At 36.9% G+C, this 121896-nt stretch overlaps 20 protein-coding genes, 3 long non-coding RNA genes and 2 other non-coding genes across 46 annotated transcripts in view; 11 read left to right on the plus strand and 14 right to left on the minus strand.

The window, feature by feature from the left end:
* LOC111781432 (transcription factor bHLH112) overlaps positions 1-1902 on the plus strand; it is a 2112-nt gene extending 210 nt beyond the window's left edge. Inside the window, exons 1-6 of one of the 2 annotated variants that reach the window (XM_023662014.2) lie at positions 1-196; positions 297-732; positions 810-938; positions 1098-1163; positions 1250-1309; positions 1410-1902. The exon at positions 1-196 is cut by the window's left edge and continues 210 nt beyond it. In XM_023662014.2, coding sequence (XP_023517782.2) covers positions 1-196; positions 297-732; positions 810-938; positions 1098-1163; positions 1250-1309; positions 1410-1619 — 1097 coding nt within the window. In that variant the 3' untranslated portion in view covers positions 1620-1902. Of the gene's footprint in view, positions 197-296; positions 733-809; positions 939-1097; positions 1164-1249; positions 1316-1409 lie in introns of both variants that reach the window. The other variant, XM_023662012.2, reaches the window with a different exon arrangement.
* A 2209-nt stretch (positions 1903-4111) lies between these two features.
* On the minus strand, positions 4112-6968 carry LOC111781435 (NAD(P)H dehydrogenase (quinone) FQR1-like). Its single transcript, XM_023662016.2, has 4 exons — positions 6826-6968; positions 5128-5221; positions 4667-4929; positions 4112-4541 (listed from the first exon to the last, which is right to left on the minus strand). Exons 1-4 carry the CDS (start codon positions 6846-6848, stop codon positions 4313-4315), a joined length of 609 nt encoding a protein of 202 aa, XP_023517784.1. The 5' UTR covers positions 6849-6968; the 3' UTR covers positions 4112-4312.
* Positions 6843-10431, minus strand: LOC111781434 (U-box domain-containing protein 8-like). Its single transcript, XM_023662015.2, has 2 exons — positions 8966-10431; positions 6843-6982 (listed from the first exon to the last, which is right to left on the minus strand). The coding sequence occupies exon 1, from the start codon at positions 10208-10210 to the stop codon at positions 9113-9115; it is 1098 nt and encodes a 365-aa protein (XP_023517783.1). The 5' UTR covers positions 10211-10431; the 3' UTR covers positions 6843-6982; positions 8966-9112.
* Positions 10432-11544: 1113 nt separating this feature from the next.
* Positions 11545-15220, minus strand: LOC111781477 (G-type lectin S-receptor-like serine/threonine-protein kinase B120). 2 transcript variants are annotated; one of them, XM_023662090.2, is made up of 7 exons: positions 13445-15220; positions 13249-13368; positions 12924-13156; positions 12627-12837; positions 12301-12541; positions 12069-12216; positions 11545-11986 (listed from the first exon to the last, which is right to left on the minus strand). In XM_023662090.2, the coding sequence occupies exons 1-7, from the start codon at positions 14754-14756 to the stop codon at positions 11678-11680; spliced, it is 2574 nt and encodes an 857-aa protein (XP_023517858.1). In that variant the 5' UTR covers positions 14757-15220; the 3' UTR covers positions 11545-11677. The 2 variants fall into 2 exon arrangements, with proteins under 2 accessions (XP_023517858.1, XP_023517859.1); XM_023662091.2 differs by having other exon boundaries at positions 13249-13359; positions 13445-15218.
* A 1388-nt stretch (positions 15221-16608) lies between these two features.
* On the plus strand, positions 16609-19452 carry LOC111781437 (cell number regulator 5). Its single transcript, XM_023662019.2, has 5 exons — positions 16609-17080; positions 17304-17367; positions 17503-17667; positions 18670-18735; positions 18864-19452. Exons 1-5 carry the CDS (start codon positions 16833-16835, stop codon positions 19050-19052), a joined length of 732 nt encoding a protein of 243 aa, XP_023517787.1. The 5' UTR covers positions 16609-16832; the 3' UTR covers positions 19053-19452.
* A 107-nt stretch (positions 19453-19559) lies between these two features.
* LOC111781436 (uncharacterized) lies at positions 19560-21825 on the minus strand. 3 transcript variants are annotated; one of them, XM_087120294.1, is made up of 4 exons: positions 21641-21825; positions 21479-21517; positions 20875-21161; positions 19560-20780 (listed from the first exon to the last, which is right to left on the minus strand). In XM_087120294.1, exons 3-4 carry the CDS (start codon positions 21128-21130, stop codon positions 19747-19749), a joined length of 1290 nt encoding a protein of 429 aa, XP_086976420.1. In that variant the 5' UTR covers positions 21131-21161; positions 21479-21517; positions 21641-21825; the 3' UTR covers positions 19560-19746. The 3 variants fall into 3 exon arrangements, with proteins under 3 accessions (XP_086976420.1, XP_023517785.2, XP_023517786.2); XM_023662017.2 differs by lacking the exon at positions 21479-21517 and having other exon boundaries at positions 20875-21164; positions 21641-21824; XM_023662018.2 differs by lacking the exon at positions 21479-21517 and having other exon boundaries at positions 21641-21823.
* Positions 21826-22588: 763 nt separating this feature from the next.
* On the plus strand, positions 22589-25942 carry LOC111782217 (equilibrative nucleotide transporter 3). The gene is made up of 10 exons (XM_023663043.2): positions 22589-22878; positions 23340-23393; positions 23463-23567; positions 23689-23844; positions 23962-24105; positions 24543-24648; positions 24743-24918; positions 24998-25146; positions 25217-25475; positions 25577-25942. Exons 2-10 carry the CDS (start codon positions 23349-23351, stop codon positions 25685-25687), a joined length of 1251 nt encoding a protein of 416 aa, XP_023518811.2. The 5' UTR covers positions 22589-22878; positions 23340-23348; the 3' UTR covers positions 25688-25942.
* A 1216-nt stretch (positions 25943-27158) lies between these two features.
* Positions 27159-32169, plus strand: LOC111781587 (lysine-specific demethylase JMJ28-like). Of its 2 annotated transcripts, none has more exons than XM_023662270.2 (12): positions 27159-27940; positions 28043-28188; positions 28687-28792; positions 28877-29003; positions 29110-29170; positions 29299-30031; positions 30165-30494; positions 30582-31073; positions 31146-31218; positions 31307-31392; positions 31734-31853; positions 31939-32169. In XM_023662270.2, the coding sequence occupies exons 1-12, from the start codon at positions 27290-27292 to the stop codon at positions 32023-32025; spliced, it is 3012 nt and encodes a 1003-aa protein (XP_023518038.2). In that variant the 5' UTR covers positions 27159-27289; the 3' UTR covers positions 32026-32169. The 2 variants fall into 2 exon arrangements, with proteins under 2 accessions (XP_023518038.2, XP_086976418.1); XM_087120292.1 differs by having other exon boundaries at positions 29302-30031.
* A 775-nt stretch (positions 32170-32944) lies between these two features.
* On the minus strand, positions 32945-36075 carry LOC111782203 (uncharacterized). Of its 2 annotated transcripts, none has more exons than XM_023663025.2 (5): positions 35906-36075; positions 34230-35553; positions 33829-34101; positions 33461-33616; positions 32945-33157 (listed from the first exon to the last, which is right to left on the minus strand). In XM_023663025.2, exons 1-5 carry the CDS (start codon positions 35911-35913, stop codon positions 33038-33040), a joined length of 1881 nt encoding a protein of 626 aa, XP_023518793.2. In that variant the 5' UTR covers positions 35914-36075; the 3' UTR covers positions 32945-33037. The 2 variants fall into 2 exon arrangements, with proteins under 2 accessions (XP_023518793.2, XP_086976419.1); XM_087120293.1 differs by having other exon boundaries at positions 33112-33248.
* Positions 36076-37849: 1774 nt separating this feature from the next.
* LOC111781177 (transcription factor MYB102) lies at positions 37850-44926 on the minus strand. Of its 6 annotated transcripts, none has more exons than XM_087120298.1 (11): positions 44807-44925; positions 44573-44675; positions 43833-43892; positions 43441-43626; positions 43062-43203; positions 42771-42873; positions 39939-40070; positions 39520-39663; positions 39053-39228; positions 38853-38982; positions 37850-38763 (listed from the first exon to the last, which is right to left on the minus strand). In XM_087120298.1, exons 9-11 carry the CDS (start codon positions 39183-39185, stop codon positions 37908-37910), a joined length of 1119 nt encoding a protein of 372 aa, XP_086976424.1. In that variant the 5' UTR covers positions 39186-39228; positions 39520-39663; positions 39939-40070; positions 42771-42873; positions 43062-43203; positions 43441-43626; positions 43833-43892; positions 44573-44675; positions 44807-44925; the 3' UTR covers positions 37850-37907. The 6 variants fall into 6 exon arrangements, with proteins under 6 accessions (XP_086976424.1, XP_023517402.2, XP_086976425.1 ...); XM_023661634.2 differs by having other exon boundaries at positions 39520-39678; XM_087120299.1 differs by having other exon boundaries at positions 39053-39211; positions 39520-40070; positions 44807-44926.
* A 1250-nt stretch (positions 44927-46176) lies between these two features.
* On the plus strand, positions 46177-49200 carry LOC111782324 (vesicle-associated protein 4-2). The gene is made up of 7 exons (XM_023663185.2): positions 46177-46617; positions 46813-46883; positions 47110-47191; positions 47371-47492; positions 48368-48445; positions 48724-48843; positions 48948-49200. The coding sequence occupies exons 1-7, from the start codon at positions 46380-46382 to the stop codon at positions 49005-49007; spliced, it is 771 nt and encodes a 256-aa protein (XP_023518953.2). The 5' UTR covers positions 46177-46379; the 3' UTR covers positions 49008-49200.
* A 2758-nt stretch (positions 49201-51958) lies between these two features.
* Positions 51959-54214, minus strand: LOC111782173 (sugar carrier protein C). The gene is made up of 4 exons (XM_023662989.2): positions 53972-54214; positions 53576-53898; positions 52659-53288; positions 51959-52571 (listed from the first exon to the last, which is right to left on the minus strand). The coding sequence occupies exons 1-4, from the start codon at positions 54105-54107 to the stop codon at positions 52095-52097; spliced, it is 1566 nt and encodes a 521-aa protein (XP_023518757.2). The 5' UTR covers positions 54108-54214; the 3' UTR covers positions 51959-52094.
* Positions 54215-56490: 2276 nt separating this feature from the next.
* On the minus strand, positions 56491-60107 carry LOC111781579 (protein AUXIN SIGNALING F-BOX 2). The gene is made up of 4 exons (XM_023662249.2): positions 59309-60107; positions 57795-58287; positions 56897-57657; positions 56491-56796 (listed from the first exon to the last, which is right to left on the minus strand). Exons 1-3 carry the CDS (start codon positions 59812-59814, stop codon positions 56902-56904), a joined length of 1755 nt encoding a protein of 584 aa, XP_023518017.2. The 5' UTR covers positions 59815-60107; the 3' UTR covers positions 56491-56796; positions 56897-56901.
* A 1692-nt stretch (positions 60108-61799) lies between these two features.
* LOC111781826 (uncharacterized) lies at positions 61800-63539 on the minus strand. The gene is made up of 2 exons (XM_023662538.2): positions 62608-63539; positions 61800-62035 (listed from the first exon to the last, which is right to left on the minus strand). The coding sequence occupies exon 1, from the start codon at positions 63428-63430 to the stop codon at positions 62621-62623; it is 810 nt and encodes a 269-aa protein (XP_023518306.2). The 5' UTR covers positions 63431-63539; the 3' UTR covers positions 61800-62035; positions 62608-62620.
* A 2209-nt stretch (positions 63540-65748) lies between these two features.
* On the minus strand, positions 65749-67350 carry LOC111781888 (F-box protein At1g61340). The gene is made up of 4 exons (XM_023662617.2): positions 67190-67350; positions 66673-66967; positions 66482-66556; positions 65749-66394 (listed from the first exon to the last, which is right to left on the minus strand). Exons 2-4 carry the CDS (start codon positions 66922-66924, stop codon positions 66203-66205), a joined length of 519 nt encoding a protein of 172 aa, XP_023518385.1. The 5' UTR covers positions 66925-66967; positions 67190-67350; the 3' UTR covers positions 65749-66202.
* A 1268-nt stretch (positions 67351-68618) lies between these two features.
* LOC111781944 (uncharacterized) lies at positions 68619-71501 on the plus strand. Of its 3 annotated transcripts, none has more exons than XR_015414317.1 (4): positions 68619-69035; positions 69559-69634; positions 69728-70022; positions 70110-71501. It is a non-coding gene; the product is annotated as an uncharacterized LOC111781944 (transcript). The 3 variants fall into 3 exon arrangements; XR_015414315.1 differs by having other exon boundaries at positions 69936-70022; positions 70110-71497; XR_015414316.1 differs by having other exon boundaries at positions 69562-69634; positions 69936-70022; positions 70110-71497.
* A 3207-nt stretch (positions 71502-74708) lies between these two features.
* Positions 74709-84379, plus strand: LOC111781267 (B3 domain-containing protein Os07g0563300). Of its 3 annotated transcripts, none has more exons than XM_023661765.2 (14): positions 74709-75093; positions 76037-76118; positions 76245-76343; positions 76942-77278; positions 77430-77775; positions 77996-78092; positions 78283-78457; positions 79194-79267; positions 80417-80485; positions 80563-80826; positions 82104-82153; positions 82629-82742; positions 82947-83017; positions 83184-84379. In XM_023661765.2, the coding sequence occupies exons 1-14, from the start codon at positions 74939-74941 to the stop codon at positions 83966-83968; spliced, it is 2718 nt and encodes a 905-aa protein (XP_023517533.2). In that variant the 5' UTR covers positions 74709-74938; the 3' UTR covers positions 83969-84379. The 3 variants fall into 3 exon arrangements, with proteins under 3 accessions (XP_023517533.2, XP_023517534.2, XP_023517535.2); XM_023661766.2 differs by having other exon boundaries at positions 74710-75093; positions 80417-80464; XM_023661767.2 differs by having other exon boundaries at positions 74710-75093; positions 76942-77071.
* A 545-nt stretch (positions 84380-84924) lies between these two features.
* Positions 84925-87817, plus strand: LOC111781503 (ribosomal RNA-processing protein). The gene is made up of 4 exons (XM_023662145.2): positions 84925-85112; positions 85251-85356; positions 86860-86989; positions 87370-87817. The coding sequence occupies exons 1-4, from the start codon at positions 84994-84996 to the stop codon at positions 87609-87611; spliced, it is 597 nt and encodes a 198-aa protein (XP_023517913.1). The 5' UTR covers positions 84925-84993; the 3' UTR covers positions 87612-87817.
* On the minus strand, positions 87144-97991 carry LOC111781506 (uncharacterized). 7 transcript variants are annotated; one of them, XR_015414378.1, is made up of 7 exons: positions 97731-97991; positions 97448-97551; positions 92681-92802; positions 89260-89323; positions 88570-88711; positions 87918-88324; positions 87144-87506 (listed from the first exon to the last, which is right to left on the minus strand). It is a non-coding gene; the product is annotated as an uncharacterized LOC111781506 (long non-coding RNA). The 7 variants fall into 7 exon arrangements; XR_015414377.1 differs by having other exon boundaries at positions 92677-92802; positions 97731-97990; XR_015414379.1 differs by lacking the exon at positions 92681-92802 and having other exon boundaries at positions 87918-88019; positions 88180-88324; positions 97731-97980.
* An 18-nt stretch (positions 97992-98009) lies between these two features.
* Positions 98010-98081, minus strand: TRNAD-GUC (transfer RNA aspartic acid (anticodon GUC)). Its single transcript has one exon. It is a non-coding gene; the product is annotated as a tRNA-Asp (tRNA).
* A 5548-nt stretch (positions 98082-103629) lies between these two features.
* Positions 103630-104293, plus strand: LOC111781463 (uncharacterized). Its single transcript, XM_023662060.2, has one exon. The coding sequence runs from the start codon at positions 103717-103719 to the stop codon at positions 104122-104124; it is 408 nt and encodes a 135-aa protein (XP_023517828.2). The 5' UTR covers positions 103630-103716; the 3' UTR covers positions 104125-104293.
* Positions 104294-104637: 344 nt separating this feature from the next.
* Positions 104638-109937, minus strand: LOC111781462 (secretory carrier-associated membrane protein 3). Its single transcript, XM_023662059.2, has 12 exons — positions 109668-109937; positions 108510-108644; positions 108354-108416; positions 107918-107951; positions 107176-107298; positions 106762-106824; positions 106579-106672; positions 106147-106192; positions 105964-106031; positions 105568-105616; positions 105111-105176; positions 104638-105004 (listed from the first exon to the last, which is right to left on the minus strand). The coding sequence occupies exons 1-12, from the start codon at positions 109725-109727 to the stop codon at positions 104918-104920; spliced, it is 888 nt and encodes a 295-aa protein (XP_023517827.1). The 5' UTR covers positions 109728-109937; the 3' UTR covers positions 104638-104917.
* A 2147-nt stretch (positions 109938-112084) lies between these two features.
* LOC111781703 (uncharacterized) lies at positions 112085-113176 on the plus strand. The gene has a single exon (XM_087120136.1). The coding sequence runs from the start codon at positions 112102-112104 to the stop codon at positions 112978-112980; it is 879 nt and encodes a 292-aa protein (XP_086976262.1). The 5' UTR covers positions 112085-112101; the 3' UTR covers positions 112981-113176.
* Positions 113177-116380: 3204 nt separating this feature from the next.
* LOC111781853 (uncharacterized) lies at positions 116381-117260 on the plus strand. The gene is made up of 2 exons (XR_002813018.2): positions 116381-116765; positions 116878-117260. It is a non-coding gene; the product is annotated as an uncharacterized LOC111781853 (long non-coding RNA).
* On the minus strand, positions 117112-121467 carry LOC111781854 (uncharacterized). Its single transcript, XR_015414457.1, has 5 exons — positions 121149-121467; positions 120605-120722; positions 120364-120510; positions 119332-119479; positions 117112-117573 (listed from the first exon to the last, which is right to left on the minus strand). It is a non-coding gene; the product is annotated as an uncharacterized LOC111781854 (long non-coding RNA).
* Positions 121468-121896: the final 429 nt, after the last annotated feature.

Here is a 121896-nt window from a genome sequence, read left to right on the forward strand (position 1 = left end):
GGATCGGCGACCTAGGTTGGCCGCCGGCTGATGATTTCCTCGACATCAAGCCCAAGTCCGCAACTGATTCCGACCACAACAACAGCAACAACAATAACTCCATGCTTTTTCAAGACTATTCCACCTTCCAAATGATGGGTTTTGCTCTCTCTTCTTCCACCACCTCCGATCATTGGAACCAACCTGATGGTTTACTGTGAGTTCTTGGCAAAAAAAAAAAAAAAAAAAAATTGTTGTGATAAAAAAATTATTTTTTTATTTTTATTTTTTTTTTTAATTTCGTTTTGTTTGGATAGTTGCGGCGATGGGCGAGGTGAGAGCAACTTCAATTCGAATGGAATTGAGAGGTACAAAGATGAGGAAATTAAAACGAGTTTCTCGTCTGATTCGAGCTTCATAAACGGATTGAAGCAAGGAGATGATGAAGATTACAACATGTTGGAGCAAAATGGTTTGATGTCTATTAACTGTTCATCCACAACTAACACACCCACTTGCCAGGGTTTGTTTCCTCTTGACTCAACTTTATATGGATACCCTCATCAACAACAACAACAACAACAACCACCACATGCCCATTCCCTTTTCAACGCAACCCACCCTCACCCTCAGCCTGTTTCTGCCGCCTTGCACTTCGCCAATAACACTCCCTTTTGGAACGCCCCATCCGCAGCTACTTCAACTCACATTCCACAGGGCATTGCTTCCTTACTTGAACAAAAGAGCGCCAAGGTAAATTCTTTGTTGCTAATAATTAACCATCCTTACGTTGTGTAGCTTGTTTTAATTATATGTTTCTTTTTCTTCAGCCTATCAATAATGGTAATTGTGAAAATGGTCAAGAACCCAAGAAATGTGACAAAAACAGCGCAAATGAATCAGTACCAGTGTTCAAAAGGCCTCGAATTGAAACTCCATCACCATTGCCGACATTTAAGGTGAGATTTTATGAGTAATTAAAATCCAATTTACATTAATTGTAGAATAGCTAGGCTAGGGTGTGTGTGTTTTTTAATTAAAAAAAAAAAAAAAAAAAAAAAAAAAAAAAAGAATCTTGATTTATAAAAAAGGACAAAAACTAACGGTGTGGCAATTAGGTGCGGAAAGAGAAGCTAGGGGACCGTGTGACTGCGCTTCAACAACTGGTTTCACCGTTTGGAAAGGTGAATTTTTGGATTTCCATGTTTCATCCTTTTTGGAAAAGAAAACATTTCATTAAATCTCCAAATATATTCTTCTGTCTTCCCAGACCGATACTGCCTCAGTTCTTCACGAAGCCATTGAGTACATCAAGTTCCTCCACGATCAAGTCAGTGTATGTTCCACTTATGTGTATCAACTTTAATTTCCTCCCAAAATTCAAATCATCAACACTTTATTTACAGCCTAATTTGGTTTGTAATTTTCAGGTCTTAAGCACTCCATATATGAAGAGCAACAATGGAATAACACCCACCCAACAACACCAACAGGTATGTGAAAAGGAAGACCCAGATTGCCCAAAACAAGATCTGAGAAGCCGAGGGCTTTGCTTGGTGCCGGTCTCAAGCACATTTCCAGTGTCCAATGTAGGCACGGCGGACTTCTGGACTCCGACGTTCGGCGGAACATTCCGGTGAAGAGATTAAAAGAATGCATGCAGTAGGGAGTTTTATAGAGAAAAAAGAAGATATCATATTGTAATATTTGATGTTAAAAATAGAGTAGTGGTAGAGTATTGGGAAGAACAGGAACAAGTGCTAAATTCAGGTAAAGTACTCAACGACACAGACAGGGCAGCGTAAGTGGGTAGTTGATGATAGCTGGATTTAGCAGATGGGGTGGAATTAGTATATAAATTTCACCCTTTTGTTCCTGTTCCTTTTTTAATTTGTAATGAATGACAATTAAAATGTTTTGCAATTTTGGGTTTTGAATCATGCTCTGATGTACCACGTTCGTTGGGGAGTTTCAAATCACCATTTATAAGGGTGTGGAAACTTCACCTACCAGACACGCTTTAAAGCCTTGAGGGAAAACTCAGAAGGGAAAGCTAAAGAGGACAATATCGGTTAGCGGTGGATCTGGGCCGTTACAAATGGTATCAGAGCCAGGTACCGGATGATGTGCCAGCTTTCTCGTTGTTCCCCAAATGAGTAGACACGAGGCGGTGTGCCAGTAAGGACGCTGGCCCCAAAAAGGGTGGATTTGGGGGTGGTCCCACATCGATTGGAGGAAGAAAAGAGTGTCAGCAAGGACGCTGGCCCCGAAAGGGGGTGGATTGTGATGTCCCACATTGGTTGGGGAGGAGAACAAATCACCATTTGTAAGGGTGTGGAAACGTTATCCCAGCAGACAGACGCAATTTAAAGCCTTGAGGGGAAGCCCAAAGAGGACAATATCTGCTAGCGGTGGATCTACGCGTTTTAAAGCCTTGAGGGAAAACCTGAAGAAAAAACGTAAAGAGGATAATATCTGCTAGCGGTGAATCGGACAATATCTACTAGTGGTGAATCGGGTTCGTTACACATGATTTGCAAAAAGAAAATAAGTGATAGTATCTAGGGAAGCGAGACGCGTAAGTAGAGGAGGTTGTGTTTTTTTGTGTTGGATGGAATAAAAGAAGTAAATAATATAGGGATTGGTAGTGGAAGTGGAAGCTCAGAGGCACTTTGTGTGTGCGCTTTTCATTTAGGGTTCCTGAAGGGCATGCGCGCGTGCCTATGAGGGGCCGTACTAACACACGACCATCCCTTATTAATGCATTGTTTTATACACAATTATTAATGCATTTAACATATTATCTCTTACAAAACGTAAAGAACACAAGGAAGAGATTATCCAATAAAAAACATACGCAAAAAAGGTGGCTTTTTTTTTTTAAGGCATTTTTGTGAAATGCAAAGCAAAATTTAAGAGGCTTAACGTGGAAGAACCATTTTGAGAAGTGACCGATCATGTGGGAAAGTGCTTTTGTGGTTAAATTATATGATGGGTTGATGGGTATTAAGAGAATCCGGATCAGTACTTTGCTTTACTTTGTGACTAATGGAAATGAATAATTTCCATTCTCTTTTCTTTGTGGGTTATGATTGTATATATGGTTTATGAAGAAAAAGAATCAACAAAAAGGAATACTCAAAAATCTCTTGTTTTCTTGCTTGTTTTGGTGTTAAAATAAGAGAAACGAAGTTGATCATGTTGTTGAATTCCTTGAACTTGTGTTTGAAGATTTAGAAATGATGTGATTTGAAAAAGTGTAATTTCTTTTCGTAACTTTGAATCCGATCTTGTATGCCATTCAGGAATCAAAAAAACTCACACTTGGCTCAAATTCCCCCGTTCACAAAGCTTGATGTAGCTGCTCTTTTATGGCCTCATCCTCTTTCTTTATATATTTTATTCCCTCCTAATATCTTTTCCTTTTCTTTTGAGTACTACGACAGTACCCTCAAATTTCAACATTTCTCTTTGCTGTCCTGGTTTATGATGATCAGATCATAAGATCTTACTCGCTGTTCTTCATTCAACACCAATTTGGGTTTTTGATGATATATAGACAGAGACATTCATTCCATAGGGAACAACAGCTTCACGTTGGATAAACTTGTATGGTAGCTGTTGGCCCATTTGTTATCACACCACTCATGATCCTTTGTAATCATGCAACTCTTGGCCCAACTTTCTTGTCCTAATTAGTTCTCTATATTCCATTGATATTGGTTTTCTTTTTGTTTCTTTTTACTTCCAAGTTTGGAACATATTTGTTTTTCTTGCCCTTGCCGTGAAAATTTCCGATCTCACATCAAATTTTCCGATCTCACATCATTTGAAAAGGAAAAGGAAGCATTATTTATAAGTCTGGAAATTTCTCACTACTAAACGCGTTTTAAGACTTAAAGTCAAGTTATAAAGGAAAGCTCAATAAGGATAATATCGGCAAGCGCTGGGCCCTCAAGGGAATGGACTATGAGATCCCACATCGGTTGGAGAGAGGAATGAAACATTGTGTGAAAATCTCTCCCTATGCTTTAAAACCTCGAGGGAAAGTTTGGAATGGAAAACCAAAATAGGACAATATCCATTAGTAGTGAACTTGATCTATTAAGAATAATGGGTTTAACAGTTTACATTAAAATACACAACAGACAACTTTGATAGATAATAGTGTTTGGTAGCTGTGTAAGCTTCAATAGATACACAAGTAAAAGGCAACACAAAGATATTCAACAGGACATAGCAAATTCTTCAACAGAGAATAGAGAATAGCTATACATATAATGGCAGGGAGAACAAATAATAAGCATAGTATGACCAATATTATAGGAAACAATCAGTTTCCCTTGAGCTTCTTTGCAATGCCAGCAAAGTGCTTTCCCTGGTGGAAAGCTTGCTGAAGTTCAAGTTCAGAGGGCTGTCTCGAGCCATCGCCAGCTAAAGTTCCAGCACCGTAGGGACTTCCGCCCTTGATGTTCTCCATCTCGAACATTCCAGCTCCGAACGAATATCCAATCGGAACAAATAGCATTCCATGATGAACCAACTGAGTAATGGCTGTTAAGCTGCAACACAAAAATTTAAGACATTTTTTTAGTACTTGAACTTTTAGCTCTAAAATGTTTGGTTGACGAAGGAAATGTGAAGGTGTAGTTTAAAAAGGTGAGGAGGTTGTAGAAAAGAGGCTCACGGAGTAGTCTCCTGTCCACCTCCTTGAGAAGCAGTGCTATAGAAAATGCCTGCAGGCTTGCCTGAAAGTGATTGAGTTCTCCATAAACCCCCAGTTGCATCCAGGAATGCTTTGAATTGAGCACACATCATTCCGAATCTTGTAGGGAATCCAAAGAGTAAGCCATCAGCTTCAGCAAGTTCGTTTGGTGAAATGATGGGTGCTTCACCCTTTGACGGTGCTTGCATCTTCTCAAGAACCTCTAGTGGCAATGTTTCTGGCACCTGTTTGAATACATTATTCACTCATTCACATAACTCAGCATCAAAACCAGTTCCCAAAATGTATCTTCTAACAGGACCAAAAAAATGAGTGATAAATGCAGAAGTGTGCAAAAGGTTAATTAGTTGTGAATAAAATTAGGAATATCTTAATCCAGCGCCTAAAGAAATGAACGGTTACAGCGTTAATAAGACGCGCACCTGCCATAATTTGACTTCCACTCCCTCTACAGAAGCAGCTCCTTTCTGAATTTCCTCTGCCAGCTTCAAGACATGTCCATACATGGAATAGTAACTGCACAACATAGTCATCTAAGTTTAAAACAACTCTTTACAGACCATGAACAACAGTGTGAGATCCTATATCAGTTGGGGAGGAGTACGAAGCATTTTTTATAACGGTGTGAAAATTTCTCCCTAGCAAGACATGTTTTAAAAAACCTTGAGGGGAAGTCTGAAAGGGAAAACCCAAAGAGAACTGTTTGCTAGCGGTGGGCTTGGGCCGTTACAAATGGTATCAGAGTCAGACACCGGGCGATGTGCCAGTGAGGAGGCTGAGCCACGAAGGGGAGTGGACATGAGGTGGTGTGCCAGCAAGGACGTTGCGCCCCGAAGGGGGGTGGATTGTCAGATTACACATTGGTTGGGGGAGGAGAATGAAGCATTTTTTATAAGGGTGTGGAAACCTCTCCCTAATAGAAGCACTTTCAAAACCTTGAGGGAAGGTCGAAAGGGAAAGCTCAAATAGGATAATATCTGCTAGCGGTGGGCTTTGACCGTTACAAACAGTCTTTTAACGTTTTCTCATATAAATGACACAACAACCAACCATATCACAAGACGGTCATAGTTTCTTGTAGATGTTGTGTTTTGGACATGTAGTGTGAAAAGAAGCTAAACTTTCAAAACAAAATCAAACTCTCGACGACTTGGTTAGAAGACAAGACAATTTACCTGATCATTGAGTGAAAAACAACAGTGAATACATTGACATCACACAGCTAAGCAGTAGAACTTAGAGGAAGTTCCAATAGTTATGGATGACAAAATAAGCAGTAGGAATAAGAAGTAAAAGTCCTAAAGCTGGGTCCACAAAATTAGCCAAAAGCTTTTACATGATTTCAACAGGTTAGGTTGGGTTGCTTAATCACTTCAGCTTTCTTTTCATGGTAGTCTAGTTCACATATCACACCTAAATTTCCACATCATTTTGTCTAATAAAGATCCCACTTCCATAGGTAACCTAAGAATGCACAAACAAAACATGAAACTTGCACACATGGTAATTAAAAATCACTTTGACTGTGAGCTAGTGGGACAAGATTTTGAGAGTGACATTAAAAAATCACTGACATGTTTGGTGGAACAAACATTGAAAAAGATATCAATTTAATCTGTCTCTGGAAATATTCATCTCACTGTTCATGCAGATGTTTAAGAAATACAATCAAATACACCAAGGTAACAATGAGACAGACAGATAAGGGAAAGAGAACTTCCCCTATAAAACAAGTCCATTACATCCAAAAAAAGAACAAAGGAAACGAAGCTAGTAAGTTTAGACAAGTTAAAAGTTCATCATCTTTTACACTGTTCTAAAAGAAATTGATCGACTTTTAGTCAGAAAAACCAACCAAATAAAAGAACATAATAAAGCAAAGTCTACAAGTTCAAGTTTCCAGGATGTCTTTTTTTATCATTAAAAACAGAGCCTTTAACGTTTCGATTTCGAAGAGAGAACTTCAAAGTTGCAGAAAAGTGACTGAAAAAAAAAATCTGGGTTCACAGTTCAGTACCAAAAAGAGGATTATAATCAAAGGAAAAAATGGTTTTGTTGTGTATAAACTGCAATTGAATGTATCAAAAGAAAGATAAAGGAAGGGATTGAGAGAGGCTTACACAATGTAAACTTTGGTGGCCATTATTGATGGATTCTCCGCGTCTGTCTTCTTATTTTCTCTTCAATTTTGCTTCGGAAAGGAAAATCTTAAGTGGGTGAGCGAAATGTTTGACGGTAGAGACGTGGAGGGGACCCCAATTTATAGTGCTCTACAAGCTGTGTTCTACAATATTTAGTTATATATATATATATATATATATATACATATAGCGTAATTCATGGGATCTAACCCCAATTTTGGTGGGGTTTTGTTAATAATCATGTTGAATTATGGGATGGTTGATGTCCACTCCTCCCACCATCATTGTTTCGGTTGATTAAACTTCAGTCTTCCTATATTGGAAGCTCAGGATCAGGTGAAATATTCAACCTGAATCACTGTTGAGTAAGAAAACTCATCAATTTCTGAAGAGTGAAAAAATAACCATCTTTGATCATATTCTTTTCACACAGTCTTACCCATAATAGATTTCTATATGACTAGAGTACTTGGCTTGAAATTCAAGGCAGGGGAAAAGGAAAGAATGAGTAAATTAAGAATGGGATTTGGGTTTGGTTAAGTTGATAAGCTTTTTTAATAAAGGTTTAGGTGAGTGATTAAAGAATAAAGGGGGTCCCATGACATCAATTATTTGATGAAATGGGTTTGGAAGGAATAGGGTTTGTCTTGAAGCGTGTGTGTGATGTTAATCCACACCCTTCATTTTCATCCCATTTACGCTTTGATAATAACATCATTACCAAGTACCAGTTGCCTCCTCTAACATCACACCCTTCATTTTCATCCCATTTACGCTTTGATAATAACATCATTACCAAGTACCAGTTGCCTCCTCTTTTCTTTCTTTTATGCATAACAAAGGGGGAAACTTGGAAAGAATGGGGCATTGAGTGGTGGTGGTTGTTGGGGTTTGGAAGGATAGCACTATGATGAGCAGCATCCATATTTTTGGTGTCCATTCAATGCCTCTTACTGCTATGCTCAATCAACCATTCAGTCAAATGCAACCATTGAGAACAAGGACCAAGTCCATCTCTAAAATAAATACTCAAATCTAAGTCCAGGATTCACTATGTTGACCATATAATTTAAGTCTTCATAATCATTTATTTTAATCTAATCTTTTGGCTATAGTTTATGGGTATGTTAAAAAACAACAAAATAATGGTTCTTAAATGTTAGCTTGGTCCAACAAGTGGGCCATGTTGGGCCTATTATGATCAATGCCCAATTCTCTTCGAAAGCCCAAATAGAAAAGAACAGGAAGCATTCTTTACTATGTTATTATTATTTATTTATTTTGACGGTAGGTATATATCTCCATAAATATTTCTGCACATTAAAGTTGTGAAAGGGAGAACTTCTAAACCTGTTATCAAACTAAACAACTTAAAAGATAACGTAACAGTATCAACTTGAATGTAGTTCAACACCTTAGAACATAAAGAATCGAGGAATCTTCTATAAAAGGCCAAAAGTTGAAACCTCGACACGACGACAAGGCTCCCCTTTTACAACAACCAGAGGAGGAGATTGGATAACTAATGAAGAAAGAAAGAGAAGAACAAACGAGGAGGGCTCCATTGTCCTTGGAGCCTATGTGTGTGGCGTATGAAAATGACCAACAACAACAAATGTTCCTCCTCAGTCCATCCCCTTTGCCACGCCAATCAACTTCTAACCACAAACCTTCCTCTTACAACCCCTAAACCACACATTTACTCTCTTATTCAAACACAACTTTTGTTTATCTTCAGAATCCGAATCCCATTAGAATTTCCTCTCCAGCAGAAGAAACAAGTGATATGGGGTGTTTTCATACAAGTTTATAACTACCTAAACCAATATTTAAAGCACCATTTCATTACATTTAACACCCACACATGACAACGCCGCTAGCTTGTTGACTCAAAAGGGAAACTTTCATAAAGAAAACAATCTAAATTTATGAAAAACCTGCACTACTTGATTCATTCTATTGTTCTTTATTTCAATTTACATTATATATATATATATAAAGAACCATAATCTTACCAGATTCTGTTTTTGTTTTTGTTTTGTACAGAAACTATCCAACCAAAAAGAAAGAAAAGAAAAAAAAAAGTACAAACCCATAATCGAGAAGAAATTGGACTCACCTCGGTAAAGAGAATGAGGGATCGACATTACGCCACAACAAAATCCCTTCGTTTACACTCCACATGAATCATAGACTCATAAGAAATAAACCAGACCAACCCACCAATTGTTGACCGCAGGCGAAGATCCGATTTGATTCCTTCTTCTCATGCGTTGTTTCCTCGAAGTATATGAATCAATTTTGCAGCATTTGCTCTGATCTTTTCGTTATCGTCATCAATCAATGTCATACAGATTCCCAAAACGCCTTCTCTTCTGGCTTCCACGCACGCTCGCTCGCTATGGCAGCAGAGCGAACTCAGCGTTAGAAGAGCGTATTGAACTCCTCTTGGGGCTCCATTTCTCAACACACGTCCCAAAATCTCCATACTTCCGTGGAACCGTTGCATCTCTTCTCGACCTTCTCTACACTTGGCCAAAAGCCCCAGAACCTCCACTGCTCTATCCAGCCCCGAATTGGCAATTTCAAGCAGAATTGGAACAGCCCCACATTCCACAGTCCGTACACGGTTCCCAGGGTATGAACAGATGGCGTAAAGCGCTGTTGCTGCTTCCTTCTGCTCTCTGTTGTTGCCGTATCGTAAGAGACCAACAAGAGAGCGAATCGCGTAGGGATATGCCCCAATTGTAGCCTTGTTGACCTCCACAACGGCTAAGCTCGTCAGCATCGTGGCGGCTACGGCTCTGCAATCAGGGGACCTGGCTTGAAGAGCTGCGACGGTGAGACCAATAGCCCCTTCTGCAACCAAACCCACTTTGTTATCATCGTCCAAACTAAGATTCAGTAACAGCGACAGGGCCTTCTCTTGGAGGGTCGGATCGTCAGAACCAACGCATTTAAGAACAGCCGAGACGGCACCAGACTCGGTCAATTTTCTTCGCATAACGGAATCGCGCTTTGACACCCTGGCGAGTTGATTGAGGCAATCGAGCTTAGAATCGAGGGAGGCAGACGGAGAGATGAGAATGGAGATTAGGGTTTGGGGCGGCGGATGAGGAAGAAATGGTTTGGAAAGGGAAACAGGGTTAAAATTTGAAATTAAGCTCCTGAGGGCATGGTTAGGGATTAGAGAAGGGTTTTCAGGAAGGGGCAATTGGGTGATTGGACAAGTCCGATGACCGGCGTCGAGCCAGCGTTGGATTGAAGAGCGATCAAAGGTGTGGCCGGAGGAGAGTATTACAGGGTCCGACATTATCTCCAGAGAAATAGGGCACTTGAAATCATCGGGATATGAAGCCGCCATTTCGGACACTCCCTTGTTCTCTCAGAAACTGAAGAGAGGAGGGTTTATGAGGTTTTGGTTAGTGCAAAATATGGAAGACGATAGAGTTCCATTACATACATAACACAGCTCAAGCTCCACACAGACAAAAGGGAGAAGCCGCTCCTCTATGCCTCAGCTCAGCTCAATCTTCCCTCTCTCAAGCAGCTACAAAGCACAGAGACTTTGAATTTACCTAAAACCCACTAACTAATTTTCTAATATATATAATAAAATCATAAATTAATTCGTTAACAGAAAAAGCGGAAAAAGAAAAAATGGAAAATGGGTTCGTTTAATATGAAATGAAACAATAAAATGGAAATTAAAAGAATTGGAGAGAGGCAAGGATATTTTCGTCATTTCGCATGGGATGCAAGTTGGGTTGGTGGTGTGTGTTTTTGGACTTCAATCCTGAGTTGACAATCACAATCGTCGCGTATGCGTTATACCCATTATACCCTTGCCACTTCCCCAAATTTCCCATTGTACCCTTCTACATTTTTCATTCCCCCAAATTAATGGAATATATCTCTTTTATAAGACAAACGGTGGAAATTTATCGGTGGCTTACCGCGAATCGGTCCGTCCGTCGGCTTTAGAGGTTGAGGTCGGTCATGCCAAAAGTCCACGAAATTAAATATAAGGTATAAATTTTAATACGCTCATGAAATTACTAATATACCCAAACAATTACAGATAATTATTTATTTTTTATAATGAATAATTATTTATTTAAACCGAGTTTACTTTTGTGCTGATTTTCCATTTTTTCTTTCTTATTATTATATTTCATTTTAAGAAATGTGAATCTGAATTAAATGAGATTTTAATTCTTTCCTTTTATTGGCGATCTCTAAATAAAGAACGCATCAATGTCAATTTATTTAATTCAATAAAATTTATGGCCCCATTTGCCATTTCATTGACATTTTTTCCCCCAAAATAATGATATTATTAACAAAAAGAAATTAATATTATTATTAAATATCATACTGCATTTTATTAGAATATTCTGCATTTATGAACATACTAAAAACATTTAGTTTTTTTTTTTTTTTTTTTTTTTAAATATATTATTGTAATTTTCATTTTTAAAAACAATATAAAGAATATACGATATATATTCCTTTTCTTATTCTATTCCAATTGGTAAGTTTTCTAACTTTGGTTTTACTTTTATCCATGAAAATCAAATACAACGTTATTTGTCGGAATTACTCGACAAAACCTTTGAGCTCCCATAGTTTCATAAATAACAATCCATAGAATATAATAAAAAATATTTTGTTGAGAAAATAAAATTGGGCTTCTAATTTCCCTAAAACGTTATAAAATTTGAATAGTTTCATAAAAATAACAATCATTCATCACGAACTAACGACCTTTGGTCTGGAAAACCAGCAAAATCACGTATTAACATTAAGAGAGCAAACCAAAACCAAAATCTTATCTACCCTCCACCATTGTCACTGTTACGTTGTTCGACGATACAACGTCATGGCCATCGGTAAACAAGTCGATGTCGATCGAGGCTCTTGTGGAAGTATAGGTAGGTTGTCTTGGTTGTGGAAGGGATGCAGACTCACTCTCCAGCATTAGCACCAAGGACTGCATTGTTGGTCTATATGCTGGGGAGTCTTGTACACACAACATTGCTACATGTATGCATTTCAATACTTCCTCCTCTCGGGATGAATCCCGAATGGACGGGTCGAGAAGTTCGATCGCTCTTCCTCCATTCCAAAGATTCCATGCCTGAAAAAAGTTTTCATATTTAGTCTATGATTAGTACCTACACATTAAAGTTCCCAACAAATGGTAGACCAGAGGAACTTACATAGCTGATAAGGGTTAAGTACTCGGTTGACCGAAAGCTAGTGTTCCTCCGACCACATATTAACTCTAATAATAATACACCAAAACTATAGACGTCTGATTTCACCGAAAATAAACCTTCCATTGCATACTCGGGAGCCATGTAACCGCTGCATTTAGACAATGTTAAGAAGATTAGTTTTATTAGATTACTTTAAGTCAAGGATGCTGCTGCATAAGTTATCTATACTCACTACGTGCCAACAACTCGAATGGTATTTGTTGCCTCGTTTTGGTTTCCACCAAATATTCTAGCCATGCCAAAGTCCGATATCTTTGGATTCATGTCTTCGTCTAGCAAAATGTTGCTGGCTTTCAAATCTCTATGAATGATTAGTAATCTCGAGTCTCGATGAAGATATAGCAGTCCTCGTGCAATTCCCTCCATGATTGACAACCGTTTTTCCCAATCCAGTAGTACCTGCTTAACTGGATCTGCACCATTCCCACCAAGGAATTCAACCCAATATCCTAACATTCACGTATAAAAAATTCAGTTTTTGAATAGAAGAGGCCTTACCGAAAAGAAACCAATCCAAGCTTTTGTTTGGCATATATTCATAGAGCAGCATCTTGTCCTCTCCTTGAATGCAGTAGCCCAACAGCCTGACCAGGTTGCGGTGCTGCAACTTTCCTATCAGTATAATCTCATTCTTAAACTCTTCTAGACCTTGGCCAGACCGGACTGAGAGCCTCTTCACAGCAACTTCTAGGCCACATGGAAGCTTTCCCTGGAAAATTAAAAGAGAAGACAAGGCTTAATATTAGCTCCAACTGAGCTCATTTTCTTTGCTTTGCAGCAGAAATGCTTGGTTACCTTGTAGACTGGGCCGAAACCTCCCTGACCAAGCTTGTTTGCCTCGGAGAAGTTACCAGTAGCCGTTGCTATACAGTTGAAATTGAACATTGGCAAATCTGGTCCACTCAATTGTTCGCCTTCTCTGCCTAATTCGTATGGCCCTGAAAGCTCTGCTGAAAATTCTTTGCTCTTGCTCAGGTCAAACATCTCATTGTTGTTCTGTGTTTTACTCGAAGCAGCAGCTGCTGAACCTGAAAGTGCATGAATGGTTAGAATTTTCTAAGGAAAGAGTGAAGGTAACCGCGCTCAAGCTCAATCCCACCGCTAGCAAATATCACCTAACCTTTCATTTTGTCTCTGAATTTCCATAGCAGCAATGCTAACATGGCTATAACAACTGCTCCTCCTAAACATATCAATACTATAGCAGCGGTCGACAATTTGGTCTCGTTATCTACAGGTACTAACAGTAGAAAGTGTCAAACCTCAATTAACTTCAAACAACAGAGAGAATGAATTGAAAAGATTGGAAAGCTTACTCAAATCAGAATGAGCGAGACGAATGTTCAAAGTATTCCCAACACCATCAAATTTCTGAATATCAATTAAGGGACCATCCCAAGTAAGACACCCAATTCCATGAGCATCCGAATATGCAACACACGAAGAACTGTTCGCACATTCATCTCCACAAGAGTCCACAAACACTGCAGTTATGAAATCAGGCAATTTCACGAACTGTACAGCCACAAACCCATCTTCTTTACCATCTTCAACAGTGCCATTCGAACTACTATTCATCCTCTGCTGAAGCAATGGGGTCTTCCTCTGACACCCATCTGACCAAATCCCACTCTTCCATTGCTCGTTGTTTTTGGGTATAAACCCATGAGGGCAACTACACTTGGGTCTACTTGTTTCAGAACAAATCCCAAAATCCCCACAAAAATTATACAAATCGCAGTCGTTCGAAGGCAGTAAACGAATGGTGTCCCATACGCGGTTCGCTTCATTCCATCGTTGCTCTGCTTCTTTACCATCCCACTGTATTTGAAATTTCATCTTATCGGAGTTATTCAATGGATGAAAAGTCAAGGTTATTTCGTCTCGACGCTCAGCGTTAACCTTGAAGCCATACAACGACGTTGAGCGCATGGTCGGAACCCCTGAAAAAATCTGCTTATCCCAGTGTCCGCTTCTCCACCATCGATCTTTCCCATTCCAAATGACAATCTGTACGGCTCCAAGAGGATCCACACCCAAACTGTAATTTCCGACGGCCGGATTTGTCTCTGATTTCCACGACCTAAAAATCCGTTTCTCACCCAAATCTGAGTTCACTTTCACTACCATATTCGGAAGAAATGTATCTGTAGGGTGTTCGAAGCTGCTCCAATGGACTTTCGACGGCTCGTCGTGGGTCGAGAGAATCAATTCTCCATTTTTACCCAGAGTTAAGTTCCTCAGATCAGACGCATTCGCTGTGATATTGCTTGTCCAAACAGAGACGTTGTTGCCGTCTAGAATGACCAAGTTCCCGTCGTCTCCGATCTTCAAAACCCCATCTCTATTCAGAAGTGGCTGGTCCCTATTTGCAACCCAAATAACAGACTGTTCCGGGATCTTGTGATACCATATACCAACGTATCGTGATGAAGAATTTATAGGGCTGAAGAAACCCATCTCGTAGGACTCATTTTCGGATATGAGGGTCTCGTTATTACTGTCTCTTAAACCTGTCCCCCTTGTGATTGAACTCGCAGCGTCACAAAACAAAGGAGAAGAACAGAGGAAGAATGAAATGACGAAGAACAGAAGAAACCCAACAAACGTCCTGCAATTTCCACCCATATCAAGATCTCTCTGAACAGAAATACAGCCTGACCTGAAAAGCTGATGAAGAAGAATACCCAAATTCAAAGAAGAAACTTCAACGGCGACGATTTGAACAACCAATCCGAAGCCATTTAGGTGGGGATTAGTATCAAAAGTGAAGAAATTTCATTGAAATGGCTGGCATGTGGCCACTAAGAGTTTATCCACATTCAGTCCCAAAATTTCAAAAAAATTTGTCGACAGTGAGCTTAAAAGATTAGACGCATCCAGGGTTGAAGTTAAAAAAGAAGACTAACATCACTCTGAATCCACCAAGAACAGTACAAACCATGATTTAAATATTTAATCAGGGAAGTGACAGAGTTGGTGGAAGCAAATGGCTGGCGATTTGGTTAAAATCATCTCCTGTAAATCATTCTTGATTTTTCGGCCTCCGTTTTGGAATTTGAACATCAAAATTCTCTGCCTTTGATGCTAAACTCTGCAACCCCACGTTGAAGAAAAGTAATAATAACGACAAAGAAGATCCGGGACCCAATGGTTTTGTTATTTTAAAAAAATAAAAGACTAACATTCCATAATGTGAGACACATCCTTCATAAGATGAGATAATATATTGGTGAATTAGGCATCTAATTACATATTAGAGAGCAAGTAAGTAAGCAAAGGTGTCAATAATTCAACTAATACTCTTGAAATTTGTTTGAATATGCATGTAACTGGCCGGTTGGATCTTTGTTAAATACAAACAAAAGTATTAATTCATAATTAACCACAACAAACCTTAGGGGTCAGAAGAAAACGCCCACGTGGAATTTCAATTTTACAACAAATATAAGAAGAACAAAGAAAAAGACTTGAAACAGTGGAATCAAAGGCGAGATAGCTGCGAAGGCGGGAAGAAGCCAACTCTGACCGTCCTAGTTGGACTTGGACTGTTGTAGGCGGCGTGAAGTTTACCCATCTCGGGCCCCACAAACCACCCCGGAAAACGGGTCGGTAACGGATGGGGATGGGGCCCATCTTACACTGGCTTCAGGCCGACGAAAATCACTCGCAAAGCCCAAAATGGAATTGGCCCGAGCCCAAGGTTAGCAAAACGTTCAATCGAATTGTGGCTTCTAGTTCTTCTTCCCGAGGGAGCAAGCAATTCGAAACACCCAGCCGCCTTCCTGCCTTGCACGTCATTTTCTGATCCCTTCTTACTGAATCTCCGGCAGATTCTTGGCCACAATTCATGGCTTCACTCGAACAACCCAAGCCTTGCTGTTGGGTATCTGTATCTGGGCTTGGCTTCTGACCCAAAACAACGTCTGTCGTCTTTGGTGCAGACAATGCAAGAACCGGGCTTTCATTAAACGCCTTTGTCTGTATTCTTTTCCGCTTTAACAAACAAACAAACTGGTTGTTTCTCTTGAAACTTGAGCTTCTGCTACACCTTTCCCCTTTTTTGTGCGTCTGTCTGTACTGATTTCGATTTGCTCCGGTTTCAACTCCGGCGTACTCACACTCCCTTCCAATTTTATTTATTACCCTCTATTTTCTTTTTTCTAATTATTGCTTTTAATTCCTATTTTTAATAATAATAATAATATTTATAGAAAGAAAAAAAAAAAAACACCTTTTAGATACTTTTTTTCGCCCACCGGAAAATGGTATATTCTATATATTAACGGCGGCGGATTGAAGTGGGGAGTGGCGCGTTGATTATGCCGAGTAGATTAGCACTCAAGATTTCAATTATTGCCTACGTGGCACCACCTGTACCGTTGTTGAAGATAATGTTAATATCCTCACCTGGGTCCCACCGTTATTGCCCGCCAGTTTGGACCCCATTTTTAAAACGTATATATTATTATTATTATTATTATTATGATTCATCCTCACTATCGCTGTCTCTCTCTCTCTCTCTCTCTCTCAACGGCATTAAGGCATCTTCCGAACAGATTAAACAAAATTAGCAATTAATAGCAGTAGCGCGCCTTCTAATTACGTTGTCTTTCTTTTAGTTTTCCTTTTACGGATTCCCAAGGAAGGCATTTTTCAGAGCCCAAATAAGAAACCCTAAGTTTCTACTTTCCTTGCGCTTTAATGGCGGATTTGGAGAAGCAGGAGAGGGTGTTTGGAGAAGAGGAGGATAAGTTTCTGGAGGAGGTCACGTTATTGGATTTCGATATGTTGTGTTCCACGGTGGCTATGCAGACGCAGGGAAAATGGGCAAAGTTGGACAGTGCTGAAGACGCTAAAACGGGACCCGAAATCGGTGGGGTTTTCAGGATGTGGGAAGGTGAACTACTCGATTGCTTCGAGGACCGTCGCATCGCTATCGAATCCGCCTGGTTAGACTCCTTAATCCACTTTTTCTTCTCTCTATTCACCTTGTTTAGGGAAATTATTTCGTCTTTTTGTTCTTCCCTTTTTAGGTGTCTAAAAAAGTTGATCAATAGTTCCTATGCACATTTTTTGCTCATGGATGCGGAGTATCTATATTTGGTTGTGGTTATCTAGCAGGGGATGTATGTTCTGCGCAATTTTGAATTATAACTATGATTGATGATGCAGCTGTCCGTGTCACAGATTTGGGAAGAATATGGGAAGGGCTGGTTTTGGCACTTGTTTTCTTCAGGTGAACTTTTTCTTGGCTGCTTGAATCTTTAAAGGGATAGAGGGGAAGAAGTTAGATTACAGTTTTCTTTGATCATCAAATTTTCTTAATGCATAGTTTTCCCTTCCTTACTTTTGAAGATATATTATTGTGCAGGGAAGCGTTTACTTTGCTCTTGCTCTTGGTGCCCTTTGCAGCTTCATTGCCTTTTTGGTCACAAAACGCCATTACTTTGTATATTCAGCATTTGCTTTCACCATTGCAACAGTAACATATTTGGGGTTCTTCCGCACCCAGATGAGGAGGAAATTCAATATAAGGGTGAGACTTCTTTTTCTATCAGCAAATGGAAAGCCAAATGGCTAATAGTATATTTGGGATAGTTTTTCTGCTATAGTATAACAATTGTGTAACCGCTCAAGCCCACTTTGGGATAGTTTTTCTGCTAATTGTGTAACCGCTCAAGCCCACTTTGGGATAGTTTTTCTGCTGTAGTATAACAATTGTGTAACCGCTCAAGCCCACTGGTAGATATTGTCTTTTTTGGGCTTTCACTTCAACCGTTTCCCCTCACGGTTTTAAACGCGTCTACTAGAGATAAGTTTTCACACCCTTATAAGGAATGCTTCGTTCCCTCTACAACCGACGTGGGATCTCACCATCCACCCCTCAAAGGGGAACCTCTCCCTAGTTGATGTGTTTTAAAACCGTGAGGCTGACAGTGATACGTAATAGGCCAAAGTGAATAATATATGTTAGTGGTGGGTTTGGGCTTCGGCTTTGGCTGTTACAAATTGTGTGTAGAGAGAGACTAGTAATAGGAAGTGAGGGTGAAAAGTGAGATTAACGAGAGAGTACATGGGCACAAGGTTACAAATCTCCACTCCAGGTTGGTTATACTAAAAAAAAAAAAAGAGAACACTTGTTGTGAGAGTACTAGCAAGGGCATATTGGTAGTTAGCTAGGGGTGCCTTGGTTCTATAAATAGAGGGAGTTAGTAGGGACCTTAGAAGGGGGATAATTTTGGATACCTTTGGGTGATGACTTTGGATATTATACGGTGTGGGTGTGAGATCTCATATCGATTGGAGAGGGCAACGAAGTATTTTTTATAAAAGTGTGGAAATATCTCCCTAACGTAGCGTTTTAAAACCGTGAGGATAATATTTGCTTGTGGTGAGCTTGAGCTACTATAATAGGACTTCAGGGAGAGATATTGCCCTCTCGAGTTTTAATTTCTTTCTCATTAGTACTGTTGAGTGAAAATTTCAGCGGCGTTTTTTTAGTGGCTAATGTGATGATTAATATTGTTTTATATTTCAGGGAGGAGATAGCTACTTGGATGACTGCGTCAACCACCTTATCTGCCCCTGCTGCGCCTTATCTCAGGTCTGTCCTTCAATATCTGCACATCAAAACCTTGTATTCATATTGAAGTTCCTACTTCTCTCATCTTTTGTAAGCAACTTAAACTAACATATTCAATCGTCACTGATATACCTCTAAATGTGGAGCAGGAATCACGAACGTTGGAAATGAATAACGTTCAAGATGGCACATGGCACGGTCGGGGTGACACAATATGTATAGGTAGTTATGGTGATGCCAGCCGATTCGTTGAGCTAAACCCACCTTCTCCTGTCTCAACCAAATCCCCTGAAACCTGTGGCATTGTAAAGGATGTGCCAAATCGTGATCACTCTTGAAACCTGAGCAATGTATGGCATGCAGCATGACATCGATACAACTCATGACGTGCTTTCGAGATTCTCCATCTGATTTCTTATCGAAGATGCACGATAGACTGCCTTATTTCAGCAACATTGCTTCCAAAATGGTTAAGGCTGCAGTTGGTAACAATGGAGATGGGGTTTCTGAACATCGATATAGAGGAGGCGGGAGGCTGAAAAGGACTCCTTTCTTGAAGGAACATTTCTTGATTTTTATCCACTGTTGTGTTCTACCACTGTGAAAGTACACATGGTAGCGTGTTCTTCTGGTCTTTAAAGAAATAACACTTTCAAACTTGTGTATATACTATACTATTAATTTGATGTATCAACTAGATGGATGCAGCAGCCCTTGATTCTGGCTGTTTTGACGTTAGTTCATTGTAACATTTTAGTTTTCGTACTTCTTTTCACTTGAAATTTCTGAAAACATCAGAATTTTAAATCGTTAATGGTGTGTTTTTTAGTTTCTAAAGGTGGTGGTAGTAAAATGTTGTGTAAGAAGTTTTATAACACTAATTTTACAGAGTAGTCACGCCACTGAATCAAGAGAAACCCGAAATGAACCACTAATTACAGTCCCAATTTAATCCAATTACGCAACCAAAATAATATTTTGCTGTGAAACTTAAAAATAAATTTACTTATTCATTTCAACCGTGTTCTATTGCTATGGCGATACTCGGCTACCAGCCCTTGTTTCAGATCCACTTCCCCGAACCTCTTCGCCCACCGGATGACCCATCATGCCCGCTGTATACGGCGGAGTCCTCGCCGTGGTTTGGACTCCATAGTACATCTGTGGACTAACGCCGCCATCTGCAGCGAACCTGGCCGCCTCCGCCTGTGGGTCGTAACCAGTCACCGGACTCATGCCTCCGCCGTACATTTGACCGCCCATCGTAACTGGGTGGCGATATGTCATCGGCACCTGACCGCCACCCACCGGTGGGAACTGTTGAACGTACGGTGGGGGAGTCTGCATCGGGATATGCTGAATCGGGACATTTCCGGGTGGAATCTGACCGGGAAGAAGGTAGACGACCGGTTGATGACCCGGGTAATTTGTACCCGGGAAATAATGCATCATCGGGTTATTCGGAAATCCGGCCGGTTGAGAGAACGGCATCGCCGGCGGATCACAATTCTCCGGCGTTTTATCCACCGGCTCCGCTCTCGGCGATGGCGTGTCGGGCCGGGTTTTAACCGGTGGAAGATTAGGCATCGTAGCCACACAAGTCGCTGACGGCACAACAGGAGCTGGCGATCCGGGATCCGATACCGAAACATTCTCAGATGGATTCAAATTAAATCGACTTTTCAACTTGGGTTCTCGTGATTGAGTCGAAGCATCTTCCTGATTATCGAGACCAAACAAATAGTCCGGGACTTCAGAGACGATGGACGAAACCTCGGACCGGCCACGCTCGAGCTCCGGCCCCGGAGCGCCGCCGTTGAGAGCGTCTAGAAACCAGTGGTCCCGATTTGTCGAACCGCCGAGAAGGGAATTAATACTACTAGCTCTGGAATCTTCCCCTTTCAGAAACAGAAACAATCGGAGCCTCGCCGATTTCGGATTGTGATTCTGTACGAGGCGATCGTACTCATCCATCATATTCTCGACATCCTCGTCCGTGGACACCGAAATCAAGGCGTCAAGATCTTCACTGGGAAGCTGGTACTTTATGGTCATATTAATTGTACCTAAACAAACAAATTCAAAACCCCTTTTCGAATCAAAAGTTCGAAACCCCAAATTAAAAGAAAACACATTCAAAATTATACAAAATCAACTTGCCGGTGATCTTAGCGAGTTTGGCGAGAAAGTGGGAGAAAGTAGTGGACCGTTGAACCGCGACAATGCGAGTCTCGCCACCGACGTACCGGAGCTGATTATCATGCGGTCGGGGTAAGATCTTGCCACCAAAACTGCACATGAATCGAACTCGAGCATGTGGATCGTTAGATAAGTTAAAGTGGTGGTCGGACCTCGGCGATGACGCAACAGAGTCGGTCGCGTTGGAGTCAAGTTCCGATGGATGAATCGACGCCATTTTCAAGCTTCAAGAACAACGAACAACACTCCTGCTGATGAACAAAAAGATAAAAGTCCGATAAACAAGAAAATTCTAAAACTTTAAGCGAATTCATTGGTTAATTGTCTTCCGACATTATATCCTTGGATTTACAGAGTTGAATTGTAATACTAAAATTACTGAATTCAGACAAAAACACATTCACTGCACGATTCAAATTCATAACATCTCAAAACCCAACACTTTTCTTTTCTTTTCTTTTCTGTTCTTTTGTGTTTTTCACTGCTCTGTTTCTGCATCCTTCGATTTTTATTCCTCTTATCCCAATCATTCAATTCCAATAATGTATCATACAACAAAACTTACTGAAACCCAACACAATTCTTCATCCCTACGTTTTCACCACTGACAAACAAGAACACCAAAATCAAAAACTAAACAGAAAATGAAAAAGACTGAATCTTTGATGATCAGACCAAATTAATACCAAAATTGGGAATGGTTAGTAAAGAGCAGAGAATTAATTACCCAAGAATTAAGGGAGTTGGTTGCTTGAAGTTGAACTGAATAGAGGACGGAAGGAGGAGGGTGCCGGGTGGTGGTGGTGGTGGCGGCGGCGGCGGTGGAGTTGAGCGGACCTCTCTATTATTTCCACATAGCGTACGTTTCAGGCTTTAAATTTGGTATTAGCTCTTTTATTTAATTTTTAATTAATAAAGAGTAGAGCCCACGCGCTGGACTAATTATAATCTCCGACGTGGTGGCACTGGCTTATCCACCAACGCCTCTGCTATCCTACGCCGTCTCTATATAACTTTCGTATTGCCGCCCCACCAATCACATCCTCTTGTCTTTCTGATCTGTCTCTGGGCCCCACCACCATTTTATCATACTTCCACGAGCTACTCCTACAAATATAAACGTGGAATTTAATCCCTTTAAACGATTCGTTTCGGCCACCACTCGATTTCAACAAAATCTTCTTATCCGAATTATTGAACAAACAATAGTATTTTTTTTTTTTTCTTTTCCTTTTCTATTAAATTTCGCTAATAAAAAGCTGTTGGATATTAATCTATTTTAATCCAAGCCCAAAAGTCAAATCTACCCTCATCATTATTCTTTTGTATTTAGTGGATAATTATTAAATTTGATTAATTAGCTTAATGCCCAACTCCAACTAACCTAACCAAACATCGCTATCATCCTAACATTAGAAAAATTTGATGATGGTGAATTTAGAAATAATTAATTTCGTCCCCATTAAAAACAAAAGCAATGCAAGTTGAGCGTTTTATAATTGGAAATGGAAAAGGACGTTGTGTGTAAGTTAGTATTTGCACTGTTTCTGGCTTCCGAATCTTCAATATTTGTCACTTTTTCTGTTTATAACCCAAACAAAAACTCAGGCCCAATGAAGCCCATTTAATCCAACGCTACTAAATCTTTTAAATTTCGAACCACTTTCACATTTATAGACCATCGGGGTATGCGCCCGACGAATCGTCAACAAAGAATTGCGTGCGTCTTGTGGAGTCAAAAGTTGTGAGTCTACTCTTCGCTGAAACCTTTCTCCATTGGTACATGTCAAAATCCGTCGCTACAATCTTTGGGAGTTCATATATTCTGCGTCAAACCGATTAAACTATTGTTCTTCCCTCTCATTTTCTCAACTTTTTAAATCGAATTACACTCTCTTCTTTCTCGTATTCGGATTTGGAAGTGTTTGAATTCTTTCGCCACCAAGCTGCGTGTCCACTCTCCAGGTTTTTCACTCTGTTTACGCATTTATTTCTCACGTTTCTTATTACTTTATTCGCTTTCATTACATTTCTTGTATTTTAATCATTTCAGTTTTTGTTTTGAATCTTCTTCCACATTGTAGAATCTCTCTTGTCTTTGTACTTTCTTTTTCTGCATTCAAACACAAGATTATCTTCAGAATTTAGATATGAACGAAATCAAAGTAGCCACCTACCAATTGATTTTTCTGCTATTTCTTTGAATCTAGCGTTTGTGATAAACCGTTTTTGGTTTGAGTTGACAAAGCTGCTAATTACGGGATTCCTTGAATTTTCTGCTGGATTCTCTTACAGCTCATCTTTCCTGTGGTCAAATCTGTGTATTTATTGCTCTTTCCTTCTGAATGATACTTTGCATATAAGAACATCAATCCCATTCCAGTTTTTCCTTTTTCTTTGAGCTGTTCTTTATTGTTTGGAGATAGGGATCTATCATGACTGATGCCAATGATGAATCTGGGGCTCCAGCGAGGACTGAGGTTTGTGCTCATCTCTTTTTTTTAAAACTGTTCTTTATTGTTTGATTTTTATTTGAATTTTCTGAGCAGGGGAAGTACACAGCTCTGGCAGTGTGCTGGGTTCTCGGTTTGGGTTCGCTTGTTTGTTGGAACAGTATGCTAACTATATCAGATTACTATTATCAATTGTTTCCGGTAAGAGTATTGAAATAAACATGGACTATTAACTGACACAGCCCATATCTGTGAGCGGTGTTATTTAAAGTTTATTTCAGTTGAAGAATTATAAGTCTTATACTTGTTTGTAACTTTGAAGCATTATCATCCTTCAAGAGTACTCACCCTCGTGTATCAACCATTTGCTGTTGGAACAATTGCAATCCTTGCATATTATGAAGCAAAAATTGATACCCGATGGAGGAACATACGTGGATACTCTCTCTTCTTCATAAGTAGTGTGTTGCTTATTGTTGTGAGTAATAGCCGCTGCTTTCAAAATTGAGATGCTCTGATTGGTGCATATAAGTTAAAAGATCTCTCTTTCTTATTCAGTAAGAACGACCATTAATGTTGTTTTCTTCTGCAATAGTTGGATTTGGTCACATCTGGAAAAGGAGGGATTGGACCATTTATCGCTTTGTGTGCCATTGTTGGTTCATTCGGAGTTGCTGATGCTTTCGTGCAAGGTGGTATGGTTGGAGATCTTGCTTTGATGTGTCCCGAATTCATCCAGGTTTGGATTTTCTACCTACTTACTGTGTATGAGATCTCATATCCATTAGAGAGAGGAACGAAGCATTCGCTACAAGGATACGTAAACCTCTTCTTAGCAGACGAATTTTAAAATCGTGAGGCTGACAGCTATATGTAACAGGCCAAAGCGAATAATATTTGTTAGCGGTAAGCTTGGACGGTTACAAATGGTATCATAGCCAGACATCGGACGGTGTGCCAGCGAGCACATTGGACCTCAAACGAGAGTGGATTGTGAGATCCCACATCAGTTTGAGAGGGGAACGAAACATTCTTTATAAGGGTGTGGAAACCTCTTCTAGTAGATGCATTTTAAAATCGTGAGACTGACAGCGATATATAATGGGTCAAAGCGGACAATATCTGCTAACGGTGGACTTGTTACAAATTATTTTACAAGTTGTTTTATGAGTGCAGTCTTTTATGGCTGGATTGGCTGCCTCTGGAGGTCTAACCTCTGGGTTGAGGTTAATCACAAAGGCTGCTTTTGAGGATTTTCATAACGGTCTTCGTAAAGGAACTAGTATGTCAATTCTATTCAACCACTCATCATTCTTCTTATGTAGCCTGTTCTTGGCAGCTCAAAGTGTAACTGACTTCTTTACTGGTTTATGCAGTTCTATTCTTAGCGATATCTGCTGCTTTCGAGTTCCTTTGTGTTGTTCTCTATGCTGTAGTCTTCCCTAAAGTTCCACTAGTGAAGTACTACCGTAAAAAGGCCGCTTCTGAAGGATCCAAAACCGTGTCATCTGACCTTGCTGCTGCAGGCATCCAGATTCAATCAAACCAACAAGTATGACGAAGTTCCCTAAGTTTTTTCAATTGCAGTAGCAAAAGAATATCCTTGATAAACTCGTTTTTAATCTTCACAGGAAGAAAAAACCGAGCTATTGAGCAAAAAACAACTATTTCAGATGAACATGGATTATCTTTTTGGCGTGTTTCTGATATACGTTCTTACATTGTCTATCTTTCCCGGCTTCTTGTATGAAAACACTGGAAAACACCAACTGGGATCATGGTAGGTTTTCTCGAGCGTTAGATTTATTATCCTTGAATTCTCTGATAGACAGTGGCTGCTGATGTCTCAGGTATCCACTTGTTTTGATAGCAATGTACAATGTGTGGGATCTAATAGGCAGATACATTCCGCTCATAAACTGTCTGAAGTTGGAGTCGAGGAAGGGCCTCTTCATTGCAATTCTGTGCCGTTTTCTACTGATCCCGGCGTTTTACTTTACAGCAAAATATGGTGACCAAGGGTGGATGATCTTTCTCACTTCCTTCTTGGGATTATCCAATGGCCATCTTACAGTCTGTGCTTTTACTGCAGCGCCTAAAGGCTACAAGGTCAGAACTTTAATACACTTACTTAATTTGATTGATACTCACATGACCTTTTAACTTTCTGGTGAATCTGATAAATTGTTTTGTATTTTGGTTTGTTGAAGGCACCTGAGCAGAATGCGTTGGGGAACTTGCTTGTACTGTTCCTATTAGGCGGCATTTTTGCAGGAGTTTCCCTTGATTGGCTGTGGATCATCGGAAATGGTAGCTTTTGAAGCGTCAGTTCAATATCATTTGACGAACAAAGTGTGGATATCTGCTTATGAATATGCCTCTTGCAGTTGCACCAAGTTTATTAGCTAAGCTGAAACCAGCCAATCTGTTTTTCTTTTCTCGCTTCGCATTTAGTTTTTAAGATATGGATTAGATACGTTTTTTAGTTCGATAATTTCAAGTGTAAAAATATGTTCACTAAAAAGTTCAAAACTTTTAAAGTTTAAATGATACGTCACAACGAGATTATTGAGTTCTATGTTGTCTAATTAAGAGAATGATCATAAGTTTATAAGGAAATAATACATCTTCCTTGATATAAGACATTTTGAGAAATCAAAAGCAAAATCAGAGAGTCTATATTCGAAATAGACAATATCATGCTATTGTGGAAGTTCGTGATTCGTAACATGACTAAAGTCATGCCCTTAACTTAGTCATGTCAATAAAATCGTAAGTGTTGAACAAAAAAATTGTAAGTTTAGAAGATATAATCAAATGTGATTGAAGTGTTGAACAAATGATGTATTTAGTTCGAGGGCTTCAGAAAAGGAATAGAGTCTCGATTAAGAGGAGATTGTTCGAGAGCTCTAAAGAAGGAGGCTTCAGCGGAAGCTCTATGATGTACTTTATTTGGAAGAAGAATTGTTGAAAATTATTAAATATCACTTTCGTTAATTAAGAGGATGATCATGAGTTATAAATAAGAAAAACGTCAATATCACATGAAGGTTCGTGATTCCTAACAACCATTTTGATCCCTTTTGAATACACCAAGAAAAATTCACATGGGTCAATCGCTTAATGAGCCTATTGGGCTTCAAATCCGTTTATTGACCCACGCAACAATATGATATCAGTATGTTGTTTTGGAGTCTCTCAGTAGTCCTTGCTGCTGCAACTATGTGAATGACAACCCCTTTTTCACATATTTAACTCACTTTTGATTGCAGCATACCTCAACCACAGAAAGATACACAAGCTTTCCCGAGCATCATAATTTGGCTGCAATCCTTCCAATTAATCAATTGGTTAGTTGCTTGTTTGAATATGATTTTTGTTTATTGTCGTGTACTAGGAAGCCATTATCATAATTCATGGCGAACACCTTGGGGAATGTAACAGTAGCCATATAATACGCATTTTTTGAATCTTGATGATCTCTATAGCATAGCAGAGTAAAAATTTAAGCTGTTTTTGAATAAGAACACAATTATAAGTAAATAAATGACAGAAAAACAATTGCATTTGAGGCAATTTTAGTTGAGACTAATGGTTTTAAGATCTGAATTAGTCAAAGTTTATGAGAAGATAAGCATGAATCTACAATTGAATATCGCAATTAGTTTCAGTAATTCGATCCTAATCTGTTACCAATCAGAATTTCGGGTTTCCCGGTTATTACGAATTTGCCACTTTCCTTTCCCCTAATAACAATAAATGTTGAATATATTTTAACGCCCTCCTCCCTCCTCCCTCCTCCCTCTTCTTTTCTATTGCATTTTTTCTGCAGCAAAGATTGGGTTTTTTGGGTGCCGAGCTTTCTGGGTTTTCTTCATCTGATTGTTTCCTGTAAGGGAAATTGTATTGGTTTGGGAGCGCTAATGGAAGAAGAAGAAGAAGGACTTCCGGACCACTTGCGGTGCAAGAGGACTGATGGGAAGCAATGGCGTTGCAAACGGAGAGTGAAGGACAATCTCAAGCTCTGTGAAATTCACCATCTCCAAGGCCGCCATCGCCAGTACAAGGAGAAAGTACCGGATTCTCTCAAACTTCAAAGGACCAGCAGGAAATCGATTGAAACGGATTCAAACGTTGAAAATCTCGTAATTAGGGCCCCGAAAGCGGCGACACTGGCAAAACTAATGAAGAGGAAGAAATTGGCGGGGACTTCAGCGGCATTGGATGGGATGCTCACTAGAATGAAGAAAAAGAAAGGGAGTGTGCAGGTGGAGTTGATAAGGATGGTGCTGAGGAGGGAAGTGGAGAAGAGAGGAAAGAAAAAGGTTGTCCACAAGGCGAGGAAGAGGCTGAAGAATCAAGGTAATGGAATTGAGTCAGAGGAGAACAATGATAAGGAAATGACGAGACAATTGCCCTATGGACTTATGGCAATTTCTCCTTCTCCATCCCCTCTTCAATCTGGCAATGAAGGTTCTTCTTGCGGAATCAAGGTTGGGGCACAATCAAGGCCGATTCAACAACGGCGATTTCGGTCCAAGAATGTCAATATTCTTCCAGTTGGCGAGTTGCAGGTAAAGATATTCGTTTCTGTTCGACTCATGTGGTTTGATTGGTGATTCAATTTGTTGATATAAATGGTTTCTTCTATTTCGTTTTCGGCATTTCCCCCTTAGGTTCTACCAAATGGGCGTAATGTGGGGAACTTGAGAAAATCTAGGAGGAAGAGGTGCCATTGGTGTCAAGAAAGTAGTTCATGGAGTTTAATTCAGTGTTTGAGTTGTCAAAAAACGTTCTTTTGCATAGACTGCATCAGAGATCGGTAAGTCTCACATAGTTTGTTCAACTTGTGCTTTTCCATTCATGATCATGAACTTTTAATCAGCTGTTGTTTGGTTTAGTTCACAATGCTAGGGCTTTATGTGGTATAGCCATTGTTGAAGTATTAGAATGTATAAAGATTTGTCGAAGGTAGTTAACTAACGCTCGAACCTATTTACTTATCGTCCCATTTATTTCTTCCAGAAAGCCATGCCTTTGAAGCTGGGAGATAACACTTCTCTTTAGTAGCTTGTATATGCCATAGTTATAATTTATGAAACTTGTCAACTTGTGATAAACAACTTTCCTTGGAATTCAGACTATAAGTGATATTTTTCGACATCATTAATGTTACCGCAAACTTCTAAGCTTTCATCAGAAGTTCTGTCAGTACTCTGGGTAGAATTAATGGAATGAAAACCATCTTCATGTTTCACATTGTGATCTTACCATTTATTAAGATGAGATGATCCTTTATCTCAAGTTTATGATAATGCAGATACTTTGATACACAAGAAGAAGTTAAAAAGGCATGCCCTGTTTGCCGAGGGATTTGCCACTGTAAGGACTGTTCAATGTATCAATCTTTGCACACAGAATGTAAGGTCTGATATGAAAGACTTGTTTGTGTCTATACCATGGTTCTTGCATAGATGTATATTGATGCTCATCGGCGAAATCAATTGCAGGATTCTTTGGGAGACGGCATTGGAAAAATTTTACGTTTCCATTATTTGATTTGTGTACTTCTCCCTATACTCAAACAAATAAACATAGAGATGCACGCTGAGCTAGAAACAGAGGCCATGGTAAAAGGTAGTTTTGAGATTCATCAACTTTTGGTCTTGTAATAATTAGTTCTGATTTAAATCACACAGTGTTATTTATCTGCAAGTTCCCTTAAATTTCTTTTATGCATCAGGAATAGAACTTTCTGAAGTTGATATCAAGCAGGATGAATTTGGCAGTCTTGAACATTGTTGGTATGTTCCCTCATATGCTGGAGCTTTTTTTTTTTCTTTCTGAAAGATAGGCTGGAACAATTCGTCCTTGACATATTTCTTTTTAATATTTAATTCTCCTCACAATTCCTTTTGCAATTGATGTACAGTAGTAACTGCAAAACTGTTATTGCGGATCTCTATAGAAGTTGCCCAAGTTGTTCCTATAATCTCTGCTTAAGTTGCTGCCATAATATTTTTCTTGAGGATTCCAATGGAGTTCATAACCTGCCTCTTTCAGAGTATCTTGATGGAAAGACAACCTTTCTGTCTGATAAAACAAAACTTTTGAAAAACAAGAAGTTAAATCCTAGTCCGTGGCTTCCTTCTTCCAAATCATTGCATAAAGGGAGAGTTCAAAATATTGTTCAGCATTTTTCTTGTCCATCAAAAGAATGTGTCAGCTGCAGTGACAGTCTTCTTGAATTGAGATGTATTTTCCCACTAAGTTGGACTAAGGAACTTGAAGTGAACGCAGAAGAAATCGTATGCAGCTATGACTTTCCAGAGTCTGTTGATTCATCATCAAACTGTACTTTGTGCTTTGGTGAGGACCATAAAGTTGATGAACTTGAAGAGTTCCAGAAAGTAGCTGTCCGGGAGGATTCAAATGATAACTATTTGTATTATCCCAGCCTTTTCCGCATCCGTCTTGATGACCTTGACCATTTTCAGAGGCACTGGATTAGAGGTCATCCTGTAATTGTGCGTAATGTACTGGAGACGTCTGATCTGACATGGGATCCAGTAGTTATGTTTCGCACTTACCTTGAAAGAATCATTTCGAGATATGAAAATGGTACGAGTCTCCCAGAAGCTTCCAATAACTTGGACTGGTGCGAGGTCAGCATTTTCTGTAGCAAACTTTGTAAATGCAATATTCCCATTTGTCTCTTTGTATTAGGATTTGTTTTTGTAAATGATTCTATCTTGTTTTGATGTTCCTCTGTTTGTGACATTTGAATTCTTCATGCAGGTAGAAATTGGCATTAGGCAGTACTTTATGGGTTCTCTTAAGGGGAAGACACACACAAACACTTGTAACAACATGTTAAAATTAAAAGGTTGCCTTTCTTCCCATTTGTTTCAAGAGAAGTTTCCAGCTCACTATGCAGAAATAATGCGAATTCTACCGCTTCAAGAATACATGAACCCAATGTCTGGTCTTCTGAATCTAGCTACAAAGTTACCACAGGGAGCTGGGAAGCCTGACATGGGTCCATGTGTGTATATGGCTTATGGATGTTCCCAAGAGCATGTTTTGACTGACTCTGTCTCCAGATTATGTTATGACTCGTATGACGTGGTATGCTTATTCTTTATCGATCATTCATTGGAGTGATAATTTTCATTAAAATATTAGATCGACTGTTATTCACTATTTGTGTGGCAGATTAACATTTTGGCCCACAGTACAGACGTCCCTGTTTCAACAGAACAACTTACAGAAGTTGTAAACTTGCTTCAAAGACAAAGGGCTCAAAGTGAGTCTTCCAATACCTCTACTAATCAGTCAAGTGTGGAGGAAGTAGAATCTTGCACGGCTGGAGAAGAAACACCCTTCATTAAGAGGTTTGCAAAAGTACCCTGTTTCTCTGCATCCGCTGAGCAAGTGTTTGCTCAGGGTATTAAACGGCCTAGTATGACCTCTGATGGTGCATGCGACTCGGATCCTGAACCATTAATGCTTCAATGCAAATCTTCCCGAACTAATGAGATGCCAGGAGCTCCAAATACGTTAAGACAACAGACACATTCTGCCCTCAATGATGGAAACAGTACTTCAAAGTCTTGTGGTGCCCAATGGGATGTCTTTCGGAGGCAAGATGTTCCAATGCTATCAGAGTACCTACGAAGGCATTCTGATGAGTTCATTCATAAGCATGTAAGCACTGAACATTTAGTGTCCCGTATTAGCACACGCTGATTGAGTAATTACTAACTGCATCTCATGCAGGTTGTGCATCCAATTCTAGACCAGAGTTGTTTTCTGGATGCAACCCACAAATTAAGACTGAAGGAGGAATTTCGTATGTACTGTTTTGATTTATTTTTTTTTTTCCCTTGCTGTCTCTCTGTTAGATAATAATGGAGTAATTAAATTTCTTATGCCATTAGAAATCGAACCATGGACTTTTGAGCAAAATGTTGGAGAAGCTGTCATCATTCCTGCTGGATGTCCATACCAGATACGCAATGGAAAGGTCAGAAGAAAATGCAACTTTACAAACTCCTTTATATTCTTTAATCCTTTCTTTAGAGCCTCTAGCTAGACCGTTATTGTTTGGTTAAAGCCTGTGAATCTGTGATTACGTTTTGAGTGCTTATCACTTTGGAAAGCTTTGGATTTCTGTCAAAAATTATGCCTTTTGAGAAAGAGGGGCATTCTAATTAATGGGAAAAATATGGGGAAAGGTAACATTTTTACCAATGCTTTTATAGGAGTGTTTGAATTATATAGAAGTGCTTCTCATTGTTTTCTTCTCGAGTAAAAAGAAGAATATCCTCTGCTGATACGTTATATAATCTTATATCTTAACTGCAGTCTTGCGTACACGTAGTATTAGATTTTATGTCACCTGAAAGTGTTGGCCAAAGTATCCAGCTGATCGATGAGGTTCGATTGCTTCCCGAAAACCACATAGCAAAAGAGAAGACATTAGAGGTTAAAATCTTAACCGTCCTAATTCAAAATACAGTACATTGTTTAGTAGATAAAAGCATGGTTAAAGACTTGTTTCTGATAGCAGGTTAAAAAGAGAGCCCTCGAAACTATAGATGCAGCAATTAAAAAGGTTCGGGAGCTTACAAATGCACTGCAAGAAGTACCTCATTGATTAAGGTTCTTTTTTCCTTTTTCCCTTAATTTTTCAGTTCAGCATTCTTTATCTGCCATTGGCAGTGGTTTCATGTATCGAATTGGTTGATTGATACCTATTTTGACATGCTTATACAATATCTCTGCCATTCTGTTGTTCCAATCTCTGAAGATGAAAACATAGTACATTTCAGTTGGCAAAAATTGCAGTTTCAAAGCTCTCTTTTACTCGAAAAATCTGAAATACATCTAAAGTGTAAGAGTTATATAACAATACCAAAGTAACTTTCCAAGGGTTTCGAAGTGTTCATTTCATTGGATGTGGTTATGATCAAAATGTGGTTCATCGATAACCATAATATAGACAGGACGCCTCGTTTACTAGCTTGCAAGATGCTTCGGGATGAAGCATATTTTTTTAATAGCAAAGCCCGGCTGACTCATGCGTTTGCAAGTTTCTTCTACTTCTACTCAGCTTGAGAAGCTGAGCTCAAAGATTAATTCTGCTTTCGTTAATCCCCTCGATCAGAAACTAAAAATGGGTCTCGACAAACAAATTGAAGTTGTCTGTTACATTTTAAAACATCATGAAAGCCCATCAATTTCATTTTTAATTAATATGTAATAGGATTACATAAGTTTAGCATCCTTGTTATCAATATTTGTATTCATATATGTAGCATTTTTACAGACACATGAAAGTTAAGAGATTGTTATTTGGATAATAAAAAATAAACACGACAGGCACAGTCAAGAAGTTGAAAGTAAACAATACATCCACTGCTGCTGCTTCTGTTTGCCTGGTGAAGAAAGATGTAACCTTACAATGAGAAGTGTACAAACAATATGGTCTCAAAAGAATTACACTTCTCCCTCAGTTTTGAAATTACAAAATCGAAACTTCTTAGTGGAAAACTGATTATGCATTATAAGACAACTTGAATAACGTGGAAAAGGCTTTATTAGTAAATAATTTCGTCTCTACATTGTCAAAAATGTTTTGTTAGAGCAGAGAGCCAAAACCCATGCTCCTACGGTGCCATCAATCCTTCAATTGTGTAGGAAAGCGACTCCGCCCAATCACCTCTTAGTAACAGCGTTTGCAGTGTTTGCATCACATTATATTCAGGATCAAGCTTCCTCTGCCAACCCTATTCAAATGAGATACAACAAGTTTCATCCGGAGGTTAGTCATCATAACATGATCTGTAAGCTTTCAAGCGGAAGTATGATGTTTTTCTCCTGAGAAAGAGATCGCGTCAATATAAAACTAAGATAAGACGTTAGTGCATGAGAATATTCATCATTTAAGTGCAGAAATGATGGGTTATCATCATCGTGCCTTTCAAAACCAGCATTTTATCTTTCCTCCATTTTAGAAAAACTGAAACTAATGTAATGGTGAAAACTGGAAATACAAACTCGTGAACATAGGAAAAGCGGTCAGACCATACCTCAAGAACCAAGGTCGTGACCATCGCAGTGCAGACATTTCCATCAATGTTGACTCTATAACGCCTCACTTTCTCCAGTAAGCGCTGAATGGTTTCGGCAGGATGAACTAGATCAGCTTCTGGAGTAGCCCAGAAGGCAAACGCATCTGTCACTTCCTGTAAGCAGGAGATAAGAATTCAGAAATACTCTCACAAAAAAATACGGGTTGGCTTCTCATAAGAAAAGCTATGATTAATAGGTCTTCATGTTCATTAGCTTGTTCGCCACTAGGGAGTGACAAACAAACCAAAATGTTAACTCTACATTCTAGGATCTAACTACAATTATTCCAGAAGCTCAAAAAGAATTGAGATGCATATAGTATTACCTCAATAAACGCCTTTGGATCAGGGCAGTTTTGTTGTTTTGATAATCTCAGGGTGCACTCTGCAACAGTGCGGCCATCCCATCGGGCAACAGCCTTAAAAAATTCTAGTAAATTTATTCTATCATTTGCTGAAAGTTCAGCAGTCATGCCTACATCAAGGAAAACAACATGAGGCTTTGAATTATTGAAGAGTCGCTTCCCAGGGGATTTTTCATGAGGCATCCTGACAAGAATATTTCCAGGATGCATGTCTGCATGTATAAAGTTGTCCACCTGAAAAGTCGACATTAGACGAACGTTAGATGGAATCCAGAAAAGTGCAATGCTAAACAATGAAGCTATGGCAGAGAAAATGAGGAATGAGGATCAGCAATGCGGCAGAAGAAAACAGGTTGCATTACCAGAAGCATTTTAAGAAAAGCATGAGTCCCAATGTGTGCCAATGCAGACTTGAGTCTCTCATTTCCTTCAAGCTCATCAACGTAGTGTGAGACACTTTCCCCTTGTTCATAAGTCTCCACTAAAACAGCAGGATGTACGAGAGGATACACAGGTTTTGGAAATGAAACATCCTTCCACTGTCTAAAATTATAAATAAAGCGGCTCAAGTAAGCAGCTTCCCTTGCAAGGTCTACTTGAGACATCATAAAAACCGCAAATTGTTGCACACTTTCATCCAATCTCAACCACCTGAGTGTAGGAATAAACTTTGAGATTTTTGCTACCAAGTCAATTATAGCGAAATCTCTCCTAATTGATTCACCAACACCAGGATGTCTAACTTTAATAGCGACTAACATTGGCTTTACTTGTTGACCAGGGTAACTAAATTTCAAATAAGCTCGGTATACTTGCGCAATACTTCCAGATGCTACAGGTTTCTCTTCAAATTTCTCAAATATATCATTAAGCTTTCTACCAAATGCCCGTTCAATAGTTTTTTTCGTGTAGGCAAAGCTATGCTCAGGGGCCTTAGTTTGAAGCTCTGATAACTCGGCGCATAAGTCTCTAGGGAAGAGATCTGGCCTTGTTGCTGCCCACTGACCCCACTTAATGAATGCCGGACCACCTTTTTCCAGGGAGCGGTGAACAACCCGAAGCCAGAGACTCCTGAAGCTATGTCCAAAGGTATCCACAAATGGTGCCATCATTATGCAAGGTGTGAACAAGATTGCCAGATAAAGTGCTCTAAGTAACAATATCATAACTTCTAATGTAGAATGCAGTAGTAAAACCACGAAGGCGTGTCCATCTTGTGCATGGACAACGAAAGAATCATGAGATGGATAATAGCCTGCGTTTGAGACAGTTCTTTGGGCACGTGCTAGCTCACCACATGTGAAAGCAAATATACCAGGAAGTATCAGGTAAGAACGAGAAATGGCCAAGATAAAGGCTTGAGCAGCTTTGTTTATGGGGGGAAAAGTACGGCTATCAGAAGAAAATTTGTAGGAAAACCTTTTCCGAACAAATTGGGCATGATGCTTAACAATGTTTCTTGCTGTGAAGACACCAAAACCTTTGGGGTAAAAACTTCTCCTAGTGCAATGTAAAGGGAAGGAAGTATGTCCTCTGGATAAAAAACCATAGCGAGAGAACAATTTAGTATGAAAGAGAGGTCCTGCAGCAACAATCGTCCCGCTCTTCCTTGCTTCTACATGGCTCAGTCTTTGGCTCGTAATAAGCGAACGTACTGTCTTCTTTATATTCCCCAGCATCAAATATCTGCTAGCATTAAACTTTGTTTAGCAGCAAGGTTAATGAATTTTGATCGATAACTACGCAAAGTGCTTCTCGAGCACTTGCACACTCTAACCTCCCATTCATCAACAATAAATTATACAAGTAAAAAATTAAATAAGGAGATGCTAACTGCTCCGGTATGCCAAGAATTGCAAGATTCATCAGTTCATGCCTGAACTTATGATTCGTTTACACAAACTCGGAAGGTTCGAAAATCCAAAGAGAGTCGAAAGGATTCAGTGCAGAAAGCTCATACACAAACATGAGAGCGTGGAGGAAAATATACATATTAAAATACGAAGAAATTAAACTATAAGATCAAAAGGTTGATGACCTCGACATGGTGATCGAAAACCTGATGAGGAATGGATCCAGAAATCATGCGCAGGTGGTGAAAGATTCCTACCAGCATTTTCTTGAAGGATTCTACCTTGGGCACTCTCCTTAACTTTGGGCATCACCAAACTGCGATTCGAATTCCTGGGTTTTTCAGGAAGCTGATTCACCCAATCGATGCAAGAGGTGAAGGAAGAAAGAGAAATGGGCCGTACCGTCGTTGCCGACCTTAATTGGGCCATCCATGAGGCCCAACTTACGTTTTACTCTCATGGGCTTTAGGCGGTCCATTTCAAGCTTGAAGAAGAAAGCCCATGGAGTTTTAAGAGAGAATTTAATATAGATTTTCATTCATGTTTTCACAATTCTCATCTGAAGAAATTTATGACTGAGAATCTAAAAAAAAAAATTAAGAATTTTGTTTGGGTTATATTTGAAATGGTAGAATAATTTTTAGATTTTTCATTCAATCTACTAGTTCAATCAAACAAAATGATGTTTAAGTACAGACAAAGTACCATAACATTGGAAAAAAATCTAGAAAAATTAGCATTTTGTTACATAGCATGTGGCACGTCCATCCATCTCAAATACACATTTTCTTCATTCATAATGATGAAAAGGCAAGTTAAATGGAAGCCCCACAAGCCGACACTTTGTTTTTGCCAACTTTTAGCCCACACCTTCATATTAAAATGCAATAACCACCTGTTTTATGCTTCTGAATCCGACACTAATTGATTAGCCATCGGTAATGTGTTTGGTGTGGCCATTGTCGTTTGTGACTGGAAAAAGAAAGCCAAAACTGCGGCGCGCCAAGAGACACAAACCCACTTTAAGCCCTTTACTTGTTCGTTTCAAATTACTCATAGAAGTTGTATTTTTTCTTTGGGCGGCCACAAGAGAGGGACTCTTCAACTTTCTTTAGGGTCAGTAGTCAGCTCAAATGTCGTAAAAAATGAACTCCATTTATATATACACGCTTAATATTACTAGAGATCTCAATCTTTACATAGTTTAACTGGACACGTCCAACTTTGAATTTAAACTTTTCTATTATTTTAAGTATTTAAATTCATCTTTTAACGCAAGAAATTCTAAAATTCTAAAAATTCTCGTATAAATACTTATCTTCAAGATTAAAAAGAAACAAAACCTAACACAAAAACCTTGCCACTATTTTTAATAAAAGCAACCCTTTCCAACCTTTTATTTATTTTTAAATGTATTAAAATTTTCAAATTAAAATTTCTATGGTCCCCATTCCTAAAAAAAGCTACCACGTGTTTCAACCGTGTCAAACTAAAATTAATAAAATATTAATACGTTTTATCTTATCATTAAAACACACTGTTCGTCAATCCAGCTGGACTGGACAGCTGTCCCGACGACCCCCTGTGGCGGCCTCCTCCGGTTCTCTTGCCCGAAGGTTAGACCCGCTGTCGGGAGGCAACAGGACACCGGAATCCTCTAATTATTTCTTTAATATAATCCCTCGAGTCATTAAAAAACTATTTATGATCCTTATAAAGTAATTATTTACGATCCTTACACTTCTATTAAAGTAATCCCTCGAGTTATTAAAAGTGTTGATATAATTAATGGATTAACATGACATACAATCTATTAAGAAGATTTGCTTGGATTTAATAAATAACTTAGATGCTAAATAAAGAAAGGGAGAGCTTAATTAAATATTAAACATGTTAATTCTTAATCATACTTTATAAAAAATGATAAAACCTTGCCATTCATAGTTTGACATGCAAGACTGGGGAAAGGGGAAGCTAAGATTTGCGCCTATGATTATGAAAATGGATAATCATAATTAATTATACGCTAATCTCTAATATTTTAAACTTTTTAAAATTTAGTCTAATAATAAAACAAAACATTGGGACTAAATTGACATTTAGCCTTATAATTAAAATTATTTGGAAAATTTTACAAGGAATCATTCTGGAAACTGCTCTATATCATAAGCTATTTGCTGCGTTTCGTTACACGAAGGGATTTACATCCAACAAATCGGGGATTTCAAACTTCAAATTATAGCTGCAATAACTTTCTCTCTCATCCTGATCAGTCCCATTGCCATTGCCAGAACTGAAATACGTAGAATTTGAATTCAACGGCGTCGGACTCGAATTCAGAGTGGAAGTTTCCGGCGAAGGGTCCATAATTTGTTGAAGGGGTTCTTCAATTGAGCCATAAACATCGAAACTTGGAAAGTGAACATACTCTGAAGACGGATAATTAAAGCCGTTCACATTATTATTTGAGGAATCTTCATTTGGGTGTGGGCAATATTGCGAGTAAGAGTCAGAGAAATTCGATGGTAATAATAATTGGTGGCCGGAGTTATAATAAACGGGCTCCAAATATTGGGTTTCACCGCCGCAAGAAGTGGCGGTGGACGGACTGCAGCAGGCGGAAACTTCATGTAGCGGCGGAAGAGTTGCAGCAGACTGGTCAATTTGGTGGTGGGGATGGGGAAGTAACTGTAACTGAGAGACCATGTGGGATTGTTCATGATTTTCAACGTTTTGCAGCAGAAAATTTGGACTTTGACATTGAGAGACATTATTAGACGACATGAAAGAGCTGGCCAATCTAAGAAGTTCAGGGTTAATTGAGTTGTGAATCCCAATCAACCTTGAGAAGCTGTTCATTTGGGAATTGGGATTGTAAAAGGATGAACCCAAAATTGAAGATAAATCGAGAAGATCAAGCCTTGGACTGTGGGTTGCTGGGTCGATTCCCATTCGGAGGAGTCTTTTTCTAATGTGGGTATTCCAATAGTTCTTTACTTCATTGTCCGTTCTTCCTGGTAATCGAGCAGCAATTGCAGACCACCTTCAAAAAACAGTTAAAAACCAAACATAAGAAACCAACACACACAAAAGTGTAGAGACAATAATCATAGCTTTGTGGGACTCAATTACTTGTTGCCCAAAATGGAATGCAGCTGAATAATCGTCTCTTCTTCCTCAAATGAAAATCTTCCTCTCTTGATATCTGGCCTTAGATAATTTGTCCATCGAAGACGACAGCTCTTTCCACATCGTTGTAAACCTGAAACCACGGCCGACAGACATTAAGAATATGAAAATAAGATCCAGTTTTTGGGAGATTTTGAAAGTACCAGCATTTTTGGGGAGGGTTCTCCAATTTCCATAGCCATGTTTCTGAATATAATCAATGAGTTTCTGATCTTCTTCCGGAGTCCATGGGCCTTTCTTGAGACCATCTTTTTCGCAGCATGGAGTTCTTCCCATTGTGCTTTTTGCAGATTTTGATGGTCCTTTTGAAGAAGAAATACTGTAAATGAGAATTAAGTTATAAGGAAATTTGAGAAGAAAAATGGATTAATCATATTATGCAAGGACAGTAATTGGAAGAAGCTGTATAAATAGAGAGGGAGAGGGAAGAAGAATGGAGGAAGTCAAATGGGTTGGGTGCCGTCCACTGTTTATTACTTTGGCTTAAAAAATGCTGACGTGTTGAGTAGAAATTACTGAAATAGATTGCAAATACCTCCATAAATACCTTCAATTGCCACTAAATTAATTTCTAAATTGCATTTAATGATGAAAATTAAGTAAATCATACCATATTATGGATTAACGTCTTGTGTTGTCAATGACGTGGTGAAGCCACGTGGCCCATTTTCTTCATAGATCCCATGGCGCCACCCTCCCAGGCCTTTTTTTTCTCCTTCCTACGTGCATGGCTTCCTCTCATTGGCTGGTCCAACTAGTCAACATTTTTCTATTGAATCCAAAAAAATGAAACAATAAAGCAAAAGGACATGATTATCCTTTTTATGTCGACTCTTAAAGGGCTTTTTGATATGTTTGTATTCTTTTAGGAGCAAGGACTTGTGAGGGTAGTTTTGTCCAAGAAAGAGGAATTTCGCATGCATTCACACAAGATATGTGTACGGAGCTCCATGGAGTAGCCTTTAATGCCCAATTATTACACAATAAATTGCATTAGTTTAATCAATCATATGATTTTCAAAAACTTACGCGTGTCTTCTTGGCAGCCGTTTGTCGGTCCAGTATCGACACGAAAGGAGGCTCGTATTTCCGCTGAAGCTTTTCCATTCACATCTATTTCTTTGAAATCTGTAACCATGCTCATCCTTTTCCCATTCAACTCTGTATTTCATAAATTAATGAAAATATGTCATAGAAAACAACAGAGATTAATCCAGGCATAAGCTTAAGAGTGAATATGATTATTTTTCATGATATATTTTAGTACTAACATTTGAAGCACATAAAATAAGTAAAATATTATTTCAATGTTAAACGTTAGAACTTATGAAATTCAAATATATCCTTCTAGGAAAATAAAATTATAAACATGATTGATTAGAAATGTAATTAGAGAAATAGAAAGAAAACAGCTTATATCCTACTAAAAAATTTTAACCATTTGAACTTTCTATTTGGAAAACATAAATGACTAGTTAACTCTAATCCCTTGAAATCCTGTTCTTCAGAATCAACGCACAGTTAAAATACTAATTATTTGAGTAATAGAATACTAAATAAAGTACGACAACATTTTAAAATTATTAATTTGAGAATTTGGTTTAAGCAAAGTCAATCGACTTCATATATAATCAACCAAGCTTGGACACGTTTCAGTTAGATAGATGAACAATGGTTGGAGCCAGCTGCCCACCAATTCTACTTCTAAATTTGATGTTTTTATAATGCCTAATGGTCACTTCTACCATGGAAAAAGTGAATATATGCCAAAAGACAACAAATTTCTCTCACCCATCTTAATCTCAGATCAGGGGGGTCAAATAATATGTTAGGGACCCAACAACATTTTATCAGGAACGTTTTCTTTTCTTTTCAGGCCAAGACATTTGAAAATAGAAGAGTTCAAATTCAAAATGATTATTTTAAACCCCTTAAGAGTGTGATTAGCCTTAACTTTAGTAACCAATAAAAATCACATTTAAAACATCGATTCTAAATCATCTTTTAAAAAACCCTTCAAAGCTAATTTTTCAAAAAATGATTGATATCTACTTCACATAAAAATTACTTTTAAATATACTGCAACCAAATGCACTAGAAAATGAAACCAAGCATATAAGAAGTTTATGAACATTGCTTGAAAAGTTACCAACAAAGACGGTTTAACTAATAGGTTCATAAAATTTAATGGATTCTTTATGTTTATGAACATGCAAGCTTGGAGAAACTTTTAGACTCCAAAGACTTGGTGATATAATTTCAATAAAGTATACTGAATTCACACTTCATCAAACATAGGAACTTTAAAGCGGCTAAATATTTGTTAAAGACTTCATAGAAATTAATGTCTACTAATAAAAGTATATATTTATAGTGGCCAAATTACACAGAACCTAACTTGAACACCCATGTGATCGACGGTAAAAGGAAATGAACCCAATCCAAAGTCCTAGGGATCAGTTTTTTAGAGGGCCATTATTCTCGTGGTAGCAAACTTTTGTCCATCATGCCAGATACGGAAAAGTTCTCATTCATTTTTCCAAAAAAGGAAGAACGGGATCCTTGGAATGCTAATAAAGATGGGTCATGCTATTGTCTTCAAGCCAATTAGATTTTGGTTAAATTATAAATTTAGACAGAAGGTTAAAATTTAATCCTATAATTTAAAATGTTAGAAGTTATTAATTTAATCTTTATAGGTTTGATAAAACCTCCACAAAGACGAGAATTATAACTTTTCTCAAATCACATAAAGTAAATTTCTAATTTAACTTTAAGGTTATTACTTGTCTCCGGTGTTCTTTCGGCATTGCTTTCTCAAAATAACTGCCGAAGTGTTTACGTTGAACGGAGGGCAATTCTTGGACAATTGGAAGATTAAGAAAAACAAATGATTGATTGTTAGTTTCTTCAGAACTTTAATCTTTCAACAAACATTGAGTTGTGGGTGGGTGAGTGGGTGTGTTTCTTTGTCTCCATATTTGCTCAGCAGAATTCCATAGTTTAGAATTAGGACCACAACACCATACTATGTTTCTTTCTTTAAATTACCTAATAGATTCAGGGCACTCTAAATATTATTAGACTGATATCCAAAGCCTGGAGGATCTTTTATTTCGGATGGGTCATTTCAATCTGATAAAATTGAAAATGTTAGATGAACACGAGTCTCCATAATTGTATGGTATTATCACTTTGAGCATAAACTCTCATGGCCTTGTTTTGGACTTCTCTAAAAGGCTTCATACCAATAGAGATAGTATTCTTTGATTATGGGTTTTGATTATAAACCCATGATCATTCCTACATTAGTCGAGGTGTAACTTTCATCCAACAGAAAAAACAAACTTAATTTTAATCCGCTCCTAAACTAGTCACGTCTATTATTTGATCTAGAGGACAGGAGACAAAAGGCACTACGAAAAATTGCCACAGCCTGAACTCCCATGGATAGTGGGGGAATTTCCAAATATCTTCCATTTGTGCAGGAACGTTAAGACGCGAGAATTGTCTTCATTGGAATATACAAGTCCGGGCGGCCAGATTTTACAGGATAAGTTTTTCTTCTTTCTTTTTTTTTTTTCTGAATAATACAGGATAGGAACCTTGAAAGTGGATTGGCGTAGACCGAAAAGGTTTTCCAGCGGTAAATCAATAACTAGATTGGAGCCTAAGTTTATAGCCCTATTGACATTTTGGCTAGAGTTTGTAACTTCGTTTTGTGCACAATAATGTCATACCTATGTCGCAATAAAAATCCAAGGCAGAGGTAGCCTAATAATTGAATCCAAGTGATTGAAATTATATAGTGGTTTAATTGGTCAACCATTGACATTATTGAGGATAAGCTCAGTACATTACCGTAATTATCTTCCCCCAGGACCTTTCCGCGGTTGATCTCCAAATGTCAATCTACAATTTTCACGGTTTGACTCTGCATCTACAGAAAGTTGAACAAGCAGCACTACACAAAAGGTTATTGTGTTAGTTCAACTCCACCCACTGAATATTTAACTGCCAGGGAAACAAAAACAGGAATTTGATAAAAATAGCAACTCGTATGCATTTGGAATTTCCCCATTTGTTTCCACGCATTAATGAAGTCATGCCATTCAATAGCCATGTTTGAGGAATAGTGAAGGGGAATCTTACATATAAGTTTCTCGGTATAGTAGAAGAATCTTGTTAGGAAAGGCAAAGGACGCATATATTATGTGGGTAGCAATAATCTTCCACAGCATGTTCAGAGAAAAGGAATTTGACCATCCCCAACTTGATCGACATTAGTTGTTGCCTGAAATGAGGTTGATGTTAGGAACTACGGACCTTCGATATTGTCCACTTTGAACATTAGCTCTCGTGGCTTTGCTTTTGACTTCCCCAAAAGCCTCGTATCAATAGAGATATATTCCTTATTTATAAATCCATGATCATCTCCTTAATTAGCCAAGGTAAGACACTCCCAACAATCCTCAACCGTTGATAGAGGAAGGAATTCGTCCGTTTGACTAACTGGGATACAGAAGCGTACCTACTTCATGCACAAGGCGACGGTACTCGTCAACAAAGCATCTAGTCCAATTGTGGAAAAGTTTGCTTGGGCTTTGCATATCTGATGATCTCCTTGTCCATGTTCCGAACCCAGCATGAGCAAACATTTTGGCTCCTAATCTGGACCAGACTCCTCCACGTTCAAGATCTTCAGTGTTTTAGTTTCCTGACAAATCACCGACGCAGTTAGGACATCCCATGACACCTAATACAATCTCTCCTTCAACCAGAGCCAAACCTACCTGCAATTTTTCGAAGAGTTGGAAAATAGAGCAGGAGGTGTCCAAATTCAGAATAAATTTTCTGGGAGCTCCTACTTGTCAACATAAATATAACATAAGTACAATGAAGCAGCCTGATTAGATGACATACCACATATAGGACATCATTTCCTCTAAGAAATCCTCGTGTACAATCAATTGGATTCAACACCTGCATTGGAATTAATTTGATTGAATAACATGTAACTCTAAATTGAGAGCTTAGAAAACGCTGTAAAATGCAAAGCACATATTAGATAACTCCACAAATGGATGAAATAGTACGAAAGGGAAACTTCAAATCCTTCCATTTCAAATAAAATAGCATCTTCATAACCAAAAATCACATTAGCAGTGAAGAATTTTCTTGACGAAAGATAGTATATGAGATTTTAATGGCAATGACGACACTCATATTAGAAAACCAAAGACACTAAAGCCAAACACAATTAGTAATCCCCACACAATATGTGGCTGGCTTACTTCCGAATGCAAATGCAAAATTCGCTCCCCTGTCAACTTCCTGTCAAATGCAAGTTCATTTGCAGAACTTGACTTCTCCGTTAATAGAAATGAATGACGATTATTCCTGCCAATTATCAAAATATATATTCTCTAAAACATTAAGCAGATTGAATAGATTGATCCTAAGCATCTTCTCAAAAATACTCATATTAGAAATCTTGCGTTGTGATTACATTCATCAATCATCACACAACCGTAGTACAGTCTTGTTAAGATTTAGGATGTAAGATTGTAATCTATAGCTGACTTCACAACGACTTATTACATTACAGCACCCAAACTGAAAACAAAAACAAAATAAAAAGAGAAAGAGGACAGAGCAATTACGTCAGCTAATATACGAAAAGCTCTCTGCACCACATCTACATCTGCTTCAAGCTCTCTGCACCACATCTACATCTGCTTCAAGCTCTCTCCGATACTTCGTATTCTGCATCGTCAATGGCAGACAGGAGATCAATACAACACAATAAGAAAGAATTTAAGCAAAGCATCAGGCACCCGCACAAAATTCTCCAAAAGAAAAAATTAAACAAAACCACAAGGACGGAGAGAAGAGACCTTATGTTGCAGCACCGGCTGCGTGGAGTTGCAGAGATACAGTGAGAATAACCGAGCCCATCGATCAGTGGCGAAACGAGACAGAGTGAAGTACAGCCATGGCGGGAATCCGGATATTGAGCTGACTCCCAATGGGCTGAAGAAAAGGCCCAACTAGGCCCATTTAAGTTGCTCTGGATTTCGAATACACCGAGCAAAAATAAAATCCCATAAATTTTTAATTTAATCCCAAAAATGAAAAATAATTACAATAATATATAAAAGAACCGATCTGCTGCAACCAGAACCACGAGTGGGTTGGAAAAACCAGAATACCCCATCCCTTTTCCTGTGAAAAACGCCAAATAACCTTTTAGTGGACGACGTGGACTTATTGACCTCGTCTTCCCTAAATAATGTTTTTCAATGGAACTTTTGTCTAATAATGTTGACTTTTAATAGTATAGTCTTCCACGCTTGCTATTAAATTCAGCATTTGATTGAAATTTTATTACAATTTACATGTCTCCCTTGTTCCTTTGATGATACCATATAATTAAATTTACCTTAACTCATTAATTAATTATTTAATATTATCTAAAGCATATAGATTATGAAATCAAAGCTCTAATACCTTGAATTTATCTTAATTCTTCGAAAAAAACAAACTATTTTCAAATATTTATGATCATATTTAGAGGATTTAAATATAATAGTTTTTTTTTTTTCCTTGGATTAATTTTAGAAATAAATAATTAAAGAATATATCCGGAAGTGGAATATGAGGGAACAGAATGAGAATTTGAATTGATGAAAGCTTCAAAGTCAGCATCAGGCACCACCTTATATGAATGGTTATTATATTTTGCCTTTTGAAAAGTATTTTAAATTTGAATTTAAGCCAATGAGATATGGTCAAAGTCCTGCACTAAATGTCACAACCGCCACTGAAAATCTTAAGAAATTTATTTATGGGACACCCTCAAAATTAGTTGAAATATGTTTAATTCGACGTATTATTATTATGTTTTGTTTTTGTTTTATAGCATGAATAAATTATAATATTTATTTTAAAAAAACTAATATTAATTTTTTTTTATTACAAATGTACTATAAAGATTCAAATTTTAGATCTCATATGCTAATAATGCTCTAGTTTACTACCAAAAGAGAAAAAGAAGGAACGAATTAAATTTGAATTGATTTTATCTTATTTTTATTTTATTTTATTTTATTTAGAAAAAAAAAAAAAAGAAAAAAAAAAGTGGGTTTTAGCGCGTGGATCGATCATTTTCCCCGCTAATCATGTACGCAAGGACAACAACATTCAATAAAATGCTAAAACGGCCCTTCCGGACCTCAACTCTTCTTCTTTACTTCAATTTATTTCTTCTCCAGTTCCGCTCTCTCTCTCTCTCTCTCTCTCTCTCTCTCTCCCACCAGCTCACCTTCCGCTTCCATCGAAAACGAAGCTAAAAATTGACCCCTCCTCCTCTTAACGGCCACCATAAACTGCCGTGCTCCTGCGTATCGTGAATTTTCCAAGGCCACCGACGAGTTTTTCACCGTCCGATGCTCTGATTTGAGCTCACTGATGGCTATTGATGATCAAAAGTCAACGTCCGATGGAAAGGTCTGGGGTTTTTTGAAGCAAACGTTTAGGCATTCCGCCAGTGGCACTACTACTTCGTCTCGTACCTCTCATCAGCCTCATCCGCCCATGGAGGGGACGAATCCTCACACCTCCGCCTATGTCTCCTCCGTTGCTAGGTCGCTGCTCCCGACGCGGCGCCGGCTCAAGCTCGATCCATCGAATAAACTTTTCTTTCCTTGTGAGTTCTTTCATTCGTTTTATTGATTTTTGTTGGATTTTTTCTGCTTATTCTCGGTCTAGTTCGTATGATCTCGATCTGTTGTCGACAATTGACTATCTGCTGCATTTCGGTTTTAAGTTGTTTGAATTCTCTAATTGAATCTATTTTCTGGTTGATTTTAGTTCTAATTGATTCACCTTTGTATCTTTGAAGATGAACCTGGCAAGCAGGCCAGGAGTGCTATTGGAATAAAAAACACGAGCAAATCTTTTGTTGCTTTCAAGGTAAAGAACGTCCTAAATTCCTATTTTAGGCATATAACTTTGCATTTTAGTATCCATATTTCAACCATACAGGTCTTGTATTTTACAATTTGGTTGATCAGTGGACAGTGGGTTCGTATGTTAGTAGTAATAGTTATAATTTCCAAAAATAGCTCTCTTCCTAATATTGTCTGTAAAATCCGGCTTATAGTGATTGTTGATTCATTGTGTTTTAACTCTCATATAGTTCCAAACGACTGCACCAAAAAGCTGCTTCATGCGTCCTCCTGGTGCCATTCTTGCCCCTGGAGAGAGCATCATAGCCACTGGTAAACTATTTTCCTGGATTTCATATCCATTTTGTCTCTGTTCCTAGGTTGATATATAACAGCTATGATTATTAAGTTTACTTGGTTCCTAATTTTATTCTTCTTGAAATTGGCATAATTTTATGTTTCTTATAAACATTCATTTTCTAATTGCTGTCGATGTTGGATGGATCTTCTAGTTTTCAAGTTTGTTGAGGTTCCTGAAAATAACGAGAAGCCAATGGATCAAAAGAACAACAGGGTTAAGTTTAAAATTATGAGCTTGAAGGTGAAAGGACGAATGGATTATGTGCCTGAGCTGGTGCGTCTTACCTTTTCCTTTGCTTGGTATTTCCAGTTATTTACGTTTTGATGAATCTTTTGTTCAATAAGTTGATCTTAGTTTTAATGCTACAAGTGTTGTTTCACTTTGGAGAGGAAATGGCTTTATCAATATCTTAATGAATTTTTTAGTTGATATCTGTCAAAACTAGAGGACTATGTTGTTTATCAGTGGGCCAGGACTGGATGTCGTTTCAGTTAATTAGTGGCCACAATGAACAAGTATAGATTCTGCATGAGTTTCCAAAAATTTCGGTTGATCACTTGATGATAGGGAAACTTTTGTTGTATGGGCTCCTTATTGATATATTCATCACATACAGTCGCTGGCATTCTATTGCATGCTTTAGTTTTGTTTGTAAAGAGTTCTGACAAATATATTTATATATATATATTTTTCTGGTTAGGAATAGTTCATTAATTCCTTTTCTGGTTGGGACTATTAGTTAAAATTTTTGGTCTTCTCTTTGTGTTCTCAATCAAAAAGAATTTAGACTTCTCTATGTTTCTCATTAAAAAAATGTTAGTCGTCTCTTGGATGGTGTGAATCCTTCTTCCCTACTTTTACAGATTAGTTTAAATGACCTTATAAATAAACTGGGCCTTATCTGTAACCCCAATTTGTGGCTTCCCCCGGGTCTATTTTATTTACAAGAAAAAAGAGGGTCTTGCTCCTAATTCTTTTAAACAACTTCCAACTTATGAATGCCCCTTCGTTCACTCGTTGCTTGTTTTAAGATGGCCTTTTAACATACCATTTATCCCGAGTTTATTTTATGCCTTTTCATGTTGGGCTAGAAAAAGCAGGTAAAATGAGTACTGATAAAACCTTATTATTTTTGCCTCTTGATCTAGTTTGATGAGCAGAAGGACCAAGTTGCTATAGAACAGATATTGCGGGTTGTTTTCCTGGATCCAGAACGTCCTAATGCAGTAAGTTGATTCATCAATAATCAGAATTTCACTATTCCTCCAAATAAAATCAAGAAGTATGAGAAATGATTTTAAATTAAGTGATTTGAAATATTTAAAATCATTCTACTCTTCTTTTTTCTTGTTTAGAATGAGAGAGATTTTGGAAAGAATATTTTAAATCTGAACTTATAAACCAAAAATTGAATTATCATAAGGTTAAAACTTAGTAATTTAGTTTGAAATCCTGTGAATTAGACGCCTAACCTGCAACCCCTCCTTTTGTAATTCTCTTTAAGGCCTTAGAAAAATTGAAGCGACAATTAGCCGAAGCCGATGCTGCACTTGAGGCACGCAAGAAACCACCAGAAGAAGCAGGCCCAAAAATCATCGGAGAAGGGCTCGTGATAGACGAATGGGTGAGTTGTGTTCTTTTATTTATCCTTCTCATGCGAATCTTCTAAAACTTTGAGTCTAATGAGTCGCACTCTTCATGTACTTCCATTTTGTGTTTTTTTAACAGAAAGAACGGAGGGAAAGATATCTGGCAAAGCAGCAAGTTGAAGGGGTAGACTCTGTATAGGTTTGGTTTCAGTTTTCCGGCAATGGTTCTGTAATTTGAAAGGAATTTCGAAATGAACTGTGACTCGAGTATCAATTCTACCCTTAAAAAAGGTTGTGTAATCTTTTCTTCGTATATTGTCGAAAATGTTGTTTAGGTGAACATATTTTTATTTTCATTGAAAGAAAACCCCCTGAGGAGAAGTCTTGTGTAATTTGAGACACCCAATGGGATTACACTTTTATATGTAGATATAGATAAATTTCTCTCTGGCTGATAAAATGGCCACAGAGGAATGTAATGCAATGTATCAAAGTAATCCATTTCATTTCATATGGCTCTATGAGCTCTGGAAGAGGACAGATTTGTGATAGAATTAGCATCGGTCCCCAAGTCCACTAGTAGATATTGTCTGTTTCTGTCAGTTACGTATCGCCGTCAGCTTTACAATTTTTAAACATGTCTGGTATCAGAGCCAGACACCGGACGGTGTCCGAGTGAGGGTGCTAGGCCTCCAGGGAGGTGGATTGTGTGATCCTACCTCGGTTGGAGAGGAGAACGAAACATTCCTTACAAAGGTGTGGAAACCTTTCGTTAATATACGCGTTTTAAAAATGTGAGGCCGATAGTGATATGTAACGGGTCAAAACGTGTAAAATCTGCTATCAATTTTCATAAGATAATGACTTGGTTCATAACTATCTTCCGATGATTAATGACTTAGTTCAGTGGCTGATTTTGACTCTTTCTATATAGGATCTTCCTAATTATAGTGTCGCTAACCTAAGAGCATATCATCTGAAGTATATTCTTCTGAAGTCATTGGAAAAATAATCGTTTACCCTGCTCATCCGGGCTGCAAACCTCATAGTTTTCAGGTGTCTTGTACCATCCGCCTACACAATGGCCGGCCTCAACTTGCCTGAAACTTAGATGGCAACGTTTCCCTAATGTGCATTTGCAGCTATAAAGCTTGAGATTTTCCATCAAATCCAACACCCACAACAAAGCTTTCTACTTAACCAAAAAGAGAGTAAGCCAAGTGAAGTAAATTATGGCCAAGGCTATTACTTCAATTGCCATCAACCTTACCCTCTTATTTGCCCTGTCTCTTCTCCTTTTCTCAATCTTTGGGGAAAGTCGAGCTCCCTTTGGTACGTTCTTCATTTTAACCATAGTATTATTGAATTACTATCCCTTCATCAACATTTATTAACTATTTCTAACACAAATTTTATAGTGTGATATCTTGTTCAGACAAAGGTATCTGTGCGTGTTTAGATTAACTTTTCAAATGATTTTAGATGCTCACTATCGTAGAGTGTTTGAAAAAAAAATCCTTTAGTTGGAAGAGTTGAGTATCTCCTTTACGTGCAAATCAAGCAATGCCCATTACATTAGATTTCAATTATTCTTTTTGGAGTTTGCTTAACTCATTGAACAAACATCTAATCAAACGATTAAGAACGCTAACAAAACAGATTAGTGTTTAATCAATTATTATTACAACGCAGGTGGATCTGTTGGGGCAGAGGCAGCCTTACAATGCAACCAAGTGCATGGAGTTGAAAGCGGAGACACTTGTTTTGATCTTGCAAACACATTCAAGTTGAGCACTCAACGTTTCAATTTTATCAACCCAAATCTCAACTGCTCCAATCTCTTTATTGGTCAATGGGTTTGTGTCAATGGTTTTCTCCTTTAATCTCAATCTAATCCCTCCTTAATCGCAATAAAAAGAGTTTATTTGGAATAATTTCTTCGTCCGTAAGAAAAGTCTAGAGCTTAGCAACCGAGCTTATCCAAAAATATGTATTTAATATTCATGACGTTGTTCGTATGACAATGTTTTCGTTATCCATTCAAACAAAATAAAGTTAATATCTCGTGTAAAAGAAGGTGATAGGTTCAAATCTATCAATAAAGACATCATTTTCATATTCAGCTCCCTTCGATAATAAAAATGAGAATATATCTGCATTTCTAACGATAATCATTACATAAAATTTTATATAACTCGGATTTCAAATGAGATAGAATATGATTCTCGAGACCTTTTCTACGTAAAAAAAAATGAAAGTTATCGATTATATTGTTCATAGAAACACCGTGAAGAAGTTAATGAGCATCTTCTTCCTTTTTGGTTGGTTGGGGAAAAGGGGTTTAAAAATTTAGAAGGCTTCTTTTTTCTGCATATCTTTTCCCTTACACTAATTAAAGCTGAGATTGTGGGGATTTTCTTTACATCCTCCTTTATTTAATATTCCCGTGCCTATATTTAATATCAATTTTCATAATTTTTAATTAAAATATTTTCCAATACAAATTTAATTAAAAAATTTAAAATATTAATTTTAATGTCCGTCGTTAATTTTTGTAAAGTAAGCAATTTGAAATGAATAACGTGTATAAAACGTGTTTCGTAAGAGAATATTAATTGGAAAGTAGGATAATGTAGAACGGGGTAATGACATGGCGTTGATGTGTATTAAATTTTATCTTTAGAGACTATTGTGACCGTTCTCTTTATACTTTAGAATAAATGTATAGTATATGTTACGAACAAGTCATAATTTTAACCATTTTCATGTATTTTGGAATCAAAATGATGAAACGTTTGAATATTTAGGAATAAATAATAGTTTTTACATGACATGAGTACCACAAACCTATAGGTCTCACGAGAATTTTTGTAACCGCCCGAGTCCAATATTTTTCTGCTTCGACTTGTTGTAAATAATCATCAGCCTGACCGTTTTAAGATGCGTCCATTAGAGAGAGAGATTTTTACACCATTACAATAAATGTTTTGTTGGCGTGCATTGATTTCAAAATTTAACCATTAATAATTTCTCCATTTACTCTTGTTGTATGAATACTCTCTGTATTGGTATCAAGGTCTTTTGAAGGAGCGGCTCAAAGTGGACAATATCATATTATTGTGGAGAGTCGTATTCATCTAATATGGTATCGAAAACGAATGAAACTTTGTCTTTAATGTTGGTAGAATAGAAGGTATTGATACAATGAGACACATAAGCTATTACTATCACACCTTTCCCGACACAAAAATTATAACAAATTAAACACACTGTTCTATTAATTAATTCACTTCCTGTCCGCCTGTCCCCCTTTCCCCATCTCCAATGCTCCAATATGATACTCACTATCCGTCACGAATCGGGACCAATACCAATGCGTCTTCCAAACCTTCCCCATTTCTTCGATCGGAATGCCCTTCGTTTCCGGCAAGAAGAAGTAGATGAACACCGTCATGATGCACACGAAGAACGCGAAGAAAATGAACAGCCCGAACTTCAGGTGGCAGAGCATCATCAAGAACACCTGCGCTACTGCAAACGTGAAGATCATGTTCACCGACACATTCATACTCTGAGCAGCCGATCGAATTTCCAATGGGAAGATTTCACTTGGAACAAGCCAACCCAAAGGCCCCCACGACCAAGCAAATCCTGCCACATAAATGCATATGAACAGCACCACCACTATCGCATACCACTGCGGCAGATCCTCTGCAATTCCACTCACTCCGAACTTCGCCGCAATTGCCGCCGTTACAACAGCCTATGAATCAAACAGAACAAAACCCATATAAGAAAACCTCAAAATAATCAAAATTTCCAATTGGGTATTCGTTAAAATCTCTATTACCTGACATATCAACATTTGAATTCCGCCCTCGAGGAACAGGAACCTCCTCCCCCATTTATCCACGCCGTAAATTGAAACGATTGTGGCGGCTACGTTAACAGAGCCAGTGATAACAGCGGACATTAAAGACGCATTTGTTTTGAATCCAATGGTGTTGAACAAGACAGGAGCGTAGAACATGATGACATTGATGCCGGTGAGCTGCTGGAAAAACGGAATTAGAATGGCCATTGTGAGATGGGGTCTGTATTTCCTCTGCAGCAAATTGGTCCATGGGTGTTCGACCGTTTTCGAGGCTTGACTGGCTGCAACCAAATCTTGAAATTCCTCTTCCACGTCCTCCACCCCGCGGACTCTTTGAAGCTTCTTTTTGGCTTCCTCGTGTTGGCCTCTTTCGATCATTGAATTTGGAGTGTCGGGGAGAACCAGTGAGCCGATTGTGATTATCAGGGCTGGGACCATGGCCCCACCCAAGCTCAACCGCCATCCCCAACCACCCTTGATCTTTGCGAAGAAGTAATTTAGAACATTAGCTATGAGGATGCCGACCGTGATGGACAATTGAAAGCCTATGTTCAAAGCACCTCTGAATCTGTACGGAGCCATTTCGGAAAGGTAGAGTGGCACCGACTGTAATTACACAACCACAAAACTGTATTTTATTAATTGCTAATTAAGGGTAACACAATAAATTAAAGTATAATTAATGAGATTTAATGAAGCAACAAAAAACAGATTTTTTTTTCTTTTTTTTCATATTATGGTCATATTTCGAATCATAAAAGGACATATTTGTCATTTTCTTAGCAGTTGTCAGGTCCAAGTTCCTTCGAAGCCAAAGCCAGCCAAGCAAACCGGATAACACAAATTTTAATAATCCCCAAAATACCCAAAAAGTAAAAAATTTATTACTGTACCTGGTTGGTAAATCCAATACCAAAACCGAGTAAAACCCGACCAAGAATCAGCATCCAAACGGCTTTAGCAAAGCCATTAATGATGGCACCGCTGCAGAACAACACGCCGCCGAAAAGCATCGACAATCTCCGACCGAACTTACGTGTCACCGTGGACGCCACTATTGATGCAAGCAGTGCCGCCAAGTACAAGGACGAGGTGAACATCGTCAACGTTGGACTGTCGTATTTACAGTACTGGTTTTTGGTGGCCATAAGATTCTTTTTCCGGTACACTTTCGGAAAAAACTCCTCCAAAAAAGAGTCCATCGACGTCACACCACCTATAACAACAATCCCAAAATTAAAAACCCATCTTCAAAAATCAATTTTTTTTCAATTTAAACAAAAAAATACCTGAAATTCCAATATCGTATCCGAAAATCAAGCCACCCATTGCAGCAACAATGCATGTTACCATTACAAAGGGAGTAAGATTTCCCGGGTACTCTTTTTTTCTGTCCCCGGGGAGCATTCCACCAACCGCAGGCATTTTCACGAACAAATTAGATCAAACGACGTAAAACAACAAGAACAAGAACAAGAACCGGACTCAATGAAAGAGTGGAAGCATATAGAGGAAGAGGCAGAAGATAGAGGTATAGAAGGGGAGGCCGTCGTATTTATAGTGAAAATTGCAACTTTTTTGGAAATGAAAAATAATTAAATCTTTTTGCTGAAGTATTCGCGGCCCTATCCACCGTTGATGGATGTGCTGGAACAGAAGTGTGACACATCGGACGGCTTTACAATTTAATGCTTACAAGATAATCCGTCGGTGGCGGTGGACCCCAGTGACCATCCAACCTGGATTAATCACGAAACTACATAAGCGAATATTATCTGACTCAGCTAATTCATTATTTTATTTATTTTTCTCCTTTTCATCAAAATTTGGATAACGTCGTATTTAAGATGCAACGACGTCGTAAACAAAAGTGAAAAAAAGTTAAAAAGCATGTGATGTTGATACGTGGTATGGAGTACGCGGTGATTCTGGTTGGAGATTAGGATTGCCATTCATGTAATTAAAACCAGAAACGGTGGGTAATTTGGGTATTTCTATCATCTTCATCTGCATTGACTCGGATAATAATGCCACCTCTGCTAAATTTACTTTTGATTTTTCAACCCAAAATAGATTATTTTAAATCAATTGATTTTTATCCAAAACGTCTTTTCAAAAAATATTTTAGTCGATAATAGAATATTTTATCTTAATTGATAAAAATATATATATTTATTAACACTAAGACATTGAGTAATTTCTAATTCTGCTTCTAAAATTAATTCTTTTAATGTCTTAAACAGAAAAAATAATAATAATAATTTAGGTTAAAAATAGATTCCAATAAAAGTTCTCGATAGTAACTAAATAAATTATATTCTTTTCCAAAAGTAAGATTAATTCTTAAACGAGAATTTTCATATCTGGCTTCATACGACGGATTTCCACGTACAAGAATAACGCGATAATAAGAGCCTTATCCATTAAATTATATTTTTTATAATAAAAAAAAAATCAAAAGGTAAGTTCAAAATTGGGAGAATAAAAGTTACTTAAATACAAAGGAAAGTGGAAGGCTCGTTAAAGTTAAGAGAGTTTCTCCTCCACCCGTTGACACGTCGACAAAATTAATATTTATAGAAAAGAAATTAAAAAAAAAAAATTAAAGGCATTAAATTATAAATTTGGCATTATAATTTGAAAATTAGAATTTAGTAAAACTATATATATGAGACGTTAGAAAAAATAATGATTAGATTTTGAATTATATTTATTTGATCTAATAATTCACAAAAATGAACTTTTAATTAATTTGTTGAATTCATTTTGGGAATAAATTAAGCTAAAATTTGTTATATATATATATATATAAGTAGGTTTTATTGAGTAGGAATTTATTAATGGAGACAATTATTATAATACTATAATTGAATGTATAATATTAAATTAATTTGGAATGGTACTATTTAACAAACTAATGAATGCTGCAAACTACTCATTGTTCTTTTTTGGTAAAGCTAATGAAATTTTGTCCTAATGCTATTGAATTATCCCATTTTTATCTTCTAATTTACTTCTCATTCACTACACTATGCTCGAATTAACGTATATTCATCATTGCAAAAAGAAATTGAGTTCACTCCCATGCACAGTTCTAAAAAGAAAGATGAATATGAATATCAATTTCAATGTGGTTGGGTTGGGTTGGGTTGAGTTGGGTTGGTTGAGGATATGCATGATGCGACACAGTCCCACCAACATTGGACGCCTTATAAAATAATTTTGAATTATTTGTAGTGGTTGGTGTGAAAGGATGGGATGAAGCCATTGAATTGAAACGATAAGCCTTAGGCGTTGCTCCATCTCTGGAAACTCTCAATTTCTGTTATGTTTCTTACGTTCATATCTTTGTCCTTTTCTTTTCTTTTCTTCTCATTCAACAACATCCATCAATACAATCTTATCTACCTTTATCTACCTACAATACTCTCACGTGTAAACTACGGGTAGATCCACATGTAAACCAATACGACGCCCAAATTATAGTTTATAATAAATGAATGATTATCAAATGTATGAACGCTTTGAAGAAATGAAAGACTATATATGTAAAAAAAACGTAACTTTGGTCATTATTCTCGCTTGTTTGCTTTTATTGATTTAGTTTATCATTGTGAGTCTAGTTTGGAGCGGGCATGTGAGACTCTATATTGGTTAGAGAAGAGAACAAAACATTACTTATAAGAGGGTAGAAATCTCTCTCTAACAGTCATGTTTTAAAATCGCGAGGCTAACGACAATACGTAACGGGCCGGAGCAAACAGGGTGTGGAAACGATCCAACAAATTGGAATAAAATAGGAATAAAATAGTGGAAAATGAGAAATTCAATCATTACTCAGAAACCAGTTGGGATTTTGACCCTTCCATGGGAACAGAACAGAACAGAACACAACTACACTGTTTCAATCCATTTCAGTTCCTTCATGTTCCCATTTTTCTGGTTTCAAAACTTCTTTTGGGTGTGCTTTGATAGAACTCATCTGCAGTTCTGCCTCGCCATGTCGGTGCTCGAGATCGACCTTTAAAGCTTTATTTTAAACCCGTCTCGAAACTTTTCTCTCTTTGTTTTCCATGACATGGATATGGTGCCCCAGCTATGACTACATTCACCTCTGCAATAAACAATGGAGCGCTTAATATCAGAAAACCACAGTGAATGATCAAATTCAAATACTAAAAACACATATTTCCATTGCATTCCATAAGACTTACAAGTATTAGAGGGTGAGAACGAAAGACGGGGCGTCTCTTCTTCGACCTGCAACAGAGCGGTATACGTAAACACTTTCAGCCTCGCATTCATCACTCCCATCGGCCTTAATGACCTCAACGTTCAGCCTTGGCACCTGCTTTGCCAAAACTCGACAACCGTTCATCGTCACCTTGCAAGCTGACATCCATAGCGATCTCATGGATTCGTACCTCTCTAAACCAGAAAGCAAAGCTGCATTTCCAAATGGGCTGTCTCTGATCTCTAGTTTTCTCAGCTTTGGACAACCACTCATAACACACTGCATTCCCCAGTCACTGGTTCCAGCAAAAGCCACTGAGAGCGTTTCCAAGTTTTTCGCATATTTCCCGATGTATTCAAATGTTAAGTCCGTTAGCAAGCCCGAAATAGCGAGTCTACGTAGCTTAGAGCAAGTTTTCACGACTGCACCAAATGCCTCATCCATTGGTTGCTTTGTAAGATAGTCTGGTTGACAAGGGTTCATAATGCAGAGACGAAAATGGGTGAAATCTGGGCAGTTCTGCACAATGGTGGCTACAGCCTCATTCGTCATCTGGCGACAAAAGTAGAGAACGTAATGGAGTTTACGGCAGCCATACGAGACAGCAAGAAACCCCGACTCGGTTACACCGTGAACCAAATTGTCAGCATAAGGATCGGCTGGAAATACACGGAGCTCCTCTAGCAACGGGCAACTTAGTCCAACAGCCTTCAGGCCCTTGTCTTCAACTGTGTCTAAGACCTGTTGAGGTTCAAGTATAAAAATCATTGTAAACAGTCATGGAAGGAGATATCTCTTCTCCTAGGTGCCTGCATTGCACAATCCTTGCAATTTCATTGATACTTAACTAAAGAAAGGAAGGGGAGAATGAATCGTACCCAAAGGCGACGAAGAACGGGGCAGTGCGAAAGAAGTCCAGCAAGTTCACCACCGTGTAGCGTAGCATAGCTCAGATTCAAGAAAGTTAAATTTGCACAGGCAGGAAAAAGAACTTGGAGATACAACACCGTCGACTCCAATAAACCAGACAGAGTATGCAGATTATTGCAATTTTTAAAGGCGTGTTCGAGATCATAGTACTGCCGAAGAGTGATCTCTTGCGAAAAAGAACCCGTGCCTAACTCCGTTAACTGAGGAGCATGTACAAGCAGCCTCTGCAACTGTTCCAAGTTTATGTTCCTATTAACCTTCAAAACCTTCAATGATTTGCACCTTTTTACTAGCTTCTCGAGCGCCTCGAAACTGACATCACTGTTCAAACTTGCAAAGTTGAGTACTTCCAGAGATTTCAATGTATCTGGGAAGCAACTCAGCCAACTTCCACTTTTGTCATAGATATCATTCTCAAGTATGTCAAGGTCCGTCAAGTTCCTGTGGCCAAATTATAGTCGGTTCGCTTTTCTCATCAGAATGCAATAAAACACAAAAGAAACGAGATCGAAAAGGCGAAAACAGACCGCCCATCCAAGAAAGAAATGTTTTGCTAAACATCATTTTCAAGAACACATATTGAAAGACGCATTCATTGTTGTAACGACTCAGCTAGCAGATATTGCCCTCTTTGGACTTCCTCTTTCGGGCTTCCCTTCAAAGCTTTTGAAACGCGTTTGCTAGGGAGAGATTTCCACACTCTTATAAAGGGTATTTCATTCTCCTCCCCAACCGACGTGGGATCTCACAATTGTTTTCTACTTCTGATAATCTGTTGACATGGTCGTTTTCTACATCTATGTCAACATCTTTCAGAATTGACGATAATGCACTCGAAATGCCATTCAATAGCATTTATAAACAGACAGCCTGAGGAAAAAAGGCCCAACCCCCCAGTTGAAGCTTCATTAAAGACTAAAAGATTAGGGGAGCTGGCAGAATCAGAGCAGCCATGGCAGTAGGTTGAAGATCAATGACTAATCCTCCAATATTATGAGTAATTAATTAATTAATGATGAACATGATATTTGACAATAATGGAGACAAAGTTGCAAGGATGTGATATGGCAACAACCTTATTGGCAGAAAAAAGCAGGTGAGATGTCGCATCCAAGAAAAAAGGAAACAGATAATGAAAAAGTTAGTAAATTTCTCATCAAACTTCAATCAGGAGGGGAGCAATGAGGGAATTATACGCAGTACAATTGTGTATTTATTATGACTTCCATTTACTGTAAATCAATAAAGTTCTCTACTTTTCCATATGATTCCGACATGATACTGTTGGAGTGGTGTCCATCAGCAACCCCATATAAAGCTAATTGAAAGAAACCAAACCAAACCAAACATCGCTTTTAATATCAAAACCACAACAAAAACTGTAAAAGAAATCAATATTAGATCTCATCCTAATAATGAATCACAGTTTTAGAAAGAAAAAAAGAAAGAACAAACGACGTACTTGCAGTGAGTGGCAATGGCGGCGAGCCCATCGGTGCTGAAACCATCGCAGCTCATCAATGAAAGCGCTTTGAAATTTGGGAAGGAACAAGCCAAAAATTCCAAGCTCTCGTCAGTAACAGTCATCCTCTTGAGCCTCAACTCTTCAAGAATTGGGTATTTTGAAGCGAAGGAAAGGAGCCATGAATGAACATCAGCACCCCAATTGGGAGGCACCAAATTGAAATCCGAGAATCTGGGTTTCCCTTTCAGCGTCACACTCCGAATGTTGGGGAACCGTCGGATTACAATTTCCGGCGAAACAGAGTAGCAATTTCCGATAAAAACATGGGTTCGCGACCATCGCTCCGCGTTGAACCAATCTTTACAAACCAAAGATACAGAGCTTCTATCTTTGTGGGACTTAACCAAACTCAAAACTCTCTCCAAAACCTCATCTGGGAAGATCGAACCAGCCCGTTTGGACTCGTCCAAGTCTCCCAATTCCTTCTTCCTCTTCGAACTCATTTCATACCCTCGAACCCCTCACAACTAAAACCCCATAAGGAAATTCAAAGGGAACCCCCAGAAACCTCTTCAAAATCGAAAATGTAGTTAGTTCTTTAGAAAACAGGAAGAAACCCAGAAATCTCCATAGAACAAAACTTGAAGAGCTACAAAAAGGGGTAAAAAATTCAGAGATTTAGAAAGAGAGAAAGAGAGAGAGGAACGAGTTGACTCAGGGAAGGTGTGTTAAAGAAGAACAAAAAATAACAAAAATGGGATCTTTTGTAGCGATTGGGAAGTGGGAAGAGCCAAAGTGAGAAACCCAACTAATTGCGTATTATAGAAAAAGGAAGAAGCACACCACAACTATCCCCTCCCCTAATCTCCCTCCATTTCTTTCCCCACCTTCCTTCCTTTTGTTTCGCGCGTTCTTCTCACGTCCAATGGACTATTGACACGTCAGCTCTTTCTTTTACTTTTTTTTTTTTTCTTTTTTTTTTTTTTTTTAATTATTCACTTCTCATGGCTACCTCCTAATATCCCATTTAATTTTAATAATTTTCATATAAATTTTTTTTAAAAAAAAATGACTTTTTTAGGTCAAAGAAATTATAAATGAAAATTATTAACCTACATTTTTCAATGGGCAATTATATGTGTAAGCGGCTCACTTCACCTCATCATCACATATTTCACTCCCTTTTCCCCACTTTCTCCATTTTACCCTTCTACCCTCTCCCAAATTCCTCAAATACCCCTCCATTTTTTTAATTTTTAAAATATTTAATAATCTTAAAATTTTTATTGCCGTTTCATTCTAAATTTAAAATATATATATTTTAAGAATGATTATTCGAAACTTCAAGAAATTAAATATATAAAAAATAATAAATAAAAAAAAGTGAGTTAATTTAATTGCCACATAAAATGTGATGATTTGGAGATGGATAGCAAATGTGATCCTCACACACTGTCGCCGTTGAATGCACATCAGATAGCGACCCTTCATTTCTTTTACATTAATGACATAATTACGTGATTGGTCTTTTTTACCCCTCCTTTTCTTTAAAGTTCTAATCGGATCTTTCCTTTTATTTAAGGGGTTATCTTGTATTTTCACATTTTTTATGCTTAATTATTTATTACTTGTATTTAATCTTTATTTTCCCAAATTACTTTAAATAAGTGTTTATTTAACTCCACAAATAAATATTAAAAGGTATAAAGTTTTTTAAAACTAAATAATAATGTTGTTGTGGAATAATTTAAATTCTATTACATACCGATGTATTTAAATAAGAAGATTAGTCAAAGCCACATTAACATCTAATCTAAACCTAACCCATGAAAACGAAATCTAAATTCAAAGAGTTTCAGCTTAGTTCAATTAATTTTTTACTTTGAAAATTTAAATAGAGTTGATTTGACTCCAGTTGAATTGAAATTATTGAATTTTTCTCGTATAATTGAATTTAATGTTATTATCGTGACAAGACTATAAATCTATGTCTTGAATAATAAAAATGACATAGGTTATATATAATATTCTTATATTATTAAAAAAAAAAAATGTTATATTGTGATGTTACATTTAGCTTCTTCATAAATGAATGGAGTAAACGAAACGTTTAAGTTTGATATGATTTTATGGATGTCGTTATCAAGATCTTCGTCTAATAAAATTTTCAAGGATTCTTTTAATTAAAAGTGCCATTTTTTTTATTAAAAAAAAACAAAAATTATATATAAATAAATAAATAAAAGATTTTATATGCTTTGAATTAAGTGGAGGGCATTTGTCAAAATAATAATGATAATAAAGGTAGGGTCTTTATTAACCTAAGCCTCCTATTAAATTGCTTATTTTTTCCTCCGTCTTTTTTGAACAATTAACTTGCTTTTCGGTCTTTTTTTTTTTTTTTTTTTTTTTTTTTTTTGTAATTAATTAATATGGATGTTTTTAAAATTTTAATATTAATATATAACGTTTCTTAAAAAATAATGTAAGGTAGACATTAGTTTGTGACATAAATGAAAGGATATGTATGGTTTACATAGTCTATACAATCGGTAAATCTTATAATATATCTAATATTTGATACATATTAGTAAGTATTTGATCTTATATTAATGTTAATAATTGTGATTATTAGATACCAGACAGCCGTTTGCATGGTAGACATGGTTGGGATGGGGAAATGTGTGCATGGCAGTCACGTGCGAGAAAGAAAGAATCTGAAATCTGAAACCAAACTGGAGCAACTAATTATAAAAAAAAAATGATAAACATCACGTGATAGTCTCCTCTTCAACTCCATCACCTAATCCAGATAGCTAATGCTTCCGAATTTTTAATCATACACTAATTAAACATTAAGTAATTTGGCTTCAACTCAAAACTGCATTTTCTTAATTAATCTGCTTCCATTTGCTTTACTTTTTCTCTCAAAAAAATGAGGTAAACTAAAAGATAACTAAAATAAATAAATAAATAAAAAATAAAAAAGGATATTGGAGGAAGATAGTGGGGGCCCAATGGGTTTAGTTGGGCCTGTAATGTAATAACTCGACTCATTGGGCTTCATGGGCTTACTGCATATTATTCCTAATTAATAAAAATAGTAGAGGCCCATAATGGATCGAGGCACATAATGGGCGGCCCAATTCGTGGGCAAAATAATTGAATACTCAAATTTCTTTGTATATTATTATATATTTTAAAATTTGTTTTCCCTCTATATGCAGATTCCAAACACACAGATATTCATGCAATTAATCCTTAATTAGTGCACGTTAATTGAACCTAAACCTCACCTCCAAGGAAGCCTCATTTTTCGTGGGGAAACTCATCGGACTTTCTTGTTGGAGAAATATCAATCTCGATCTCGATCAAATTGTCCTCCTCCAGCAGAAATTCCGATGCCTTCTTGTTCGTCTTATCCAACGCAATCTCGATGAGTTCATCTCTGTCTTCATCCTCATCCCACATCAAACACAAGTTATCGTCAAGCGAGTCCCAATCTCCAGTCGTTGGGAAATTGTCCTCCGACGAGCTGTCAGAGTCCGTTTCCGGATAGTACAGCGACAGCGATGGATACCTCTCCAGTCCGATGCGTACCTGTCGAGGTTCTGGATCGCTCTCGTTCGATGCTTCCTTATCGTGATCTTCCCCTTCGTACTCCTCGTAAATAACCTCCAACGGCGCCCTCACGTTCCACTGTACGAAAGATTCCTCGAAGCACGCGCACGAAACAGAATCGGCACATTTTGATCCTCCACTTACGGACTCCGATACGGCAGTGGAACTCTCCGATTGTACTGCGGCGTCCTTCTCGGCAGATTCTTCGTATTCAATTTGATAGTTGTTGTCGTTGGTTTGGCGAAGAAACGATCTCTGAGTTGCACCGAGGCGAAGGAGAGAGAGCAAGAGGAATCCGGTGAGGAGGAAAATCGGAGAGAACAGGATTCTCCATAGAAGGCGAGGGAAGTAGAGGAGAGTGAGAGCGAAGAAAGAGAGGAGAGTAGAAAACAGAGGATCGGAGGTTAGGGAAATGGAAACGGTAGGCGTGTTAGAAGAAGAAGAAGAAGAAGAAGAGGACATAGCTGCGATCAAATTAAAGGATGTCGACGGATTCATACAGAAAAAAAATGTAGAATCAATCGGCGCATTCCATGGATGAAGTTTTGATAAATTGCAGAGAAGAAGGTGAAGTGATGATTGCTTAAGAACGGAAGGGGAAGGGCAGAGGAAGAGTCGATTCGTCGTCTCGCACGGAATGTGAACAATTTGATGACAGTGGTTTGCGATCTGTCGTACACTTCAGTTATAGACTTATAGAGCCCAATGACGGATGTACCCCTCTCATTCCCTTATTTATTTTGCACGTCGAGGGAGATTTTGGGTGAAATCAATTTATTTTTATTTTTAAACATTTAAAACAAAGGAAGAAATAACAGACTAGGTGATACATAATAAGCGAAAGCGAACAATATCCAATAATGGTGAGCTTAGCTTGCGCTGTAATAAGCCGCGAACAATATCGCTCAGCTTGAGCTGTGGTACCAGAGTCTGGCATTGAAAGGTGTACAAGCTAAGACGCTGGCCTCCCAAAATAGGTATATTGTAAAGTCCCACGTGTTTTTTCAAGAGGGAAATAAAATATTGTACCATTCAGGTTGAGTTGTTTGCTATTATTATTGGAAATTAAGAAAGCTATAAAAATCAATAATAAGGCCATGGATGACAATATGAATTAAAGAAAAGTGTTGATTTTGTACTTGAGTAAGCTTAATGATCTATAAGAAAAAAGGGTTTGAATGAATAAAGTGGGAATAATTAATCCCAAAATATGAGTGTGAAAAGGGATTTGGATGATAGCCATGTAAGCTGTAATTTTGGTGAAGAATTGAGGAGAAACTGGAGAAACACATATGATTAACAAAACTGCCTTTATTTCTTCCATACATTACATCCTCTTTCCATTCAATTATTTCTTCCTTTTCTTCCTTTCTCTTTCTCTTTCTCTTTAATGTCTGTTGCAAAAAAAGTACTCTACTTTTCTTTGCTTTCATCTACAGCTACCACTCCCCCTTTTCTCTGTGACTTTCAACCTCTCTACCTTCCTTTCTCAACCACTTTCATGCCTATTTATCATCTCATCGATCTTTAGAATGATAATTGATGTCGACATAAGATTCAGCTTCTTTCGTTTCCTTTTCCATGTCTGATCATCCATGTCTGATCATCCGTGTCTGATCATGGGTTGGGTGGAAGCTTTATTATGGTGCAAGAAAAAGCTATGGGTCAAAGAGAGGAGGGTCATCAATCAGAGAAAACTTGGCAGAAAATTCCCTTTTTAAAAAAGGAAAAAGAATGGTCTTTTGGCCTATCGCCTTCCCATGTCCATGTTTGGTTGGTCCTCTTTTTTTTTTTCGGGTAAGGAAAACGAAGGTTCACAAAAGTACCAAAGCTTTACTTTTAAGAAAACGATAGAATAAATGATTATATATGATTGATTATGAGGTTCAATAACAAGGGCCTATAATTTGAATGCTAATTATGGAGATCTTCCTTTTTCAAGGCTCTAATATGATCAAACAATCAGCAGAGCTCATACTTTGAGCTTCTTATTATTTGGCATTTGGTTGGGTGTGCTGAAATTGGAAAAGGCATGGAAACGAGAGAAGGGTTAATATGGGTTGATGGCAGACAAGAGATCTAGCCCATCAACTCTGTGTTGAGTTGACGACAGTGAGGCCGTGGGGGTGGGGTGGGGTGGCTGCTTTCTTAAGGATGTTCGTTCTGCACATGCTTCTGGGACCCTTTTCATATTTCATCATCTCTCTGGTAATGGTACAGCCCCCATCCCATAGTTAATGATGCAGTAAACCAAGTGGCAGAAGTTTAGCTCAGCTTAGCTTTAAAAGTTATTGAGAAATGGAGCTAAAAGGAAACTAGATCTTGGGCTTGAATGAATCCAAACCAATCCAAACTCATTTATAGCAGCATATAAATTGTAGCTTATTTTAGGAAGAACAAAGAAAGGAAAAAGAAACTGAAACCTTCAAGGAGACGAAATTTCAGGGTCGCCAGTTCATGAGTTCAGCTCCTACCCCAACATTTCCACATGTAATTGGGAGTTCATACACTCCATTCCGATGGTAAAAAGCAGTGCCAACAGCTGTCAATTAAAGTCGGGCCTTTCTCTGATGATTTCCAGCTCTGCTTAATTCCCCATACGTTACAGATCATTCCATCACACACCGCCAAAAGGGAAAGAGAGAATGAAAATCAAAAACAAAAACCCATTTCATCAATTATGGAAAAGTATTCAAAATCGAATCAAAACAAGCATAGGTTAGTTATGTATGAGCTATTACCAGCTTCGCAATCAACAAGCAATACACATGGGGGGAAGGCAAAAACAGATCATGCTGTAAATAGTGACACAAAACTACGAGGAAAAAATATGATTTGTTTTTATTCGACAGCGAATGAATGAGTGAGTGCAATAGTACAATGTAGTGTTCATCACAGCTATCAGAATTTAGAAGGGACTAAACCAAAATGCTACCCTACCCTTGTAAATGAATTTCCTAGAACCTTATACCTACCATCAGTTTTTGTCTCTGTAATACATGTATGAAAAAAAAAAAACAAATGAAATGCATTCTTTTTCTAACCCGCCCACCATCTTCATCTTCAATGAAAGATTTGAAGAATTGATCAGTGAAAAGGTCCTGACATGTACAGCTTCACAAGCAGGATCTGAGATTTCAGATCAGTTTCTTCCTACCAGCATCGCGTAATTTCTACAACAGCATTAGATATACAGATGTATTTACAGAGCCCTTTGGGTTAATTCATATCTGTCTCAATGGGCAACTTTTTCTTTGGCCATTGTTCTTCTTATGCGAATAAGGCCACGGAAATGTCCGCGAGCTTCTTCCTGTTTAATGACCTAAATCGTTTAGTGGTTGGAGCATTTGGGGCTTCAATCTCGTCAAGATCGCTGGAGTTATCGAACTCAAAGGCGCTGCGAAATGCACGGACCTTTGAGGGAGTGCTGTAGGCGAAATGCCATTCTTTTGCAATCAAAGTCTGTAAATGAAATAGAAACCCTAAATCGATGAGAATCAGAAATGAACGGAAACAAATTACGTGAATAATGATGCGAGTGATATTTACCGCTTCGCTAATTGTTTTCGAAATGCGGATTAGCTGTTTCAAATCATCATGGTCTACACCGCAGAGTATCCTAATCTGATGGAGAGAACAAAGGGGGAAAATCAATTTAGAAACAGAAGTCGAAAGACGAATTGCGAATGTGAAGATTTGATCATTTCGAAGAAATTTAATCTACAGAAATTTGAACTGACCAGAATCTCCTGAGGTAGGGTCTCGAGCAGAGACTTATCGATGTCCACCGTCGTCCTGACGGCGCTGCAGGGCCTCTTCGACGATGCCTTCGGCGTCAAGTAGATGGACGAATCATCCTCATTGCAAGAAATAACAATCCTCTTCCTTCCTAAACCACGCGTATATCTCACAATTCCGAAATCCAGTCCATTATCGGCAGCAGAGACGACGCTTTTCGATTTTAAACAACCGCTCTTCTTTCCCAACGCCATTTTCAATTCCCAATATCGAATTAAACTAAACGTATTCGGTTATCTGTATCAACGAGCAAAAGAAAATCAATATCAATCATTAAGAACTGATAAAATCCTAACCAAATGGAACCGAATCCATAGATTAAGAGATTCACAGAGGTTCAAGAACCCTAACAAAAATCTGATAAAAGCAAAACAGCTTCTCCAGAGAACAATTTCCAAAAGCAGAGTGAAAGTGTCGAATAAGGAAGAAATCTAAATTTAAATCCGAAGCGAAACGAACCTGATTGTGGATGGCCGTGGAGATTCGAATATCTCTCTCTGTCTCTCTCTGTTTTTGTTTCAATTTCAAAGAAAGCTTTTGCTATGGAAATGGAAACTCAGCAAACTACGGAGTTGCTTTAAAATTGTCCATATTCTGTCTTATATAGTACTCGAAAAAGATAGAGTTTCTCGCTTTTCAAAAATTAAAAACAGTAAAATATAATTTTAAATTTTATTTTTTTAGTACCCCACGCGCTTTACAGAATCCGCTGTCATTTATCGTCTTTGGCGGTTAAAATATAAGTGGAGGAAGGAGGAAAGGAAGGAAAAAACTAGCCGTTGGAATAGTGGGACACGTGTTGGTCTCTAATGGGAGGGAATTAACCTGGATGCTTCATTGTGATGACGTGGAGATATGGTCGGCCCAAGTCGGCGGTGTCGGTTCCTTCTCGAACACTCATTTTTAAATTTTTTATTTTTCTTTAAAAAAAAAAAAAAAAGAAAGAAAAAAGAACATTGGTTATAAAAGTTAGGCAACCAAGAGGAGAGGAGAGACGTGTTGATTAAGCTAGCTTTAAGCCACTGCCGACCCAACAACAAGGAATGTGGTTTAAACTCTGCCGGCTAAGTAGTGATTGCTTCTGACTGGAGCCGATGTATTCTAATAAGGCGGGCGGGGGGGCGGCGAAGCCCATGGCTTGACGGTTGTTTGTGGACTCAGATTTAATATTCACAACGCGTAGGACCGATTTCATCAATAAGGAATTAAAATAAGGGAAAATAATGGTATTACCTTATCCTCTTTCAAAAACATTCACACTCCATCACTATTGTCTCCATACCCTCTAATGTTTTATAATATTAACACGATTGTCTCCCTATCCTCCTTCGTAGGTGGCTCGGGTTCGATCTCCGTCAACGACATTATATATTTTTATGATTGGACTATGTTGTTGTATTTATTCTTCAATTCCTAACCAACTGCCCAAATGAACAATCATGATACGGTTAACCCAAAATCAACGGGTTCAATTTCTATGACATGAATGAACATGTTGGGTGGGTAGTTTTTTTTGTTTTTGTTTTTTTTTTTTCATTTTTATTTTTAGATGATATTTACGGTATTTATAATTTATACAATTAATTTTATATCTCCGACCGCATAATTGGGCCTTCTTCCATAAATCCATGATCAAATAATTGGGCTTCTTTCAGTCGCTTTGAATTTATTTCTCCGTTTCTTTTTGTTTTCCAATCGCCACACGCAGATGCCGTAAGCATCAATAATAATACGTGCGAGCCACACGCAATCTCTCCACAGACTTCTTCTTGTAATCTCCGGTGTCCCTGCCACGTGGAGCACAATCGAGGTAATAAAATATTATAAAATAAAATTATTTTTTAAAAATAATAATAATAATAAAGAAACATATAAAAATTTTACGGGGCCTGCTAGCCTTCTGTGTCTAAACGGCCACGTTTCTTTTCCCGCCGACCACCACCAACACAAACCCGCCATATTCAGATAACAAACCGGGGTCCAGTGGATTGTTACTATTCCATTCTCTTCTGAAAAATGGATCAATCCGGAGACCCAGAGCCTGTCCTTAACCACCGTCTCCTCCTTGACGACGGAATCGTCACGCCAATGATTCTCACAGCTGACGGTTGGCTTCGGTGGTCGGAGAAAGGCCAACGATCTCTGGCCATTGAGAAAGAGGTTATAGGATTCTCCATTGATGGTCCGAAGATTAGGATCAATGCTCTCGTTGAGGACCGTGGTGGATTGTGGTGCTTTGGGAGCAGCGGAGCTTTGGTGAGGAAGGAGTTTGTGTTTCAGCCCCGCGAATGCATCGATTTGCTTGGTAACACGATCGTCCAGAATTCTGTCTGGTTTTAATATTGACTTCGAGTAGTTTAGAAAATGCATTGAAAGGAGGAGAAGGATTTTGCTGTGATCTGATTTGTTTGTGCCTGCTGATTGCCATGATGATTTAATGTTTTCGTTTCTCTCCTACATCTCTCAAGAGCCAAACGGAAACTCATAACCTAATACTTCGTTCTTTATGCTGTTCATTCGGCTTAATTTCGAGAACAAGAGAAATCTTCTTATTGCGATTTTTCTCATTGCAAATTCCCGTCGTCACATGTTAATTACGGAATAGGATGAATAATGTCCGTTAGTTTTTCTGCTGATTAAGAGTTGAAGAACACTCCAGGATCATCGGCGTTTTTAGTGCTTCAAACTTGTTCTGCTTAGTGTTCCTTTCCATTGTCTTCTGGAATAATGGCAACTCTGTTTCAAACTTGGTCTTTTTTGTTTGCTTAGGTGCCTTTATCTTTCTTTTTCCCCTATTTCCACGTTCTTACAAGCATCGCATTGTTTAGTAGGCAATAAATGGATTGCTAAGGCGAGATGATTGGGTTGATGCAACAAAGATGCCTTTAGGAGTAGTGCCTGCAGGTATCGTATTCTTAACTTGTTTGACATTTTTTAGTATTACAACAAGAATTTTGAACTTACTACATTTGAAGGAGATGTTTAAATGATATGCAGACTGGAATTGTATTGACCATGAATCATATCTAGTGAAAGAACATTGGTGTCTGATGGCACTCGATTTCTCAGATTTCCCCCTTAACCAACGAAAAGACACTCCCATTCTATTAGCATTTATTGGAGTTCCTTGTTTGGATGGTTAACATATGAATGATTGGAACAACAAGATTTCTGATAGTATTTATTGGGGTTCATATATGCATAGGCACTGGAAATGGAATGGTGATATCACTTCTTCATTCAAATAGTGGCCTTTGTACCGCATGCAATGCTACTCTAGCCATCCTTCAAGGTTAGTATAGTTTTGTCAATCTCCAATGTTCATCTTATTTTCCCTTATGATCGAGGTATTTTGCAAACAAATTTTAATTTCTTGCAGGCCATAAGTGTTCATTGGATGTTGCCACCATTTTGCAAGGAGAGGCTAAACATTTTTCTGTGTTGATGCTTGCTTGAGGTATCTCTAACTTTAAATCTCTCTTTAGTGTTACTACTGGGTAGTTGAGGTTAATTTGTCCTTTTGCCGATGCAACTATTTCTGCCTACCTGATGTTTGCTTCTGCAGAGTTATCTAAGTTGAGTACTTAGGAATGCTACAAGTTACTACTAGAATTTATATGCGTGTTTAAAGATGACAGGTAATGCCATTATTGTATATTAAAGATGACATATAACTGTCCTTGATTTTCAAACATTATTCATTTGAATTGGTTTGAAGTGCTTCTGTTACAGACCAAGGACGCAATACAAGCAAAGAGTCCCCTAACACACAGATCATACCAATTAAGGTTATCCGTGACCTGGTTTAGATGTTAGGTTCAAGCCCAAGTTCACAAAAACAAATGTTCTTCATTGGCATGCTTCTTGTTAGGAATCACGAATCTTCGCAATGGTATGATATTGTCCACTTTGAGCATAAGCTCTTATGACTTTACTTTGAACTTCCCCATAAAGCCCCACAATGATTCAAGTTAATCTAAGTTCACAAAAACAAATGTTCTTCATTGGCATGCTTCTTGTTAGGAATTACGAATCTTCGCAATGGTATGATATTGTCCACTTCGAGCATAAGCTCTTATGACTTTACTTTGAACTTCCCTATAAAGCCTCACAATGATTCAAGCTAATCTAAGTTCACAAAAACAAATGTTCTTCATTGGCATGCTTCTTGTTAGGAATCAAGAATCTTCGCAATGGTATGATATTGTCCACTTTGAGCATAAGCTCTTATGACTTTACTTTGAACTTCCCCATAAGGCCTCACAATGATTCAAGCTAATCTTAATGGCTGTGCTTAAGCTTGCTGTCAAAAACAACTCGCGTGCTGTCTGTGGCATAGGCTTCTTGATCCCATGGCCGCATGCTCTAAGTCTGTATTTAGTTCAAAGGCTTCTGTTTTTGTATCTTGAGAAGTATTCATGGAGCCAAATTGGTAAGTGGAAGATTGTTTTCAGTCCTGTCTCTGCTGTACAATTGGTGTGAAACAAGTCGGTGAAGCTGGTAGATTGTGTGTGTACAAAAATGATTTGAATCTTAATATGTTGGAAGTAGAATCTTGATATGTTAGACAGGAAAAGAGAGGCCTGAAGAAAACACACATGCTTTTGCAAACTACCAACCACTTTTACTTCTAGGTGTACAAAAGGCACGCGGATAATTTATTCTCGTGCTAAATCCTTCCAACTTTGTACCAAAAAACATATCTCTTGTGCATACTCTCCATTGTTTCCACCTCCGTACCTTTGATTCAAGTCGTCTTTACGAGTCATGTGATTAAAATTTTATTTATGGTGTTTGAGAATGGGATGCAGTGTCTAGTAATGAGATGTTTATTTATAGTGCTTTGTTGGTAGTGAGTCCCCTTTAACTAATTTAGAAAATGATATAAGTAAAGTAATACATCTCAATTTGTATGAGATCTTTTGGGATGCCCAAAGCAACTTCGAACTAAAAAGCATATAAAATTAGTTTGTAGCATTTGTGAATTCCCATCGTTGAAGTAAAGACGAACCTTATAAAATTAGTAAAAATCAAACATGTTATGTCATTATAAAATTTAAAGTAAATGAAAAGTTGCCAACCCAGCCAAAGAATGCTAGCCACCTTTCAATAATTTTTGTTTCCGTATATAATATTTATCTTTACCTAAATCTTAAAGCCCAACAATTATATAATTAAAAAAAAAAGGTTGACTTCTCCCTTTGAGAAGATAAATCATAATAATTGCAAAATGTTTATGACATAATTATATTAGGAGTTGGACTAATTGAAATATTCAAATTGAATCGACCAACTAAATTATATTTAATATGTCATTTTATTAAATATTTTAGTTTGTAACGATTGGGAGAGTGAAAGATCTTGTAATTTTTTATATGTAAATTATGAAAGACAAATAATTTTATTTTATATTCCGAATAAGTTTTTCTTTTTTATTCCAACTTTGTTGCTCATCTGTCAAAGTTTCTTTTTCACTTTGAAGAAAAAAAAAACAATAATAATTTGTTTCAGTTTCGGTATGAATTAAAAAAATAAAATAAATAAAACAGGGACAAAGTTATATAAATATTTTAAAATTGGAATAAAACAAAAATATATTTTTCATTTTGACCATTACAGTGACATGATGTAATTATTTTAGTTAAGTGGAAATGGTTTAGTTTTTAATATTCATTGAAAATAAATAAAATAAATAAAACAAAAACAAAATTACCTGACAAACAAATATTTCAAAATTTAAATAAAACAAAACCTGTTTTTCATTTCTAACTTTTGTAATGACACCGGATGATTTGTTTTAGTTATGTTTAGTTAGTATAAAAAATGTTTAACTTTGAATATTAATTGAAAAAATAAAATAAATAAAACGGAAACAAAGTTACGTGTGGGAAAATTTTGAATAAAATAACACATATTCTTCCTTTGTAACGGTTATAATGAGACCACATAATTTGTTTTAGTTAGGATTGAAAATTGTTTAATTTTTAATATTCATTGAATAAAATAAAATAAAGAAACAAAGACAGAGGAAAAATATTTCAAAATTTAAATAAAACAAAATATGTTTTTTATTTCTGACTGTTATAGTGATACGATATAATTTGTTTTAGTTAATAGTAAAAATAGTTTAACTTTTCATATTAATTGAAAAATAAAATAAATAAAACAGTATAGAGTTACATATGAGAAAATATTTAAAAGTTTGAATAAAATAAAACTTGTTTGTCCATTTATAATTGTTAGGGTGACACGACATAATTTATTTTAGTTATTAGGAAAACTGTTAACTTTTAATATTTATTGAAAAAAAATAAAATAAATAAAATAAAGGTAAAATTACATGGAGGAAAATATTTCAAAATTTGAATAAAACAAAACCTCATCTTCATTTCTGACTGTTATAATGATACGACATAATTTATTTTAGTTAGTAGTAAAAATCGTTTAATTTTTAATATTAATCAAATAAATAAAACAACATATAAAATAAATAAAACATATGAAAAAATATTTCAAAGTTGGAATACAATAAAACATGTTTTTCATTTCTTACGGACACAATATAGTTTGTTTGAGTTGATAGTAAAAACCATTTAACTTTTAATATTTATTGAAACAAATAAAATAAATAAAACAAATATAGAATTACATGAAAAAAAAAAAATACTTCAAAATTTGAATAAAACAAAACGACACAATTTGTTTTAATTAATAGTGAAAACCATTTAACTTTTAATATTAATTAAAAAAAATAATAATAATTAAAACAGAGAATACGTGGAGAGAAAATATTTCAAAATTTGAATAAAACAAAACCTATTTTTACATTTCTGAATATTAAAATGACACGACATTCTTCAACAAAAACCTTCAACTCTGAAACGTCCTGGTATAGGTGGGTCCCACTTAATTTGTAATTTATCATTTGTTTTTTTCTTCATAAAAGTATATAAGTATTACTCTAAGAAGTGCTCATTTTATTCGTGGGGACCCTCCCCCTAAACGTGAAGGAGATCATTCATTTAAACGCACATATATCTTACCATTTGAAAAATTAGAGAAAAAAACATAATTAACTATTAAACAAACTCTTTTCAAAGATGAAAAATGTAATAATAATAAAGACACGAAGATGGCTTTATAAGTAACAATAAAATAAAATGAAATAAATGTCCAATTTAAGTAACATTGAAACATACTAATAAAAAGTAAAATAAAGATTTGTATACGTATGATATTAATATCAATTTATAAATTAAAACTGCATTTAATTCTAAAAAAACCGTATTTAAAGTTTGAAAATATATAATTAAAAAACACAGCTTTATTACTATCTTCAATTGTGGCTGCCACAAAAGGTTAAATTTTTTAATAGGTCAATTTAAAAAGTTTCCTAGCGTAAGTAAATAAAAAATAAAGATATTTTTTGAAATTTCAAATTTTAGGGATATTTTTTAATATTATTTTAAAATTTTTTGAAATTTCAAATTGTAGGGATATTTTTTAATATTATTTTAAAAATTTTAGGTATATTTTAAAACTCTTTAAAAAAATTTCATGGTACATTATTATCTGTTTTCATTCAAAATTAGATTTTTCTTTTAAGTTTAAAGGTATTATTGACGTTTTTTAAAATTTAAAGATATTTTTTTAGATAAATTATAAAATTTAAGAGCGTTTTTGGTTAATTTAACTTATATATTACTATATATATGCTTATCGTCCTTTTATTTTATCGTTGAAAATTATATAATATTGGTAAAATATAAGAAGTACCAACCACTATTTGATAAAAAAAAAAGAGAAGAAAAGAGGGAAGGACGGCAAATAATAAGGACAGAACACGAGTCGACGTGATTTTGAAGCCTCGTGAATTTGATTGTATAATACAGTGAAAATAAAGAGAGATAATAATAATAATAATAATAATAATTTGGATGTTATTTTCTTATGTTAATTTTGGTTGGTTTAAATACGTCGTTGTCTTCTCTCCAAACCCTCTTCTGGTCTGATACACATCCTGGGTCGCTTCTCGTCCCATGATTATTGCAGATCAGGTCGCGGCAACCACCATTACTCCTCTTCTCGCTTTCTTCTTCTTCTTCTGTTTCTCTCCTTTCAGACCTCTCCTCCCTCTATCACTTCCCTTTCTAGGGTTTATGCCGTCCACCTTCCTCTTCCTCTTCCTCTTCCTTCTGCAGGGCTCCGATGTCGTCTGCCGTTACCGCTGCTTCTTCCTCCTCCTCCTCTCTTTCTACCAAGCCTTGCTATAATTCCGACTGTAAAGAACTTAGACCTGACCGCTCCAGAAAGGGATGGCGTCTTCGCACCGGCGACTTTGCCGAGCTCTGCGATCGATGCGCGTAAGTTAATCTGTCTACTTTTATTGATTGTTTCTCTCTCTCTATCTCGCTCTCTCTCTCTCTTACTCGGCTTGTCTTGTTATAAGCTTGGAGGTTTATTTGAGCGTGTTTTTGCGTTCTTGGAGGTTTATTTGGGTGTGTTTTTGCGGTCTTGGAGTTTTGTTTGCTTGTTTTAATGCAGGTAAGGAGAAGGGGCATGTCTTTTCCCCCCTTCACTTTAGTAGTTCAGGCGCCGTCTTTTTTTGTTGACACTGGTTTCAGTCGTGGCTTTATCTTTTTCTTATCTAGTTTCGAGTTTACCGTGTTGAGGTTCTGGGAATTGGTGTACGAAGCTCACTGAAGTACGGATGTAGTTTAAGTCCGGTGAAACTTTACTTTCCATTACTGAGAGTTTTCCGACGTGTGGGGTTGAGGAATAACTATCAGCAATTCTTGTTATGATATTCGCAAAGCGACTATCACCTTTCTCTTTGATTTGTTCTGAATCTTCTGGTCATTCTTAATAGTTTGTTTGGAAATTATTTCCTTCTAGGAACTTGGAGAGGCATTGATCTATTAACATTTTTTTTTCTATCTTTTTCTTTGTGCGCTGTACTCATTTATCTTGCTTAAGACCTTCAACAAGGTTGCTTGGGTAGGCATATATATATGTTGTAATAAGAATGTTGAACAGTAAATTTAGCACATGGGATATTCATACTATACAATATGATGCGTGCATGTTGATGGATTTAGGACATTCTGATTAAGGGTGCAGAAAAGGTAGGAAGTAAACAGATATCATACGATGGTTGGTTCTGATGAGATGATTATTTACATTATAAGATTGTGTTGATTGAAATTCGCCTATGGCTATTAGTGGTTATGGTTTCTCGTAACACTGAATAAAATACTCGAAGGGCTTCAAAACTTTTAAGAACTCCGTTCAAATTCATTTTTGTAGTTCTGCTTACGAAGAAGGAAGATTCTGCGAGACTTTTCACTTGAATGCTTCTGGTTGGAGGTGCTGTGAATCCTGTGGAAAGGTGAGCTGGAAAAGTTCATTGCTATCAATTTATATGCTCTATCTTGCAAGATATGGCCGTTCATCTGTTAAATTTTTCATTGGCTTCTTTTGCACATATTTACTAACAATAAATCTCTTTCTCCAGCGGGTTCATTGTGGGTGCATTGTTTCAGCTCATGCATTCACCTTACTGGATCCTGGGGGTATCGAGTGCATGACATGTGCACGGAAGAATGTCATCTTAGTAAGAATGCATCTGGCTATCTTCTCCATCGAGATTTTTTATTGTTCATACATTTTCTGACATTTTGTTTCCTCGTAATTTATGAGTAAAACAATTGCATTAGTTTTTTTCCCCTTAAAATTTCTGTTAGATCTTTCTCCTTTACATGTGGCATCTTTTTAATAAAAGATTCTGTCTCAATGCTGATGCACCAATTGCATCTCTCTTGGGAAACATTGATGTCACAAGGAAACCTCTTGGCCAAAGTGGAAACTAGAAGGGCAGTCGTTCAATTTTTCCTTTGAGCCTGGCCATAAGTGCAACATTGATCTAAATTAAAAATATATTTTTTAAAATCATGTGATATAAGTTGATAAAAATGCCATTTTCTTAGCGATCTCCTAGCCAATTCTGATACCTTTTCACCATCCTTGCTACTATTTTTTTTGGGCGTACTTTCTAGCATTTATTTGTTAGGTTTTCGTTTTCTATCTTGGGTTCATTCTCCTGCGTTAGGATACAGTTCATGCATGTGCAGCTTATGGAATTATAAGTTAACATAGTTTGGTTGGATTCCAACACATTCCACGTTTAACTCAACTTTCTCATTTTGGTTCAGCCGCTAAATCCAGTATGGCCACCGTCTTTGCTTTTCCATTCAGCTTTGCCTGACAGACTAAAAGACCTTTCTGTGAAAAATTGGAGCCAGTTAGCTGGATCAGGTCCTGTACCATGGCGCCAAGCTCCCAGTATGTTCAATTCTTCTCTCCCTTCTGGTGAATTGCATCATAGAGCACCTTATGAAGTTGACATATCAGCTGCCCTTAACAAACTTAATACTAGTGAAAGGTTGCCCATATCTTTAGAAAAAAGAAAAAATGAAGACTTTTCTGAAAGGTTCTCGAATGGGAGCCTGAGGCAATGTGGACAGGATTTATGTGAAAATGGGACTGCAGGTGTGGATCCTTTTTTTTTTTTCAATCATTTAAGCTTTGAAGGTAAAACAATAAGTAAAATGCTGATAAATAGCCACCATTCATTTTGTTGAGAACAGTATTTAGTAATTATGGAAAGTGTTGGTTGAACCTGACTATTGATATCGTGTAGGAGGCATTAACTGTGAGGATAAACCTAGCTCATGTTCTAGTATTCCACAGCAGTCTAGCTTTGTGAAGGAGGATATCTGTACTACACAATATGGTTTGAATGTACCTTATGCACCTCCAAATGAACCAAGTACACGTAGTAGGATGTCTGGAACTCATTTGAGACCAACTCCACCATCTCCTCTGCCAAAGCAGGTCCATACCAATTTACAAAATGGAGCTGACCCCTCTAGTGAAACACAGCTGCGCAACGGAAGGCCTAGAGGAGATTCACGTGGAAGGAATTATTTGCTTCCACGATACTGGCCTAGGTTTACTGACCAGGAGCTACAACAAATATCTGTCGAGTATCCTTCCATCGATACAATCTTGGGGATAGTCTTAAAATATGAAATAGAATTGTTCCTAGTTGTTGAAAGTTTGTAACTCTGATTACTTGGCTTCATACTCTTGTGCAGGATTTAAGTTAAATTCTAGCTGAAATATTTAAGACCATTCAAGTTCCTGTACATAGTTTTGTCAATTTTTTTTAGAAGCATTCAGCTAGTAGCCTTGACAATCTTCAAGCTCAAATTCTGTTATTACTCCATTGTTCGAAAAAATGTTGAGTGCTAGTGATGCTGGGCGGATTGGACGTTTAGTGCTTCCAAAAAAATGTGCTGAGGTGAGTATTTATTTTCTAGAGTCTATTTCTATTTCTAATTCTATCTATGAGTTCAATACGTATATGACAGTCTTGCAAGTTCAATATTTATACTTCAGTATTCTACAGGCAACTTCTAGGGCTGAGAATTTTATTACAAGTGTTTGTTCTGTCATCAATCAGCTGGTTACAATATACTTTCAACTTGCAGGCCTATTTTCCATCAATTTCCCAGCCTGAGGGATTACCTCTAAAAGTACAGGATGCAAAAGGAAAGGAATGGATATTTCAGTTCCGTTTTTGGCCTAATAACAATAGCAGGATGTATGTTCTAGAGGGGGTTACTCCCTGCATACAGTCTATGCAATTGCAAGCAGGTGACATAGGTATGCATATGACCATAAGAAAAAAACACTCACTCTTCAGGAATTACACACCACAGTTTGTTAAAAATTGGTTTGAGGTGGCATTTCCTTCGGGATTCTTTTTGATTGGAAGCGCTTTTCTATCTTTTTGACACTAGCAATGCCATTAACTTGCCAGAGCCAGTTTGATTGTAATATTTTAAGTTTTGTATTTACTAAATTAAAGCTGTTTCCTTATAATTTTTATGTTAATTTTTTATTGAACTCACAACTAAACTTAAAATACTAAAACATATTTTTCAAAACTACCTCTTCTATATTTAAAACTTCGGGAAAGATTTTAAAAACAATTAATGAAGGCACGTTACAAAATATTTAAATTGTCAATACATAGATATTTTTAGGCTTGTAAACCTAAAAACAAAAAAATCTATTTAGTAATAGTGTTTAAAAACAGTTTTTATAATGGTTTTTCCTTTAATTATAAGTCCTTTATTAAGAACAATTGATTTTTTTTTTTCAGGCAGGTTTGTGATGATTTCAAATGTGCTTTTAAAAAGTCTCTATCGCATTTCTAAAAAATGTTTCTTAAAAACAGTATTCTACAAAATAAATTTCCATATAGCTCCAAAATGTTTATCAAACATCCCTTGAGTTATATTTTTTTTCTTTCGAAAGTTGAACCTTAATTTTTATCTGTATTATTGCATATGGTCTCACTCATGTTATGAACTGAAACTTCCTTCCATGTCATCAGTGACATTTAGTCGGCTAGAGCCAGAAGGGAAGTTGGTTATGGGTTTCAGAAAGGCCTCAACAGCAGCTGATCAGGTTTTCCGTTTTCAAGATAGCTTATGGCTTTTGTGTATGTTGAAAATCTTAAGTGAGATCCGGCATCTTAATAACAATAGAACATGGAAGTAAAATGCATTATTTTGTATTTAGAATATTATATGGATTTGTTCTGCATGGAGATCTATTATTGTTCACTTCTTTAGGGTTAAATCCATTCTAAAAACATCTACGTTTCTATAAATTTGTAACTGAGACAGAAACCAGAGTGTTCTAATTGATTTTTTCAGCTATAGATTCTTGAAAACGCAGTGCTTACTGAGAAAAATAGAGTTGCAAGTGGTGTCATGATGGTTTAGGGGGACTGCTGATCTGTTGCAGAAAATAGTATATCAAGCATGATTAGCAGAATATTGAAAACCTAAGAGTAGGGATAAAATAATATGAATTAACGACATGAAAAGCAGTCATCTAGGGAATGTAGTATTTAAATAGACCTAAGAATTTTTGAAGGGAAGTGTTTTCACCCTTTTAGCCCCTTCTTCAAAGTTATATTGTGACTATACCCCCAATGTAGTTAATTTTAATTGGAGTGGTAAACTGTGAGCAGGAGTTGTATGGATGTTGTTTGTAACTTTCCATCAATTAAATGAAAAGTGTTTCCTGTTTCTAGGATAGATTCACAGCATTTTGAGACTACATGAACTATTATGAAAAAGAAATATCAAATTAAGTGGGTTTTCCTTGTGGTAGCAAATAAGTTGGTAACTGTGTAACTTCTAAGTTACACATACAAGTTTACATAATTTGATTTGAGATGTTGAAATATATTAAGTGCTTTAGGATTGGACCCTTGGCAAGATCTAGTTTGTATTGAACATAACTAATAGAAGAAGTAAATGTTAATTACTTTAGATAATTGAATGTGTTGTCCAACTAAATTGTTTTGATTTGTAATCTGCTAAGTGAGAATTTGAACGCCTGCTGCATAAAGTCACATGTATTGCTTGCTGAATGTACTCATCATTGTGGGTCTTTTTTTTGATAAAAATTGAACTTTTTGAGTGGTCATATTTTCTAGATCATGTTTTAGTTTAAGCAGGAGTTTCCAACTTTTCTTTCCCATTAAAAACAGACCGATTTTATCTAAAAATTGCTTGTGTCTTAACTCTGTGTTTGCTTTGACAGGAAAATGAAACAAACAAGACCAAGAATGGAGCTCCTGCACATGGAGATGTCAGTAATATAAAAGTTAAAGTCAGTAAAATTTCATTTGCTGCTCTTCACTTTAAACAATAACTATGGGATCACCTTCCTTTTCATGAATGAACCAGGCTGAATTGGCAGATCCTAATTCATGGACAAAAGTTGACAAGTCTGGATACATAGCGAAAGAGGTCTTGGGAGTCAAACCTTCAATTTCTAGAAAGAGGAAAAACAGCACCTTAGGTTCAAAGAGTAAACGCCTTAGAATTGAAAATGAAGACATGATTGAGTTGAAGATAACTTGGGAAGAAGCTCAAGGATTGCTTCGGCCTCCTCCAAACCAATTACCGAATATTGTGGTCATTGAAGGTTTTGAATTTGAGGAATATGAGGTATAACTTTCCAGAGCCATCTACTTATGATCCATGTATTTATTATTATCAATTCAATTCCCTTGCGAACTGAAACTTACTGAATCCTTCCCTAAACAAACTTTTGGTGCTCATGACTGAATGGAATATTTCGGCTATGATGATATGAATACCAGCAACTGATTGTAGACCCTTATAGTTTACAATCAGTTGCCTATTTGCAAACATTGGAGCTACCCTTATCTCTGGTCAGCTATGGAATGCTAGGAGCTTACATTCTGTCTGGTCAATCAATTGGTTGATGCCATAGCAACTTTGCCAACAATATTTGTTGAAACCTTGGCAGTGAGTCATTTTCCCAAATTTGGAATGTTCATTAGGGAGATGATGTGGCCTCTCCAAGCATGTGTGTATGGTGGGAGAGCCAGTAAATTTGGGTTATGGAGATTTGAGGTTTTCAATTTTTTTGTTACTAAATTTGTTAAATAATAAAATGAAGCAAAATTCATTGGATTAATGCTATTTTCATACAGGAAAACGAACTTCCATGTAGTTAGAAGCATGCTTTCCAATTGAAAATAATAGACAAATAGAGGAAGGATGGTGAAAAATACAATCAGAAATTTTGTTAGAATAGATAAGAACTGCGGAGTTTTCAGAAATGCTACTATCTGTAGCCTTCAATTGACCAACCACCATAAATTACGTTATAATAGAAATAGTAAGGTATGCAGGAGGAGAATTGGACACGCCTACTGCATCAAAGGAGAATAGTTGTGAACGCTAGGAGCTCTTGGTTATATTGTAATTATGATCTAGTCCATATGGTAACCAATTGGGATCCTTTTTGTCACCCCTTGGTTTTGAGGAGATATCTCATTTTCATTCTTTTGTATTTGGCTTCTTAGACATCTAAAGAAAGAAAAAAACAGCTGGATGCTTTTTCTCTCCCCTAACTGTTCTAAATGCAAGTTTGAAATGCCCTTCGCTGCTGTTGGATCCAGAAGTTATATTAATCTATGTCATGAGTTATAATGTCCGTGTCAATCAAGTTGGAGATTGGCATTTTTCTTTGATCAACTGTTTGCTTTTGATTTACCACGAATGGCTGCATCCTTTACTGCAGTGCTGCAGTTATTTTCTTTCTGATATGACGTCCAAGGTTCAACCTGCGAAGTGGCGTGCAAGTTAGCTTGCAGATTAGAATATGTTCAATAGCGTGTCTATATGATGTCTATTCTAAGCTGCGTGTATTTGAGGTGATGGTAACATCAATATTCTGGCTTGTGTTATTACAGGATGCACCCGTACTTGGGAAACCTACAATTATACCTCCTGATAATACATGGTAAACCTCTCTTTTTAGGTTTGCTGATGACTTTTTTGTTCCATTTTGTGCCATTGTCATGGTGTGCATCTTTCCTTTGGAACCCCTCTGTACCTGCAAGCTTTCTCATGCAAATAATTTTCCTGTTACAGTGTTACAAATGTTGAATGCCTCTCTTCCTTGTTTTTTATCTATCCATCTCTGGTGATTTGTTCATTTGTTTTGGAGTAGGGGTGTTATGGCCTTTGCCTACTTGGGGCTGGACTAGCTGATTTCTTATTTTGTTATTGAGTTCTCTCTGTTTTCTGAATTGATTAAACCTTGTGTATGTGTGTGTCTGTGTTTTATGTTTCTTTTTTAATTTTACAAGGATGCATGTATCTCATAGCGTTTTCTTCTTCCTATGGTCCTGTCATCTTACCATACATAGCATTGACAAGCCTGTAAGTAAAATATATTATCCTTGCTCCTTGCAAATACTGTGGTTTATTTTCAGTGAAAGGATTCAATGGATTCAATGTGAAGACTGTTTGAAGTGGCGAAAATTGCCAGCCAGTGCTCTTCTACCCTCAAAATGGATTTGTTCTGACAACTCATGGGACCCTGAGAGGTAGAATGGCCACGTTATTCTCTTTTGATTTGTCAAGTCTTTTGTCATAAGGAGATTTAAGATAGTGAGCACAAAGTAGCATTTTCTTTTCAACTCACTGCATATGTGTAGCATTGATAGATGAGCTTTCTTTGTGTTAGTGCTTCTAACAAAGTTATAGTATGGCTTTTGTGAATTTTACTAATATAATTCTCTCTGCATTAGATCTTTTTGCTCCGCAGCTCAAGAGTTGTCAACAGAGAAGCTGGAAGAACTACTGTCGCCCAGTAATTCAGGTGAGAATTGTTCAAAACAAAAACTATTACATTGTTTGACCGTATCTTCATGCATAAATGAATCCCAACTGATTCGATTAGATGGGTCTCTTCTTTTTGTCCATTTCTGTTATTAATATTTTTGCTTCACATCCAGTGTTCCTAATCTGTTGTTTGCTATTTATAGCTGCTGTTCAGAAAATGAAGGCTGCTAAACTAGAACCAGATAATGTTGAAGCTCTGGAGGGACTTGACACACTTGCAAATTTAGCCATCTTAGAAGAAGGCGAGGCAAGCCAGGCACCTGGCCAGGCCACTACAAAGCACCCTCGCCATAGACCTGGATGCTCATGCATAGTATGCATTCAGCCTCCAAGTGGTAAGGGACCAAAACATAAGCAGACATGTACCTGTAATGTGTGTCTGACAGTAAAGCGCCGTTTTCGAACATTAATGCTTCGACGTGAAAAAAAGCAATCTGAAAAGGAAGCAGAAACTACGCGCCAAAGGCATCAATTTCAGGATGAAATGTTTCTTGATAGATCAATGGACGATGAATCTCTTACTTTCAGTAACACAGGTCCAAGCAAGTTGATTGTGGAAGGGAAAATGACTGATGGTTCTGATGAGGATCCTAACAGAAACAAGCCATCCACTTCTCCTTTTAAAGGCCAAATCGATTTGAATATGCAGCCTGAGCGAGAGGAAGAGCTGTCACCAGGTTCTGATTCTGGAAGCATGATGAAAGTGCTTCAAGATACTGGGGATAGATTCCTTGAGCAGCAAAGGTCGAACTCTTGTGGTGCTGGTAGTTCATCGAGCGATCCATTAGAACCCGGAGGGGAACGTGAACACAGGGTTGAGAACAGTAGCAATGTCATTGATCTCGGTAGCAGCAATTTAGATGCCGATAAGGACCATCCTGGAACGCTGTCGTTCAATGCTTCGGCATCCATGTCAGCCACAGGTTGAATCAAAACATTCTACTTACATCCATCCGGGTCCTTCATATATATTCTTCACATACACTGCATTGGTGGGTCAGTTTTTGTTGTACATTCATCCACGCTGATCTCAACCATTTGCAAATCTGTACATAAAGAGCGCTAGGAAGTGTTAATCAGGATTGAGAAACCTTTAGGTTCAGAAATATCCCCACTCTATCGTATTAGATGATAGCAGAATGCTGAGAAGGAAACTGAACTGAACTGATGAAGTCGCCCTCTACCATATCAACAATCTGACATTTAGGAAACATAGAATGAAATACTTCATGCAGAATTATTAACAGCTGAATTTGATTCAGTACAGTGAATGGAGACTGGTTTCCAAGTTTGGCTCTGATTCTATACGTTGATAATCCCCAATGTGTTTCTTCTCTTATCGTTCTGTTTTTTCTTTCTTTTTCTGTTTTCCTTTTTGTAAATCGTTAGAGATAGCAATTACTCCTATAAATTTTGGGAATGCTAAGTCGCTTTTTTTTTTCTTCCAGAAATTTGTATTGGATAAATCCGTTAAATCTAGATTTAAAATGTTTAAATGTTTTATGTTTTTGAACTTTCAATTGATATATATTTTCTAAATTAATAGAATTGTTATTGAAAATTTGAAATCTATCAAATATAAATGAAAAAAAGTTAGATTTATTAGATGTACATATACAAATTACAGAAAATTATTAAATGGGTTTATTGCAAATTGAAGAAAGTTTCTTTTTCCTCCAAATTTCGTCCTTTTAATAAATTCTCTCTTAGTTTATCACTAACAACTCTAGCAGTCAATTAATTTGCCTTAAAAATTATCTTAAAAAAAACCCCTAAAAAATGAGGTTAGATGGAATTTGTGTAATTTGATTTGGAGTTTGGGCCGGGCATAATCAATTTCAATCTCCTTTGAGATATGAAGCCCACCCAATTAGCCGCCGCGCTTGGTATTAGGTGTCCGCCGCCGCGCGAACCGAATTTAATGTGAAGCAGAGAGTGTTACAGGGCGCTACGATGGTGAAGAACGAAGCGGAGGAAGGCGGGGCGCTCACACAGCCTCATGCTCGACACATAAAGAAGAAAGCTCTAAAGAACAAAGCTCTTTCTGTTTCTTTCAATGAGAAAGACTTGAGGTTTTCCTTCAAACTCAGCACGAACTTGATTGATTGGGAATTTTATATGATATCGATTTCTATCTGTTCTCTTGTTGGTTTTTCTTTTTTCTTTTTTTTTTTTTTTTAATTTTTTTTAATTTTTTGAATTTTTCTTAGGGACTATGTAACTGGATTTCACAAGAGGAAGAAGAAAAGGAGAAAGGAAGCGGAAAAGCAACAAGAGGAAGCTAAGCGGCGGAAGCGCATCGAAGAACGCAAAAAGGTTTGACATACGTTTCTATTTCTGAAAGGGAACTGCTGTAAACAGATAACTATTTTGTCCGTAGGATGATGACATTTTAGAGTTTACAGGGAAAGAAATAGCTACAATGATAGTTCCGGAACAGAAAATTTTCTGTGAACAATACTACTTTTCTAGCTCAATGAACTTAGGATAGCGCATGAATAAATCTTTTCTGGTACATTGTTGATTTCCCAACAGAACTGCAAAACCATTGGGATTCTCAGTGGCTAGAAAGAGAACCAAACACACCACACCATTAGTCTCACGAAAGGTTAAATATTTCCTTCGGACTCTGGAGATGAGGCTGGTTGTGAGCTAAAGGTCCCAATGTTGTTTTTCCACCTTGGATTTGTCCAAGCTTATATGAATTTATTCAATCCTTAGTTTCATAGGTCACAATGGGTATTTAGGAGACTTGCACTTCTCTTTCTTTCACTGAGCTACGGGCAATGATTTTTGAACTTAGTTGTACATTCATCAGGATAGAAAAGTTAGAAGGCATGTTTATGCATTTTTTTATAAATTATAATTTGAACTTTCTTGGAGAACAATCAAAGAATGTATAAGTGCTTGCAATGCTGCAAGAAGGAGTTCTAATACAAAAAAAATGGGACCTAGCTACACCGAGTCTTGAAGTGTTGAACCTAAAAAGAATAGCCTCCCATAACTCTCTCAAATCTCTATAACAACTCTAAAAAGTCTACCATTCCTCTCAAGCCATATCCCTCAAAGAATGGCAACAAGACAGTCTACCCAAGAATTTTGCTCTTCTGAAGTGAGGAAACAACAAAACATCCCACATCAAACCTGCTATGAAAATCTTGGGATTGAGATTTGATCTAATAACTTTGTTGAAGAACAAGACCTTTAGATCAAAGTATCCCCGAAACCCCAAAAACGATAAGAATCAATCCAAGGGAAAGTTTTGGAACGAATTACCTTGATGATCAAGATTAAGAGTAAAGAAAACTCGTGATTCGAATCACTCTACAAGATAGCATCATGAAGTTTATGTGGCATGATTTCACTTTATTTTGTATCAAAACCCTACACTCCCTGCATGTTTCTTCTATTAAGCTTGCGCGCAAGGATGTACAGTTTATCTTAAGAAGTAGAACTATCAGATCATTCCCTCCGACAAAAATTTCAATAGCTGTACGATTTTGACCATTCTACTGCCGCAACTAATACAACTGGTGGTAAGGGAGGGTTAGGAAGGTGATTTAAGTCAGTTGTGAGAGATTGCCTCTAGCTTTTTTTGTTGATTTTAATTGTGAACCTCCCTGTAATGATCGTTCAACTAAAATGCTACTAATTAGTCGTCATTTATGCATTGTATTTTATGAATATTTTTATTGCATAAGTTGTGTAAAATATTATTGACAGAGGAAACAAGAAAGAGAACAGCCTTTTTGGTGCATATGTCCTTTTCTTCTATATCATCTGGGTTACATTTTCTGAAAGTCATAAATTATCTTGCAGAGAAAAATAGAAAAAGAACTGGTGCTACATGGCGGTGTTCTACCAGCTGACCGGCCAGTTGATGAGCAGAATGATGATCTCAAGGACGGGGATGAGGATGAGGAAGAGAAGCCATTGGCACCAATTTCTGGTATTTTTCTAGGAATTGCACATTAAACTATCAAAAGCATGTGATAATCCATTTGCACCAGTTTGCTTAGAACACAGTTGTGTTCAATTAATCAAAATGACAGATAATAGTTACAAGTTCTTTCCTAATACAAGGGGCCAAAGACGTGTCGATCTTAAAAAATCAGATCAGATATTATTCTTTTCACAGGGAAGCTAAAAGTCGGGTTATATATGAAAAATAACTTGGAAGTTGATAACATTGATAATGATATGCATTCATTGAGAAACTCTGAATCTTGGAAGAGGCTTCCAATAATCAAACACTGGAAGTGTCATCTATGTTATAGAGATACATGTCGTTTTATTTTGATCCAAACGTGCTTTTGGTCCTCTCTGTAGAGACAACAACGTATGACAGTGGAAACATCAAAGTCACTGTGACAACAAGTGAGGTACGTCGTGACGAAGAAATCGATCCCATTGACAAGCCACAGGCATCAACATCCCAACTTCTTGCAAAGGATAAGAAGCACAGCCTGCCAGTTACCAAAAAGAAGCCATTCAAGAAAGTTGCAAGAAAGAAGTCAAGGTCAAAGTCCCGTAGTAAAACAGACAAAAAGAAAGGAAGGAAAAAGAAATAGGTAATTATACTAAAAGCTTTATGCTCACTCTTTTCTAAATCTGCAATGTAATGACGTGTATGTTATCTCTTGAGAATAGGGTGTGATCTTGAGAATGGGCTGTAGGGGGTTTGAGGGTTTTGTATTACTTTGTAAAAGGTTGGCCATTTTGCAAACTGAAAGTGCAATTTTCTTTTTTATGAGAAGCTGAAATGATTCTCTCATTATTCCAAGATGACAAACATTAGATTGCAACTCATCTAAGAATCAAAAAATTCTTTCATTACATCATTGAATCTTATCAATGAGATATGAGCAAGAGAAAACCTTGAGTTGATGGACCTTCCAACTGTCCAGACGGAGATCTTGGCATAGATACAAACGTATGGTCATCTGCTTGCACAACCATCATACAGGAACCAAAAGAGCCTTCAGAAGTAGAAGCAATTTCATTTCATAACAAAACTATCTGTCCATAAAGTTCACAACCAAATAGGTCCACTAACTAATTAATCACAGGATTTCTGTCAATCTTTTACTTTCCATTTCCACAATTAGTATGCAGAGAAAGAAAAAAAAATTGCTGGACCTGAACTTTTACGAAGAACTTTTACGAAGACAGTAAGATGTTGTAAGCTGTCTTTGTGTCTCTTTGTTTAATTTCTATTTGAAAGATATAAGTCCGTGAACTTCCACGGATAACTTTGATCCGCGGAGACAGCTTCAGAGGATTCCTACATGGGGTTTAAAAGCAAATAGAATAAAATAAAAACCACACTTTCTTCAACAGTATACATTGGTAGACATCAGGCCTTTGGAAACCGCAGCAGGTCACTCGTAATGAAAAACAGATACATATTTCACAATTAACAGTCCGGACAACCGTACGACAATCTAATCGTCATGAGAATGACAAATGAATCTCAATAAACAAGAGACAGAAGTGTACATACAATAGGCTGAATAGCAGAATAAATACCTCATAGTACGACACCGAATGAAGAACACTGGAAGACGAGCAGCTTGACACGAGGATTGAAAGGGGAATAGGGACAACAAGATCTTCACTAAGTATTGTCCTTCAGATTGTACTTAAGGGCATAAGAAAAGTTTCTTTGAAACTGTGGAAGTTATTTCATCGGTTGGTTATCAATTTGATGTAAGATGTACATATGAGTAAACGGATAATTTCAAACAAGAAAATCCACTTCAATGCAAATTCATTTATTGCGATGAATATTACATGAATATCGATGTGAAAAATGGATATTACATGAATATTGATGTGAAAAAATGATCACAAGTTTATTGCGAGTAGATATGCCGAGAAACATTGATCACACTTCAATGCATGCTTTGACTCCCAGGTTTCCATCAAAACCATATATTCACAATTTTCATTTTTTCTAAACGTGTCATTTCATTGCAAACTCATGCCGCCACAATCTATAATTGGACAGAAATCGGGTTGTCTAAGAAATATATCTCTTTACTACATATGCATGCCTGTCGGCATAATCTATTGCCACACTCGCACCAAAAGGATGCAATATTTTCTCGTTCATTTGCAGGTTCTACATCCATATACCTTGCTTAAAACAACAAAGGGCACAGAAAATCTTGGATAAAAACTTGCAAGAAACAGGGAAGAATGTAATAAATATTTTACCCCATTCTCTTGCAGCGGATACACCAAGAAGATGCTTAGAATTCCTTTCCTTCCTGCTGGGGACCTGGTATGCCAAAAGTAAGAGAAACAAGCATCACCTAGAGTCCTCTTCTAGATTCGGCAGAAAATTCTCCATCAGAAGTAATTTTTCTAGTCCACTCCTCTGTCTCGCTATCGTTTCCTATTTCTTCTCATGTACAGGGTTGCAATCGAGTGGCCAATTCCGAATAAGTTAATCGGAGGATGCGTGAAGTGGGAAATGGCCACCAGATTGCACCACACCTTCCTATAAGCTTGTTTGTTAAAATATAGCAGTGCTATTATTGAAGGTGAGGGTTAATGCAAATGTATCACAAAATAAAAATTTTAGTAGAACAACTTTTGTTGTAAGAACCAAAAGAAAATGTGGTTGATAGAGTTTAATGATCAAAGACATATTCCAGCCAACGGAAAATAAACCTCTTAAATCTATCAGTTCAGAATGCTTCAATGTTGAAAATGGATATCATCACATTCTAAGAAATCATAACCGGATCAATCCGTGTTAAAGATCACGTATTTGTTTAGATTCCTGTCAGTTAGTATCTAATTAAATCTCCGTTAAGAGTTAAATTTAGTTTTTTGATTTGATTTAGTTTTGATTAGATTAGATTTTGTTTTGATTACGGGTTTGTTACCAGATTTTCTGCAGTTTTTAGGTAGATTTTCTAAATATCTTCTTGTATTCTCTTGTATATATAGAGAGCACTCTTTAATTCAATCTTCTCATCAATCATTCAATAACTCACTCTTTCACTCACAATTGGTATTAGAGCTATCTTCTTAAGAGATGTGAGATCAAAATGGGAGGAGAATCCAGTTTTTCGGCTGTTGCACCACCAGTTTTCGATGCCCACAATTATCAAATGTGGGCAGTTCGTATGGAGACTTATTTGGAGGTCTTGGATCTTTGGGAAGCAATAGAAGAGGATTACGAAGTCCCTCCGCTCCCAGCAAATCCTACCGTAGCACAAATCAAAGTACAAAAGGAAAAGAAGACAAGGAAATCAAAGGCGAAAGCTTGCCTATTTGCCGCTGTATCTCAAATGATCTTCATGCGAATAATGTCCCTCAAAACAGCAAAGGAAATCTGGGATTATCTCAAGGCCGTATACGAAGGAGATGAGAGGATTCGTGGAATGAAAGCCCTAAATTTGATTAGGGATTTCGAGTTGCAGAAGATGAAGGAGTCTGAATCAGTGAAAGAGTACTCTGACAGACTTCTCAACATTGCCAACAAGGTGAGATTGCTTGGTTCTGTATTAAATGATTCCAGGATCGTTGAAAAGCTGCTAGTCACTGTTCCAGAGAAGTTTGAAGCCACCATTACTACTCTGGAGAACACCAAAGACTTGTCAAAGATTTCTCTTACAGAGCTCTTGAATGCTTTACAAGCACAAGAGCAAAGGAGGTCTATGAGGCAAGAAGGGGTGATTGAAGGTGCCTTACGTGTTAAGCATCAAGACAGCAGCAGGTATAAAAACAACAAAAATTTCAAAAATCAATTGACGTATGGAGATTCATCTACCAATTATCAAAAGACAAGGAGGAGGTTTCAAAAAATCCTGTCCACCTTGCCGCCATTGTGAGAAGAAAGGTCATCCACCATACAAGTGTTGGAGAAGACCTGACGCCTTCTGCTCCAAATGCAATCAACTTGGACATGAAGCTGTGATCTGCAAAGCCAAAGATCTGGTGAAAGAAGTAGATGCGCAGGTAGTTGATCAAGAAGAAGAAGAAGATCAATTGTGTATGGTCACTTCTTCCTCAAGCAAAGAATCAAGCGAGAGCTGGTTGATTGACAGTGGGTGCACAAATCACATGACATATGACAAGGAGTCTTTTGAGGCATTAAGAGAAACTGAACTCAAGAGGGTGAGGATTGGCAATGGTGAACACTTGGAAGTCAAGGGGAAAGGCACAGTAGCTATAACAAGCTATGAAGGTACAAAATTTATTCCAGATGTTTTATTTGTGCCTAAAATTGATCAAAATCGGTTAAGCGTTGGTCAATTACTTGATAAAGGCTATAAAGTGTTGTTTGAGAATAAGCAGTGCTTGATCAAAGATGCTAGTGGCAAAGACTTGTTCAATGTCAAAATGGAAGAAAAAAGCTTTGCTCTAAATCCGACGGCCTTTATATCCAAAGTTAGTGCCACTGAGATTTGGCACAGAAGACTTAGACACTTTCATCATCAAGGTTTGCTTCAGATGCAATTAAAGAAGCCGATAGAAGAACTCACTGACATTGACGAGGACATGCCTCCTTGCCATACTTGTAATTTTGGGAAGCAACATACGCAACCCTTTCCTAAACAGGCATGGAGAGGCTCGAAAAAACTGCAACTGGTTCATACTGATCTTTGTGGTCCTCAGCGAACACCATCATTAAATGGTAATCTTTATTACATTGTTTTTATTAATGAACTAATAAGAATGTGTTGGATATTCTTGCTGAAGCAAAAGTCAGAAGTTGCGGGTGTATTTTGGAAATTCAAAGCCAAAGTTGAGAATGAAGGTGCATGCTTGATTCAGACTATAAGATCAGATAATAGCAAGGAGTACACTTTAGAAACTTTTAACAGGTTTTATGAAGAGGTTGGAATTGAACATCAATTGACAACACCATACACTCCTCAACAGAATGGCGTCAAGAGAAATAGATTCATAATGGAGATGATGAGATGCATGCTTCATGAGAAGGATCTTCCAAAACGTTTTTTGAGGAAAAGCAGCAAACACTATTATGTGCTTGCAAAATCGAATTTCAACAAAAGCTGTGAAGGACCTGACACCATTTGAAGTTTGCATGTTAGAAGAGACTGAAGATGAACAACTAGAAGAGTCTGAAGATGAACGACAAGATGTTTTGGTTGATGATGCACCTGTCAGAGGAGGAGCTTTCGGTGATCGAGAAAAACAAAATCTGGGAGTTGGTTGATCGACCTCCAAACAGAAAGATTATTGGAGCAAGATGGATGTTTAGAAAAAAGCTTGGAGTTTACAACATCTAAACAAGGAGGAATGTTAAAGATCACGTATTTGTTTAGATTATTGTCAGTTAGTATCTAATTAAATCTCCGTTAAGAATTAGATTTAGTTTTTTGATTTGATTTAGTTTTGATTTGATTAGATTTTGTTTTGATTACTTGTTTGTTACCAGATTTTCGGCAGTTTTTTAGGTAGATTTTCTAAATATGTTCTTGTATTCTCCCCTATATGAATAGAGCATTCTTGCTCTTCATAATTCAATCTTCTCATCAATCATTCAATAACTCACTTTTTCACAAAGAATTCGGATCATAATCCACTACTCAAAGTTATTTTGTAGTTCCAACCTGTCATATTATGAATGGTCAAGTATGCAAGACTACTCACAGACCAATTGAATGGAAGAGAGGGAATGCCTAGAGTCCATCTGCTGAAACTCCATACCAAGTGTCCTTAATAAAAATTCACAATCTTTGAATCCCAACCAAATCTCTTACTCTGTCAACATCTTCCCTGCGGAAAATGGTAGAAGATCTAAGGAAAAAAAAAAAAAAGTTTATTGAAATTTTCAAAAGATGTAATATTCTATGATGCTTACAAAACATCTAGAAAGTAAAAATAGTAGATAGTTTACACCAAGATATAACTTAGTAAATAATATTGTTGAAGAGTTTTATACAAGTCCGAGTTTTTTCAGCGTATATCATTTGATTTCTTTCTTTTCCTGAGTCTAAAAGATAGAGCTTTGACATTCTTGAAGGGATGGTAGGTTAAAGTCATGTCCAATAGATTTTTTACCTTCTTAGGAAATGTGAGATGTCATCCGAAAATATTGAGAATTTTGTCCAGAAATTTTGAGCATATATGCATTGCATAAGTAAGTGGCTTTGTGATTTACTTTCTTTCTTGCATAATGGACATCATTTTGGAAATAAGGTTATGGACGACATTCTTTTTTTAATATTTTCACTTGTACGGATGGCTTTATGCGCTATTTCCCAAAGGAAAAACTTCATTTAGGGTGATTTCCTTTCCATATTATCTTTGTTAGCGTGCTATTTATTACTTCTACTTTTTTTTTCCTTAGGTCCATCATCAAAAAAATTTGTAGAGATGATCTCATTAGTGCTGGGAAGCCATGTCAATGAATCTAATTCTTTTGACGATACAACTAGGGCAAGGTTGAGGCTTACTTAGCCCATTCTATAGCTTCGTTTTCTTTTAGGTTCCTACCAAGTTTCAGGTCCCAAAATTTATTGACAACCTTCCACGTTTCTTTGATGGTGGCTCTTTTATTATGAGAGTGACTATACAAAAGTGGATACTGCATGGCTAGCGTGATGTTTTCAATCCATGGATCAGTCCAGAATGATGTGCTTCCGCCATCACCCACTCTATAGTGAATTCGGGTAGTGACGAGGTTTTGATGTTTCTTTATGTACTTCCATGGTCCCTTTGTAGAAGATGGAAGGGGTCAATTTTTGCATGATGTAGTTGTATATTTATTAATTTTTTTTATAAGAGACAATTTCATTCATGAGTGAAATTTATAAGAGGGATGTATAATTCATGGTGTTTACAGAAGACCTTCCAAATTTGCAATGAGGGAGGTATAGTTGAAAAGTTTTGTGTAGGTCTGTGTCTTTTCTGCAAATATTCTCTGATTTCTTTCTTACCACAAATTCCAAAAGAAAGCCATGATGAGGTTTTTCCATAATAGGGCTTTTGTGTTCTTGAAAGGGTGGTACGTTAAGGCCACATCCAAAAAATCCTTTACCTCCTTAGAAAATGTGAGATGCCATCCGAACATATTGAGAATCGTTGTCTAGAAATTATGAGCGTATGTGCATTGCATAAACAAGTGACTTTGTGATTCGTTTTCTTTCTTGCATAATGAACACCAATTTGGAGAGAGAGTGATGTAAGTCGTCATTCTTTTTTTCTTTTTCTTTCTTTTTTTTTTTTTGGGAAGATTTTCACTTGTGCTATGGCTTTATGAGCTATTTCTCAAAGGAAGAACTTCACCTTTTTGGGTTGATGTCCTTTCCATATTGTCTTTGCTAGCGTGAGATTTATTACTTCTACTTTTTCCCCATGTTCATGAGATTTATTACTTCTACTTTTTTCCCATGTTCATCATCAAGGATTTTGTAGAAAAGACCCCATCAATTTTGGGGAGCCAAGTTAGTGAGTCTTCTTTGTTTGACAATACCACAGGAGCAAGGTCAAGGCTTAATTCGGTCCACTCCGTTGCTTCATTATCCTTTAAATTCCTACCAAACTTCGGTCCCAAAATGATGTTGTATATTTAGTTTTTATAAGTTCCCTCCCTGCGGCATTTCCTTGTGATGATATCTCCATATCCATTTTGTGAGGAGAGCTTTTTTCTTCTCCTTTATAAAAAATAGACCGAGTCCGCCCTTTTCTGCTGGAAATTTATGATATTCCATCCAACAAGTTGTGGGTTATCTTTCCACAAATAGTTTCATTTCGAAGAGAGACATGTAGTAAGTGGGGAGGTTGGATATTGTAGCTTGTATCAAGTGACTCTTCCCTGTTTTGAAGTATAACATGATGACCATCTTGATAACCTTTTCATTTTTTTAATAATAGTCTTCTACGGGAAAAATGATTTGTGGTTTCCTTTCAAGGGTAATCCTAGGTATATATTTGGTTACACGCTCTTTTTACAACTGTATTTGCTGGCAAATTCAATAATCTTTGTGCTAATGTTTATTCCATAATCTCTATTTATTTTTTTAAGATCAATATTTTGTCCAAAAAATCTTTTAAAGGTTTTTACCATTTTGATCATGTTGTTTATGGAAGAGACATCTGACATATTATAAAAGAGGATTGTATCGTCTGCGGACGGAAGGTGGAAGGTGGAAGGTGGCTGATGCTTAAGCTTTCATAGCTAATCTAAAAGCTCTTTGTCTGTCCTTTATATTCGACTTTAGTGAATGGGCGACTGTGGCAATTCATTACCATTATGAAAAGAAAAGGGGATGTGGATCCCCTTGTTGAAGACTCCATGAGGCATACATCTTCCTTCTCGGTCCGCCATTTTGAGCCAAAGCCTTTTGCTACAAGAATATTTTCAAGGAAAATCCAATTGATTTAATTGATGGCCTTTTCCAAGACAAGTTTGACGACTACACCTTTTTGTTTCTTTCTTTCCCAATTGCCACGAGGGATGCATCAAGGAATTGCCACGAGGGATGCATCAAGGATCTGCCATCCCTCTACAAAAGCTGTTTGAAGACATTTTGATAGCACCCTTGCTATGATTTTGTATAGTCCAACCGTAAGACTTGTGGGGTGAAAGTATGCAACAGCGTAAGTATTTTCTTTGAGATCAAATATATGTACATTCGCTTAGGTTTCTATTGATAACTCCATTTAAATATATATATAGGAATACTCTCATGATATTAACTCTAATGTTCCAACATTTTAAAAAAAATCTATGAGGTAAAAAACTATCCGGTCCTTGAGGTTTGTCGGAGCCTAGGAGCTGTTTCGCCTTCCCCCTCTTTCTCGGTGAAAGCTACCTAGAGGGAACTGATCAATAGAACTCCAATCAAGATCATGGGGGAATTCGAAGATGGTATCATCCTTTGTATATAAGAACATGTAAAAAAACACAAATTTTAAGACAATTTCATCTTCGTTTACTAGACATTTGACTTGTGTCAATAAAATTTCCATACGTTTCTGTGTAGCCATGATAGGATGGAAAAATTTGAAGTTTATTAGTGGTGGTCCCACAAGAATGAATGGGGGGAGATATTACAAATACTTCTACAATTAGCAAGCATTAAATAAATGCACAACGTTAGAGGGAAACTCACTAGAGATTAGAGAGAGCTAACTAAGAGAATAAAACTTAGATGCACATAGTTTTTCATCCTTGGGACTGGTGGGGGGAGGTTTAGAAAGAATGAAGTCTATTCTCACTTGCCTTTTTAATATATAGTTTTAAGACCTTCAAAAGCTTATGCCAAATTTGAAGAAAGGACATTTGAAGAATAAATTTTCCATGGCCTCTCCATTATCTTTAAGTAAACACCAGTTGGGGTTCATTTGACGACCTTGGAATCAAAGCTACCCACTTATAGAGAATGTTAAATTTTCCAAAGTTTCACAATCATTTAGATACTCGTCCAAACAAACATCAAGGGAAACACTGGCAATCCCACACTCAACCACCTTAGCATACTAGCCAAGGCACCGCTCAAGTAATCTGGGGAAGCTAACTCAAAATACTAAGGGCCTTGTAATCGATCCTTCCAAAATCTTAGGTAATATTGCCGATCACAAACCTAGATCTAAGGACCTTTTAGCCGACTCATCAAGGACCCAAATGTTGCTAATGAGATCTGCCTTCTGCGCACAACCATTACAAAAAATGTCCTCGGTTTTCTTTAAGTTTTAGCAATAGAATATAAATATGTCTCAGCCAGCCATTGGGGGAGAGCCTTCACTTCCACCGCTGGTTCTATATCTCTGCCATTTCTTGGCCAGTAATCTAGGGTTCCATGCTAGATCCAAGTATCCTGATATCAACTATCAAACAAGGCTTGTAACAATCTTTATAGGAAATTCCAAGTAATATGTAACACTCTTTATTATATCAAATAAATCTTCAACATCATGCAACCAAACTGTCCCATCGTCAAGTCCAACTGATATCACCTACCATCAGGACTCCAATATAACGATTTCATAGACCTTCCTACCGAGTGCTAAACATAACGTCCTAAAGAGGAAGAGTCAATATTGTTCTGCTGTTGTATGCATTACGTTTTGGTGAACCAAAATTGTTCAAAAACATCAATAGTTCAAGAATCACTAAGCTATCATTAAATAACTTCAAAATTGCCTTTTGAATGAGGAAATACTGCCCTTCCTTAGGATTCAGTTTTAACAATTAACAATTAACAACCTTATATTAATCTATTTAACCTATGCATTACGTTATAACAAAAAATTTCTAGCTTCAACATTATATTAGATGCAATTCATCAGACCAAACAACTATGATAAAGCAGCGAGAAACTCAAAACTGGAAGAAAGCCGGTTAGATTACCTTTCTTTCAAAGAGTTTAGGAAATCAAAAATTAAGCTGAGGAAATCAAGGAGACATATAACTCACCCGGTGATATAGTCCGCAACCTCCGCCACGGTGGAGCAAAACTCCCAAGTCTTCTGTGACCATGGCTAGCAAATCCTTTCCGGTTTCCACTCGGAAATTTTAACCTTCCATTAGCAAATCATGAAATATTCAGAGCAGAAAACAACTCTCTCTGTTTTTTTAGTTCAACGAAACAACTCACTCATGGATCACCACAAACAAATACTAGAAGCATCGTTCCCCCAAAAAATAAAGAAATGAACGCGCAACTAAGGAGGCGGATGTTGAAGAGAGAAACATAAACCTGAGAGGCAATATGCTTGTCGAATTGGAGCTGAAATGGAAAGACACGGTCGGCCTCGTCGGCTCCCATAGCTTGATCTGAAATGGAAAAGCCTTCAGAAGCTGAAGTAATATTGGTGAAGAGCGAGAGAGAGAGAGAGAGAGAGAGAGGCCAAGAAGGAGAAGCCTCAGAGGACGAAAGCGGCAGTACTGAGTTCAGTTCACAGTCCGGCCAACAGAAATGAAGCGACAGATTCACGAAGCTTTCTAAAAATGAAGATGTAAATTAAAAAAGAAGTTACGCCGTTGCCGGGGATCGAACCCGGGTCACCCGCGTGACAGGCGGGAATACTTACCACTATACTACAACGACTTGCTGATCTCCATTTTGTATTTTATATAATTAATACTTACAAATTCATGTGTATCATTAAGTAAGAGCTGTTTGAAGCATGATTTAAAAAGAATACATCTAATTAGAACCCTTCAATTCCATGATCTTATTAATTAATGTATATACATATTAAGCCAAGCACAGCTCTCATTAATGGTTGACCAGACACCACAAGACATACAAGTAACGGAAAAATAAGAACACAATCAAACCAAGTTAATGAGCAATCATGTTTTGATGGAATCAGCAGTATCTTTCCTATATGCTTGCTACTCTCCACCAGCTGGTGGGCTTCTGCTGCTCCTTCCAATGGAAGATACTTGAAAATCACCGACAAATGTTTGTCCTATTATGTCCAATGTTCTTGTTTAGTGTTGGGAGATACGTTTCTGGCTGCTACTGTGACCGTGACCGTGACCGTGACCGTGACCGTGAGAGAAGATGGAGGTGACGGTGTGCACAATCCCCACCATGATTCCCATCTTCACTTGGCCTCGCTTTGGGATCGGACGGCCACCAATCCTCCTGCATATTCTCTCACCGTTGATGTTGTTCATCGTCTTGGCTTTTGAAGAAGTAATAGAACCTTGTTTGTTTGAAGTTTTGGATGCTCTCTTAAGGCTTCATTGAGGTGGATTTATATAGGCAGCCAATTCATTTTTATATATTTTGTGAAATTACCACTTTCTCCTTGCGAGGGGAGAATTTTTCTACATGACAAGGGTGTTTTTGGGTTTTTGGGACAAATATGGGATTCCACCGAGGGGACAAGATAAAGGCAAGACCATAATGAAAGTAATAAAGTTTTATGGGTTTCTGCTTTTGAATCTATTGACGAAAATAAAAAAAATGAAAAACGTGTTCAAATTTGCCAAATCATATTGCTTCCCACTACCGAGCAATAAAATTAAATTAATAATAATAAAAAAAAAGAATCCGGGCAGTTGGTGCTGCCCCAGACTCACACCACACTGAGCCACGCTGGCGTTTTATACGCTTCATCTGGCCCAGGTGGCTTCTCTTCCGGCAATACCAGCCGCCTGCTTTTTTAATATATATATGTTTTTTTTTTTTTTTTTTGGGGTCAAATCCAACGCACCAGCCCTGCTTAACACATCACCTTTCAAAACTATTATTTTATTTTATTTTTTAAAATTTATTTGACAGAGTGTTGGATTACGTTGAAGGGCTAAAGATTCGCATCCAAATCCTCAGATTTTGTCCCTTTTTCTTTTTTGGGATTTTTTTTACCTAATTTATCTCAATTAGTATAAAATTTTATAATAAAAAAATTAAAAATAAAGTTTATATTAACAATTTTCTCTTGAAAAATGATTTTTTTTTTTTACTTTATAATTATTGTAATTATTGGCTTTCATAGGAATATTAAGCTTAAGTTCATAACTCCGAATGAACACGGTAATTTGGTAATTTTAGTTGAATTGTTGAGCTTTAAGAGTTTTAATTAAATAACACAAATGAGTACAAAAATCAACAACAAAAAATATTATCACTTCACCGTAAATTAAGCAATTTGCTAATTTACATAAATAAAAATTTTAAAAATCACACACACTAAATTGATCGACGCCATGGAAGGCCATCTCGGTTTCTTCCTCATCTTTCTATTAGCAATTCGGAAGATCTTAGCGTCTAATCAGAGCCATCGATTTAAAAAATCAATTCAACGCTTCCGATTAACTGGTTCGATTCCCGGCCACTGGAGTTATTTCCGACCGCCGTGAAAGAAGATCGAAGAGACGGAGTGAGCAATACCCGCTAAGATAGCCATTTTGACCTGACCTCGTTTCGGAATCAAACGGTCAGAATATTTACTCGACAAGTTTCCACCGTTGATCGTGTTGGTCCTGGTACCGGCCATCTCTGCAACAGAAATTTCTTGATTTAGAGAGAGAGAGAGAAATAAGGTATTATTTGTTTTTTGAAGACGGTGCTTCTTATGCTTCGAATCTGTCTCGACTTCAATTATATATATAAGAGAAAATGGGCAAGAACCAGAAGGCAAGATGACGGTAATGGCCTTGGATTTGTGTAAGTTGACGATTTTAACCCTGCCTAACTAGTGCTTCTCTTGTTGCTTTTTTTTTTTAATGAAAGGGTTTTTGAGTTTTGATCCCACTCCTCTCTGGCTAATTACAAATTTGACCTTTTGCACTTTAGAAGAAGAGCTGACGTCGTCGCTTAGTCCATTGATGACGTCAGCTTGAATTCAGTATCTCACTTTATTTATTTATTTATTTTTTTTAAAATATATTTATTATGAAAAAACGTGCTTTATATGGCTTCCACTGGGAAAAGGAAAATGCAAATAGGGTATCTAAGACTTGAGGCTGACCCACTACTAACTGTGGTTTTTGTCCGGAGATTCATTTGGTATTCATATTGATTCATATATGAGCATCACTGTTGCGTTAGACTCATGTATGAAAATTAGTATTATTATATTTATATAAAAGTTCGTCTAGCATTATTATAAAATGTAGAGTTATTGTCCTTTTGTATTTGCTTAGAGACAATTGAGAGGGCAGTTAAAAGTGCGATAATCTTGTTTTTGTTTCCATTCTAATAATTAGTATTAAATCATTTTGGTGGGGACATTTAGGTACCACAGTTTCAATCTATAAATTTGAGTTGAAATATAAATTAAATTAATGTTCTATCACCCATACTATATAGTTTTAAATAATGCAAGGACACAAAAAGCGACATAATAATGATAGGTTTTAAAGAAAAGAATTGAAATGAATAATCTCAGGCTGCAAATTTGAAAGAGACATGTTGGGTTCAATGTATTGTTTTGAGATCTCATAAATAAAATATTAGCCAAAAATTTACAACCGAAATCAAAAACACCTCTCTCCGACACCCATCGCTTGCCGCCGTGGAATCTAACTCCGGCGAGTGGTTGGCGAGAAAATTGAAACAACGGAATGAGCGAGACCCACCATAATCCCCAATTTGACCTGTCCCCTCTTGGGAATCGGACGGCCGGAACTCCGGGGAGAGTAGGTGGCGCCGTCGTCGCTTCTGGAACCGCCCATCTATGACTGAGGAAAAATTCGGCGGCGGGAGTGAAGGTTAAAAGTGGAATTTGAATGAGTTGAAGAGGCGATGGAAAGTGGAAATTTATATAGAGAGGAGAGAAGGGGACAGAATAAAGCAAGGGGTAAGAGAGGAATTATAAAAATAAGCGGTTCACGTGGCGGAGTGAGACAGAGAGGGTGGGCTATCCGCCATGACAGCGCGGCGCAGCGCTGCCTTGTCCCACCACCACACTCTGCAAGACTGCCACTCTAAGAAAGATTCCATTCCACGTCATCAAACAAACCCCAAAAATGAAACGTACGGACCTGTTTTGGGCCTTCAACTTCAAAGCCCACTTAACGCTATTATTATTATTTTTAAATAATCAAATAATTATTAAATAATACCGTCTATTAATTAAAAATAAGGACAAAAGCACGTGCAGGTCACGTATTGCCTGATGGAAGCAAATTTCGTAATCAGTGGTTGATAAATTATATATATTTTTTTTTTTATTTAGCCCTGAAATTAATCGGATTTCTTCCCGACAACTTGTTTGTTGGTTGAATTGCTTCAGGAGACTAATTTATCATATAATTAAATATTTATTTTCACATTTTCATGTCTGTATGACATCATAAATTTATTGTCTGGTTGACTTTTATATATTCACCTACTAACTAATAACTTCTGATTTTGTCTTCTAAATTTTCAATTAACAAATTAATAAATGTGAAAAGATTTTTAAAATTCTATTTTTTTAAAAAAATTATTAGAATATATTGTGTGGTATTTGGTGAAGGGTTGATAAAATGGGATGAAATAATGAATTTCAAGTTGGGAGTTAGATAAAATTTAATGTACTAATCTTCTTATTTTCTTCATTTTCCCAATTAATTCACACATTATTTTTGTGAATATTATAATATATTTGTTTTAAAAAATAAAAACAATCAAACCCAAATTAAAAAAAAAAAAAAAAAAAAAAATTGTTTCTGTTATTTTAGAAGAAACATTAAAATCAAAATTATAATGAGATGTTAATAAAAAGAAACGTCAATAAAGGCCATTATATCTAATTAAGTAGAATTCAACTCTTTTTGGCTGAGCCAATCTATATGAAATAATTATGATAGTCATTAAATCTTATCGTGTTAAATTATGAATATAATTCTTATTATTTGGAAATATTTAAGAGAGTTTTATCGAACTATAAAAATTAATTATAACTTTTAAAATTGTATCGATTAAATTCTAATATTTAAAATATATATCAGATACCTCGGAAATTACGAGGCAAAAGAGAATTGGTTCAATATGTTTAACATAACTTAGTTCATCTTCAATTGTCAAAAAAGTTCCTTGACAAGAAAAACTTATTTCGAAATTGTGTGTAAGAGGCAATCGCTTATGCGATATGTAGTTGTCCACCATTTTGTAGGAAAAGACTTTTAAGCTTACAACTTTATCAAATAGTGGAAACAAATGTTTGTGGCGTTGGTAGTGCATATTTAGAGAATAAATCAAAATGTATGAAAAAAGTTGGTCGATTAGACGTGACATCTATTGAAGTTCCAAATAAGTGACAATTACTTATGTAACAACTCAAGCTCACCACAGCTAGTAGATATTGGTGTATTTGAATTTTCCCTTCAAAATTTTACTAACAGATATTGTCATTTTTTGGTTTTTCCTTCAAGATCTTTCCTTTCAAGATCTTTCCCTTCAAGGTTTTAATACATGTCTACGACCTACCACCACTAGCCGATATTTTCATTTTTGGGTTTCTCATACAAGGTTTTAAAACGCGTCTAGTAGGTAGAGGTTTCCACACTCTTATAAGGAATTATGTGTTCTCCTTCCCAATCAAGATGGGATCTCACAATCCACCTTCATTGGGGGTTAACGTCCTCGCTAGCACACCGTCCACCAATGTCTAGCTCTGATGCCATATGTTACAGTCCAAACCCACAGCTAGCAAATATTGTCATATTTGAATTTTCTCCCAATGTTTTAAAACGTATCTACTAAGGTATAACTCTCTCCAACCAATGTAAGATCTTACGATTTATCAGGCTAAAGTACGAGGAAGTAAAAACTAACAATGTGGTGCAAAAATAAGAAGGTCCGGATAAAATCATTCACCAAAGTTTGCTAGACATTATAGATAATATTGTTGGCAACTAATAATAAAGAACACGATTGAGAAGGAAAAAGAAGTAGAAGAGATGTTAGGTATTAGGTAATAGGAGCGGAGGAGTAGATAAGCTTAAAAGAAAATTAGGAGATAGAGATTCACCGCCATGCCTTTGGGTTGAATATGAATCCCCAATTAACAATAGTATCAACTAAAAAATAAATTTAAAATAAAAGATAAAAAATTTGAAAGGAGAGAGACAGAGAGAGATACCCATTAATGAGGAGCCAACTGCCCCGCCAATACCATCTTCAATAAATGCATTTCCTGCCCCCCACTTTCTCCTTACCCACTTCCATTTCCGTATTTCTACTTTCCCCAATCCTCACTTTCCTCTCCCAAACAACTTGTAATCCTCAAAAACGCGTCCAAATGAACCGCCACATGGCTATCTCCGCTCTTCTCGTCGCCGTCCTCCTTCTCTCGCCGCCCTTCTCTCTCGCCACCGCTCGGAACAGCGGCGGCGGCGGCTTCGATGGGATGTTCGGACCTGGTAACGGATTTGACGACATACCCGGCTTTGGAAAGGGCTGGGATAAGGGCATCATCGGTGGAGGATATGGCGGTGGCTACGGCGGCCCCAAAGGTGGCTACGGGAAGGGCGGGATCATAAGGAACACTGTCGTGTGTAAAGAGAAAGGTCCTTGTTACAATAAGAAGGTGACTTGTCCGGCTAAGTGTTTCTCCTCCTACAGCCGATCGGGGAAGGGCTTCGGCGGCGGAGGCGGAGGCGGTGGCTGCACCATCGACTGCACTAAGAAGTGTATCGGCTATTGTTAGAGAGGGCTCTGAGTGTTTCTTTGACACGGCCGCTGGGTAGCCGGAAAAAATATCTATAACTAGTAAGCTTGTTTTAATGGGAAGAAAAAAGGCTATGTAATACAGTTTTACCAGACTGATATCATATGTTATTATAAATATTATCATAATTATTATGGTTTTTCTTGAACTCTTGTGGAACTGTGTTTTCCTTTCTTGTGATATATATATATATATATATATATATATATATATATATATATATATATATATATATATATATATATATATATATATATGGAAGGTTGTAATGGAAAGTTTTTGTACTTGAATGAGTAAATGGGAAAAGAACAACGAATGCATCTGGTAGTGATGGGAGGTGAATGAATATAAATGTAGAAGCATCGGAGACAAGCAGGCTGTTCATGATGAATTCTCCAAGAACACGTCCAACCCATTCCATCTTTTGCTCCTTCCATTCAACTATCATCATTTCATCAACATTTCGGTAAAGAACTTGAACACGACAACCAATTTTCCCAAACAACATGTAAAAATGAACTCAGAATTCAATCAACCTCAACATTCTAACAATATGGTCTATAAAACTGACACTACAACCTCTGGGGTGGTCAAATTACATCACGGGCGAAAAAAAAAACATACACTGAAGTTGGGTGGTAAAAATGAAACAACGTGACTGAACAGCCCGTCAACCTAAAGCAGTAAACTTATCCACAGCCAGTGGCTAAGTGCATATACAACCTATGTTCTGGGACGAAGCCCATCGGTGTGGTTATACGTGGTCACTGCATCACATGGCTGCCCTCACAGCGCCCCTGGCAGCCTCACGCCTCATCTGAGCTGCTTTACCGCTGCCTCGGAAGTACATGTATACTTGCTGCATGACAAAAGAGAAAGCGGCCCATGCATAGAATGAATTAGCAATTCTGTTGTTTTACATCTGTAAGCGTATGGATATAAAAAAGGGGAGAGGCACAATTGACCTGAATAACCCAGATGCTGAGAACTGATTCAAGACAGAACAATCCAAATCCAATAAAATAGAATATCTGCAACAAACAGGAAAATAGAGTATGAAACCTCCAGGCTACGTAAATTAGAGGCTACGTATTATTACTACTTTCCTAGGATAAATCATAGGAAAGTGAGCATCCACAATTCATAAGGGAAATTCTAACCACACTTAACAAAACTTGCTCTCATTTAAATTATTTTCATATCAGTAAAAAAATCTTCTTTTTCGAAGAAGACCAAATAAATCATAACATGTCTCCATGTATCTCCCCAATCTAGTGGGTCATCCGAGGTTTACTGATATAGGTTAAAAAAATAAAAAATAAAATAACTGACTGAAAAGGAAGTAGGCAGATTTTTTTTTAGTAGATCAAAAGAGAATCTTCCCCAAGTCATGTGCTCATAAATAAAAGAAAATATCCTTACTCCGACCAAGACTTGTCCGCCAATAAGATCTATTGCAGGTAAAATGCCACTGTTACCACACCAAAAAAAAAAAAATATCATTAGTACGAGGAAAAGAATATGGAACTTCTATTAATCTAAGAAAGTATACTATTGAGCACTATCTCAATGCATATCTGGAAGTCTAAGAAGCACGGATACGTATATGAGACATGGATATGACATGCCATAGTGTGTGTGTGTGTGTGTAAAAGATCAAGATCAATTGAAAAAATATAGCTGAAATGGAGATAGAAATTTTAAAGCATATTTGTGTTCGAAGTCACTGATTTGAACATTTTAAAGCATCATAAACCAAACCATACTGAGAACACAAATTAACCAAACATGATAAATACTGAATACAAAGGATCATACCTCAGAGATTTTCCCTTGAAGACTATTGGAGGTGCTACCGCAGCAAATATGCAGAAACCAATATGAAGCTGTAGGAAAAAAAATTCATTACTAAATTTGTAATGATAAATGTCCAATTTTCAACCAAGTGTTTGCTATTCGGGAAGAAAGCTAAAGTTACTGAGTATCGCAAAATAGTATTACCAAATAAAACATAAAGAACCATCCAAACTTCATAGCACTTTCACTCCTGCAACATTAGAGATAAAAGAATGCTAATTAATATCTTCATGGTCAGATCAATACTTGTAGGTCCGATATAGGGTTCCACCTTCAGAAGTGAGGGGAGGACTTATCAACTACATGAAAGAGATATAACACTCATTAAAAATCTACTACTACCATTGTTTTCTAAAGTCTACAAGCATATCATTTTGTTTCTATAAGAAAATAATATCAAAGTTCAGTATTTGGTCATATAAATTCTTTAAGTAATCAGTCCTAAACTTAAACTCAAACAACAACAATCTATTTGAACAATGCAAACCCAAAAAAAAAAAAAAAAAAAAAACCCATTCAAATAGAAAAAGGTAGAAAGAGGGGCGTACAGACAAGTTTAAAGATCAAAAAAGGTACCTAGATGCATTGTAAAGTGGGCGATACCACAAGAAATATCCTCCAGGGACCCCAGCAATAAAATAGATGACAGCAAGGAACCAGATTTTTACCCCTACAACCATAAAATGGAAAGATGATAAGCAATAAAAACAATTAATTGCTACAGATAAATCATTTTGGCAAAATGGTATATCAACTTACCTTCTCCCTTAATCCATGCTGTAGTAACAGCTATGATGTTCCAGAAGAGGCAAAGAGTTAGTCCTGTGCCACCAGAACATGACAATGTACTTTATGTCAATATCTTACATAAGAGATTTGTTGTGATAACCCATCTAAGAAAGAAATGAAGGCAACTTCGCAGGGGAGCCTTTATGTCAATAGCTCGAGCAAAATATTTTGTTATAACTACCCGTCTAATAAAGAAATGGCAACTTTGCAGGGGGGAAACAGTAGTCTTGTCCAAACACTGTCTTAAATTTTTCAATCAAATTGTCAAAGGGTAAGATTCAACAACAGTGCCCATATAACAGGTTTAAAACTAGGATTATTGAATGATATCAATAATAACAGCCTATACACGAACAAATCAAGATAGACCACAAGTTCACATACCTAACAATGTAGTAAATGCAACGTACTGCAATCTTTGCAGATGAATAGGAATATCATTTGCAATATCATGGTGGATGATTGGGAAAAAAGGTGGCCAATTTTTCTGCTCTAGAACAATTCCAGCTGCAAAACAAGAACAGATCAGGTCATAAGCTGAATTGGAAAAAACATGTGATCTTCAATGCGGTTTCATTCTTCAACAAGTAGTTGAACGTATCTCTCTAATTCACCTTCTAGGTGGTTTTCAGAACAAGAGAGTTAATTTCCTTTAAAAATTAAATAATAAATAATAAATAATAATAATAAATCCAACAACAAGGGTGATTGACAAGCAATTTAATTTTCGCAGAATGATTTGCTGGGGAACCTATGGATCATCTGAATTCCAGTTGAACACAAAAACTAGTTTTCAAAGTGGCAACAAGAGAAATGTGCACTCGGTGGAATATGATTGTACATGTTATGGTGTCAAATCCTCAGATTGCATGAATTTCCCAAATTTGTTATTACTTAATTCTTTTTCAAGTATTGTTCCGATTTATGCATGTGCGTAATTAATTCTTTTTCAAGTATTGTTCCGATTTATGCATGTGCGTAATACAAATGGATTTAGTTATACTTGACTAAACTGAAGGTATGATCTCATTATGACAGATTGCCGCTAAACTTATGAAATACATTCTGAGAGTTCTACTGGCAATTTAGCATCCTGATATAGACTTCAACAGTCAGAATAAATTACCTCGATTTGCAACATCTTCCCTCCGTTTTACTTCCTGCATTAAACCAAGAATGCTAAAGAATTAAATAAAGTTACCTAAAACATTAAATTTAAAGTTAGATGAATCAGAACCAGTACAAAGATTTCATTTCATTTCAAGTAGCGGAGGAAAGGATGACAAAGGGGATTAATCTTGTGATTTGGAAATTCAATCTCATGCATAATTTGAACTAGCAACAGCGCTTGGCTAGTTTGTTGTGATTAAATTATATAATAAATTCTAAATATTTGCAAAGTCCATTTCTTCTACTCTCAAGAATACAATTGTAACATCAATCAAAATCAAACAAGGAAATCATCCTGATTGTTTCCAGATGAGAATCAAGTTTGAAATTAAACACCAGAATGACAACTGCAAAAACCTATTCAAAGATTTTAAGCATTCTTCAAGAAGTACCTGTTCCCGCCTTTTCAATTCAGCCTCTTTCGCTTGGAGTTCCTTCTCTTTCTTCTTCAAATCCTAATTTTTTAAAAAAAAAATTGGTGCAATTAAAAAACCCAGGAGATCAATGGTGGAATAAAGAACATAGTACACACTAAAAATCTCAAAAACCTTAGATTTTGATCCTCCAGAATTTGAATCGAGTGGTATGTCAACAGTTGCACCATGACCATAATTAAAACCGACTGGTTCTGGAGGAAGAGGTGAAAGCCTGGAATTTGTAGCGGGGGCAACAGTTCCAGGATTCTGGAAGATTACCAGTAATGAAGTTAGTCAAAAAAGTAAATAAGTTTGACAAGATAATATTTTAGCCAATAAATATAGTGTTACAATCATCTTTATGGAAGCATGAGATGAATGAAACCATTAAAACCAGGTTGAATTTAAGACCACAGGTTGAATGATTTTCAGTTTATCCATGTGCCAAGGGAATGTGTAGTTATTGACAAAACTATAGTAATAAAGAGCAAGAACCATATATTAACTAGGAAGACGGGAAAATAAGACTAACATCTCCCAAAAAATTGAAAATTGGGAACTGAAAAAAAAAAAAAATCATGAAAGAAGTAACTTATTAAACAAAGCTGTATTTCTCTTAATAGAAAAATGTAATTGCAAAGGTTATCCATACTCGATTGACTGAATACTTGAATCCCTTTTCCTATTCTATTTTACTTTTGTTTTGGTTTGGTTGGGGAAGACAGAGAGCAGCTAGCTACTGCAGCAGCTTAACAGTCGAGGTTAGACTACTTTTTTCAGATGGTAAAAAGAAACGACACCTCCGTCATAATTTGATTTCCTCGATGTCTTCACCCAACTGCAGGATCCTGGTTTGTAGATAGATCGGAAATTAGGTTTGTAAGCCGAACATCCAAAGGTTTACAATATCCCGCCGGTATACGCAGAAATTCGAGAGGCACAATCTAAATATAGCTTGAATGTCCAAGTAAGTGGATATCTATCTTGATGATAATTCATGCCGAGTGAAACCAAATTATAGGGGTGAGAATCTTCTATGGGCTTCTTTTTCCAAGACTTCGGATAAGAAGAAGGAAAAAAAGGATCCAATCCAACCGTAGAAAATAAAATAGTAGAAATCCAAAAATCCACTAAGCTAAACGGAAATCCGCATCCACCGCATACTCAAACGACCTAGTCTATCGAACAACACAGCAAAGCAGCATACTAAAACCAACCAAATTCAGTAGCAAGTTGGGAGCATAATTTGAGAATCCAAAGCAAGAAGATCAAAGATAGAGGAAAACTCACTGCAAAGGGGTTGACTTCTTCTTCTTCAGCGAAAGGGTTTCTGTCGTACCGACCAGCCATGGCGGAGAGAGTTGCAAACGGAAGCGAGGAGCGGAATCGCAGAACCCTAGATCTGATTTGAACAGAGGAAGATGGAGAGAACGCTTAGGGATGAAGCAATTCAAAGCTGAAACCCGAGGAACTTTGACGGTTCAATCGGGGGGAAATGGAGTTTGGAAAGAAGAAAATGGAATCGTAGAGAGAGAGAAAAAAGTGAGAGAAGGTAGCCGTCCAGCTTAATACCTTTCAACTCAAAAGACTTTAAATAATGGAAATTTTGTTCGTACAAATGTGAAAATTAATTTTACCCATATTTATTTACTAAAAAATTAAAACAATCATAAACAACAAATTTCAATTTATGAAAAAAAAAATAACTAAATTTTAACTTTGTAATCGTCACAATGACAAATCACGTGACCTGGATATTAATCTATTTTTTAATAAAATAAATTAAATAATTTTTTTTTATGTTATATGTTTAATTTGTTTTTTTTTTAATGTTATATCGAGCTAATGCTAATTTTTTAAACAATATACAAACCGTAGGACCAAAGGCTTATGAATTTAGTAAATGGGAAAGCAATGTTATAACCAAACCTTCTTTTCGAGTTGATGGATTTGGTTGGATATAAATGGTGGATTAGGTAAGTTGACGGTGAATATTCCTTCAACCTATCATAAATGATTTCGAATCAATCTCCACAACGGAAGTGGAACATAGAGCTTTCAACCACCATTTTCAACCCGTTCTTATTTTCATTATTTATTATCAATTGTCGAAATAATTATTTATCGATATAAATGAGAATAAATAATTTCATTGGTATGAAACATCTTGGGTAAAATCAAAATAGAGTTGGTGTCTAATCTGAATACCAATAGCACAAATAATAAAATTAAGGATAATTTTAACCTGTAATGAAATTGTTAAATGTTATATTTGCCATTAGATAATTAACAAATCTAAAATTTTTTTAGGTCTCTATCAGTGCTAAAAACAATTTACATATCTATTGTTAATATAGCCTCTTATTATGTTTGTTAACCATAACTTTGATTACTTATAAAGTATTTTTATATGTTTATCAACGATGACTTTTATTATTCATAAAGATATTAATTTTTCATTTTTATACGGTTGACTTAAAAATATATCTATGACTATAAAAATTGGAAATTTATGATTGGTTAATAATAATTAATTAATTTTCTTTATTAAAATCGAAAGAAAAGTTGGACTTATAATATGCAATACATATGGATATATTATTTTTTGGAGAGCCAAAATTTTAAAATATTATTTACCAAATAAAAGAAAAAATAAGGAAATTTAGATTCCACTTAACAATACACAATATTTATTATTGAAAAAGAAAAAAAAAACGTGGATATAATATTATTTACTATATATAATTCATGTACTTAAAAAAAAATGTAATCAGCTGTGTCGGTCACCAAATAAAGTGGGCCGTTATACATGGGTTTGGGCCCAAGGCCCAACGACATGTCGGGCGCTGGATCCTTTAATGAGAGTTTCACTTCATTTTGGGTTGGATCTACCCGTAACGGCCGAACCTTTTCCTTTTTTCACAAGCGGGAAAACCATTAATTACATTTAAAAATAATAACAATTACATCCTTATTTTATTTTATTTTTTTTATGACGAGCGATTTTTATTATATATATATATATTCTTATTTCATGTTTTTTAATTAAAAATATTTTTGGATCATTTTTTTTGTTTTTTTGTTTTCTCTTATTTTTTCCTCCCATCATGTTTATTTGAGGCTTGGTTATTCGTCATTTCTTTGATTATTGACGTTTAAGTTGATGGAAAACTAAAATTTAAATTAAGTTATTATGTAAGATGAAAAAACGAGAGCGACCCAAAGTTGTATTTTAAATGATTGAAACGTTTATTTCATTATGTCTTCGATAACATTATTCGGCCACATTACCCTAACAAATTTATTTTTAAAGGGTAGATTTAGAGTGTTTATGAAAAGAGTTGTTAATAATTAAGGGGGATTATAGAAACATTTAGTATTGGTTGTGATAATGAATGCGTCCGGTAGCCCGACCCATGTCCCATGCACTGCTTTAATCACTGTTTCACTAACAAAACATTAAAATTTCAATTACGTGTCCGGGTCGGGTATCTGAAACTAAAATGTTAAAAGATTTATGAATCTAATCCAGTATAAAGTTTTAGGATCATTAAAATAAAAAAAGTTTAATCCTCAAAAATTGTCGAATTTTCATCTCTTTATAGCCTCCCTCTTTCGCCCATTCATTAGTACCATCCTCCATGGAAGATTGAGGATTCTGCAACCTCGCCGGCATGTTATAATGTCCGTCGCCGCCGACATGTTCTGAAGGCCGCCAGATAAAATGGGTTGCTGCGTTAGTTCGGGGAAATCGTCAAGTTCAGCTCATAAATTCGATGCGGCAGCCGCTGGTAAGATATTTGGGCCGTTAACTGACAACGGAAGCAGAGAGCCGCCGTCTTCCATGGAGGAAGAGACAGTTAAAGAAGTTCTCTCTGAAACGCATGCTCTGAAACCACTGCCAATTTCGCCACCGCTGAAGAATTGCCCACCGGAAGAAGATGAAGCCCAAAAACCTGTTGGAGATAAGGTCACCTATGAGATCGAGAAGAAGCTTCCTGAAATTCCCATAAATGGAATTGCACAACAGGCTTCTGAGTTCGATGAAATTTCCAACCCGGACAAGTTTTTCGCCACCGCCAATTTCACCGATACAATGGACGGCGGTGAAGAGGTTCATCAAATGGTCTTGAAAGCACTGCCGACAAATCAATCAATTCCCGGGGACGTTGGGTTGAAAAGAAAATTGTCGCCGAACAAGACACTTAACCGGAGATCAGACCAGTCGCCGGTCCGACGAAACAGCTTTGTTGGGTCGGCGAGATTGGTTCAGAAAAGAGACGCAAGTCCAACAATGACGCATCGAGGATTGAGGACGGAGCCTACTCAGAAAGACCCAGATGAGAATCTCGGCAGGAGATCCCGGTCCCCAGCCACCGCACGTTTCGACGGCGGAGGGTCTAGATCCGCCCTGGGGCGGACCCCATCTGTGAGAAAATCCGGTAAATCATCGCCGCTTCGCACGCCGACAGCAACAACACAAGCACAGGCGACCAGTCGAAAAGTAGTAGAAGAAAACAATATCACTGATGGAAACATGATCACTCAGATTGAGTCACTAGAAAACCCACTGGTTTCCTTGGAGTGCTTCATCTTCCTCTAAAAGTGAGACAAAAAAAAAAAAAAAAAAAAAAAAAAAAAAAAATTCAATTCTCAATTGGTCACCTTTTTTTTTTTTTGTGTGTGGGTTTTGTTGTTTCTTGTATGATTTCGTTCTATGTTTTACTAATGTAAAGAAACAATCACGGCGGCCGGTCGCCGGAGAATTCATCAAAGCAAGGCGGTGGGGTTGTTGGTAATTGAATCATAATTTCAATTCAGAAGTTCAAGAAAGAATGATTAGTTACTGTTCATCACTTGAATTAAGGAGAAAAATAAAGAAGATAATTAGGATTAGACTCTTAAACGTTAATCACATTGACGGATGATAGGTGGCAACAATCCAAAATGTGTATAATGGGTCTTCCCGAATTAATGGCACAAGTTCTTGTCAATTTTTCTCTACTACGCTTATAATTCAAACTTTAAAAAATTAAAAAATAAAGAATTTAATATCATATAAAAGAAGTAAATATGCAATAATAGTAACTATTCTAGATTTAACTAAGAGCATAGAATATGAAATATGAGTTTCATAAAAATAGCTTCAAGTTGCACAAACTTAGATAGCTAAGCTCAATGCGCCCAAAAGCTACAAAAATACCCGCTATGATTGTATCAAACAAAAAATGTGACGGTTGGTCTTGTTTGTCTCTTCTATAAAGTTTATGATAAAATAATATAGATTGAGAGGAAAACGGAGTTGAAATTCAGATATAGTTTGGAGGGAAAGGGGGGGGGGGGGGGGGGGGGGGGGGGGGGAATTAAAACAGGGTTTTTGAGGCCGTTGGAAGGTGGGGGTGGTCCAATGCCCAATGGATCAATTCCAACGGAAAATACAAACCCAACTTATGGCGGATTTTGGTAACTTGAAATAAATTCAAAAAAAGGCGAAACCCCCGCTTTCTGTTTCTATCCGAATCCTATGGCATTTGAGAGACACAAAAACAATGTCGAGTTTGATCATGATTGCTTAGTTTTCAAAAAGCTTTTTGGGGCATTTTCAGTGCATTTTTAACGTCTCTCTCTCTCTTGAAATAACTGAGAGTGGGCTAAGAAAACGAATGAGTTAAAGAGTTTTGAGCGTACCAGGCCTATCTTACTACTTCCACTGGGCTAGCTTGCAAATGAAGCCCACACCGAATGGATGTTGTGTTGCTTCCTTCTTGGACCTGCAAAAAGCACAAGCCGGATTAGTGTCCACACCATCAACAATCCAAGTGATTTCAAATTCAATTAATAAAATAACAACTTAAATGGTGTGTGATAAAATATTAGTGAAATCGTGACGTTCCAAAAGTTTTCAATTGATGGAACTCCTCTGATTGTCACGTGTGCCATGAATAGACATTTGCACACATCACCTATATTTAGAATAATATACCTTTCCTATATCAATTTACCAAATACAGTAACAACATAGAAATTAGTATTATACTTTTAACACAAATTTGGTCCCTATAAATTATAGAAACATAAGAATTTAGTCCCAGGATAAATTTCTGTGATACACTCATAAATACTATTTATCAGGGTTTTATCAAATCATACAAACAAGAAAAAAAATTATAACTTTTAAACTATGAAATAAATCTTTGCCCAAAAAAAAAAGGAAATACCAAAAAGCAAACAGATAAAGAGGATAGGTGGTCTGAAAAGTCTAAAAAATATAGGTTGATACTGATATAAAGACAATGCCATACCTAAACAAGTTTTTTTCAAAAGAAAAAAACTCATGGAATATTACCACTATTATCATTGAGCTTTTATTTCCATTTTGATATCTACGGTGAAGAAAATCACATGCTTTAAAAAAATAATGTTATTGCGAAGCTCAAAAAAGGACATTGAAGCAAATCCAGCAGAGATACTATTGCCGTTTGTGACATTGGAAATCTAAATCGTGTAACTTTTTTTATTTCTTTTCGCCAACACACTTTCGGCTTCGAACAGTAAAGGTTTGTTTACCCAACATAAAAAGGCATTTTCCTACGAGCTAGGCTTAAAAAGCAATACTCTATTTTGGCATGCTTGAATTCGAAGGCCAATGCATTCCCCCCCCCCCCCCCCCCCCCCCCCTTACTTTGACAACTCTTTTGCTTCATAATATGAGGTAGAGGCCAGAGGGCAAAATCAAATTCCAAGCTTAATTTGAAAATTTCTAGAGAACCTTACGCTAGAGAGGAATAGCATCCAAATCCAAATTAAGTTGTCTAAACATGAGTGCATAGTCCAATGGTTAAAGCATCCTTTAAGTGAGAGGTTTCAATCCCCACTCCTTACATCTATTGAAAACCCAAGAAGGCTTCAGCTCGGGTAATATCTTTTAGTATCAAGAAAGTGAAATGGACAAAAGATGGGAAAACAGCAGAAATATTCGATGACCAAGAGAAAGTTATAAAATGACAGAAAATTCTGATAAGGCACCGGTTGCAGAGAGAATCTGCAGAAAAAGGTAGAGGCAGACCAAATGGCCTTTGTACGAATGGGAAAACGATCTTGCGAGAGAATGGCAATGGGCATTAATGCTAGCATTTGAAAAAGGTGAATTTGGAATATGGACTTTTTCCATACCTCCTCCAATCTGAACATCATCAACAAGCCTTTATTGGGAGGATCAGTCCTCTGTATCACCACCACCTATGATCTTGACACGTGGCACTCAAGGTCCACCAAACAATCCTATCCCCAGCTTGTGGTTAACCATTAAAAAAACTTAAGAGGGACCCCACCATGAGAAAGTGTCATATGGGAAGACTTTAGCCGATGGAAAACTAGACCATTATCCCCACTTTGTGTAGGATAATGACCCTACATAAGTAATTGAAAGAGAAGACAAGGGTGGCGTAGTTGGCTAGAGTGACAAGTCATTAGCCAAGGATGATCCCCATCTCCCTTTGTATGTAGTTCTGCACAGTGGGGGGGAGATGGCAAGAAACCCGAAGATTCTACGTACAGATGAGGAGGTGGAGTGAGACAAAAATGAGATTATTGGTTAAATAGAAAAAGTAAAAGAAAGTGTGAGAGCAATAAGGCCTAAAAATCCTATAAAAGTTATCAAGAATCAAGTTCCTCCACTTTGCCTGATGAAGAAGACAAATCAATGGATAAGATGGCAAAACTCGGATTTGATTGATCGGTACCAGAGTTTCTGGTTTACTGCGTCTGTATCCATAGGCAACATCCTTTACTAATTTGATTAAGAGTTCAAGCTTAGAAGGAAAACAAATCTCTACTTCCTCAACTTTTAATTATACTGACAATTTGACTAAAACACAGACAGGATTTCCTGCAACAGCATCTTTCTGCTAAATTCATAACGGAGAAGGTTTGAATCGTTATAATCCTTTCCAGCAAGAATGTTCAAAAGGAAGTTTATTCCTTGCTTTTCAAAAGAATGAATCTTTAGGAACCGAAAAGAATTATTAAAACGCTTAGTGGAACATTAAATATGTTTATGCCCGTGAAAGAGGTAAAGACCGAGGACATACCGTTGAACATAGTCAGCTTCCTTCGTTACTTTTGCCGCAACAATATTCGATACTGATATGTCTTTGTAGGCTCTCTGCCCACTGCAACAGCTATTAGTTCTCCCTCCCTTTTTCTCTCCCCTTCTCCTTCTCTGTCTTTATCGCTGTAGTTGATGGAATTTGAGCATTCCAACATGACTCCAAGGAGAAAAGGCCGATCATCGTAGAGGCTCAGCAGAAACTGCGAAGCTTCATTGGAAGGCCAAAAGATTACGCTTTGCCCTTTCTCTTATTACTCGTTACTCCTGTATACAAAAAGGTGAATCTTCTTTTGTTGTTTTAGTTCTGACACTCCTGCATAAACCTCATTGCAACTCTTGATGTTTGTCTCTGTGTCTGTGAATCCTTTATAATCTTCCTCAAATACCCAGAAAATATCGCACCCTGCTCTTCATTTCATGACATTTTTGGGATTAGCAGCAGCAATTTTAGAGTATAGAAATTGACGCTGTATAAATGGGATTGGTGGGAGGCATAGAATGGATGAATGCTTACAGTAGGAAGCAATTCAGGAAACTGTTCTGGAGGATGAGAGCAGCGATGAAGAAAGCCATCAAGAACGGAGGAAAAAGAAGGTTCAATTTTCAATATGATCCTTGCAGCTATGCTCTAAATTTTGATGATGGGTTTTGCAAATTTGAAGCTGTTGCACCTGAAGAACCTGCAAAGATTCAGATTAGCTCAAATTTGAATCACTCTCCCATGTGGGTTTTTGTACTTCTGGTGAAATCTGAGTGAATTTTCTTGATTGGCAGATTGACTCTTTGCCTGCTCATTTTCTTCTCCATCCTTGATTAGAAGCCATCTACTTGCATTTTTTGTACATCTATGCTTGTCTATGATCTTTAATATTATTAATTGGTTTTGTTTCGAGAGAAAAACTGATCCTAGAGTTTTGACTGTCATCCTTAACATATTCACTCCTCCCTTTCTTATTCTTCCATCTTCTCACACGGCAAACTCAGTGTCTAGTATTTACCAATTTACTTTTGCAGACAATCCCAGCTCTCGGGTAAGCAGAAGCTATTTTCTAACAGATGAATTTGAAGAAACTCTGTGACATTCGTCTGCAAAAGGTTGTTAAGCGCAATAACAGGTTAGAAAGGAGAGGAAAACATGCTATTTGCCAATGAAGCTGACGAAACACAATATCGAAAGAAAAATGAATGTATAAATACAATTATTTTGAGTTTATAATCTGTTCATTTCTTAAAAATCCATCACTGGTCACAATTTTGGGCGGCGCAGCGCTCAAATAAGGGCCTTCGAGCATAGCAATGAAAAGCTTTGCAGTTTTGATTATGAAATTCTATCAAATCATTTAAGCCATAATAGTGACAAGTCACTAACAAACTTTCCTGTGGGGCAATAATTATCCATATGCAACTTAGTACACTAAATGGTCGATAAAATCTGAATGTTCAGAAAAGCACATTTCGAAAGATATTTGTAAAATATTATCATGAAACTAAAGTTCATTAACGTTCCCTCGAGTATATATGAATTACATCCTCCAAGTTCCTGGAAGGTCCTCATCTGAATGGCAGCTTAAATCATAATGTTGAATTTAAGATCTAAAAAGATGACGATAGTGTTGGTTGTATTTTCTAGGTTAAACATACCAGGAGAAAAACTTACAGCCCCAGTTTTCAGCACAAGGAAATGAGACTAGATCCATGTAATATGGCCCATATTCAGCCATCGATTGCACCCTTTTCCTTTCGGGGTGTGTAGGGGCAGATTATATTGATAAACAAAAAAGTAAAACACCGGAGTGAGAGGAAATCTCTTTAAAGGAGTGTGAATGAGAAGGAATCAGAATAAGGAATTGAAACAAAATTTCTATTATTGCATTGAAGCGAGAAGATCATAATTGATACAATTTACCATATCTGTAAAGACAATCAAACTCAAATTTGCATGGGACCGACATAGAAATTAGAGAGACGAAAAGATCAAAAAAGAGTACAGCAAGAGCATGGAAAAATTAAGGGATGAGAATAACATTATTTAACCTTCCCAAAATCGAACAGGGCATAGCTTTAGAATTGAGCTCTCAAATAGGGAATCATTCATCGTTTCTTAATTAATTTATTGAACATTGGAATTGAGAGAATGGTTTTCTCTACTATGATTACCATCTCCTGCATCTAAGATGCTAAAATCACCGCCATGCAAAAGCAACAAATAAATTATATCGGCCATGGACTAAAGCATTGACACACCAATGCATCTCGCACCATGATGTGAAGAGAATCCAGTCAAATGAAATAAAATCTTTTTGCTTTGCTCTTTTCCCTTGAATCTCCACTTAAGGTTTTTTCAGTCACTAAAAGTTGTTGTGGCTCAGACTGACCATTGTCCTTCTATGCTCGAAAAGAGGTATTGTCATGTCCTTCCTTTCAGGAGAGAAGTAGAGAAGGCTGTGGCAGAGTGGTTTCTTCACTGTGTTATGGAATATTTGGTGGGAGAAGGGCAGAAGAGATTTTCATGGAAAGAGTAGTTCTTGGGGAAGGTGTGCTGGAGGCTCACTTCATTACCTCTATTTGGGCTTCTTGTAACAATTTATTTAGCGATTTATATCTTTTTAGGGATTAGCAACAGTTGGAGCACTGTCTGTGTTTGTTGTTCTAGTAGCCACTTTCTGGCTCATGTATTTTTTTTTTCTTGTTCTTTCATTCCACTAAAGAATAACATAAATAATCATGGACGATAGTAGTTTCTTCTTGTAATTTGACAGTAGTAAAAGTTGGAGCCTAGCAACGTAAATCCACAGATAAAAAAAAAAAAAAATTAAAATAGCTTGTAGATAAAGTATACTGAACCTTTTACGTGTTTCTGGCTCAGAAGAATAGCAGCATTCACCTTGCAATCTTTAAGCGCTATAACTTGTGTCCAAGGACGTCTGAGTATTTAGAAACATCTAAAAAAGCAAGCAGTGCATTATTTCTTCTACTCTTCCATTAAACGTTTCTGTAACAAGGAAGAGTGGAGTCCTTTATATATGCGTACATAAATATAATTAGTTTATATTTCACAAATAAGCAAATGTAAACTGAGAGAATGAGTAATGCAAGGAGTTCAGGAGAAGGTTTAGGATATTGTCCGTACAGACGATTAACAAAGTATGTCACTGTCAATTGGATCGAGTCACACCAAATAGAAACTTCAATTTTTCTTCCCCCGCAGGTGGAAGAACAGAATTGGACTTGTGTCCAATATCTTCATATAGAATTTGGCTTACATTAGTACGCGAAGAGAGAACAGATATTTCAGTATTCTTCATTCTCGAGAAGAAGAAAAAAAAAAAGGAAAAAGGCGATATACTATTTGCTGACTGTCGTGACACCACAAACAGCCCATGACTGTAGCATTAGAAGCATACACAAAACAGATGCTTTTATGAAAAAGCTAATCGATGAACCAAATAACATCGTAGTATCATAAGTCAGTAGTCAAAACATATTCATTTTCAAGTCAAAAGTAAAATTGTGAGGCGTAAATAAAACTTGAAAGTAGAACAAGAAATGGACGTTATGGTCTCTTTCTATGCAAACGGGGTCCTAACACTGAACTTCTCTCACCTCAACTCTACAGGAATATCGTAAGTATCCTTTGAGCTTATTAGGTTGTGACAAAATCCAAAGTACAGAACAAATTTGTTTATGGAAGTGCTTTCAAGGAGCCTCTGTGGTTCACACTCGACACAAAAAATTAAATATCTATATCATACACGAGGATAAGAAAATCGAACCCAGTACACAAAGAGAGCAATGATACTAACAATGATAAGTTAACAAAGTATCAATACCACTCGTTATCTAAGTAATCTCACAAAGTTTAAGAACGCATCATACCCTGAATTCAAGTCTTCAACATTCTCGACTGTTGAACCTGTCAAACTCTCGTCTCAAGATCTTTATCTGCAGTTCATGTATAAGGAGATACCTGTTTAGCAAATGGTAAGGTGGAGGTGGTACCAGAGAATAAAAGACAGAAATTCCCTATAAAATAGAAACAACATAGAATGAATTAACTGATCACCAAATGCAATGGAAGGACACATTTTAATCTCAAATTCCATCCAGAATTTCCGACCTGCATCAGCATGCCCCACCACAGCATAACATGTTACTCACCAACTTTTTCATGTCCTGATCCCTAGCCTTTACGTCATTAAGCTTCTTTTCATTATCTTATTCACATAGCCTGCAAGCTAAATTGAGACAAAATATACTAAATTGTTTATAAATAATATTTGAATCGTGTACAAAATCGCTAGCCTTCCACCTCAGTCTTAGCATAATATATTTTATGAATGGTGACATATGGAAGGGGAGGGTCAATTCCATTGACGAGAAGAAAATGAATAAACAACTTCCCTACTTCCTAGTTGAAACCTTCTGCCCAAAGCTCAACCAAATTAAATTCGTTGCCCTAAATGCTAATTTTTAAAATCTCATTAGCTGTCTTGAACATTCACTTTGTAGGGCAGGAAAAGTAAGCAATGCAGTGAAGAATTTGCAAGATCAGCTCTCCTTACCGGAGCAAGAGTCACCTATCATTTTTATTATAACTAAAACTGCTAGGTACTGTGATCGATCATTTAAGCTCTGCAATGGAATATCAATTGAAGAATTACCGTTGCTCCAATATTTTGCAGATGATCCATCGTAATCGGGAACTGTGACACGACCGCACACATCAACGCCATCGAAATCTCGCAATAACTACTTCCAAGCCTCCGCCCCCCAAATCCATTTCATGCAAGGCAACCTCATCAAACACCCCCCCTCGAGCCTTCGAACTTACATAAACAGAGCGCAGTGAAGATCTGTTCTTCTTTTTTCATAGACGATTCGAGACTTTGGGATTGGAAGAGTGGAGAAACATTGTGTGAAAATGATTCAACAAGTTTTCGCGGGAAAAAACTACCGCGATCGCAGAAGTTCGTGACAAATGAAAACACTCTTTTAAAACGGAGTTCTGAGTGTGACGGTCGCTTTATTAACGCCAATGCACCCTTCTGGCCCACTTTCTGGTTTGACTGGTCAACGATATCGGCTCACCGAGGGATGTTGGTTCTTCGGGCCTTGGCCGATTCATATTTGGGCTCTCCATTTTCATCGATCAAATTATAATTAAAAAAATAAATAAAGTCACCATGTTTTCTCAAGTATTTTATTTGAGGTTCAAGTTAAAATTTTAATTTATGATTTTTTACGTTTAGATTAATTACCTAGTTGATTATGAATTTTCACGTCTCATATTGGATTTTTTATTTGTCATTTCATTTTTAATTTTTGTGACTAATAACTCTGTAATATATTTAAACATTTCAGAAATTAATTTAGATCGCAACTAAAATTATAAAGTAAAAATAAAAATTT

The sequence above is a fragment of the Cucurbita pepo genome, chromosome 19, assembly GCF_057944985.1.
Source record: "Cucurbita pepo subsp. pepo isolate OVF chromosome 19, ASM5794498v1, whole genome shotgun sequence".
NCBI lineage: Eukaryota > Viridiplantae > Streptophyta > Magnoliopsida > Cucurbitales > Cucurbitaceae > Cucurbita > Cucurbita pepo.

Bases quoted from the DNA above. Each gene is read 5' to 3' on its own strand.
- LOC111781435 (XM_023662016.2), bottom strand. From the start codon at position 6,848: ATGGCCACCAAAGTTTACATTGT. The intron at 5,222-6,825 runs GTAAGCCTCTCT...TATGTTGTGCAG, and splicing joins GCCACCAAAGTTTACATTGT to TTACTATTCCATGTATGGAC. The intron at 4,930-5,127 runs GTGCGCGTCTTA...GTATTCAAACAG, and splicing joins TGGAAGTCAAATTATGGCAG to GTGCCAGAAACATTGCCACT.
- LOC111781434 (XM_023662015.2), bottom strand. From the start codon at position 10,210: ATGGCGGCTTCATATCCCGATGATTTCAAGTGCCCTATTTCTCTGGAG.
- LOC111781477 (XM_023662090.2), bottom strand. From the start codon at position 14,756: ATGGGTGGAAATTGCAGGACGTTTGTTGGGTTTCTTCTGTTCTTCGTC. The intron at 13,157-13,248 runs GTTAGGTGATAT...ATGCACTTTCAG, and splicing joins ATTCAGAGACAAAATGAAAG to GTTCAGCAGCTGCTGCTTCG. The intron at 12,542-12,626 runs GTAAGGCCTCTT...GGAATGGTGCAG, and splicing joins CTTGGATTGGTTTCTTTTCG to ATCCAGTTAAGCAGGTACTA.
- LOC111781437 (XM_023662019.2), top strand. From the start codon at position 16,833: ATGGCGGATTTGGAGAAGCAGGAGAGGGTGTTTGGAGAAGAGGAGGAT. The intron at 17,081-17,303 runs GTTAGACTCCTT...TTGATGATGCAG, and splicing joins ATCGCTATCGAATCCGCCTG to CTGTCCGTGTCACAGATTTG. The intron at 17,368-17,502 runs GTGAACTTTTTC...ATTATTGTGCAG, and splicing joins TTGGCACTTGTTTTCTTCAG to GGAAGCGTTTACTTTGCTCT.
- LOC111781436 (XM_087120294.1), bottom strand. From the start codon at position 21,130: ATGGCGTCGATTCATCCATCGGAACTTGACTCCAACGCGACCGACTCT. The intron at 20,781-20,874 runs GCAAGTTGATTT...TTGTTTGTTTAG, and splicing joins CAAACTCGCTAAGATCACCG to GTACAATTAATATGACCATA.
- LOC111782217 (XM_023663043.2), top strand. From the start codon at position 23,349: ATGACTGATGCCAATGATGAATCTGGGGCTCCAGCGAGGACTGAG. The intron at 23,845-23,961 runs GTGAGTAATAGC...CTTCTGCAATAG, and splicing joins GTAGTGTGTTGCTTATTGTT to TTGGATTTGGTCACATCTGG. The intron at 24,649-24,742 runs GTATGTCAATTC...TGGTTTATGCAG, and splicing joins CGGTCTTCGTAAAGGAACTA to TTCTATTCTTAGCGATATCT.
- LOC111781587 (XM_023662270.2), top strand. From the start codon at position 27,290: ATGGAAGAAGAAGAAGAAGGACTTCCGGACCACTTGCGGTGCAAGAGG. The intron at 28,793-28,876 runs GTCTGATATGAA...AATCAATTGCAG, and splicing joins CTTTGCACACAGAATGTAAG to GATTCTTTGGGAGACGGCAT. The intron at 30,032-30,164 runs GTCAGCATTTTC...TTCTTCATGCAG, and splicing joins ATAACTTGGACTGGTGCGAG to GTAGAAATTGGCATTAGGCA.
- LOC111782203 (XM_023663025.2), bottom strand. The intron at 34,102-34,229 runs GTAATGCAACCT...TCGACTTTTCAG, and splicing joins CTTTTCTTAAAATGCTTCTG to GTGGACAACTTTATACATGC. The intron at 33,617-33,828 runs GTAATACTATAT...TCCTGCTTACAG, and splicing joins ATCCAAAGGCGTTTATTGAG to GAAGTGACAGATGCGTTTGC.
- LOC111781177 (XM_087120299.1), bottom strand. From the start codon at position 39,185: ATGGGAAGAACTCCATGCTGCGAAAAAGATGGTCTCAAGAAAGGCCCA. The intron at 38,983-39,052 runs GTACTTTCAAAA...CCGTGGTTTCAG, and splicing joins AACCCTCCCCAAAAATGCTG to GTTTACAACGATGTGGAAAG. The intron at 38,764-38,852 runs GTAATTGAGTCC...TGTTTTTTGAAG, and splicing joins CATTCCATTTTGGGCAACAA to GTGGTCTGCAATTGCTGCTC.
- LOC111782324 (XM_023663185.2), top strand. From the start codon at position 46,380: ATGGCTATTGATGATCAAAAGTCAACGTCCGATGGAAAGGTCTGGGGT. The intron at 48,446-48,723 runs GTAAGTTGATTC...ATTCTCTTTAAG, and splicing joins ATCCAGAACGTCCTAATGCA to GCCTTAGAAAAATTGAAGCG. The intron at 48,844-48,947 runs GTGAGTTGTGTT...TTTTTTTAACAG, and splicing joins GGCTCGTGATAGACGAATGG to AAAGAACGGAGGGAAAGATA.
- LOC111782173 (XM_023662989.2), bottom strand. From the start codon at position 54,107: ATGCCTGCGGTTGGTGGAATGCTCCCCGGGGACAGAAAAAAAGAGTAC. The intron at 53,289-53,575 runs GTACAGTAATAA...GTGTAATTACAG, and splicing joins GTATTGGATTTACCAACCAG to TCGGTGCCACTCTACCTTTC. The intron at 52,572-52,658 runs GTAATAGAGATT...TTTGATTCATAG, and splicing joins TTCAAATGTTGATATGTCAG to GCTGTTGTAACGGCGGCAAT.
- LOC111781579 (XM_023662249.2), bottom strand. From the start codon at position 59,814: ATGAGTTCGAAGAGGAAGAAGGAATTGGGAGACTTGGACGAGTCCAAA. The intron at 58,288-59,308 runs GTACGTCGTTTG...ATTTGGCCACAG, and splicing joins GCCATTGCCACTCACTGCAA to GAACTTGACGGACCTTGACA. The intron at 57,658-57,794 runs GTACGATTCATT...GAACCTCAACAG, and splicing joins CCGTTCTTCGTCGCCTTTGG to GTCTTAGACACAGTTGAAGA.
- LOC111781826 (XM_023662538.2), bottom strand. From the start codon at position 63,430: ATGAATCCGTCGACATCCTTTAATTTGATCGCAGCTATGTCCTCTTCT.
- LOC111781888 (XM_023662617.2), bottom strand. From the start codon at position 66,924: ATGGCGTTGGGAAAGAAGAGCGGTTGTTTAAAATCGAAAAGCGTCGTC. The intron at 66,557-66,672 runs GTCAGTTCAAAT...TCTCTCCATCAG, and splicing joins CCCTACCTCAGGAGATTCTG to ATTAGGATACTCTGCGGTGT. The intron at 66,395-66,481 runs GTAAATATCACT...TTTCATTTACAG, and splicing joins CGAAAACAATTAGCGAAGCG to ACTTTGATTGCAAAAGAATG.
- LOC111781267 (XM_023661765.2), top strand. From the start codon at position 74,939: ATGTCGTCTGCCGTTACCGCTGCTTCTTCCTCCTCCTCCTCTCTTTCT. The intron at 76,119-76,244 runs GTGAGCTGGAAA...CTCTTTCTCCAG, and splicing joins GCTGTGAATCCTGTGGAAAG to CGGGTTCATTGTGGGTGCAT. The intron at 79,268-80,416 runs GTTTTCCGTTTT...TTGCTTTGACAG, and splicing joins CCTCAACAGCAGCTGATCAG to GAAAATGAAACAAACAAGAC.
- LOC111781503 (XM_023662145.2), top strand. From the start codon at position 84,994: ATGGTGAAGAACGAAGCGGAGGAAGGCGGGGCGCTCACACAGCCTCAT. The intron at 85,113-85,250 runs GTTTTCCTTCAA...AATTTTTCTTAG, and splicing joins TTCAATGAGAAAGACTTGAG to GGACTATGTAACTGGATTTC. The intron at 86,990-87,369 runs GTATTTTTCTAG...TCCTCTCTGTAG, and splicing joins GCCATTGGCACCAATTTCTG to AGACAACAACGTATGACAGT.
- LOC111781463 (XM_023662060.2), top strand. From the start codon at position 103,717: ATGAACCGCCACATGGCTATCTCCGCTCTTCTCGTCGCCGTCCTCCTT.
- LOC111781462 (XM_023662059.2), bottom strand. From the start codon at position 109,727: ATGGCTGGTCGGTACGACAGAAACCCTTTCGCTGAAGAAGAAGAAGTC. The intron at 108,645-109,667 runs GTGAGTTTTCCT...GTAATCTTCCAG, and splicing joins AAGAAGTCAACCCCTTTGCA to AATCCTGGAACTGTTGCCCC. The intron at 107,299-107,917 runs GTAATTTATTCT...CTTGTTTTGCAG, and splicing joins GGAAGATGTTGCAAATCGAG to CTGGAATTGTTCTAGAGCAG.
- LOC111781703 (XM_087120136.1), top strand. From the start codon at position 112,102: ATGGGTTGCTGCGTTAGTTCGGGGAAATCGTCAAGTTCAGCTCATAAA.